The 139,606-nt window shown below is 50.0% G+C and overlaps 3 protein-coding genes and 3 long non-coding RNA genes across 10 annotated transcripts; 3 read left to right on the plus strand and 3 right to left on the minus strand.

Moving 5' to 3' along the window:
- Positions 1 to 1,295: 1,295 nt before the first annotated feature.
- On the minus strand, positions 1,296 to 15,273 carry LOC131487579 (uncharacterized). 2 transcript variants are annotated; one of them, XR_009249828.1, is made up of 3 exons: positions 14,492 to 15,273; positions 4,395 to 4,618; positions 1,296 to 1,338 (listed from the first exon to the last, which is right to left on the minus strand). It is a non-coding gene; the product is annotated as an uncharacterized LOC131487579 (long non-coding RNA). The 2 variants fall into 2 exon arrangements; XR_009249827.1 differs by lacking the exons at positions 1,296 to 1,338; positions 4,395 to 4,618 and adding an exon at positions 7,643 to 9,407.
- Positions 15,274 to 17,011: 1,738 nt separating this feature from the next.
- TMEM86A (transmembrane protein 86A) lies at positions 17,012 to 21,432 on the plus strand. Of its 2 annotated transcripts, none has more exons than XM_058688429.1 (3): positions 17,012 to 17,140; positions 19,267 to 19,531; positions 19,896 to 21,432. In XM_058688429.1, exons 1-3 carry the CDS (start codon positions 17,120 to 17,122, stop codon positions 20,330 to 20,332), a joined length of 723 nt encoding a protein of 240 aa, XP_058544412.1. In that variant the 5' UTR covers positions 17,012 to 17,119; the 3' UTR covers positions 20,333 to 21,432. The 2 variants fall into 2 exon arrangements, with proteins under 2 accessions (XP_058544412.1, XP_058544411.1); XM_058688428.1 differs by lacking the exon at positions 17,012 to 17,140 and adding an exon at positions 17,564 to 19,155.
- A 1,372-nt stretch (positions 21,433 to 22,804) lies between these two features.
- IGSF22 (immunoglobulin superfamily member 22) lies at positions 22,805 to 40,538 on the minus strand. The gene is made up of 22 exons (XM_058688430.1): positions 40,430 to 40,538; positions 38,223 to 38,354; positions 37,859 to 37,995; positions 36,601 to 36,700; positions 36,480 to 36,519; positions 36,102 to 36,276; positions 35,332 to 35,445; positions 34,678 to 34,840; positions 33,764 to 34,036; positions 32,531 to 32,815; positions 31,660 to 31,784; positions 31,422 to 31,563; positions 30,950 to 31,246; positions 29,588 to 29,890; positions 28,669 to 28,842; positions 28,330 to 28,458; positions 27,186 to 27,482; positions 26,646 to 26,734; positions 26,273 to 26,465; positions 25,232 to 25,531; positions 24,120 to 24,449; positions 22,805 to 22,875 (listed from the first exon to the last, which is right to left on the minus strand). Exons 1-22 carry the CDS (start codon positions 40,536 to 40,538, stop codon positions 22,805 to 22,807), a joined length of 3,978 nt encoding a protein of 1,325 aa, XP_058544413.1.
- Positions 31,124 to 37,866, plus strand: LOC131487582 (uncharacterized). The gene is made up of 4 exons (XR_009249830.1): positions 31,124 to 31,236; positions 31,646 to 31,811; positions 37,035 to 37,140; positions 37,340 to 37,866. It is a non-coding gene; the product is annotated as an uncharacterized LOC131487582 (long non-coding RNA).
- Positions 40,539 to 44,258: 3,720 nt separating the features above from the next.
- Positions 44,259 to 100,634, minus strand: PTPN5 (protein tyrosine phosphatase non-receptor type 5). 3 transcript variants are annotated; one of them, XM_058688431.1, is made up of 15 exons: positions 100,617 to 100,634; positions 83,083 to 83,173; positions 77,081 to 77,157; positions 58,309 to 58,502; positions 57,643 to 57,750; positions 57,318 to 57,395; positions 56,593 to 56,834; positions 55,217 to 55,406; positions 52,736 to 52,820; positions 48,939 to 49,018; positions 48,617 to 48,754; positions 48,015 to 48,125; positions 46,033 to 46,193; positions 45,828 to 45,941; positions 44,259 to 45,418 (listed from the first exon to the last, which is right to left on the minus strand). In XM_058688431.1, the coding sequence occupies exons 2-15, from the start codon at positions 83,100 to 83,102 to the stop codon at positions 45,325 to 45,327; spliced, it is 1,692 nt and encodes a 563-aa protein (XP_058544414.1). In that variant the 5' UTR covers positions 83,103 to 83,173; positions 100,617 to 100,634; the 3' UTR covers positions 44,259 to 45,324. The 3 variants fall into 3 exon arrangements, with proteins under 3 accessions (XP_058544414.1, XP_058544415.1, XP_058544416.1); XM_058688432.1 differs by lacking the exon at positions 100,617 to 100,634 and adding an exon at positions 99,439 to 99,767; XM_058688433.1 differs by lacking the exons at positions 83,083 to 83,173; positions 100,617 to 100,634 and adding an exon at positions 99,439 to 99,766.
- LOC131487584 (uncharacterized) lies at positions 100,196 to 107,975 on the plus strand. Its single transcript, XR_009249832.1, has 4 exons — positions 100,196 to 100,744; positions 104,527 to 104,723; positions 106,731 to 106,807; positions 107,056 to 107,975. It is a non-coding gene; the product is annotated as an uncharacterized LOC131487584 (long non-coding RNA).
- Positions 107,976 to 139,606: the final 31,631 nt, after the last annotated feature.

Here is a 139,606-nt window from a genome sequence, read left to right on the forward strand (position 1 = left end):
GAGAAGATGTTACTTTCACGAGATTTCACACCTTGCACGTGGCCGGAGTCAGGATTCAAATCCAGAGCCAAGGTCTTAACCACAGTGATTTATGTATCACCTGCAACCATAGTTTTGAAAACTGCCGGGTTGGAATGTGGCATAGAACTTGCTAAGAATAAAGGAGGTAAGGCGTGGTGACGATGGGGACCCAGATTTAGCGGGAGGCCTTAGAATAGGGTTGCCTGATAAATTACCTGACACCTAGTTAAATTTGGATCTCAGATAAACCATGCATAGTTTTTAGTAATAAGTAGGTACCAACCAAAAAGTTATTGGTCGTTTACATGAAATTCATATTTAACTAGAGGTCCTGATTTTTTATTTGGGAACTAAGGGCATGATTCCAACTGGGAGTTAAACCCCCAGCACGGAGACTGCAACTGGAGCATCTGCGAGGAACTGTGGTAAATCCAACCCCTGTCACTAGGCGGCAGTAGAGAACCGAGCAGGACAGGGGGAGGGACTACAAGTGTGTGCAGAGCAGGTCTAGGGAAGGACCTTGTGACTGCCAAGGATCTCAAATCAAACCACAAAAGAAGAAACAGGCAGGTCACAGAAAGAACAGCTTATGCATGACTAATAAACGTGAGAAGAGGCTGAATCCCATTCATAATTAAATGAGTAAACCTCATGAGATGTTTCCCACCTCTCAAATTGGCAAAAATAAAAATAGCAAAAGGATTAGTAACACTCAGTGTTGTGAAAGTGTGAGGAAATACTATGTGAGTGGAGACTGATGCATCATCTTTGGATTAATATCAAAATCAAAAATGCATGCTGCCTTTAGCCAGTGATTTAGCTCTTTCTTAGGGATTTATCAAACAGATTTGCTCATACGCAGACATTCATTGTTGTACTAGCCAAAACCTAGTACAGCCTAAATATCTACCCAATGGGGACTGATTAACATGTGGTAACATATCCAGGTAATGGGATACCATGCAGCCATTTAATGAATGGTGTAGGTCTGTGGTGTATACATCTGTTGGTGAGCAGCACACATACACTGATGAGGAAAGAATTCCAGGATATTCTGCCAAGTGAATAAAGCAAGATGAACATCATCATACATAGTTTTTCCAGTTTTTGTGTAACGGAGAGGGGAGGGAGGAGACCGATTTATAAATTCATTGAACATTTTGTAAGGATATCCAAGAAACCATCCACAATGGTTCTCCCCGGGGAGGGAGGCAGGGGGTGAAGGATGGGAAGGAAACTTACTGTGTACCGTGTAGGTTTTACTTCTTCTTCTCCTTCTCCTCCTCCTTCTTCTTCTTTACCACAGACAGGTATTACCTTAGAAATTTAAAATAAAAAAGAAGTTTGAAAAAACAGAGAATGTCAGTGTTAGACTAACAGAAAGAAGGAAAAGTATCCAAAAAAATAAGATGGAGAAAGAAATGGACTCAGCCTTGGGGTGCCTGTGTGGCTCAGTCGGTTGGGCGTCAGACTTCGGCTCAGGTCATGATCTCACGGTTCGTGAGTTCGAGCCCCATGTCAGGCTCTGTGCTGACAGCTCGGAGCCTGGAGACTGCTTTGGGTTCTGGGTCTCCTCCTCTCTCTCTGTCCCTCCCATGCTCATGCTCTCTGTCTCTCAATAATAAATAAACGTTAAAAAAATTAAAAAAAAAAAGAAATGGACTCAGCCTCTGGGGTTGGAGTGAGTCATCAGGCAGTAGCAAGCTGGGCAGGTCTGTCCAGAACACCTAGAAAAAAACCTTTGGTTTCCAGGACGCCTGGCCTGGCCTCCCTTGGCGTAAGCTGGGAAGATGCTCACAGTTTCAGGACTCAAGAAGCTGCTGGGGGGTGGACTTGCCCACTGGCCCCTTCTTGGGCAGCTCAAGGATAAGATGACATTCATAAAAACTGTAGGTGAGTGAGGCCAGCACAGGGCAGGCCCTGAAACCTCTTTTCACCTGAGTACCTTTCTTCAACTAACACAATCTTGGACATCACTTACATTTTAAATTTCACGAAGAGTTCTTGGTCAGCTTAGCCACTCAGGCTAGAAGATGAACAGTAGCAAGAAAAGAAATGCAGGGGGGCCTGAGGTATGGGCAGTGCTAAGGGAGGGAAACAGGAAGAAGTTTAGTCCAGGAGACAGAGTTTAGAATGAGAACAGTGGGTCTCAAAGTGCACACTCCAGACAGGCCCTAGACATTGAAAAACATAGACTCTACCTCCTACCACTTAAGTAATTGAGAAATAAAAAGGTATATGGGGCACCTGGGTGGCTCAGTTGGTTAAGAATCTAACTTCAGCTCATGTCATCATCTCATGGTTCATGGGTTCGAGCCCCGTGTTGGGCTCTGTGCTGACAGCTCAGAGCCTGGAGCCTGCTTTGGATTCTGTGTCTCCCTCTCTCTGCCCCTCCTCTGGTCACACTTTGCCTCCCTCTCTCTCTCTCTCTCTCTCTCTCTCTCTCAGAAATGAATAAATGTTAAAAAAATTTTTTTTTAAACAGGTATGGAAGTCCAGCAAAGTTCCGAATTTTCCCATTGCGATGACTCTGATCTTTTAAATACCAAACATAAAATTCTTCTAACGTTTCTGCTTCCCTTATTTGCTGAACTTGTGCTTTAGTCTCTCCACTGGATAACTCCTCACTGTCTGCAGACTACTGGTATTAAAATCATCTGGCTTTTTGATGGCTACATCAGTGCTACTAAATGGGAAGCTCTAGAGGTGGGTCCAGGAAAGTGAATTTTCACCAGATGAAGAAATAAGAGCAATAATAAATATGGTCATAGCTGGTCTCCAAGGTGCCTCCATGACTTTCGCCTCCTGATAATTCACACCCTTGTCTAGTTTCCTCCCACATTGTACCGGGGCCAGCATATGGCAAAAGGGAAGCCATGTCACTTCTGAGATTAGGTTATGAATGATTTAGGCTTCCATCTGGAGTGTCCACTTTCCTTCTCTTTCTTGGATCTGTCACTCTGGAGAACCCAATTTCTGTGTTGTGAGCAGCCCTGCGGAGAGGCCCAAATAGCAAGGATAAGAAGCCTCTGTCCTGTGATGAATGGATAAGGAAGATGTGAGATACACACACACACACACACACACACACACACACACACACACACACTGGAGTATTACTCGGCACTCAAAAAGAACGAAATCTTGCCATTTGCAACTATGTGGATGGAACTAGAGGGTGTTATGCTGAGTGAAATTAGAGAAAGGCAAGTATCATATGACTTCACTCGTGGAATTTAAGATACAAAACAGATGAACATAAGGGAAAGGAAGCAAAAATAATATGAAAATAGGGAGGGGAACAAAACATAAGAGATTCTTAAATACAGAGAACAAACTGAGGGTTGCTGGAGGAGTTGTGGGTGGGGGGATGGGCTAAATGGGTGAGGGGCATTAAGGAGGGCACTTGTTGGGGTGAGCACTGGGTATGATACGTAGGGGATGAATCCCTGGGATCTACTCCTGAAATCATTATTGCACTATATCTAACTTGGATGTAAATTTAAAAAACTAGAAAAAAAGGAGCCTCTGTCCCACCAAGAACTGAAACTTGCCAGCAACCAGGTGACAGGTTGGGAGTGTGTGATGAGTATGGCGATGACTATTGTCCCAGGCCACCAGCTGACATCTTGGCAAAAACCTCATGAGAGACTCTGAGCCAGATTTCTTTATCTCTGCTAAGCCACTTCTGGATTCCTGATCCTTAGAAACAGTGAGATAATCCAGGTCTATCTTTTTCAGCTGCTAAGTTTAGGGATAATTTGTTAAGCAGAAATAGATAACTAATACAAGTATCATTTGTTGAAAGCTTACTATGTATCATGTTCCTTCCAAGTGTTCAACAAACTTTATTCCACATGAATTTCTCAACACATTTGTGAGGTAGGAATTATCAGACCCATTTTACAGGGGAAGAAACTAAAGTTCAACACCAGGGCTGACATACCACAATTGTGTATATAAAGCTCAAAAGAGAATATCCAAAACGTTAAGGGCAAATATCACAAACTAGTACTCTAACTTATAAAATATATATATATATATACCAGAACCGTGCTTGGGTGCAATAATTATCAGAAAAAAATTTATATTTCTTGCAAAAAATGCACTCCCAAATGTCCTCAGAGGAGCTGAATTAGTTGACCATAAAGCATAATGTTTTCCATTTAAATTTTGGAGCATTCCTGCCAAATGCCGCGTTTTAAAATTTAGGCACAACTAACACTAAGGCAGCCTTTCTGACAATTAATTGCCATTAAAGCAGTTTCCCTCTTTTGTGAGTTTGTTTACTTATTTGCGTCAATAAAATCACGCCATCAGCACGAATGACCGAAAGGAAAAAAAAAAAGGCCAAGAGAATTTAAATGACTTACATGGATTCTCACAGTGGTTAGTTGACTTGCTAAGCCCGGAATGGAGCCTGGGCCTTTAGACACCTGCACTGGGGCCAATGACTAGCTTGAGGTTTTCTCTCTTTACTCGGTGAGCTCCTATCCGGTTCCATGCATTCCAGTCATATACACAAGGTGGGGCTGGGCTGCAGGTCCTGAAGGCACCTTGGATGTCAGTGTAGACTTGACCAGCTGCATGACGTGACCTTTGGGAGGAGAGAGGGAAGCTGTGGCTTAAGGGGCTGAATGTTATTGGACCCCTCCCACCAGCTCCTCCGTCTGTGCTCATTTCTGCTGCGCTGGGAAGCAGCGGTAGAACGAGCAGGGAATGTGAGAACCATCTACACCTGACATCAAATCCTGGCTTTCCCAGTTTCTTGCCGTGTGATCTTAGACTAGCAACGTGGCCTTTCTCTACCCGAGCTCCTTATTTTCACTAATTAATTAATGCATTCATGCAATGACACGTTTAGTTAAAAATATTTATTGAGAACTTACTAGGCATAGAATTACGTAGTGGACAAAACAAAGTCCCTTATCTTCAAGAGCTTTCATTCCAGCAGATGTGGAGGGTCGTTGGGGAGGCAGACAACAGGAAAACTCATAAATTATGTCACGTGGGGATGGTTGTAGGTGTCATTAAAGACAATAAAAAGAGGGTAACGTGATAGAGTGACTGGGGTGCTGCTTATCTGTAAAAGGAGATGGTAATTCCTACTTTACAGGGTTGATATAACGATTACATAAGATGTAACATATGAAGCGCTTGGTGTTGTGCCTGAGACAGAGTACTATAATGGTAACAATTATTGAGTCCTTGTTATGTAATAGACACTGTTCCAAGTAGTACAGCTATATTAACTCATGTAATCACCTGGTTTTAGGGATGAGCTAAGGCACAGCTATGTTGCATTACTTTCCTAAGGTCAGGTAGTAAACAGATGATAGAGTTGGAACATGAACCCTAACATTCCGACCTCAGAGCCTATGTTTTCAATGGATTTGCTAACCGTCAGTGGTTCTCTCTGCCTTCTATAACTTGACTGATGGAAGATGGAGGGACCCAGAGTGGGGCATATTCAATGTTGTTGGAGGTGGGGGGCTGGAGGCCAGGTGGGACCTAGGGCAGCTTGTGGAGCAAATGCAAGGGCATCTGGAGAGTGAGTAGCCATGTGACCCGGTGATGCAACTAGATGACAAAGAAGTTGACAGCTGAGGATAATGAAGTCATGAGATACTGGGACGAAGAGGGTGCTTAATTAGCTCAGGCTGCTGTCACACAATACCATAGACTAGGTCACGTAAACAATAGATGTTTCGTTTCTCGCAGTTCTGGAGGCTGGAAGTCTGAGGTTAGGGCGCCGGCACAGTTGGGTTCTGCTGAGTACTCTCTTCCTGGCTTGCAGACTGTTGTCTTGTAGCTGTGTCTTCAACATGGCAGAGAGAGAGGACAACCTCTCTGGCGTCTCTTACGAGGGCACTAATCCCACCATGATAGCCTTACCCTCATGACCTCACCCAACCCTAATTACCTCCCAAAGGCCCCATCTCCAAATACCATCATATTGGGGGTTAGGGCTTCATTAGAAAAACTTGGAGAGGCATACAATTCCGCCCATGGCAGAGGGGATGGACGGGACCTATGGAACTTATTGCCAGAATCTAGATCCACAAAGCTTTCACAGGCAGGAATCTAACAGAGATTAAACATAATAGGAAAAAGGCCAAGCCCTGGATTTGAGGCAAAAAGTTGCAAAGTCAAAGACTGGAAGAAAATATTTTGGATTTAATTAACAAGTTCAGCCCAAGCAGGTAGGGCAATGTGGCCACCAAAAGAGCTGACTTTTCTCCTCTGGCCAGATGCAGACATTCTTGGGACAACATTATATTTGGGCACTCCTACAACACAGTCCTAAGATGTTTTAGGAAGAGCTGTAGTATGGGGTCTCCCTACCCCTAGCACCTCAAAACAAATCCTTCTATCTGCAAACCTCTTCCCCAGGTATTTTCAAGCAGACTATCAGCTTATTATTTGTCGACTTTCCGAAGTGTGGACGTATTAATTTTTAACTATGTGTTACATAATGTGCCACTATATACTAGGTCTTTGTATGATAATAGACAGCAGGACTTAAAACTTAAGAAAAATACCTGAAATTTTAATTTGAGAAAATTACAGTTAAGAACAAGCCCAGGATTATTTTATTTTAGTGGTACAAAACCACTTTCAGGCCAGCTCACAGAACATTTAGGAATCCCTGGAGTCCTGCAGGGACACTGTTTGAGAACCACTACTTTATAATCATCTCTATTCTTTTTTTTTTTTTAATGTTTATTTATTTTTGAGAGAGAGACAGAGACAGAGACAGAGCAGGAGTTGGGGAAGGGCACAGAGAGAGGGAGACACGGAATCTGAAGCAGGCTCCAGACTCTGAGCTGTTGGCACAGAGCTCGCACTCACGAACTGTGAGATCATGACCTGAGCAGAAGTTGGACGTTTGACTGACTGAGCCACCCGGGTGCCCCTAATCATCTCCATTCTTGTCAACAACATCACCGCCTCATTAACTGTGGACTTTTTCCCCTCTGGCCACAATATCCAGTCCTTCCCCTTCTCTCTCTTCATCATTTCCCCCTGACCTTCATCATTTCTAATTCTCCTCCCTCCATGGGACCCCGACGGGCTATATGGCATGTATACTCAGACATTCATTCATTCATTTATTCAGCAAGTATTTTTGAGAACCTACTATGTGCCAGGCTCTATGTTAAAAACTGATGGTACAACGATGGCCAGAACCAGGCATGGTCTCAAGTCTTATGGGACTTCTAGTCTAGTCAGGGAGAAGATCAGCAGGTCCAATTAATTTCGCTCATGATTTTAAATTGAGATGACATCTACGAAAGGACAAATTGAGGGGCGCCTGGGTGGCTCAGTGGGTTGAGCGTCTGACTTCAGCTCAGGTCATGATCTCAGCGCGGAGCCCCTGTTTCAGATCAGCCCCTGTTCCTCTCTCTCTCTCTCTGCCCTTCTCCTGCTCACACACACTCTCTTTCTCTCAAACATAAATTAATTTTAAAAACGACAACAACAACAACAAATCATCTCTCCATAAGTGAGTGGATAAACAAATGGTAGTGCGGCCGTAAATGGAATATTATTACAAACAAACAAACAAACAAACAAACAACAAATTGATACAGGTGTGAAAAGGGCAAATACCAAAGGCTGCTAATAAACAAGTTCGGTCACCTTTATTCATAAAGTTACAGAATCCTAAGGTAGAGAAGTCATAGGGAGATAATTATCACAAGTTGGGGGGTGAATTCAAAGTCTTAGGATAAACACAGTATATAACTTTGAGTAAATAACCCAGTTTCACAGCACAAACATTGTAACAAAAGTAGTTTCCTATAAATATATTTATGGTCTCAAGGTTGTTAGTCAGCAATCCTTGAAACCATTAAAACCAACCTGTCCTATTATAAGGAAGTCATTTGATAGTAGACAAAAAACTCAAGTTTATAATGACAGGATATAAATAAATATAGGTTTAACAGAAACTTTACGGTAACTGATACATCAGTATTCCCCATGCTTTTCATTATCCAAGATGTAAGGCCAGCTAAGCACTTTATCTCCAAGCGTCTATGTCCACAGTCTTATAAGATTCCTCAATGGGGCACCTGGGTGGCTCAGTTGGTTAAGCATCTGACTTCAGCTCAGGTCATGGTCTCATGGTTCATGAGTCTGAGCCTGTCATCAGGCTCTCTGCTCTCAGCACAGAGCCTGATTTGGATCCTCTGACTCTCCCTCTCTCTGCCCCTCACTCGCTCATGTGCACGTGGGCTCTCCCTCATTCTCTCTCTCCCTCCTCCCTCTCTCAAATATAAACAAACATTTAAAACGATCGTCTCTCAACCCTCTACTGCCACTACTCCGACTTACATCTTTCCCAACTTTCTCCTGAGCTACTAGGACAGCTTCCTGATTGTTCTCTTTGCCCCCAGTATTGACGGTGCCATCCCACTCTCCATACTGGTTGCTTTCAAAAAATGAGCTTTCTACAGTGAAAATCTGTTTGTTCACCCCCATCTGCAAATCTTCACGGCTCTCCCTGGACTTGATCATGATTTGAAACTTCTTGGCAGTGCAGGCCCGCCACAATCCAGTGCCCAGACACACACCTCTTCCTGCGTCATTTCCCACCACCAGCCCTGGCACCCTATGCCCCAGACGTACCTAGTCACACTCTGTCCCACCTTTATGTCTTTGCACATATCCACTATTCTGCCTGGTAGACCTGGCTTAGTCTTCAAGCCCTGGGAAACCTTCTCAGACATCTGCGGCTGCGGCTGAGGGTAGTGTAAGTTACCCTTCAGTTAACCCTTTCTTTGGTGCCTCTTTCATCACGAGTCCCCGCGGCTATTTATTGATTCCTATGCTTGTATCCAGCACAGAGGTGCTCAAACTTCAGTGTGCATTTGAATCCTTTGGGGAGCTCATTAAAACACGGATGCCGGAGCCCCACCCCAAAGCTACTGAGGCAGAACTCCTGCGTGAAGTTCCGTCATCTGTATGTTTAATAAGCTTCCCAAGTGACTCTGATGCACTGCAAAGCTTGGGAATGTTGAGAAGTCCCACTTCTCTTCGGAAAAGACTGTTGCCTAAGTCACTGCGGGCAGATAAATGCCCCCACCCCGCCCCCGAGAGGAGGGTAAGCACTATATACTGAGCACTTATTCAGATCAGGTACCTTATTTACTTTTCTCATTAAACTCCCACAAAAACTCTCTAAGGGAGCTACTCATTTCTCCAAAGGAAATGGAGACTCAGAAAGATTAAACCATGTGCCCAAGAGAAACCCGGTGGTGCTGCTGCCCTCCAGAGCTGCTCCTATGACATCCACACTGCCGTGGCCAGTGCCTCTCTCTCTCTCTCTCTCTCTCTCTCTGTGCCTCATTTTTCATGGTGCCCAAATGCCTGCTGCTGGCCTAGAAGAAATGGGAAAAATATAAGTAATATGGCCCTTTTCACTAAGCTGACGTCTATTTAAAGGATTGGCCTCAATTCTGAGATTTTCTTTTTCTTATTTTAGGGTTAAAATGTTTTTTTTTTTCCTTTACAAAGTGATGGTGATAGCATTTGTTTTCCCTTTTTTATTCTTTATGCGGCAAAAGAAAAAATTGGCAACCCTGGTTCAGTGTCCTTTTTTCTTAGACTTGTTCTGGAAATCCTTAAATGTGGCACCGCTGATTTTAATGCAGTCTTCCTTCTACAGTGTGAGCCTGTTTCCCTGGCTCATCCTGCAGCAAGTGGAGATCACTCATAATGCTTCTCTGCACAATGGAGTTTTGGATATTGTTGCCCAGTGGGATATGTATGTGTCCGTGTGTGTCTGTGTTAGTAACAGAGAAGAATGGGCAGATTTTTCAGGGATGGGAGAACTGCTCAGCATCCCCACTTGACTGCTGCCTTCCCTCCCTTTCTGAGCCTGGCTAAGTGGGGCGGGGGGTGGGGGTGGGGAGCATTACGGTCCGGGGTGGGAAGAGGGGCATGGTCACAATTCCAGCTCTTTTGTTTTGCAGTCTAAATCCTGTTGTAATATATGAGCACAACATGCTCCCAAAGCCCTCTCTTGTCCTGATGGGGGGCAGGAAGCCGAGCTGGAATAGGAAAGGGTTTGGAGAGGGCTGAGGTAACACAAATAATTCTCCTGGCCCCTGCACGGGGTGCCTCAACCTTGCTGCCTTTGCCCTGGTCCCATTAGGAGGAATCCCCTGGAGAAAGTCCAACCAGTCACTGTTGTCCCTGCCCAATTTTCTGGCCTAGGGAGATCTGAGGAGAGGAGGCAGCATGGAAGTGGGAAGCTGAGGCCATGGTCATTACGTTGGCCATTCCCCCTAGACTGTGAACTCCATGAGGACAGGGAAGGTCTGTTTTGTTCATGTCTGTGTCCCAGATACGGCCTGGCCCATTGTAAGTGGTTAATAAATACCAGTTACATGAATGAATGGTTGTATCTGAGTGGGGTAACAGAAGAAGGGCCTGGGCAGGGGACATCATCTGTTTGGGAAGATGGGGTCTTTGAGAGGAAGAGACAGGAGGGTCTGCTCTGGCCTGTTACCCTAAGACTGTTCCTCAGGCACTGGTGTTAAGGGGATAATTACTCATTCAGGGTTCTGGGGCTTAATGAGTGGGATCATCTAGGGTTTTTGTGTTTTTTTTTTCAAAGACTATCCTCTTGCTCAAACCCCAGATAGTTCTCCTTTCTTGTTTCTACTTCCTCATATTAACATCCCAACAAGGAAGAAGGAACGACACAAAAAAACAACCCTGAGAGCATAGGGTCTGGATGGAGAGGGAAGGTGATGGACTGAGGTTGGTGAGACAGCTGAACTTGGGTGACCCCAACGTAGGACTGACTAAAACATTTGAACTTCACAGAGCTAGGGACTCTAGAAGCTTGGGTGTTAGAGGTCATCCAATCCCATACACCCAATTGAAATCAGGGATCCCTCCTGGGGCATCTCTGGTATTGAACCACATTAGGAGACCCTTGGTTTGGTAGCTTTATAGTCAGAAATCCACTTAGGTGTCAAGGCCTCATGATGCCCTTGTCAACAAAGAAAAGGAAAGAGGAGTAAAAACCCAGGTGTGTCTGTCCCCAAGACCAGAAGTCAACCAAAGAGCTCAGAATGTCCTTAGGGACACTGACCCACATACTATCTCAAGACAGCATTAAAATTTAGCCCTGAGTGGGGCACCTGGGTGGCTCAGTCAGTTGGGCTTCAGACTTCAGCTCAGGTCATGATCTCACAGTCTGTGAGTTCGGGCCCCACATCAGGCTCTGTGCTGACAGCTCGGAGCCTGGACCCTGCTTCTGATTCTGTGTCTCCCTCTCTCTCTGCCCCTCCCCTGCTCACACTGTCTCTCTCTCTCAAAAATAAATAAATGTAAAAAAAAATTTAGCCTTGAGTGACTGGAAAGATGAGTCCTGCTAAAATCTTTGTCTTTTTTCTAAAGGCTCCAGGAGCAGACCCTGCATCATGGCAGGGCTCACCTGCCAGGCCCAAGTGGGCTCCAGCATGACAGAGGCATTCTGGAAAGGATGTCTTCACAGGAAGGGTGACGCCAGGATTTTGTTTTGTTTTGTTTTGTTTTTTAAATTTTTTTAACGTTTATTTATTTTTGAGACAGAGAGAGACAGAGCATGAACGGGGGAGGGGCAGAGAGAGAGGGAGACACAGAATCGGAAGCAGGCTCCAGGCTCTTGAGCCATCAGCCCAGAGCCCGACGCGGGGCTCGAACTCACAGACCGCGAGATTTTGACCTGAGCTGAAGTCGGATGCCCAACCGACTGAGCCACCCAGGCGCCCCAACACTGGGATTTTGTATTCCTAGGCTGGCTCCTGTAAGCAGAGAAGGACCTGTACGAACGCCCTGGGCTGGGATTGGGGGAGTTGAACCTCATACAGACCATGAGTTGATGAACCACACAGTCAGGAATGGAGATGAGTCATTGTCCTCTGTCTTCAAAGTTTTTGACCTACCACAAAGGGGAAGCAGAACTACCATCTGCCATGTGTCCTAGAAGGAGGCGTCCAAACACAAATCTGCATATCATCTGTGTCTGGGTGTGTCTGTCTCTTTCCTTGTGAGTGTACTTGGCCATGGGTGTATCTGGGTGCAGCCAGATACATCCTTAGCATATCTTTTCACCTGCGTGTTTGTTTCTTTTCTGGTTCTCCTTCTTTTCCCCTCTTAAATATCAGGTCCCTCGGGGCTTGGTCTGGTCCATCTTCTCTACTCTCTCAAGACCCCTCCCTGGTTAATCACATCCACGTATCTTCAGTATGGCTATGAATTCCAAATCTATATCCCTATCTTCACCTTGGTCCTGAGCCCCAGATTTGTATTCAGGTCCTCCCAAATATGCACTTGGCTGACACACATTCAACTTGCTTCTAACAACTCACCAATGACCCCACAGTGTTATCAGAACTTCTAAACTTGTCACACCCTCCTGAACACCTCTTCACTGGTATCTAATTTTCTTCCCTAGATTTACAGGTGGGACAGGAGTGGGATGGGATTTGGTAGGGTGGCTCTGAGAGTTGGCTAAAAGGTAGACAATTTAGAGCTGGATGACGATGCCACCTGGAGTCAGCCAGGTGAGAACAAAGTATCCTGTTGCAAAACCACAGGAATCAGAGCTACTGGGTTAGCTAAGCCCCACAGGAGAAAGCGAGGCTAGCCCAGAATGATGGTTGGTCACCATTTCTATGCGTTATCCATGTTTCTGGTGTGTAAGAGCTGGGAACAATCAGAGAAGCTAAGGGACAGAAGACACCTAGCTTACTGTCATCTATAGATCGAGACCAAACTCTTCTGCAGAATATCCCTATCCTTTGTGACCTGGATCATGCTTACTTCTACAGGCTCACTCTTTCCACTTTTCCAGCTTATGCCAGTACTACAGGCATTTCCTAGAGTTCAGTGTGTCTTTTGGGCTCCTATGTTCATGTGCCATTGCCTTTGCCTAGAACGTTATTTCCATTGATGTTTACTCAGTAAAGACCAATTCAACCTTTTGGAGTTAGCCCCAGTTCCTCAATGCCTCCAGGCACAACGAGTGATTCTGACATCCTTCTAATGTCACCTAAAACATACCTTTATACCTAAATTATTTCAATTGCCACACTACATAATAATCATTTACTTGCCTGCCTGAACTGAACTGTGTGCTCTACAAGAACAGAGCCTATATCTTACTGCAGTTTTTAGCCCCCAGCATCTAAATAGTGGCTCGTACATACTTGCAGCCCAGTAAACATTTGTTGGATGGATGAGTGAATGGGTGAATGGACTTACACTCTTACAGGGGAGATAGACAAGTAAAGAAAAAAATTACAAAATTGTGAGGAAAAGACCATGCTAACAGGTCATTTTGGGTACAGAAAGGAAGGGATGCCTGATTTCAGGCCCCTATCCCACTTTCTGTTCCCTGTAATATGCAATTCAACACAAAAACACTAAACGGTAAAATAAAATTTTATTTAATTTATTTTCTTTAAAAATTTTTTTAATGTTTATTTTTGACAGAGAGAGACAGAGCATGAATGGGGGAGGGGCAGAGAGAGAGGGAGACACAGAATCCGAAGCAGGCTCCAGGCTCTGAGCTGTCAGCACAGAGCCTGGCGTGGGGCCCGAACTCACAGACTGAGAGATCATGACCCGAGCCGAAGTTGGACGCTCAAATGACTGAGCCACCCAGGCGCCCCAATTAATTTGTTTCCTTAAGTAGGCTTCATGCCCAGTGCAGAGCCCAACTCGTGGCCTGAAGATCAAGACCTGAGCTGAGATCAAGAGTCAGATTCTTGGGGCGCTTGGGTGGCTCAGTCGGTTAAGCGTCCTACTTCGGCTCAGGTCATGATCTCACGGTCCGTGGGTTCGAGCCCACATCGGGCTCTGTGCTGACAGCTCAGAGCCTGGAGCCCACTTCAGATTCTGTGTCTCCCTCTCTCTTTGCCCCTCCCCTGCTCATGCTCTGTCTCTCTCTGTCCCAAAAATAAATAAAAACGTTTAAAATTTTTTTAAAAAGTCAGATGCTTAACCGACTGAGCCACCCAGGTGCCCCTAAACTTTTATTTTTGAAACAAACAAGAAGTCTTATCCATAGACATGAAATTGCATAAGCTCCTTCTTTTCAGGAAGGGGGCATCACCTTTGCTTTGTTGGCAACTGTATCAGTCCAGGTGCTTGTACACTCAAGAATACAACAGAAGAGGGGTGCCTGGGTGGCTCAGTCAGTTAAGTGTCCAACTTCAGCTCAGGTCATGATCTCGCAGTTCATGAGTTAAAGCCCTGCCTTGGATTCTACACTGATAGCTCAGAGCCTGGAACCTGCTTTGAATTCTGTGTCTCCCTCTCTCTCTGCCCTTCCCCCACTCATGGTCTGTCTCTCTCTTTCTCAAAAATAAACATTAAAAAAAATACAACAGAAGAGAATGTAATGACTCTTAGCAGAGATGTGGGCAGGGTTAAGGAAAACAGTTAAGGCTGGAGAGGCACCTACCTAAAGACCAGCAACAGCAGGGAGAGGTTGCCATCCCTAAGTCTGAGGTCCAGCGCAGGAGCCTGGAGGTGTAGCCATGGAGAAGCACAGCCATTGCCAGAACTTCAGCTCAGCCCAGCAAGCTGGTGAGGGGGAACCCCACCCACACTTTCCTTCCACCTTCAGATCTGCCTCTGACTCTCATGAGCCAGGCTCAGTCAGAAGCCAGAGGGCAAGTGAGACCTGGAAATACAGTTCATAGAGGTCAGTTTCCAGGGGTAGGGTAGAGAAGAGCCGAGAATGGAACTGGGTAGTGAGAGGACAGAGAACAACCAGCATTGGGGGACATGCCCCTGCTTTGCATGTGACCCATATATATGATTATTGCCTATTGAGTAATCAAGCATTGGCTCAGGCCCTGCAGATGACATTTCTAGGTCTTATGTAATTGGGTATTTGGGTATCCAAGCTTATTAAGATCTGTGCCACTTAATTAGTAGGTCTGGGGTAGGACAAGGGTATGTACGTTTTTAAAAAGTTTCCCAAGTAATTTTGACACGTCTCGCTCGTTAAGAACCACTTTTATAGTCCCATTCTCTCATTTTTATCACAGGGAAACTAACATGAAGAAAAATGAAAAGTGCCCTGACTCAGCCATGCTCTGAGAACTATCCCTTAGGTGACAATAAAGGGTTTGGCTGGAAAACTGAAATGTCTGCACATATCTTCTAGCCCTATTTCTCCATTTTCTGATGAGGAAACACAGGCTCCAAAGATGGAGTGATGTGCCCAGTTACACAGCTAGGGAGTCACAGAGATTTACATAGCTAGTAAATCACTAGCACTAAGTACAGTATTGGTAACTCTCAATCCAATCTTTTTCCTAGGCAGGACACTGCAGGAAGGAGTGTGTGTGTGTGTGTGTGTGTGGGCACCAAGTCCCCAGGGCAGCAATTCTAGCATCCCATCTGGTAAGGTAGGTCTCCCCACAGACCCTGACTGGGGATAAAGCAGGGCAGGCAGAGTTCACTGGCCACTGAGGCTCTGTGCAGAAGGGGCCTGGAGGGGATGGGGGAAGGCTGTGGGTGACCCCCAATCTCAAGTCTTGATTCTCACCCTATTGCCCCTGGCTCTGAATCTCTGGTTGTCAATTCCATCACTGAAAGAGGGCTCCTCCCCACTCCAAGTGGGTGTCAGGTCAGCACGGGCTTTGGGGAAAGCTGGGCAGGGGTTCCAAAAGAAAAAGAGGCCCATTGTGGGAGGCTCACAGAAGGTAGCCTATAGTCTTCTCCTGGCCCAGCATGAGGTTGGGGTCCAGCACTAGGGCCTTAGTGTCATCCCAGGATGTTTAAAACTCCTTGTTGGCTACTAATTAGGGCTAATTAGGGCCGCTTATTCCCTCCCATCCAACCCGAGTCCCCAAAGCCTGGCACACAGCTACTCCCCTCCTACTGCAGATCAAAGACCACCGGTCATACTTTAAGAAGTATCTGAAATCTCTGTCTTCAGGAAGCCTCTTGGACTTGTATTTCCTGACACCAACAGCCCGCTCGTCCCCATCCTACACAACACGTTGGGCTTGGGAGGAAACTTACAGATTATGCATTCATCTTATATATAAGGAAATCAAAGCCAGAGAGGGGAAGTGATTTACCAATCACACAGCATGCAAGTGGCAAAACTGGGACTAGATTTCAGTCCATTTGCATACCTGTCCACCCATGTAATTCCCATGATTCTGATGAGACTTGGTTCCAAATGTGCCTGTGTACCTTTAGTCTGTGCAATACAGACATTAAATTTGCTTAAGCTGGATTTTTGAGAAAGTTAGTATACTCCTTCGGGTCTGTAAGTATGCTCAGGTCTGCCTGTCAGTCATTCTGGTATGTTCTCGTGTTACTGTCTTCTCTGAGCTATGAGAGGCGTGTGCCCAAGAGCAATTAAGTATCGGTGCTCCGGAGGCTGCTGCGTGCCTGTATATGTGTCCCTGTTTTTACCATGAGGGATGGGAGTCCAAATGCGGTTTCTGGGTTTGTGTCTGAGTACTTGTATGATGCCTAAAGGTAATTGTGATTCTGTACATGTTTGTACATATGTTAGGACCACGAGTCTATGGGCTGCTGTGTACCTATTTGAGTGCCTCTTTTCAGCTTGAAGATTGTGTGTACCCTGCCCATTGTGTGTCCTTTAGACGTGTGTGGGTACACAGTGAAGGTTGTGGGTCTAATCGTAACTATGTCCGTGTGTGCTGCATGTTTAAAGACGGGAGGGAATCACCTTGTATCCCCAGGGTTAGGAGATGTGTGTGGCCTCGTGTACACTACAGGAATGTGTTTGTCTCTCAGTCAAGCTCGGTCCTCGTCCAGGGCCTGGGGGGGTCATGGTCACGTTCTGGGATGCCCTGGCACAAGTTCCCAGAGGGGCGGGGTCTCTAGCGCCCCGCCCCCCGACTCCAGGCCGCTCATTGGCCGTGGGTGCTATGACGTCGTGGGGATCGCAGACAGAAACCCCAGCGCCCGGCGGCGAGCGGGAGGTATTGTCCGTCACCCCGGGCTTTGTTACGTCTTCGCCTACTCACCTGGCCGCGGGCGCGTCCTGGCCGCTGCAGCCCGGAACGGAGTGCCAGCCGCTGCCGCCGCCGCCGCCGCCATGGTGTCCCCAGTCACTGTGGTGAGTGCGCGAGCGAGCGAGCCAGTGTCCGGCGCCCACCGGCCTGGGGACTGGGCTGCGGCAGGCCAGGCCGCCGGGGGCCGTGGAAGGGGCAGGGATCTCGCGGCGGTCGGCGTCCCCGGGAGGGAGGTGGGCGCTGTCAAGGCCCTCCTCCCCCCCCCCCCCCACCGCTCCCCGGACCCGCGGCGCCCCTCCTCCACGCAGCCCCTGCCCGCCCGCCGCCGGAGGGAGGAAAACAGTGGGCATGTGACTCGGAAGCGTGACTTTGTTGATGTCTGTGTGTCTGACGCGGGTCGGCGGGCTGGTTGCCGGGGAGAGGTAGAGGACAGCAGCTGGCCGGCGGTCCTGCGTGGGCAGACCACAGGGAGGCGTGGGAGAGGGCGTGGGAGAGGGCGGGGAGGGCAGGAGGGTGACTGGGCCCTCCTGGGAATCCTGGCCCAAATCTGTTCCCTCGGTGCCTTATCTCATAAACAAGTCTGGGGCGGGGGAGGGGATGTCCCTGAGTCCAAACAGCATTGGTAATGTGCTGGAGGAAGAGGGGTCATTCTCTCTTGACATTGCTTCCCATTCAGACTTTCTCAACTCGAACGTTTGTCTCTTTTCCCCACCCTTCCACTTCTAGTGTTGGATTCTCTATGATTGTCAAAGTCTCGCCAGCTACTACTGCCTGTTTCTCCTCATAGGACACATGGGGCTGGGGGACGGGTATGGAGCAGACCTTGATGCTTCCAAGGGCAGGCTGGTGGTTGATGGGGAGAACTGGGGACTGTGTGGCTGTCCATCTCCTCCAGTCTCCTCCTCCGCCCCTGCCCCTGCCCTGACGAGCCTGGACGGAGGGAGATCTCCATAGGAAGGGACTTAGTCATCTTTTCTCCCTGCTCTCACTCCCGTCGGAGCAAGGGCAGGCTTGGACCTTGGACCTACCCATCTGCCTCTTCCCAACCTCCTTCATCACAGTCCGATCAGCCGTCAGGTAACTGGCAGTCTGGAAGTCAGTGTGCTCCCAGAGCCTTGTGCTGGACAGCTCACCCAGCCAGAGGCACAATCATTTTGGGCAGAATGTGGGTATACAGGGAACCTCAACCGTTCTGAACCATCCACAGAGACCCTGTACTGGAAGCCCAAGCAAAGGAGCTTCAGGGTGTCACAGATTGAGGATATCTGCCCCCCTCCCTAGCTTGGAGAGTACCTGCAGTGGCCTTAGACACACCTTTCTTTAGTGGCCCTCCCCCCTGATCCGTCTGAGGCCAAGTCAGCTGCTGTTACTTCCCCCCTCTCAGTTCCACATCTCCTCCCAGCCAGTCTGCTGGCTCCAGCGCAAAAGCTGGAAAGAGAACTCCTCCCCCGCTTCCTGCCTCTTTCTGATGAGCTCTTGAGTTGCTCTTGTTCTCAGAGAAATGAGACTGACCGACAGACAACCCCCTGCAACTCCCCAATCCCTGAAATCCTTCTCTAGCCAGCATCCGTATCTCCTCTCCTTGCCCTTCTTGGCACCTTTAGGCTGGTACCTTTAGGGGCAGCTGGAGTGGAGGCTGAGGAGCAGACTGGCCAAGGAAAGAGCCTGTGGGGGCTGAGGTGCCCACCCTCACACATTCCTGGCACTCACCCGGTGTTGCCAGGGCCCTAAGCCTGTGCACTGGCCCCACTGAAGATCACAAGGTGGCTAGTTGTGGCGTCTCTGTGGTTTCCTGCTGACTTCACTCCATTCCAGACAGCTGGTGGCTGATGGTGGCAGAGACGGGTTAAAGGGGTTTGGGAGGGACAGGGAGGGGCCAGGAAAGGAGAAGCATTGGCCTGCGGGAGGGGACTTTGTCCCAAGACCTGTTTTCTGCTCAGTGAGTGACCATTCTGGTCCTGCCCTAGGGCCAAGAGTGGATGTGGGCAGCAGGAAAGCGGAGCCCCTCCCCTTCCTAATCAATTAAGCCTCAGGGTGATGATGGGCATGTTCACACTCTGCTGGCTAGTTGGGACAGGCCAGACTGAATTTCTGCATGTCAACCCTCCCTACTTGGAAGGTGGGCCTGGCTCTGGGGTATACGTCTGGGCTGAGGGTGCTGGCTCTGAACACCTCTGTGATCTTCTGAGCTCGTAAGTGTTGAGTGCTGCCCTTGTCCTATGTCCTCCAGGTGAAGAGTGAGGGACCCAAGCTGGTGCCCTTCTTCAAGGCCACCTGCGTGTATTTTGTGCTCTGGCTGCCCTCGTCCAGCCCATCGTGGGTCAGCGCCCTCATCAAGTGCCTGCCCATCTTCTGCCTCTGGCTCTTCCTTCTGGCCCATGGCCTAGGATTCCTGCTGACCCACCCCAGTGCCACCCGCATCTTTGTGGGGCTCGTCTTCTCCGCTCTTGGTGATGCCTTCCTCATCTGGCAAGACCAGGGCTACTTTGTGCACGGTCAGTTGCCACAGTAGCTGTTTGGGAGGAATCCTGGGGCTGGGCGCTAGAGGGTCTTAGGTGGCCAAGGATTTGGGAGAGGGAGCTTTTGAACAAGAATATGGGGCATCTGAGGGGTTGTGAGGCCAAAGACCGTGGGACCCTTATTGGAGGATTGCCTTACAGAGGATCTGGTGATCGGCTCTGGAGTTCCTCAGGGGAGGGGGTGGTATCTTTACCTTTGTGGATTTCTTCCCACCCCTGATACTCCCCAAACAAAGTTCCTGGGTTATCCCAAGCACTCCCCTCCCCCCCCCCAACCCCATGTCTCTCATTATTCATCCAAGCCTGCCCTCAGCATCCCCTCATCCCCTCTCACTCCCAGGTCTGCTGATGTTTGCCGTGACCCACATGCTCTACGCCTCGGCCTTTGGCATGCGGCCACTGGCTCTTCGGACAGGTCTGGTGATGGCAGTGCTGTCGGGCCTGTGCTATGCTCTTCTCTACCCAGGCCTCTCAGGTGCCTTCACCTACCTGGTGGGGGTCTATGTGGCCCTTATCAGTTTCATGGGCTGGCGGGCTATGGCAGGACTACGGCTGGTTGGGGCAGCCTGGCGCTGGACTGAGCTGGCAGCAGGCAGTGGTGCACTGCTCTTTATCATCTCAGACCTGACCATCGCCCTCAACAAGTTCTGCTTCCCTGTGCCCTACTCGCGGGCACTCATCATGTCCACCTACTATGCTGCCCAGATGCTCATCGCCTTGTCAGCTGTTGAGAGCCGGGAGCCAGTGGAAGACTACAGACTGAGCAAGGCCATTTGAGAAGCCAGGGTGTGGTTACCCCTCTCTCCTCCTGGGGGAGGGGTCCAGAACCTGCAGGAACTGAGTCAGGATGGCTGCAGGACTGACCTGGGGCAGTAGATACCACTTGGGAAATGTACACATTTGAAGGGGGGTAAGCAGGAAAAGGATCTCTCTAGCAAAGTTGGTGTTCCAGAACAATGCTTACAGTTAAAAAGAGCCAGCCTAATTCTCCTTGCTGGAGCCAGAATTAGACATCTCCCCACCTCTAAACCCCATAGGGGCCGTCAAAGCCCCTCCAGAGGGCAATGGTGCTCAGCGTCTTGACCTCCCCCCGCTTCTAGATGGAAGAGTCTGACTCACCCCACTCCCATTCTTTCTGATCTGCACAAGAGTCGAGTGAAGGGGGGAGAAATCTGACCTGAGATGACCCAAACCCAGGGCTTGAAACCCGTTTCACAGGCCCCTAGGTGAGAAGACTGGATGAGAATGGAATCTTCCTTTCCCTCATCTATCCTTGTTACTTGAACTATCTCCGTTTCTAAGTGGTGGGTGGGAAGGTGAAGGGGTGTCTGCCCAGGTAGGGAAGACTGGGGACTTCACTGGCCTAGGAGCTTGGGCTACCAATGATTCAAGTTGGTCCCATCTCTCTCAGAGGCCAGTCCAGAGCTCAGGCCCACCACCACCACCGCCACCTTTAGACCCTATCCCCAGGGTTAGGGTGAACTATACCAAAGGAAGGGGCCAGCCTGTATGTGTGTCTGTGCGTGTAAATTTCTATGTGTGTGTGTGTGTGTGTGTGTGTGTGTGTGGTCTGTCTCCCAGACTGTCTGGGTCTTTCTGTGCCATCTGTCTCTGTCCTGCTGTCTAAGTCTTATAGGGAGAGGGCCTCAGGGAGTTGCTGAGGTGGTGCTGAGCCTGGCTTAGAGAGCTGGGACCCCATCCCACCACCATCAGTGCTTTCTTCTCTGCCCCTTCTGCACTGGGAGCAAGAGGAGAGGGCTCCAATGACATTCTAGGGTCATAAGACCTAAGGCACATTCAATGCAAAAGGAGCAAGGATGGGACAACGCCATCCTTTGCTGTTCATGTGAAAAAAATAAAAACCAAGGGCCACTGGCTGCTCTGCTTGTCTGCTTGTGTGGCGTGTGCCTGTCCTGGAGAGAAAGGGGTGGGGGCATGGTGCCAGGGGCCCTGGATGTCCTTACAGCCTGGGTCACAGTGCTGGCCAGTGCATCTTGGCGCCAGGCTGGCTCCCTGGCTCTGGTGACATGGTGCCTGTTGGAGTGGGTCTCCCTTCCCTGGTCACGTGTATGGGTGTGGATATAATTCAGGAGGGTGGGGGATGGGCAGTATTTGCCACCATCCAATTTTGTCTTTGATGCATTCCCCTGTGCACGGACACCTAGCACCTTTGCTGACTCTTAGTGACCCGGTGCCCTCTACTGCTGCCCGCCTCCTCCCAGACCTACTGCCTGTTCCAAAATGATCCAGATTCCCTTCAAGTGTTTCCTCTCTCCTTGAACTCTGGGCTCCATTAAACAGTGGGGAGGAGTAAGATTAGATTAGCTGATTTGTACTTTAGATGGGAAGCTCTGGCAAAATAATGTGTCACCCTGTTCCAGGGGCATTTGCATCTTAATGGGCAATGCTCTGACCCAGAAGCAGAGAGGAAAGCCCTGGGTGGTGGTGAATATGCCATTAGTAAAAGGGTTGTAGAGTCGTGGGGACAGGATAGAGAAGGTTCAGCCCTGTCTGGGTGGTGGGTGAATTAGTGACTTTCAGACTAGGGTTTTTACAAAGATACCTGGTGGGAGACAGGAAAAGGATAAGTAGAAGAGAGTGGCCCAGGGACAACCCCCCACCCCCCCATCCTTGTTTGGAGTCCAGTAGTTTCTTACAATTTTTTTTTAATGGGGAAGATTCTGCAGTAAAACCTAAGTATGAGACCTAGTGAGCTGGATGACCAATCGTTTCTAGCTTTGAGAAGCATTAATTCCCAAATACCAGGAACTCTAGACACTAAAGAAGCAAGGCCCTGATCCCTTCAAACCCCAGAACTCTTGAGGGCAGATCTACCTGGTGAAGAAGTGCTGGGGGGGGGGGGGTGGTGAAGGGGGGAGGACAGGGAGAAGAATGAAGCCTATAAGATGCGTCCTCCCCTGCCCTGAGGGGAGGGGAGGGTGCAGTGTCGCTGCAGAGGAGGGGAAGGCAAGCCAAGGCCCAGTCAAAAAGCGGCTGGTCACCCCCAATGCGGGTGGGTTTGGACTAAGCTCTGGGGGTGCGTGTCCTCTGTATCCCCATCCACTCCCAAGCCCATATCCTTGGTCCCTGCTCCATGCCAACCTCAGGAACAGGCAGGGGTGAGCTTAGTCAGTTTATTGTCCCATGACTTCACTGACAAGCACCAGGGAGCGAACTGGGCCGCCGTCACTGGGGACACACACAGGATAGTATAACAACATCCTCCTGATGCCTGGGCTGGGCCGGAGATCACATAAGGTGCTTGGACTTCTTCTGCAGACTCTCGGTGACTGATGCTAGAATTGACTTGTCATCCTTGTCTGAAAGAGCAAAGCAAGTATTTGTCAGTGTTGCTAGGGGGAAAGGAAACTTCAAATTGCTGGACTTGCAGTTAAGGCCCCCGTCTCCCAAGGTCAGCTGAGCGTGTGGGGCCAAGAGCTGCCAGTTATTCAGAACTCAATATTTGCCAGGCATTGTGCCAGTCACTTCTGTGCACTATCTCATTTAAGCCTCAAGACAGCCCCCAAGAAGTAGATGAGAAAACAGGCTCAGAGTGGTTTGCCAAGGTCACATGGCTGGACGGTGGTGGAGCCAGGGCCGTGGGCCCACGTGCTTACAACCAGAATTAAGCTGTCAGGGATTTCTCTAGCTGTGGAATGAAAGCTGGATGTCTCCCACAGTGCCTTCCCTGGCCCAGTTCTGTCACACAGTTCAGCAGCCGCCCTGGAGGCATCATCTCAGGGCCAGATACCTAGCTGAGTACTTGAGAGACAGAGCGACAGGACGTGGTCTTTCCCCGAGGAACGGGACTTACAGCAGGACACCAGAGGACCGCCGCGGAGAGTTCAGGGAGCGGCAGAGGATGAGGCTGGAAAAGTAGATGTGGGGGACAGGGGAGACAGTGTGGGGAGCCTTGCTGCTTGGGGTTTCCTCCAGAAGATCATGGGAGAGTTAGGGAGTTTAAGTAAAAGGGAGCAGGGCAGGTCAGCTCTGCATTGGGAGAAGTCCTGCTACTAGCTGTGTGGTTGTGAAAAGAGTGTGTAGGAAGAGAAAACACTTCCCCTGCACGTACACACGTTGGGTAGAGGTGTGGCACACCTGTGCAGAGGAAGGGTCTCCACTAGGTTCCGTTCCGTCCTCCCATTGGTGCTTCCCACCTGTCCTTATCCTACACCAGGAGCTTTCAATCTTGGTCGCACATCAGAATCACTTGTAAAATCTCGTAAACATAAAAATTCCTTCCAGAACCCCGCCACGGAGATTGTGCCTGGCCAGTCTGGGTTAGGCCCGATCACCAGTATCTTTTTCAAAGGCAAGTCTAGGCCCACTAAGGGTTGCAAACTACAGTCTACCGAGGGATTGCAAACTCCCAAGCCTGGAGGCTCCAGACATGTAACAAATGACATCGAGAGGATGGGGGAGAGGCACCAAGTACCGCCCGTTGGTGAAATGTTTACACCACCTGTTGGCAGAGTAAATGAAAAAATGCACCTCTGCGCCTCTGGCCCAGATGGGATGCAGGGCCGCCTCCCCGCCCCCAGGCGGGCTCTGCGGGTGCCCTCACCGTAGACCGTGAGCGCGCAGCTGCTGCGGTCCTTGCCCAGCTCGTTCTCCACCAGCACGCTGTACTCCCCGCTGTCCTTGAGCGTGCAGGTGGGGATGACGATCGTGCACACCCCGCTGGTGGAGTTGTACCAGAACTTGGAGTTGGCCGTGATGTTGACGTCGCCCTTGTAGAGGGTCACCGTGGGCCGCGGGTTCCCAAGGAAGGCGCACGTCATGGTGCAGTCCTGGCCGCGCAGCACCGTGTGCGGCTTGAGCGGGATCAGGAAGCGCGGTGCGTGGCGCCAGTCCTTCTGCTCGTACGGCTTCAGCTTGGCGCTCAGGTCCTCGACTGCGCGGGCGGGACGCGGTGGGCTGTGAGCGCGCCTGGGACCCCGGCCGATGCCCGCCCGCTGAGAGCTCGAAGGCTCCCCAGAGCCCCCCCCCCCCCCCCCCCCCCCCCGGCCCGGGCTACATTCCCACGCGCTCTCAGCTTTGGGGCCCCCACCTTACGCCGGCACCCCAGGTTCCATTCGGCCACCCTCCCACTCCCTTGTCATTCCAGGGCTCCACTATCAAAACCCAGTGCGTGGGATTTCACGCTTTTCCAGACCCAGGGGTCCTAACTTCTTTCCAGCTGCCAGCTTCCTGGCCGAGCTGTTAACTCCCATCCGAGCTTTTCCAGCATCAGGTCAGCCTCCGTGGTCTCTGCTAGTCTCCATTTAGCTCTTCATTTCCAGTTTCCTGACGCTATCTCCACCCCTAGCCCCTTCCCTCCAGGGTTCCTGGACATCATCCCCAGCCCTCATCCCCGTGACCCATTGGCTCAGGGGACCACGTCTCAGCTCTAAACAGCCGGCCCGTCCCTGTCATCCCCGTCCCCAAGGGCACCCCCACCTCCACTGTCATCCCCACCCCCAAGGGCGCCCCCCACCTCCACCCCCTCAGAGTACGTACAAGGTAGTTCCTCCTCTAGGCTTCTGGATCACTACTTCTCTTCCCAGCATCCCTGACGTTAGCCTTTTCCGCCTCAGTGGTTCTCAGATTTTACCTCAAACCCCGGTACCCCTGGCAATCCCCATGTCATCCCTGCCATCAGGGATATAACCCAAACCCCGGAGTTTCCTGACTCACTCTTGTCCTTGACGATGAGCCAGGTATCCTTGGAGTCGAGTGGGTCACTGTCACCAATTTCGTTCCGGGCCACTACTCGGAAGTAGTACTTCCTGCCAGGGAGTAACCCAGTCACCGTGTACTTGTTGCTGAAGACGCGCTCCGCTGCTGTGAACCAGGTGGGGCTGCTGGCATCCCGCTTCATGATGACATAGTGGGCCTCACTATCCTCCTGCACGTCAGGGCTGTGGTTCCAGGTCAGAGTCACTGTGTTGGGGACCTCCTCAAACAGCTGTAGGTTTGTGGGCGGCCGCGGAAAATCTGGAACAACCACAAGGTCCAACAGCCACCCTTGGGGGCCTGAAGAATTATGCCCCACCACAGCCACCTGCCAAGCCCCATGGAAGATGAGACGGGGAATGTCCCTTCTTTGAGTCTCAGGCCGCTGGTATTTTTTGGAGTCAGAAAGAACTATTTCTGCGGCATAGCTCTGCCATTTACCAGCCCTGTGAACTTGGGCAAGTTACTGATCTTTTTTTGAGACCTGTTTCCTCGTTTGCAGAATAGGGCTCACAATAACTATCACAGAAGTGCTGAGTGAAGTGCTTGGCACATAGTAACTATTCAATAAAAGTTTATCCCTTCATCCCTTGGGAGTTTAAGGCTTTATTATAAAGCTTCTAGCCCTCACTACTGTGAGGCCACTGCAATTATTAATGGACTCATTTCCATCTATCCCTCCTGATTCCCACTCATTTTCTGCTCTCTCTCTGCCATCCATCTTCTGCAAATGCCTCAAAGCTCATCAGATATGCGTGCGGAAACTGAAACAAGGATTTGGTCCTAGTTCAATGCCTCTAGGGCTTCAGGGCATTGAGAAAAAGCGGAAAGAAACCTCCCCATTAAGGCAAAGGCCAATAAAGTCTTGTTTTGTGGTGCCAGACAAGACTTCACTACCTTAAGGCCTGGCTTGGCAGTGATAGGAACTCGAGCAGCAGTGGGGAGTTATATTTTGGAGTGTGTGCAAGGATACCTCCCCAAGGCCTCTGCCTACTGTCATACCTGCCACACGCACGTGGATGTCATAGGATGCCTCTCCAAACTCATTCTGGAGCAAGATGCGGTACACCCCTGAATCAGAGCGCTTGGTGCTGTTGATGAGGAACTGAGAATGGTTTTTGCCCTTGGTGATGGTTTCCCTGCCCTTGGTGGGGATGCCGTCTTTCTGCCAGATCACGTTAGGTGGTGGTGAGCCCTGTGTGGTGACAGGAGATGGCACTGGGGTCACCCAGGTGATATTTGGGGCTCCCACTGTTGAGAAGTCTCCTGCCAGGCTCTAGTGCCAGGGTTCTGGCGAGGGGCCGAGACAGAGACTCTGATAGCTACAGCAGCCATCTTGGTGGGCATCTGGGGGCCAGGATCTGGAACAACTCACAGAGAAGGCAGCATGGATGCAGAGGGCTGTCCCAGCACGAACCACCATGTGACTCTTCAGTCGGGCACTGAGGTCAAACTTGGGGGCAGCTGAGAGGGAAGAGACCAAGGTGGGGCCGTGGACCTCTCTCTCTCTGGAAGACTCAGCTTTAGACCTCCCCATCCAGAGCCTTTCCCAACCTCTCCTCCATGCTCTTGTTAGAGCCCATACAGACCATTAGCAGCCCCAACACTGTGAAGCATTTATTTGTCCCTCGTCTGTCTTCCCCTATTAGTATGTAGGACTCTAGGGCAGGTCCTGTGTCTTAGTTGTTTCTGTATTTCCAACACCCCTCTTGGCACACAGCAGATACTATTCAGCATACGATGAGTGGGGTTTTTTTGGTGGGGGCGGGTCACGCCTGGCTCTGTCCAGGCACAAGTATGGACGACTTCTTGCCCATAGCATCACCCAGTTTTCCCCTGTGGGATGAGGTCCTAGGGAGGAAGGTATGGAGCTGGGATGTTGAGGCCTAAACCCCAGCTCTCTCTGCGTCCTCACCTGGTGGTGGCATGGCACGAACCCCCTCATCCAGTTCCACAGGCTCCCCAACCCCAGCCTCATTCACAGCCCGGATTCGGAAGAAGTATTTCTGCCTCTCGGTGAGGCCTCCCACTGTGTAGCAGGTGCCTGAGATGGGGATCTTTGTGCACTTGGACCACTCCTTAGTGTCTTCAGCCCGCATCTCAAGGATGTAGCCAGAAGGTGGGTCTCCCTCTGCAGGCTCCCGCCAGGCCAGGGAGATACTGGAGTTGGAGGAATCAGACACGTGCAGACCCTGCACCAGGCCTGGGGGCTCTGGGTGGCAGAGACATCCAGTCAGCCTCCCAACTCATCCGTACTCATCCCCGTGCCCCTTCCCACACCCGGTACCCCTAAAACCTAGCTGTCAGCACTTCTTCCTCTGACACCCAGTTCACACCTTCAAGGCCAACCTTGCGCACTCAACAACCTCCAAGTTCAATTCTCTCGCCGGCTCAACACTTTCACCCTTGAAGTCACTACCCTCCAAATTCAACATACCCTACAGCCTCAATTTCCTTCTATTCTATTTTTTTTAAGGTTATTTATTTCGAGAGAGACAGAGACAGCGAGAGCAGGGGGAAGGCAGAGAGAGAGAATCCCAAACAGGCCCCGCGCTGTCAGCCGTGGGACCCCACGCGGGGCTCGAACTTATGAACCGCGAGATCATGACCCGAGCCCAAACCGAGAGTCAGTCACTCAACTGACGGAGCCACCCAGGCGCCCCATCAGTTTCCTTGTGTTCTAAACTCCGCCCTAATTTAGCCCAACCATCTCCACCGCCTCCATTCGTGTGCGGTACCCCCATCTCATCTCCCAAACTCAGCCCCCTCCCGACCATCCACACTATACTATCCCCCTACCCAATCCTCAGACCTGCCTCTATCACCTCGCCTAACCAGAAATGCTCAAAGTTTGATAACTTTTTTCCCACCCTGCCCAATCTTTATTTGTTGGTTTTCTCTCATGTGTGAATCCTGTCCCTCTATTAGGCTGGCAGCTCCCACAGAGTGGAGACTGTGTGGAGGGGTCATCCTGTTAGGCTTTCCCAGAGAAGAAGTCGGCTGTCTACCTTGCATCAGATAATTCTACTACGTGCTGGGGTTTGGCACCCCATACTCACTGACGGGGTCCTTGGCTACCACTGAGTTGGATGCCATACTGGGCTGTCCAGGGCCTGCCTTATTCACAGCTATAACTCGGAATTCATATTCTGTGTCTTCCAGGAGACCATCCACAGTGCACTTGGTATCTGAAATGGGAGTTTGAGGGGTCCTGAGGCCAGGGGGTCCATGAGATGGGAGACCATAGGGTGAGAGGGCATGGATTAGGGGGTGGCGGGATGCTATGAAAATCCTCAAAGGAGTTGGGGAACAGAGTATGTTCAGGGCAGCAGAAGTACACAGGTCCACCCAGCAAAGCCTCTCTTGGTTCTCCTGGGCCTCTCTCCCTAGGACCTCACCTTGGATGGGGTCCTTGTTGACCGGCACCCAGAGGCTACTGCCTTTCTTCCTCCGCTCCACAATGTAGCCGAGCACTGGGGCTCCCCCATCCTGGGTAGGGGCATTCCATGTGATGGTCATGCTGTCTTTGGTCACATCAGTCACTTGAGGCTGGGAGGCAAGACCAGGGGGCTCTGTGGGAGACAGAGGGCAGAGGTTAGGAGGGGGAGCATGTAGACATTTCCCACCCCATGTTGATCTCTGGCTCCCTCCTTAAAAAAACAAAACAAAACAAAACACCTTAAACCAATGATTCTTAACTAATGTCTGGGTTTTACCTCCAGAGAGTTTAATGTAATTGGCCTGGGGGGTGGAAGCCAGGCATGAGCATGTGTTTAAAGACATCAGGTGATTCTGTGGAGCCCAGATTGAGAATCGCCAACTTGGTTCTTTCGACCCTTGTCATCCCCAAAGCCACAGTTCCTAATGTACCGTCTTGACACATGGACACATGGAGACTAGTTGGGAGGGGTGTCGCCAGAGGTTAATTAGCTTTCATAATTCAAATACCCATGTTGTCAAGGGGCTTCTTTGGGGGAAAAGTTAGAACAGGTTCAAGGTTATCTCTAAAGTAACACTACTCTCACTTGAATTTGGGGTGATTTCTGGAATGGAGGAACAAGTGGAGTCATTTCCCTGCAATTGAATGCAGTTCTGGACATACACACGGGGGGTGTCTTGTGCATGTGATCTGACTGGGAAAAGTAGAGAATTCCTACCCAAGATAATGTTCTGCTCATACTCCGGATTCCATCTGTCTCATCGGATAGCCACAGAGGTGACCCCACAGAATTCCCCACAGACTAGCCTCCCTCACTGGCCGAAGGCCTCCATCCCGACCCTTGAATTCCCCACTGAGCATAGGGCTATCTCACTGACCAATGGGATTTCCTGCAAACACTTCATCTGTTTCCAGAGGGTCGCTCACTCCTTCTGAATTAACCGCCAGGATACGAAACTGGTAGGCTTTTCCCTCTTCTACCTTGTTGGTGGCAAATTTCGTGAGTTTGCTGTCCACTTCGCCTATCTTAATCCAGGACTTCTTGCCAACCATCCTCCGTTCCACTATGAACTGGGTCACAGGCCGCCCACCGTTGTCTTTGGGGGCCTTCCACTTCATGTGCACACAATTACCCGAGAGTTCCAGAAATTCCACCCGGCCCTGGGGAGGTTTCGGACGGTCTGAGGACAGAAGAGAGCATCACAACAGGGACCAGGAAGGCTTTATCCCACTTGCCAGAGGTCCACCAAACTGGGGCATAGATTTCCCTCGCCCTTCTCTGTGTTCGCTGTGCCTCCTTGTAAGACTTGCCCAAAGGGTTTGATCTTTGGCCACCTGAGACTCTCACTTGCCTAGGAATAGGTGGACTGGGGACCTGGGGAGCCCCTGTCTCAGCTGATTCACCCCTTGTCCCCTTCCACACAAGATCTCCCCCTCCTCGCAGCTTCCAGAACTCCAGTGCTTTGTGATATTATAGTTTATCTTATGTTATTACACGTTGGCCAGTTTTCATCCCTTTTGGGTTGAGAAACAGCTGGAATACTTCCATCCCTGTATCCTCAGAGCCGAGAACACAGAAGAGAACCCAAACCTCCTCACTCCACAGCTTGATGGCATGGGCGTGTGTGTGTGTGTGTGTGTGTGTGTGTGTGTGTGTTGCATGTTGACCATGAGCTCACTAAGGTCAGCTCCTCATCTCTTGTATTCCAACCCATCCCCAACCCCATTCCTACCCCCTTCCATCTTTCCAGCTTCATTTTGTCCTCAACCCCATTCACCCACCCTCACTTCATGTCACTTCCAACCCCAAAACTCCCGCACCAACCCCGCTTCTATCCCTAAATGCCCCTCTTTCACTTCATTTCTACCTTATTTCCAACCATGTCCTCATCTCCAAGTCAGTAACACTGGAAGGTCTGCTATGTGCTGTGCATCCTGCTATGTGCTTTAAATTCACTTGAAATAGATACTAAAAACAAAACTCCTGACACAACAACAACAAAAACCAAAACCAGCCCCAAATCACCCCATGGCAAATGAGAAACGGAGGCTTCAATAGGTTCATCCGCTTGCCCAAGGCCACCTAGTGAGGAACTTAGAAAGCGGGCTTCTGGTGCAAAGCCAGCACTCAGATGCCATTCTCAACCCCCAACTCCAGCTCCCATCCCCAGCCTGCCTCCCGCCCTGAGCGCAGAGCAGCAGATGCCCTCAGCTCAGCCCAGCGGGGGGCCAGCCCTCACCCAGCACGCTGAGGTGCAGAGTGGCTGTGGCTGTGCCGTAGTCATTCTTGAGCTTGAGCAGAACGAGGCCACTGTCCTCACGCACGCACTTGGAGATGGTGAGCAGCGCCTGGTCTTCCCCGCGCTCCATGGACACACGTTCCTCTTCTGTCACTTCCATGCCGTCCTTGTACCACGTCACTTTGGGCAGCGGCTTCGCCCGGAAGGGCACCTTGATGTTTGCCGTGTGGCCCACCTTCACAGTCACGGGGTGCGCGGCCAGCGCCTCCAGCACCGACGGGTCGATGGTAGGTGGATCTGCGGGGTCGGGGGGGGGGGGGGGGGCGGCGGTAGGGCAGGCTCGCCCGGTAGGAGGAGTGGGGGGTGGGGCGATGAGGGGTGGAGGAGATCCCATGGGGGTGGGGGAGGAGCCCTGAGCACGTGGGCTGGCCCGGAGGGGTTGAGTCTTGCCTACTGAGGGCAGCGACCTTACCTGCAATGAATACGGAGGCCTCGCTCTCTGCGCCCTTGGCCCGGAAGGTGTACTTGCCCTCGTGCTCCGGGCCCATATTGGGGAAGATGAGCTTGTGCACTGCACCCTGCTTCACGATCTGCACGCCGGGCAAGTCCGTGATCTGGGGGGGCGAGGGGCAAGGGGCGGCCATGAGTTCGAATGTATGGCCAGTCCACCCCTTCCTCCTTGGCCCCCTTCTCTAGCCCTTGCCTCGGACCTCCTTGCCATCCTTCAGCCACACGCCCTCCACCTTCTCGTCGTTCAGCACCACGCACAGTTCAGCTGGGCTCCCGGTGGCCGCATGCACGTCGGACATCCCGCTCTTCACTGTGGCCAGACGCTCTGGGGGAGAAAGGGAGCAGGTGCCGGGTGAAAGGAACTCACGTGAAAATGGCTGGTGGTGATGGCCATGGGAAGGGGCTGGGGTGCCATGTCTGTCAAAATAATTTATGATGAGCAGGAGATTTGGAAATGGTCAATGGGCGATAGGAGAATGGTCAGGGAGGGAACTGGAGCAAGTAGGTGGGAGGTTGGGGAAAAGTCCAATTAGCATTGGGAAATGGTTAATGGGGGCCTGCTCATCGGAAGATGGTCACTGGGGACTTGGGATGCTCAGTTGAAGAAGGAGAATAGATGGTGGGAGTGTAGATGGGTAGAGGAGTTGGGATGGTTAGTTGGGGTTATGCTAGACTGTGGGATGCCCAGGGTTTTTAGGAGTTGAGGGTGGTCAGGGTCAGTGGGGACCGATCAGGATTAGTGAGCAGGGGCTGGTCAAGGTCAAGGAGGATCGGATGATCAGGGCTGCTGGGGATGGTCAGAGTCTGGAAGTGAAGGATGGATAAAGTCAAGGGATTTTGGATAGGGTTCCAGACATGGGGTATGACCAGGGTCTAGGAGGTAAAGATGTTCAGGGCCTGGGAGGTCAGAGAGGGTCAGAATTTGGTAGATGGGGGTGATTAGACTGGGAAGTAGAAACTGACCATGATTTGAGGAGGCTGGAGTCAGTAGGGGGCTGATCAGTGTCCATGGCAGGGAACCGCCAGGACTGGGGGGATTGGTCAGTGGGAGCTGACAGGGTGAGCACGTACCCTCCACGGTGACCAAGGCAGTACTGTAGTATTCAGTGGGGTCTCCGTCCTGCATGGCCACCACGGTGTACTCGCCACTGTCACTGAGCTGTGCGTCCTCAATGACCAGCTCTGCTCGCTTGCCCTCATGGCTCATGCTGTACTTGGTGCTGCGCTCCAGCAGCTGCCCATCCTTCTTCCAGTACAACGTCACGTCCTTGGAGGTCAGCTCACACTCAAGGCATGCACGGCTCCTCTCTTTCACACGTACGTTCTTTAGGGTTCTCACAAACTTGATGGGGATGCCTGTGGACAGATAGACTGGGATCTGCATCCAACCCCCTACATCCCTTTCTGCAGCTACATGCTGCCCTACTCCTCTTTTTGGTCCCAGAAACACAGGGACTTGTGGCATTGAATGTGTTTGTGTGCAACACGTGACCCACAGAGGTAACTGGCAGAGAGAGTCCCAGCTCTGCCCCTTACTTGCTAGCTGACTGTATGCAATGCATTCACTCTCTGAGTCTCAGTTTCTTCATATGTAAAATGGGATAACAGTTTACCCCCTCACAGCACTGCAGTCAGTATCTCTAGTGGCCCTTTGGAACTCCAGCCATAATTGCATTGTCTTTCTGGTGTCTGGGCCTTTATACACCTGCTGTTCCCTCTGCTGAGAATTTCCTGTCTTCATCCCCATTTGCTGAAATATGAACTCCTTTTGGTTCTTGGTAAAACTTGGCCATCACCTCATCACATCCTTTCTGACATCACTAAGTGGTGCTCCTTCTTTGGGTGCCCACAGCCTCTGTGTCTCCCACCACCACAGCCATGATGATTCCACGTTACAGGAGTCAAGTGCGGTTCCCACGTGTGACATGCCTCACGTGTAACTCTCCAAACGAATTCTGATGTAGGAATGCAAGTGGTTAACAGTGATGTGCTATAACATAAGGTTAGAGCCGGAAAGGCTAATAATTTCCTGACCCATGATCCCCCCAGCTGGTAATAAGACCCCAGTCTTGACTCTCTGCTTAAGAACTTATGTTCCAAGTCCATTTGGTGCCTCCCCCACTACACTAGGAGTTAGTGGAGGAGAGAACCCTCTGTCTTTCTAGAACCCATCACAGGGCTTTGCAAGGAGAGATGGATGGATGGATGGATGGATGGGTGGATGGGTGGATAGATGGATGGCTGCCCGCATGGAGGTGGCTGTGGCATGAGGCCCACCCCTCAAGCTCTGGCCCAACCACTCACGGTCAATAGTGAGCTGGGCTTTCTGTACCAGGTCCCCCGCCTCAGCAGAGAACTCGCCGGCATCGCTGAGTCTGGCATCCTTAATTTTAAGTGTGTGGGTCAGACCATCCTCAGACACTGTGATTTCATACTTTTCATCCCTCTTCAGCTCCTTCCCATTGAACTTCCACACAAAGTTGGGCACTTTCTTGGAGAGGCGGATCTCAAAAACAGCTGTCTGGCGCTCTGTCACCTTCATTGGTGTCATCTCTCCCAAGAACTTCAGCGGCTCATCTGTGGAAGAGTAGGAGGGGCAGTCGTTGGGCTGCAGCCCTGGTCCCTCCTGAGGGGTGGGGTGACGGAGGGGACATGAAGACTCAGGGGTCACTGGCCTCCTGTAGCCCACAACTGGGGAAAGCATCCTTCCTTTCGGTCTGCTTGTGAATCCTGGAGTCCCCTCCCATGATGGTCATATGGTCTCCTCCCCAGTAACGTTAACACAGCAATTTTAAAAGGCACCTATGTAGTTTCAGATATGTGCCAGGCACTCTTCCAGCCAGTGTGCACATAGGATGCATCTAATTACCATATAGATAGATTTTACTATGATTTCTCATTTTACATATGGGGAAACTGAGGCAAACAGAAGTGAAATAACTTGTCCCAAATCACAAGCTTCTAAGCGACAGAAGCTGGGATCTGAACCCCAGCAGTCTAACTCTGGAGACTGTGTACTTAACCATGATGCTACCCTGCCCCATGGCACTTACTGTCTCATTCTCTCCCTTGTGCCCCATGTTTCCCTCCTCCGTTAATGTCCATCCCCATGCAGTCCTCTCCTGCATGGCCCCACCGTCCTCTCTCCCACATCCCTGGCAATTCCTCCCCTGATCTGACTGCATCCTCCTTGTTCCCCCTCATGCCCACATTCATACCCAGCACTGTGAGCTCTGCTCTCATCTTCTTGTCACCCACGGACAGGCTGTAGGTTCCTGCGTCGTTCATGTTCACATTGGTAATAACCAGCATGTACTTGGTGCCTATCTGCTTCACATCATACTTGCCTAGGGAGTACTGGATCCTCAGTGGCTCATTATCCTGTCTCATGAAATGGGTAGAAAAGCTGAGGGAGGAGTTTAGGAGGAGGCTTCCAGAGGTCCCCATTCCCCAAGGCCAGCCTGAGCTGGAGGGTACGACGTCTGCCTCTCTAAGATCCTCAGACACACCAGAGGCCCCCGAGATCTCTTTAGCCACATCATCTAGCTAAGCGGGACCCTGGGTCCCTGCCTCCCTTGAGACCTGAACTCTTAATGTTATCTTCAGGACTACCTAACTCATCCTTTTCAGATGGGTAAACTGAGGCATGGAGAAAGGAAAGTAAGTATCTCAAATCAAACAGCAAAGTGATGAAACAGCTAAGAATAGAGCCCAGCTCCCAGTCAGTTTCAATCATCCCAGGAGGCATCATCCTCTTGCTGGAATAGAAGAGGGACCTGGTTGACGGATAATGAGAGTGTCTGTGAAGGGAGGAGGTGCAGAGAGGAAATGATATTGCCAGGGCAAGCCCTGCCTAGGTGTCCCCTCCCCACCTTCATCCATATCATCTTGACATTGGGGTCCTTCAGCTCCACGATGCAGTCAAAGATCACAGTGGTGTCAATCTTGGTCTCTATGTCTTCCAGGGGCTTCAGAATCCGGACGGTCTGTGAGATTGTGATAATAAAATGGTGGGTGTCAGGGACATCTGGGGCCTGCCCAGTCTGTTAACCCAATTCTGGAGGAGCTCCTTAAAGTTTTGGGGAGAAATGACTAGGCTGATTGGACAGCTGTGCCTCCCCCAACCTCCTGCCACTACCCGCCTGCAAGATTTAGGGGCAGACAGATATGATGGACCATGAGAAACGAACTCCATTCATGGAACAGTCACCATGGACCATGAGAAAGGAACTCCATTCATGGAACAGTCACCATGTACCTGGACCCATTACCTAAGTCCTCTAATTCCAGTGTAGATGCTCAATAATTGTGAGTCGGTTGAGTGAATGCATGATGACAACACAAAAACATATGAAAGAGGAAAGTAGAAATTTCATTTTGCAAATGAGCAACTGAGGGGCAGTTCACACGGTTAACAAGGCAGTAGAAGTGGGACTTGAACCCAGGTCTATCCTACTCCAAAGTCTATGCAAACACATTTGGGGGTAGTGGGGAGAGAAGTAGAGATCCTTTCTTGCTCTTGCCTTTGAGCATGTGTGGACAGGGTGGAGAGACCTTGCCACTGGGAGACACACAGGCACCAGCACTTTCGGAGAGACCCAGACCCCTGCCTGCAGACCCCTGCCCCTCTATGGTCACTGACCTCCACCTCCACTTTCTTCATCTCTTTGAGCTTCTTGAGCAGCCCCCGGAAATCAGTGAAACCATACTCCATGCAGACCTTCTCAAAGTCCTTCTTGGGTACCTTGGACAAAATCTCCAGCATCTCTTTCTCACCTATCCCCTTCTTCTGCTTCTTCTTGGGAGCAGGGAGTCCCCTGGGAGGGGGTGGGTACCAAGCATGGGCTCAGCACCTCCCTCTGAAGGCAGAGGGAGGCTCTCCTAACCTTGAGATTCCCTTCCCCAATTCATGGGTTCTTGGAGCCTGGGCCATTAACCCAGGGCCCCAAAGGCCTTTGAGAAGTTCTGGCCTGGAGGGTGGAGGGACAGTACCCTGGGGAGAGGAGACTCCCAGCCTCACCTCTTCTTCAACATCTTTTTGAAATCCATTTTTTCATGACCTGAAGACAGGAAAGGGGACAGGGTCAGGCAGAGGAGTCTGATCCCTACAAAGAAAGACCAGGAAGAGGGAGCTGGCTCACCTTCTGTCACCAGCAAGGACACAGTGTAGATGGCATCTGCATGGTCATTGCTTGCAATGCACTTGTAGTTGTCAGAGTCATCGGAGGTCAGTGGCTCCAGCTGGATCAGAGTCAAGCCATTAGTGGGGGAGTGAGGAGGACCCCAGGGAGACTTTCTGTGAGGAGGGAAAGGAGGGCATTTTTGGGGGGGAGGGGGAGTGGGACTGAGTGTGGGTATATGTGTGGAGGACTGAGCAGCCTCTATGATGTGGAGGTTCCAGGTAGCCATCAGTGTGAGTGTGTGTGTTTGTAGCCTGATTCTTCACAGGATTCTCCCTCTTGGCTGTGAGCTAGACGACAGGGATTTCCTCTGAGTTGTAACTGTGTGCAGTTTCTGCCACTAGGCTGAGTGTTCCTTCCTTTAACACATATTTACTCCTTGGTACAGGTGCCAGACTGAGCCTGAGGAAACCGGTGAATTAGGCTGAGGAAACCGGTGAATGGTGGTATCTGCAACATGGCACTCACAGCCCAGTGGGGTCTCAGAATGAATGAATTTGTGTAAGGGGTGGCCAGTAGGGGGACCTTGGGGCAGCCTGTGTGTACTATGTGGGGCTAAGGGTCCAGTAATGGGGCCACTGGGAGAAGGAACGTTCTGTATGGTGGGGAGAGGGGAGGCTTTTTGCCCTTCACAATGGTATGTCCTCGCAGGACCAATTGGGACACGTTTCCCTATGACCCATCTCTCCTTTTCCTCAAGGGTCTGGAACCAGAGGTTGCAGAAGCTGGTTAGATCTAAGGATGATCAGCCCTTGGCCAGAGTCTTCTAGAAGTGTCCCCTGAAGAGCCCAGGAACCCTGACCTTCACCCCTTCGCTAGGATCAGTTCCTCCCTTGGTGCCTGGCCACCCCGATTTAACCTGGTTCCACCCACTACGGCCACGTCCCCTTCTAGCCACGCCCATAGCCTTGGCCTCCCTTCCCTTTTGGCTCTCTCACCTTCTGGAAGAGATGGGTCTCCTGCCCCTCCTTGGCTTTGCCCTAGCTCTGCTTCGCCTCATCCCTAATTTTGGTCTCCTGCCCACCCTAGCAACACCCCAGCTCCTGATTCGGCCTCTCTTATCCTGCCCCTCCTCTAGGGCAACGACAGCTTCTTTCCCCATGGCCCTTCTTGGTTCGTTCAGTTGTGGCTCTCTTGTCCGTGATGGGGCCGGCGGCATGCCCTGGGGTCCCTGCCTCTGGCCTCGGCCTAACTGGCTCTCTGGCTCGGGTCCCCGCACCTTCAGCACGTGCTCCTTGTTGATGCTGTCGTAGAACATCTTGGCCGACTCCTTGATGGGGATGCCGCTCTCTCTCTTCCAGGAGATGTTGGGTTTGGGGTTCCCCTGCACCCGGGCTCGGAACACAGCTTTATCCCCTGCAGTGGGCACGGGACACAAGTTCACCTCTTAGCCTCCAGGTCGGACCTTCGGACCCTGCCTCCTCCCAGGGGTCTCATGTCCACCCTGGCAGGGGAGCGCCCCTGGGCCTGGAGCCGCCAGTGTTTGCATTACTGGGGGACAGTGGGGTCGTGGTGCTGATTGGGGCACCGGGAGAAGAACAGAAAGCAGCCAGGGGCTTGGGGACACACGGGGAGCGACACACCCTCGGGCGCGGTGACCGGGTGAGGCTTCTCCACGAACTCGGGGACGCTCTCGCCTGCAGGGATGTCAGTACTCCGAGTCACCAAGCTGAAGAACTCTACAGTGCTCGAGGACTTCCTTGTCACGACTTCCTCTGTGGCGACAGGCGAGAGGTCAGAATGGGCCCGAGACTGGAGGATTGACCTTTTCTTGAGGGGACGGTGGAGCATTTTAGGGCCGCGCGGGGACTTTGGCCAGAAAAAGAGGACCTTTCGTCAGTCGGTCGTTGTGTTATGGCACGTTTCAGCCACCAGGGGGAGCGACCTCCCCTTCCAGGCCTCTGGTCAATCACGTTTATCGGGCCACGTTACCGGGTCCCAATTGTTTTCTTTTTCTTTTTCTTTTTTCCCAACCTTTTTCTTTTTTAAAGAGGAGATTTATTTTGATGGGGGTTTCTTGGCCTCTTGGGCTTCTCTCCTGGAAATCCTAGTCCCCCAGCAGCCTTAAGAGGGGCCCGGTGGCTTAGTTGAATTCTGCTGCCTGCCTTCCCCCAGCCCTCCTGCGGTTTAGCATTCATTGCTATGGGAGCAGCAGTGATTCTTGAGCGAGGGACAGGAGACATTCCCAGCCCAGAGGGGCTATGGGTGGGAATCTCCTTATCTGAGAGAGCATATTCAATGCAGTAATGCCATTTTATGTTTGGAAAATGAAAAGTTTTTTCAGTGTAAACTACAGACCGTCTTGGTGGCTAGTGAGCTGACAGTTAAAAACAATTTCTCTGATTCACAGAGCGTGTTCCTTTCGTCAGGAACCGTGCTAAACACAGTTCGGAGGTTATGTTATTTAATCCTCACAATACTCCAGCGAAGTAGGTGCTTTTATTATCCCCACTGGCCTGAAGGACTGAGATGAGAAAAACGTGTTCCGACGCACTTTTAAGTAGCCATCAGAAGGGTCAAACAAGCAGCGTGCAGGCTGCCCGTAATCTGCAGATGTTTAATGTCTACAATGGTCAAACAAAAAGTAGCCCTACATCTAAAAAATGAGAGATTTCACATAAAAATTCACATTTCTGGATTCTCAACATGGAGCTCATACCCCCCATATGGCAATGATCGGGGGCAGTGAATAGCGGCTGCCCCTTGAGGTGGGGGATGTCCTCGGCAGTTCACTTCGGTCTTTTTTTCTGCATTTATATTCCGTGCCTGGACCCTGCTGGCCAGTGGTTTTAAACTCTGGCTACATGCTAGAATCTCTGGAGAGCTTGAAAAACAAATACACACACACACACATACACACATACCCATACACCTGATTTAGCAGCTGGGTGAGACTTACGTATCGCTATTTTTTTTTCATTCCCCTTCCTTGCTCCCTGCTACACTAAGCCAATCGAATATGCAGCCGGGCTTGAGAATCACTGCTATCATCACGTAAGTTTGCAACTTCTGGTCTTGAGCCCCAGCTGTTCCACTTGCCTGGCCTCACTGACCAGGAGGGGTTGGGATAGAGTGTTCATCTGGCCCTGACCTCTGTGCACGAGGACTTTGAGGGACTCTGTCCCTCCAGGACTTTGAGGGAGGGGGCAGTGACTGGGAGGGGATATTGGATACTTTGGCCTCTGGCCATCTTGTAATCTCTTTTCACTAGAGACATGACTGAAACAATCTGTTCTGCTCTGAGACCATTCCTCAGCTTTCGCTTGGATCTGTTTTCCCCCAAGTCCGGTCCTCAAGGGTTGAGAGCCTGGAAGCTTAGGTCACTTGTTTATGTCTTCATCCTCTCCACTGGCAGCTCCAAATCTCCTATTTCTGAAGTGGAGCAGGGTCAGCATTACTCACATCTAGATAAGGTCGCTACTTCCCTAGCTTCCTCCATGTCTGAAATTCTGCCATCAGAGATACATCCATTTGCTTCGGGCTCTGATCTCCTCAAGCAATTAAGTTCATCAATCACTCACACACATGCATGTGACTGACTTTCCTAAGCTGTTTTCCTGGAGATCGGATCTATGGGTAAGCATCCCACTGGCTGAAGCTTTATCAAAGTACAGATTAGAAGCACAGGTTAGGAGAGGGTTGTCCTTTGCATATTAGGCTCCTGAGGGGCCCAGAACTCATAACGGCTGAGCGCCCACCCCCGCCCCTCGCCCCGTTGCCGCCCAGAGGCTGGATGTGGAGAAAGAAAGGCTGCCCTTTCCCGATTGCCCCTCCCATCCACTCTACTTGCCTCCCACAATCCTGGTTGTCTGGGAGAAGGTCTGCACGTGGGTGGTGGAGCTGGAGAACTCCATGGACACGTGCTCCTGCAGCATCTGCTCGTGGTGAATGGTCGTCATGGTGACAGCAGGCGTGGGCACTCACCTGGGAGGACCAGGGAGAGGATGAGGCCATGAAGGAAGGGCCTAGGAGGGAGATCCAGAGTTGCTCTTCTGTGTGTGTGTGTGTGTGTGTGTGTGTGTGGCAGGGGGAAGACACGGGGCAGGTGAACACAAGGGGAGACGACTGTGCACAGGAGAGAATGAGGAGAAGTAAGGCAGCAAGCTTCTCTCCGGCCTCTCTTTTCTTCCCATTGTATCTCACCTTCCCAGGCTGGTTACAAGGACCAGTGGGCCTGTCACCCACCAAGTAATCGCAAACCATTCCAAGTTCTCAGGGGGAGAGAATGTAGGGCTGAGATTTACCCAGGGGAACTGGGGATTCGTATTCATAGCTACATGGGACTAAGGAGGCAGTGTTAGCTGTCTCCTCAGGAGGCAATGAAGTCAGACCTAAGAAGGAACTTCCTGACTAAGCCATACTACAGTGGGCCTTGGAAGGAAGCTGGGGATTTTCCTCCTGTGCCCTGGGGACCCCTGGCATCATTGGAATGCTAAGACGGATAGATGAGAGTGTGTGTCTGCAGCCCTGCTTTCACTTGTGACTCGATAAAGACAGAGGCTGAGGTTTTCTTTCATTTTTTTTTCTTTAAAAAAAAATCAGTAATTCGATCTCATCGTTAATAAGTGAAACAACATCCACATCCATATGAAGAGGCTCCCTCCCGAGCCCCCATCTCCCGGCCCTCCCCCAACACGAACCACCCGTGGTCGCTCAGCTCCTTCTGGAGCTCCTTCATGCAGAGACACGTATGTTTTTGTCCTCGTCCCCTCTTTACACTTCAGGTACACACTATTCACTATTCCGCCCTTTCTCTTTCACTGAATCCATCTTGGAGATCTCTCCGTATCGGTTCATGAGGGTTTTCCTCGTTCTAACAACTACACAGTATTTCCAAGAATGGATGTTCCTACCATTTTTGTTTAACCAGCACGGCAGTTTTCCACCTACACTTTGTGTGTGAGGAAACTGATGTCTGCAAGAAATAACCTGTCCAAGGTCACTCAGCCTGGAATCCCGGCCTCCTGATTCCCAGTCCACTGCCCTTCTGAAAAGGGCCTTGTTCTGGGCAGGAAGTTTGAGGCTAAACTTTATCTCCCCCACCCCTGTATCTCTGCCTGGCCTATTTCCACCTCTGAGTTCTGAGACGGTCACCAGCTAGACCCCAAGAGCTGACCTTTACTGCTCACCTGCTTGGTTCCACTGACCTTTGTCCCACATTCTTCCTTAAACTCTTCTTTATTTTTAATACGAAATTTATTGTCAAATTGGTTTCTATACAACACCCAGTGTTCATCCCAACAGGTGCCCTCCTCAATGCCCATCACCCACCCACCCTCCCCTCCCTCCCACCCTCCATCAACCCTCAGTTTATTCTGTTTTTAAGAGTCTCTTATGGTTTGCCTCCCTCCCTCTCTCTTTTTTTTTTTCTCCCCTTCCCCCATCGTCTTCTGTTAAGTTTCTCAGGATCCACATAAGGGTGAAAACATATGGTATCTTTCTCTGTATGACTTATTTCCAGCTTATCTCTTAACTCAGGCAAAAGACCTGCGGGGCAAAATATCCTGTGATGGAAACTGAAACAACCCCAAGCAGTAACAACTGCCTGGACAGGAGCTCTGGTGGCCCAGACCACCCAGACCAGTTTAAGCTTAACACCTACCCTGACTCACACCTGTGCAGATGGACCCTGGCGTGGCCTACAGTTACCTTTACCTCCTCATGATACTAAAATCTCCACCCAACGAGCCTCAGCCTCATTTATGTAACATACAATGTACGTATGGGCATGTTTCCTTAAGGAACAGGCGTTGACCTTCTGCTCGCCTGTGCATGCAACATGGCTCCCCATCTAAATGTTCATCCTAAATAAAAGAAACCTACTCACCCTCGTTCAGGGAGTCATGACTTTGGAAGATTTTCCCCACGATCTCATTTGCTGCAAATAAAGTTCCCTTCGTGCGATTACCCACCTGTAGTTTCTACCTGGGACACCCCCCCCCCCCCCCCCCCCCCCACCCAAGGAGCAAACTCACAGGAGTTAGCTTACTCTGGCTGTCCTGCTCTGGGCTCGGAAGGTAGCAGGTTCTTCACCCTTCTTGAAGAAAGAAGGGAGCCTTACCTTGAGGAAAGAGGGGAGCCTTACCTCTGCGTGACCTGTCCCTCCTAACCCTTGAATGCTGTGTCCAGGGCTTTGGGGGTGCAGCTACGCCTGGGCTGTAGGCGGGCAAGTCTCCTTCTTTTGTCCCAACAGTGGAGTCACCGGTCCCTTAAATGTCTGGCCCCTTGGGGGCGATCCCTTACTGAGCCTCCACAGCTGCCCCAGCTAGATTGGCATGCTGCTCTGCTGGGGGAGGGGAGGGGGGAAGTAAGTCTGGAGCCAAGGCTGGAGGAAATGCTGGGGACCAGGCGTGTGGGCAGGAGACTGAGGGAGGTGATCCAGGCTTACTTTTCCTGTTCTCTTTCGCCAGAGGTTTTGGTTCTCACTGCTGGTGGGCGGGACCTCGCTGAGCTGAGGGGCTCAGGGTGGCGTGTGTGTGCGCACACGCACATACATACACATATGTACATGTGTGAACAGTCCAGTGGGGCCGGAGTCAGGGAAGTCTGCCACTTTGCATACATCCAGGGGGCACCGTTCATGTTGGACTCTATGTGTGGTGCCTGCACGGCTTTAAGTGGCCTCACAGGGCCACCCTGGAGGAGGAGATAGACATGTTAGCTCCCCTCCCCCTTCCCACTCCTATAGCTCAATCCTTCTCTAATCCAGGTAGAGGGTAAGAGGGCCTACCCTCCTGTTGGAGGATGGCTGGAGAGCATGGCCATCCCCCACTCTGGGACCTGCATCCCAGCTGTTCAAAACCCCTCCCCGTTCTTTCCTTATTGTCTGCATGCTTGGGACAGTCTACCAACACACATGAGGTTCTGGTGCTTTGTAAGGACTCACTGGTCGGTCAGTAGCCCTGCCCTGGATCCTCCCATGCCCTGGAGTGACCCCCGCCTGCCAGCAGCAGCATCACGGCTACTTTTGCTGCATCCCTGAGGGCAGGGGTAAGAATAGAGCAGGAGTGTCCGGGTGGCTCAGAATCTGAGCCCTGGGGCAGAGTCCCTGGGCGCTTTGGTGGGGAGGCTACTGTCAGCCCAGGCCTTATAAGGGAAACGTCCAGGTTGCAGCTGCTATTGGGACCTGTAGGGCTCATGGGATAAGTGGGCTGGCCAACAGGGAGGAGCCTGGGTGTGATCTGAAAGTCTCCCTGCCCGAGCCTTGGCCTCTCTGGCCCATCTGTCGGAGCTGGTGGTCTTCCAGACACTTTGCCTTCTCTGGAAGCCTCCCATACCTGTCCTTGAGGCTCCTCATGGTCCAGGCCTCCTGGATGGGTTGGAGGTGAGGGTGCAGGAGACCCTGCCAAAATCAAATGGATTTGGCCCATACTTCCAATCTCCACGGGGGGCACTAGGGAGCTGGAGGGTGTGCCTCTGCGTGTGTGTGTGTGTGTGTGTGTGTGTGTGTGTGTGTTGTGTGTGTTGTGTGAGCGTGTGTGTAGAGGGTGCACAGAGACCAGGCGCTAGGGACCTTGAGTGTGTGTGTGTGTGTGTGTGTGTGTGTGTGTAGAGGATGCACAAAGACCGGATTACAGGGAGGCAGGGAGGGGAGAGGCAATTATATGGACGCAGGAGGCTAGTTTTGCTCAAAATGCTCCGTTTATTGCTCTATTCAATGACCACGAGCAAATTATAAAAAGACACCAAATGTCTCTGTCTGCCGTGGAATAAATATTTAAAGTCAGCAATAAAAACACGTGGCTCCAAGATAACACGTTGCCAAGAGTCATGCACGCCCGACTGACGGGCTCTCAACACACGCATGGACACAGGAACACACGCAGAGCTACACGCAGCGAGACTTCTGGGAAGGCTTTCCCACGGTGACACAGAAAAGTGTTCCACACGGATCTGGGGCCCAGACCCCACCCCACCCTCAGAGCTCCCCCTTCTCCCACCCCCCACCAGGGCTCAGGTCCTCTGGGTTCACAGCCCCCCCTCCGTCCCCTGCTTCCTCAATGCCTCACAGGCTGGTCACTGCCTCCTGAAGGCATCTGACACCAAGAGGTCATCCTGGCTGTGATACTCCTCCCACCCCAACCCAGAGACCTCTCGCCCAGCTGAGATCTCTCGGCCCATTCCTTAGGCGCTCCCCATCCCGAGCTCAGTAACTGGGGCAAAATGCAATCTGCCGGGTGGGAAGTGAGGGTGGGGGCCCAGGGCAGGCGCCTCTGCCTGGGCTACTGTGGGGCTGGAGCTCATCACCCCTTTTCCCGGGCCGAGGAGACACAGTGTCCGGTACAGACAGCAGAGATGGACGGACGGACAGACACACTACAGCGGGACGCTTGCGGCACAGAAACGTTTTGGATCAAGTAGCAATGGAACTATCATTAAAAACTGAGGCCCCAGGTCTGCATGGCATGGGTCAGGCCCCGGGGCCCCAGGCCTGGCCTGGCACATCCCTCTCCCACCCTGCCCCAGTCCCCAGTATGTACAGTAGGAAGAGCTACGTTCGGGAGCAGGGGCCAGGCCAAGGCTGCCGGAGGAGGGAGGAGGAAGGAACAGACTAGAGAGAAGGAAGCAGGAGGGGCAGGGACAGGGGGCAGGCGGGGACCCGAGGCAGGGCCCCACATGTAACCGGGGCGGAGGGCCCAGACTCAGGTTGGGCGGTGCCCAGAGGACCTCGGGGCAGGAGCGCAGTCACTCTGGGGACTGGCGTGACAGCTGCTTCTCGTAGAGGCTCATGACATGGTGTACAAACTGGTATTGCTCACATGTCTGGATCATGCCGCCCCTGCGGGCAGAGATGCACAGTGGAGACGGGATGGTTGAGAGACGACGGGCTGCGGGAGGGTGCCCCCAAACCCACTACTGCCCATCATTCGCGAGGGGCCTGGTCTTTGTGTAGCGCGGAGGGGTCAACCCTTGCCAGCCACGTCCCTCTGCTCCTTCCTGTCCCGCCCAGCTCTGGCGCACACAGCAGGGACAGAGAGGACGTGCCCCACCACCCCTCCCCCCTCCCCAGCTGGGTTCCTTTCCCCTCCTCATCCGGCCAGCAGCTGTCTGGATCCAGCTCCTCTCCCCATCTGGGTCCTCCACTCCCCATCCACCAGCACGTCCATGTGCCGTGGGTCCTCCTGCCCCGCACCCCACGCGTGCCTCAGTCTCTCCCCATGCGCCCCCACCCCTGTGCATGGGCTGACCTGTCCTGACGGAGCTGGCACGTGGTCTTAAGGATGTCCACCACTCCCTCCTGCCGCAGCTGCTGGCAGCAGATGCTGGTGGCGATGAAGCAGCCCGTCCTCCCAATCCCTGCACTGAGGGCAGAGGGGCCGCTGGCGTAAGGAACGGACCGGCGTGGGGAGCAGGGAGGCTGTGCTGCCCTGGTGGGTGGCTGGGAGGACCCACCTGCAGTGGACGATGATGGGGGCGCAGCGGGGCCCCTCCTGCCGGGCGGCCTCCTCCACCTCCCGCACCAGGTGCAGGAGTGGGGGGGCCCGGTCTGGGGTCTTCTGGTCGGGCCAGGACGTGAACCAGTAATGCTTCAGGCCTCGCTCTTCGGTCCCGCTCTGTCCAGGAGACAGAGACCCACCCCAGATACATGTGAACTCTTAGAGTCCCCAACGCAGCCCAGAGTTGGGAAGGGAGCAGCGAGAACACAGTGGGGAGACCCCGGCGTGGGACCCACGGCCTCTGCCACCTACACCGTGCTGCTCGTACTGCTCAGTGGCATCAGAGACCCACAGCCAGCTTGGTAGTGGAAGCTGCTCAGTGACAACTGGTCTTCCCTGGTCCGTTCTGCCCCAACAACTCCAGGGTCCTCCAAGAGAGGCAGAGAGTCCCTCTCCAATCCGCTCCTGTCCTCTGCTCCCTTATCTTAAACAGCCGGGTCACCCCTCAGCCTCATGACCAGGAGCCTGGGGGCTCTCCTGCTCACGTCACTATGCTTCGCCTGCCACCACCCCCAAGTCTTGTCAGTGTTCTTGCCTCTCCACCAGCTCCACCTCCACTCTGCCCTTTATCGTGTCTCCACCGTCTCTCCCTCCCCGCTGACTGCTCTATCCCCACAGTGGCCAAACGTGGTCCGTGTGCAGCACAGATCTGGACACGCTGCTCTCCTGCTCAGAACTCTCCAATGGCCCTTGTTGCTCTCCGAATAAAACCCACTCTCCTTAGTCTTCAGTCTGGCAAATGAGACACACCGTATAGGATCTAGCCCTCCAAGCCCGTCTCCTATCCCTGAACACGAGTAGTACTCAATCTGGAGTGTTCCTGCACTCCAGATGGTTTGTACATAAAACCTCTGCTGTGCGCGTGCGCGCACACACACACACACACACACACACACACAGCTATTCCATCTTCCGTGCCTTTCTTTTTAACTTTTTTCTCTGCCTGGAATGTTTTCTCCCTTGTTTGCCCCTAGTCAACTCCTACTCATCCTGCAAACTCCATTCAGCACCACCACTTCCAGGAAGCCCTCCCTGAACACCTGGCTAATGGAGTGGCCTTCTTCTATGTTCTTGCCAATCTCTAGCCTGGTACTTACCATTAGGGGTGCTCCTTTAGGAGAGAGTCCAGGCTTTGGACAGTCTGTGTTCCCAGTACCCACCCAGAGCCAGGCGTAGGGAGGCTTCTTGTAGAGACTCATGGACTCACGGACAAAAGTAAATACTTCCCATGGCAGTGTGACAATGAGGTGGCCCTCATCTCACCTCAGCCTCTCTTTCTGGGGAAGCAGAAAGCTTCCTGGTACTTGGCTCACCTCTCCCAGCCTTTGGGGTTATTACATTGGGCTCTACCCAATCCAGAGGATTCCAGAGGAACAATCTCCTCTCTTATGCTGAGCCTAGAAGAAGCACCACTTCAGGGTGGGAGGATACCTCTCCCCACTCTTTTGGGCTGTTTTGTATTGCTCATATTTAGTATGTCTTCCTTTTTTTTTTTTTCCCCTTTTTGTGTAACCATGACTTTCCTGTGCAACCCAAATGCAGCAAGAAGTGTCTGCCCTCTGGTGGACAGATTGAATACTACAGGATCTCAAAGTTCTAACGGACCTTCAATTCTAAGGACTGGAGGTTGTTTGGAGATCTCTTACCCAGGCAGTTCTGGACTTGAGTGTATCTGAAGCAGAGTTGGAAGGCATCATGAATGACAGTGTAGACAGAGAGAGAGCCCAAGAGCATAAAATACAACTGATATCTGGTCCTGCCTCTGGCCCCCAAGTCCATTCACCCCTCCCTCATCCCTGTTTATCAGTACATCCTGAGAGTGACAGAGGCCTGGATTTCAGCTACAGACCCCATTATCTGTGGAGGCCCCCGGTCATGGTCCTGTCCCCCATCCTCCCAGTCCGGCCCAGTCCGGCCCAGCCCAGTCCCTGGCCTCACCCTGAGGGAGATGAGTCGCAGCCGGTAATCCTCGGTATGAATGACTTTCTGCACAGTGATCTCCACTCCGTCGTACATCACCTGCTCCTCCGGCCAATACTCAGTGCACTTCTGCAGGGGCCCAGACCAGGCTGCAATACACTCCCAGTTCCCCACCCGGTTTCCCCAGTGCCCCACCAGGGCCAGCAGGGCAAGATATAAAAGGACAACAGGTTCGCAGTTAGACAGCAGTTCAAACCTCAGCTTCATAACCTGTACGTTACTTCCCTTTTTTGAGCCTCAGTTTCCTGATCTGGAAACCGGAAGTGATGCCTACTCTGAAGCACTCTAGTGGGGATTCGATTAAATGGGCTACTATGGGTAAAGAAGTAGCCGGAGTGGGCCCCAGCGGGCAGGGAGGCAGGACCCGACCAGAGCATAAGCGGGGCAGGTGGAGAGGGCAGGGCCTGGACTTAACCTCGCTCAGCCTCCCATTTCCTCCCCTTGGCAGTGGCGTGAACACTACCACCCTCACGAGACTGTTGTAAGGATTCATACGGAAACAAGATGCTTAGCCGAGGGCACAAAGCAGCAGACGCCTGGCAGCGGCATGGGGTGCTTACCTCATTCATCTCCTCGATGTTGGTGATCATGACGATGATGGGTGTCTGCTCCTGCCACACCATGCGCCAGAAGTCGCTGACCGTGCTGACGATGGGTCCCTGCGTGGCAATGTACACCTTCTCCTCCCCACCGTAGCCCTGTGGCCAGCCAAGTCCAGGCTATCAGGGTCGGACGCAGCGCTCCCTGGGCCCAGTCCCCACACTCAGGCCCTTCCCAGGGGGCTGGCAGGAGCCACGCTGGCTTAAGGGCAAGCCTGGAGGTCAGATCCTGTTGGCTTGGGCCTCCCTTTCAGGGAGAGGTCGCTGGGATGGGGCTACATACCCGGATGTAGTTGGCGTTGATGTAGGAACTCAGAGGGTCATCGGGGTCTGGCGAGGTCAGACATACTCTGCTGTGGGGGTCTGGGGTGCGGGGTTGGGAGGAGACAGGTGAGGCTGGTATTTGACAGAAGCAGCACCCCTCTAGTGCAGGGCTCACCTTATCTGGCCCGCTTCCGGGCACCCACATTTTTCCTGGGACTCCTGAAGTTCCTCCTTCGCCTACCCACTAGCAAAACACAGGCCCGTCTCCATGACCCTGGGTCTCCACCTCCATAGCATCATTGCCTGCCCCCTGCCTGTGTCCCTTAAGCTGCCCCGGGCTCACTGTGCGTCATGTTCTGGAGAGGAGTGGGCTAAGTCCAGAAAAGGAATTACCTACAGTGCACATCCTGGTCGGCAGGGGTGGCAGAGTTTGGGTACGCACTGTCACTGACGTGCTGTGCACACTTGAAAAGCACATGTCCTTCCTAAGCCTCGACTTTCCTATCTGTAATACGGGGGGTAGACACGCCCACTTCCCAGCTAAACGAAGCTAAACGAGAAAACAGCTGTGAAAGTGCGAGGTAAACCGTCAAGTGCTTTATAAAGAGCTATTAAGATCTGGGGGTAGAGAGCCAAGGGAGAGCCCAGGGATGGATGAAATGGTAGGGTCTTAGCAGCAGGTGCACGTGTGCACAGAGGGCTTTTTCCTTTTTCTCCCAGTCTATTCCCGTGTCAAATCCCACAGCTGCAGATTCTCACAACCTCCTGCTCCTCTTCTTGGAGTAGAATCTGTTTTGTTCCAGCTACAGCCTCCCTGAACTGACTATTCTGTCAGCCAGCAGAGGCTGGGACTGGGACGGGGAGGCCATGTGAGGCGGGCAGGGAGTTGGCTGGGGGCCCGGGGCCCTGGTGGCCTCTGGTCTGGCTCTGTCACCAGCTCACAGTCTTAGCCCTTCTCCGGGCTTCGGTTTCTCTCCCGAGAAACTACAGGCTGAACTACAGGCACATCCGGCATACAGTCTGGGGCTCTCCAAGGCAGCACAGGGGAGCCAGAGGGCGGGGTTCAAGTCCTGGCTCTGTGACTTGCTACGAGTGCCAACGGGCACGATTTCCTTAGTTCCCCTGTGCCGCGTCTGTGAACCGGAGACATCCCTTCCGTCATGGCCCCGCTGGTCTTGTAAAAATAAAAGGAGTGAATGGTATCCAGGTGTCCTCAGGCCAGTAACTTAGCCCAGCACGCACTGTATCGCACAGCACGTAGCTGTGATCACTGCCATTATTACAAGTTTCCCTGTAGGTTAGCAGGTCGAGAGGATCCCAGACCTGGTAGGAGAAACAGGAGGTGACCCTCACAAGCCTCCGTTCTCCGGACCTTTTATGGGGAGGCGAGTTCTCCTCCCTCCCACGCCCGGAAGTCCTGGCAGGTGATCTGGGGGTGGGGCCCCCTTGTGGAGAGGGGCACAGAGAGGTTAGGGGTGGAGGAGGGAGAGTCCATGAAGGAGACTCTGGGTGGCCAGCAGAAGAGAGGAGCGCGGAGTGCTGAGGGGCCACCTCCCTGCCTGCCCAAATTAGGTGCTAGAAGTGGGCACGCCCCTTTTTGACCAGCCACCAGGGCCTCTGGCGTTGAAGAAGAACCACTGTGGGAACCGGAATGGTTCTACTGACCCCACTGAATACTGCCTCCGTGCCTGGCACTGTGCTGGAGGGGAGGGACTCCACGGCAAACAGGACACGGTCCCTGCCCCCAAGTGCCAGGCAGGCAGACAAGCAGCGTGTGGTCTGAAAGCACCCAGGCTGGGTCTGAAGGCCCTGTAGGAGCAGGGGTAGGGAACACCATTCTGTCTGATGCCAGTGCACGGGGCCAGGCGGGGGGTGGTGACATGAGGTGGTGAGGAACCAAATGACAAAGGGTCTTATAAACCATGCTTATAAGGCTGGACCTAAACCGGAGGATTATAAAGGTGGCAATGACAGGGTAAAGGAGAAGAATGACATGACTGGCTGTCTGCTTTGCACCATTTCGGGGACAATGGTAGATGAGGGACAGGAGGGGAGACCAGCCAGGAGATTATTGCCCAGCCCAACTCCAGGGGCATTATGTCAGTGCAGTCCACGTAAATGGCACCCCTGGAATTGGGCAACATACAAGCCCTGAACCCCAAAAAGTCATTTGGCAGTGAGGATGGCGAGGGAGAGCTGATACAGATTTCCTTCCTTCCTCCCTCCCTCTCTTCCTCCCTTCCTCCCTCCCTTCCTTCTATCCTTCCCACCCCTCCCTCCCTCCCTCCCTCCCTCCCTCATTCAAACAGGAGCAGAATGTCTGCTATGTGTCAGGCACTATTTTGGTACTTGGGACACAGTGGCAAATGGACAGAAAGCGCTCCCCTGTATCTTGTCCTCAGTGCTGCCAGCTGGGTTACCGGTCACTTTGTCCTAGTAACTGTCCACGGATCTGTTTCTTCCATTAGACTGTGAACTCCCTGTGTCTCATTCATGCCTGAATTCTCATCCCCTGGGCTAGGGGCTCAGCAAATGTGGGCCAAGCGAATGAGAGAACAAGCCTCGGGGTGTCCTGGATCTGGTGGGCCTCTGCCAAGCCTGACGTGTCCTCTGTCACACACACCCCCGCGCGGATCCCGGGCTCTGAGGCACAGGGTCAATTCTTGCTGGCCACAGAGGATTCTCTGTTGAGCTCCAGGGCCTGCAGGCTCAGAGCATGGTGGAAGTGGCCCAGGGCCTCTCAGCAATCCAGTGGGGACCGCTGGAGCGATGGCCTGGCTCCCAGCCTCCCCCAGGGGTCATTCCGAGTGGCCAGCAAAGCCCCCGGTTCTGGGGTACCCGAGCCCCTCCCTTCACGCGGGGCTGCCTGGTTGGAGGGTGGCAAGATGAGGGACGAGGTGAGCAGCCCTGAATAATGCATCCTGGCCTTAAATGGTGCTTTGTTTAACCGGAACTACCTAGAGACTGCGTAACCATAGCAACCACAAGTCGATATTTTAAAAGTTAAAAATAAGTCATGACATCTTACATGTTGTTGGAGATGCTGATGGGAAAACTGCTTTTTTAAAGCCTCGTTACTCCACCAACCGAGAGGAGTAGGTTGGTGGGGACTCACTTCCAACACGTCACCCCCTAAGCCAGCCTTAGGGCCTGGGGCCTGAACTTGGCAGGGGTGACAGGCAGACAGGGGCTTGATGAAAGTTATCTGAAAATGACACCCCAGGCTGAAAGAGGAACGTTCGGTCACCTGGTCTAACTGTCCCTCTCAGACCCGCCAGGGGACTGACCATGCAGCTTCACTTGCACACTGTGAGTGACGTGGAGCTCGCTCTCTGACAGGCAGCTCATTCCCTTGTGGGGCGGCTCTTCCTGTGAGAGGACTCACAACCAGAACAAAGTCAACTCAAGGTAGACCAAAGAGCCCAGTTCCGGGGGTCAAGGAGGCCCAGTTTGAAACTTCCTGGCTGCGTGACTGTGGATGAGCCAATTAACCTCTCGGAGCCCTCATTTCCTCCCTTCAAAATCTGCCCACTCTGAAGAGATAAAAGAGAGTGAAAATACTCTCCAGTCACCACGCACCGTCTAGGAGCTCTTACGACCTTCCCTCTTTCTCTCTGGGTTTCCAGAGCCAGGCACAGCCAGGGCAAGGGTGAAGGAAAGAACTAACCTCTGCCCTGAGCAGGGAGACTTTCCCGGCACTCGGTACCCCCTAACCCTCCTTCCCTCCTTCTCGTGACCCTGAAGGCCTAGCTCAGGGCAAGGGGCACCCAGGTGAGGGTGAGCCTGCCCTCACCTTCTGGGGCAGCAAGTACTCACTGGGAAGGATGGTTTTGTACCGGTTCTTCCGCACCAGCCCAGGGATGTCATACTCCTTCGGATCCACAAAGTTCATGGGGATTTCCTGCAAGATGAGGACACGGGGGAGTTAGCAGCTGTGGGCTGGCTCTCACAGACGTTTGAATCCAGGCACCGGTGTGCCCCTAACTTCTAGTCCAGACGTTTGCTTGAGCGCATGCCTTCTTTCAGTAAACATTTAGTATTAAATGAGTCACTGCACATAAAAAGCATTTAGAATAGCACCTGGCACGTAGTGAGTAAATAATAAATGTTACTATTATTATAGTCGATCAAGGGCCAACCTGGCACATAGTAGACACTCAGTTAATGGCTGCTGAACAAAGAACAAGGAGAGAACCAGGGACCTGGCCAATCACATTCCCTGCGCTGCAGCCAACCTGAATGGCTTCACGGATCCGGGTTCCCACCCAGGGCATCCCCACCGCAGGAGCTCAGGCAGTGCCACACTCTTTGTGGTTAACATCCACCCCATCCTCTGTCCTGTCCACCTTAAATGCCATCTCCTCCAAGAAGCCTTCCCCGATTCTCCCCGGGAAAAGAGCCTCCTTCTGAGCTCCCAAGGATATGTTTGCACCTCCCAATCATGCTCTGTGTTGAGAGCCCCAAGTTCACACTTCTCCACCTGGCATGCGAGGTCGCCTTGGATCTGGTCTTTGTTTACCGTGGGTTGTTCTCAGTGACCCGCTCTCTAGTTACAGGCAGGTCTCTTCTGTGCTGCAAATACGCCCCTCACCATCCCGCTCCAGGTCTGAGCTCCCAGCGTGCCTTCTGACTCTGCTAGTCGGGAGCCCTGATCCCACCCCTCTCCACCTGTCCAAACAGTTCCTAGGCTGTAAGTTCACCTCTTGGCCCCTCCCCACTGTTCTCCGGGATGACTCCCCAGTGCCTTGGGCTTCTTCACCCACCCCCCCCACCCCCCACCCCCCCCCCGCCTTCCATCTGACCCCGCTGCTCAGCGCCTGACTACACGTAGTTTCACAGTGTCCACAGTTTTTGGACATAGTAAGTATGGGCTTTAAGTACTGAGAAAGATTCACTTTCTTGGGTTACTGTGAGAATTGAAAAAAACAAAAAAACAACCAAAACCAAAACCAACGTGTCCAAAAGTGCCCACAGAGTGAGCGTGCAGGCCATGTTCTTTTCTCTCTGGGCAAAATCAACAACAATCTACTGAACAGGAAACACCAGAGAGGATTCAAACCCCTTCTTCAAGGGGAGGTGATGATGGGGGACACAGAGCAGAACTGAGGCTCGGGTGGTTAAGGAAGGCTTTCTGGAAGCATCCAGTGGGACAATGATGTGAGTACAGGCATGGGAGGAGAGGCCCGGGGGTAGGGGGAGGTGGTGGTCCAGTTTGAAGTGGACAGTCGCTGTAGGGGTGGGGGGCATAGGGCTGAACAAAGAGGCTGGGCTAGCCCAACTCGGGTAAGACAGGCGATGCCCAGCCCTGGAGAATGTGGAGCAGTGGGTTGGAGAGTGACTGCGGTTTTCACAGAGGAAACGGCCATCCAGTCCAGGTAGGAGACAAGGTGGCCTGGGCAAGGGGAGCTGAGGGAGGTTCATGGCTTCCCCATCCCTCTGGCCTCTCCCCGAATACTCAAGGCCTCTTTCCCATTCCTGCCCATACTGGTGAGTTACCGGATGGGTAGGTTTGAGTGAGGAATCAGCTTTTGGACCCAAGCCCCTCCCTTCCTCCTCCTTTGGGGACCCTCCTGCAGAGAAACAAACATAGGGATGGCCCCCATGGGGTGTGGGGTGCACCACCTGGGGTGGGTAGAAAATCTGCAAATTCTGGGGCTCAGTATTAGAAAGCTCACTATTACGACGCACCTAAGCCTCATTTCACACTTTGCCTTCATCAACGAAAACAAAGGAGACACTAAGGAGACACTATCATTACGTCTTAGCTGATGACTGGTTGAGGGCTCAGGCAGGTAAAGCAGGTAAATGTCATTTATCGGGCCCCTCAAAATCCCACAGGAGGCAGCTGGACCAGGCTGCTGCAAAGGGTCTAGAGGGGGACGGGGTGACTGGAGGGATGTCAGAGGATGAACGACGCTCGGTGATGTCAGCTGGGCGAAGGGAGGGAAAACAGGAAGTCAGAAGGAAGGCATTCTTTGACTTCCAAAGCACCGCAGTGGGCAGTGAGGACTTGGGGACGCCACCGAGCACCCGTCACCCAGCGGAGCCCTCTGCACACATTAGCCATGTCTTTCATCCTTGCAACATTCCTATGATTTGTACCCCCATTTTCCAGGTGAGGAAACGGAGGCTCAGAGGGGAAGCAGCTCGCCCAAGATGGTGGGAGAGTGGATAAGGAAATAACAAATCCATCAGATGCTGGGTTCTGGGCACCCCCACCACTGCCTTGCTAGGTGCGTGATCGGTGTGAGCAGAAAGGTCTACCCAGAGCGGCGTGACTGGCACGGGAGGACTCACAAAGAATTCTGCCTGCAGCAGGAAGGGGTCCAGGGCCTTCTCGTGAAGCTCCTTGGCCTGCAGGACACGGGAGGCGCTGAGCAGGTACTCGCGGGCTGACTCCTCACGTGGGGACATGAGATAGCCGAAGCCCTCCTCATTGCAGCCTGGTGTGCACATGTCCAGGGTCAGGGAGACATTGGAGCCCCTCCTGGAAGGACCGGGAAAGGGGGGGTGAGTCTCAGGGGCGGGGAGGTGGGGAGGGAGAGATCAAGGGTGGCAGCGGGAGGAGTGGGAGGGTGACAGCACCCCTGACGGGAGCAGCATGAGTCTCAGCTCCGGGGCTTAGGCCTGATTCCCCGTCTCCTGCCTCCTGCGATGGAGATGCTAACTGAGGTGGGGGGCTTGGGGCCCCGGTTCCAGAGGTTCCATCCAAGGCGGCCTCAACACAGCCCTCCCTGGACTCTCTTCTGTCACTGCCCAGAGGCAGTGCCCAGTCCTGTGGCCCCAGGAAGCTCATGAGAGAGGGCACCTGACTAGAGCAGGAAAGCGACGCTCTACCCTCCGCATCATGGCCTTGGTCCCGCCAGTCCTGGCTGACGCTGGCCATGAGTCATGGAAATCTCATCCAGGAGAGGCCAGGCCCCTTGGCTGTCAGGGGAAGACGGAGTCCCGGGGCTGCATAGCAGCAGCAAAGATGTCTGCACTGGACAGGCTCTACCCCATTCGGTGTCTAAAGCGTCAACAGAACAGTTGAAGGGCGCTGACCACATAGAAAGGGAAAGCGAGTCCCAGAGAGGGGACAAGAACTGCCCAAGCTCACACAGTAAGGGAATCGCAGAGCTGAAACTACAAGCTAGGTTTTCTGACTCCTCGTCCAGGGCTTCTTCCAAGATATCATGTGGAGAACTCAAACCTGGTGTGATCCAGCTTACCCAACGAGGCTCTGAAAAGGTGCTGACACCTCCCAAAGTATGTTCTGGGGAATACTCCGGGACATTCTATAAAAGCAGAGTGGTCAGCAGACTTTGAGAAATGCCACACGCTACCTGCTTGCTGATTTACAATGAACGCAAGCGTGTTACAGGCCCTGACGAGTCCTGTAATAAGGGAACCTACCCGAACTTCCTTGAGCACAGCAGCGTACGTGTGAGTATGCACACACATACACCTGTATATGCCTATGCGCTCGTGTGCACTAATGGCACTTCTCAGCATTTACCTTGGGGCACTCTGATCTATAGGAATCAGACCTGATGAGCATATGTCTACACTGGCTAAACTAAGAGGCCAGCTCTATCCTGGGCCCTGGGAGTCAGAGTCAGGCGTCTGCCCTTCTGATGGGGAGCTGAGAGCTCAAAAGCCCATAGAGCCCACCCCTTCTCCACCCCTCCCACCTTTCCTGTAGACCCATGGACTTGACGGTGAGTGAGGCAGGGTCGGCCTCCGGCTTGATGTCCATCACGAAGTCAAACACAGGAGTCTCAGGGACAGGGTCCAGGTCTAGGAAGTCATCCTCGACCTTCTCTTCCATCCACTCGGAGTAGGTGAAGGAAGGCTGGCGGCTCACGGACTGGCGTCTATCCTCAGGGCGCGGTGGGGCGGGTGGCTCTGGGGGAGCCCTCAGGAGGTGCCACACCTAGTTGGGAAGACACAGCATCGTGGACCTGGGGCCGTGTCAGCTGGCCCCTGAGTGACGGGGTGTCCATGAGATGGAGTTCCCTGCCCTCAATGAGTCTAGAGCAGCCCTGCTCTCCTGGGAGCCGTCTGCATAGCACCGCCCTTCACCTAGATGGGAGTTTCCAGTCCCCACCCGACTCCCTGCCCCCACCCTCCCCCAACCCTCAGTCTCTTGTGGACTGAGGTCTTCTCGGTGGGGTGTGGGGCTCCTACACCAGTCTTCTCTGGCTTTAGTCCTTCCCTCAGCTTAGAACATCGCAAACCCATCTTCAAGAAGAAGGTGTCCCTCAACCCAGGCTGGGCTCACCAGTGGAAGGGCACAGATACCCTGTCCTTGCCCCGACCTGAAACATCTAGCTCAGAAATCAAGTGGGAGCTGGGGGGGACTGGGCCTCAGGGTCAGAGGAGGGGTGCACGGAGGTCAGGCCAGGAGGTACCTTACCAGGGTGGTAATGAGGATCACAGACAGAGTAACCAGCAGCAGATTGGGGACTTCCCAGGTCCCAATGCCCAGCCAGGCCTGGGGAACATGAGACAGACAGTCACCACAGGGTGGTGGTGGCGGGGGGCCAAGTTCTCATTCATTCCGGCAGCGACAGAACTGAGGCTCTGAAAGCTGCCGACCAGGTCTGGGTGGGGAGCAGGGAGATGGGTTTCAGGGGCACGGAAGTATCTTCTGAACTCGGAGAAGCCCCATCCAGGGGTTGGGGGGGCTGGAGGTCCCCAGTCACTCCCTCCTACCTTGGAGCTCCCTGGAGCTTACTCACCATGGGTCCCAGCTGTTCCGGGAGTGTGAGCAAGGAGGAGATGAGGTCTGTGGCATTCTGTGACCAGATGGGGCCATAGCCGCTGAGCCAGAGCACCCCGCAGGCAAGCTGGGGCAGCCAGGGGGAGCGGACTGAGTTTGGACCCTGGGCTCCCGGCCCCCATAGTCCCCCTGCAGAGCTCACCTGCAGCCTCAACCCGGCCCCCCCAAGGTCCAGACTGCAGAGCTCAGGGAAGAGCCCAGGTACTGTGTGCGCAGAGCAGGCCTCAGGACTCTCCCTGGAGAAAAGCTGACTGGAGGGAGCCAAGATAAAACCCTTCCCAGAAGGGACCCCCACCAGGTACCCATGTAAAAAGTTTCCCAGAGATGTATCTCCATAGACGGGAAATTCTCAGAGAGACCCCTGCAGGCCTGGCTGCTGGGGAGGCCTCAAGTCCTGCTTCTCGGGTTAGGGAAGGCAGGCTGTGAGGGTCTTAGCTGCTGAGGCTGTAGCTGAGAACTCCAGCCTCCTGTACACACACCAGCCCGAGGGCTTGGAGTCACTGTGGGACACTGAGAAGGCCCCTCACCTCCCACGATCCCCAGGTGGCCATCCTGGGGAGGACGCGGGGGGCCGTCCCTCCACCTGCCCTCAGTCAGGCCCTTGTAAGGCCTGTGATATCCTTACCAGGAACTGGGAGGCGGCCAACAGGCACAGGCTGTTCCTGACAGGGAGGGAGTGGCTCCCGACACCTCGAGGTGGTGGCTTCTGAGCTGGCTCTGAGGGCTGTGAAGGCGGTGGGGGCGGTGGCATTTCTCTCGGAGAGTCCGCGAGCCCTTCGGCCTGGTCCAGCGCCTCCATCACTACCGGCTGGGGGAGACCTGTGGAAGGCGGGACACGCGCCCGGTGACTCGGGTCCTGCCGACCCACAGCGGGCCGCTCCTTCTGGGGTTGCTGTGGCTTCCGCTCAATCTGGGATCAGTCAGCGTGGCTCCACTTCCAGCCGTCACCCTCGATTAGCAAAGCAATATTCACCTACCTTCGTCAGAAAGAGCTAAGTGTGGGTGGACAAATTATTTCTCTTTTATTTCTCCAGTAACAGAGTTAAAATGGCAGGAGGTTTTTCAGGGAGTTAGCATCGCCGTGTTTACGCAGCTCCATTCTTTTCTATTTCTTAAGGAAACAAAAAACAACCACCTCACACTCAATTAAAAGAGAGAGAGAGAGGAAAAAAAAGACACGGCGTAACCAGGCCGTGACCCTGAACAGCCCTCCGAAGCCCGCCCTCCGGATTCGTGTCTCTTGTGGCCCGTGCCCCCTGGCTGAGGCTGGAGGCTGGACCCCGGGCAAGATCACAGCCACGCGGCCCTTCGCCACCTCAAGGGCACACCGTGGGGTGTGGAGGAAAATCTTGGTGTAGCAGAATTGGTATCAAAGGCCTAGTCCTGGGTCTGTCCCTGGCTGTGTGACCCTTGGAGAGTCACCCCCTCTCTGGGCTTTGTTTCCATACCCGGGAGATGGAGGTTCAGCTCAACCCTTGGATTTCCTCCTGCTTTAGGAAGCCCTGGTGTTTCCTCTCAGATAATTTCAACACGGGGTTCCGCTACTATGAACGTGTGGTCACCACTGGCTTACATCTGAGGCGCCGGCTGAAGTTTGGGATTCTGTCAGCACCCACGTTAGGGAGTCCCAGATGCTGGACGCCCTCCTTTGAACCCACCTGCTTTAATCTACTGCCAAGAAGAGAGGGACTAGCAAAGTGGGTGTGTGACAGCTTGGCGGTGGGGATGGGGCTGTCCATACAGCCCTGCGTCAATAGGACAATGGACCCCTTTTCTAGTTGGGTGATTAATAGAACACCCACAGCCAAGATCACGTGAGGCCAATGGTTTTTCTGGCCGTGTGCTTGCTCGCTCACTGGACATGTCCTGAGCGTCTTCCATGGCCCGGATCAACGGTATGGTGCCAAGGGCCCAGGTCCTGGTGGCGGCTGTATTTGTGTCTATCACAGGCCCCTCCTTCTAGATGCTGACCTGGTACGGTCCCCCCACGTATGTGTTCCAGCCACACTCCTTGCAGTGCCTCAGGTGAGCTCACCTACCTGCCCCGCTCCCCACGCCTCCCCCTGTGCTTTGCCAACGCTATTCCCTCTGCCCGGAACATCCCTCCAGCATCCTGCTTCCCTCCCCTGCCCACTCCCCACACGCTGCCAAGTTAACTCCTATTCACCTTATAGAACTCAATCAGATGTCACCCACAGTAGGTCCTCCTCTGTCACATTTACCTAGCACCACGTGCCTCTCCATAAGCACCACCAGCAAGGACACATCTGGAATGTGCAAGGCCCTGCTGTGGGTGCTTTAGACATGTGGATTCGTTCACTCTGCACAGCACTCGTATGAAGTCAGTATGCCAGCTGTCCTCATTTTATAGACGAGGAAGAGGAGGTCCAGAGAGGGTCCAAGACTCTCCCCAGGTCACTTAGCTAATAAGTGGCTGAGGTGGGTTCAAACTGAGGCATATAGATGGGCTCTGGGCTACACGGCACTGGCCTTGGTTTGTAAAATTATTTGTTGAATATCCTCTCTCCCACTTGTCTGTAAGTTCCGTGAGGGTGGGAGTGGTGTCAGTTTTGTTCATCACGACTGCCCACAGCATCTAGCAAAGCCCTGGCATGTAAGTCTGTAATAAATATTTACCAAATGAGCGAATGATGGTAGGCAAGTGCTAAGTTTCCACTCAGTTTTCTTACCAGATAAATGGGGATAACCACGTATTTCTTTGAAAAGCTATGATGAAGAGAGTCAATACTATAAATGAAACACTCCGCATGGCACCTGGCGTCCAGCCAGTGTTCAATAAATGTCAGATGATGGCAACAATGTTAGCACATAACCCCTGCCGTTGCCAGGCTCCCAGTCTCACGGGTGAAACAGACAAGGGATACATGCCTCTCATCCAGTGCATTTCGTGGAAAATCAAAGTGCTGGTGGAGTCACTTTTGGAGGTTATCCACTTTTGCCCATGGAGGCCACCTACATGAGCAGACAGCTCAGATCCTGACCAGCAAGGTGAAAAAGGAAAAGCCGCTGCTAAGAGATGGGATCATGCAGGAAGCCGAGAGTTTCCTCTGTTGAGAAGCAGAGGCTGGATGACTCAAGTGGCAAGGTCTCCCTTCACACCCTCAGAAAATGCAGTCGAAGTGTGATGCCACATACGGAAGGGTGGGAGGGGTACAGGGTCACCTGGCTAGGCTCTGCAATCATACTCCGTGGACCTCGGGCAGTCCCTTCTTCTCCCTGTGTCTCGGTTTGCTTCTCTGCAAAAAAGAGGGGCTCGACCTAGAACTTGGTGCTTCTCAGGTGTTTCTGCCATCCTCAGAGAGGGGCCATGGGTCTTTGTGGAGTAAGAGGAACACGCAATGTTGGGCTTTTGCTGTTTTAAAATTCATGGGTGCTCTGTGTTCTATACTACGGTATATCGTACTTGTTTTGATATTAAAATAATGGGCTTTTTCCCCTCCCAAAGCTTCGAATCAAATTTCTCCTTCAGGAAAATGTGCTACAATTTATCCTGTGGCTCTGCCCTCAGGGGTACACGCACCCCAGTCTGGGAAGCACGGAACCCGCCTGCAATAAAACATGCTGCTGTTACAAAAGATTCTGTAAATGAATATTTAATATCACGGAAAGAAATTTCGATGGCATGGAGAAAGGCAAGGTGACAAAACAGTATGATCTCCTTGGCCTTAAAAATTAAGCAAGTATAAACATGCGTGTAAGAAAGTGGCAAATACCCACCGTAAGATGAGACGTTAACATGTGACAGTGCTCGGGGAGCATGCGGCCCAGCAAACCCCTGGCACACAGTAAGTGCTCAATAAATGTTGTACGCGGTAAGTGGGACCAACCGAAGCCAGGTGTTAACAACAGTCCTTTGGAGGAGGGGGGAGGTGACAAGGTGATTTTTTTCATTGTTTACGTATTACAAATTTCTTCCAATAGATACATGCAATGACATGTAGCTACATATATGTACATACATACACAAACATACATGTACACAGATACATGTATTTATTTATAGAGAAAGAGACATTTTAAAAAAGAGATCACTGCTCTGAGTTCAGATACCATGAGGCCTAGTTAATACTCCTAGGTTCTGGGCCCTGACTGTCACACCTAAATGCACAAGGTGGGATACAAGAGAGTGAGAGAGTATATACACAGCTCTGTGACCCACCCAGCATGTAAGAGGCACTCAGAAGACAAACCCCCTGATGACGCGTGATCATCACTTTTCCATACGAAAGATGGCAGGTTAACTGCCTTGCACCTTGCGGGGGCGGGGGGGAGCATTAAAAAAAAATTGCAGGCTGGTTGGGCCCTCTATGCACATCTCAAAGAGAAAAAGTGAGGCTGGTTTTTATTTTGTTTTGTTTTGTTTTGAGATCCAGAGAGCACCTGGCAGTCCTGGGGGCCAGATGAATCCAACTGATGGGTATTCACTCAGCACCTGGGAGACGTTCACCTTTCAGAGCAGAGTTTACTGAGAAGTTTTTCTGGGCAGAAAGCGGATGTTTAATTCAGGAAGATACAGTTTTTAAAGTTTATTTTGAGACAGAGAGAGAGAGAGAGAACAAGAGTGGGGGAGGCACATAGAGAGAGAATTGCAAGCAGGCTTAGACTCGAGTGGGGCTCGATCCCATGAAGTGACCTGAGCTGAAATCAAGAGTCGGATGCTTAACTGAGCCACCCAGGTGCCCCAGGAAGGTACATTTCCAAACACACAGAATACTCTGCATATAATTTTGGAGAGGATCCACAGACTTCACGTAAAGAACCTCTGATCTTGGGGTTGGAGTTTAGGTCTGTGATAGAAAGTAGTGGAAATAGGGGAGGTGGAGAACAGGTCTGGGAACTCATCTCTCTTTTAGTCTCTGTTCATTCAGCCATGAGTCCAACACACACACTTATTGAGCACCAACTGTATACTTTGCCAAGCCCCGGGCCAGGCTCCGGGGGACACAACAGTGAACAAAAAGCAGTCGCCGGCCAACAAGGACCACCGTGGTCCTGGCCCCATTTGTCTTTTCGGCTCCTGGTCCCTCTCCTAGAGATGAGGTCACTCTTGTTCTTGCCCTGCCCACCTTCCAGTCACTATCCCGCTCTGGGCACGACACCGTCACCTCACCAGGCAGGCTTGCTTCCCTCGGCAGCCCCGTGAGGTAGACATTCTCATCATCGGCCCCGTTTTGTCGGTGAGAGGCGGCCGCTTGTGTCAAGGGCTGGCTTTTCAACAGTTCACAGCGAGGTAGCTGCTCTGCCACGCATGAAACCCTGACTCAGAGGCAGCTTGCTGACAGTGATTTAACATCGGGCTCCTCACGGGCTTGCCTCTTGCGCAGGGTGAAGGGGATTTTCCAGGCATGGAAATCGAGGCTTACAGAGGTCAAATGGCTCGCCCAAGTCAGTGAAGACCTGAGATTCCAACCCAGGGCCTCCTGACACAGACCGAGCCTTCCATTTTGCCACACTGCTTATCAGGAAGGGTCACTGCAGCAAAGGAGAGAGAGGCGGTGAGAGCCTGGGAGGGAGTCCCTGCGTCTGGGGAAAATCCTGAACCCTAACCAGCTGCATGGGGGAGGGGGTGGGCTGCAGCATTTGTGCCCAAGCCCCCCTGACGGATCCTCAATGGCCACACGGTATGGAGGGAAGAAGCACGGGAAGGCGGTGCTCAGATCCCAGGCCAAAGCTCTGGGGCCCCTGGGTAAGGCTTGCAAGCAAACAGCCTTCGGATTTTACCCCGGGCTTATGGAAGCCCTCTGATCGCTCTCCTGTCACCTAGCACCTGAATCCCACCATTCAACTCTGCAGCTACCATGTGCCCTGGGGCTGGCGCCGCCTGAGCTCCAGAACCCGAGGCTGCTGCTGTCAGTGACTCATCCTTCGATGAGCGCTCCGGCTGCCAGCCCACCGGAACTGGAACAGGAGGCTGGCTCAGCCTGTTCCTGTTTACATGACGAAGGAGGTTCTGTCCCATTCAGCTTTTCTTCCTTCCCCAAACATGGCCACGAGTGACTTCTCAGCCATGCCCACATACTCACAGGGGGCCCTGACCAACAGAACATCACGCTCAGTCCCGACCACGCTCTTGGAATTGCTGACAGTCAGAGCCTGACAGCCCCCAAGGGGCATCTGATCTCGTCTGCTAGTTTCAGACAGGGAAGCTCAGGACGGAGAAGGGGAGTGGCTCACTCAGGGCCAGGAAGTGGCAGAATTGGGGTTTGAACCCAGGTCTGTGGACCTCCGCGACCCATGATCTTTCTGCTATTTCCCAGAAAGATCTGGAAACCATGAGAGGACGAGGCATGGCAGGCCACTCAGGCCTATTCTGAGGTTTTGTTTGGGGAAGCCCTGAATGTAGAACCAAGGGAGGTAGGTGCTGCCAGGGGAACAGAGAAGGGGTGGAAGAGTCTAGAAGGAAGAGGCCCAATCAGCTATTTCTGCCACCACAACTATCACACTCCTCAGCGACGTCCTGGGCTGGGAGAGGGACAGCCTGGCCTCAAAGGGCATGGGCACTGCCATGGACTCTGTCCCCCTTGGGAGAGGCTAGAGTGGTGGTCTCCGTTTTCTGCCTTTTGGGGGGGTGGGTGTGAAAGGCAAACTAGGAGTCAGAGGGCATGTGGTGGAGGGTGAGAAGATTCCCCAAAACAACATTTTCATTTGACATTCACCAAGCACCTGTCCTAGGCTCTTGAGGCTGTTTTATGTCTCAATCCTAACACTGACCAGCAGGACTCCTGGGCGTGAGAAGAGCCCTGGCAAAAAAGAAAAAAAAAATTCTAGCCTCTCTGGGCAAAGGCAGACTGATGGTGGGCGTGGGGTCCTGGAAGTCTGCACTGGCTCCCTACAACACGTCTACCGCACGAGTCCTGCTGATCAGCAAGCAAGAAGGCAGACATACCCTTAGAAGAAGGTAGTGAGATGACAAGAACTGGGGCTGGCAGTGAGTTAAGTACTCCAGATGGGAAGCTGGCCGAGGGTAAGGCCAAGTCTTGTTCACTGCTGCATTCCCCAGCAGTGCAAGCAGGATGGCTTGGGAAAAGGAAACCAATTTTGGCCTAAGAAGATTCTGGAATAGGACATGGGTGCTCACCATTTATCAGCTACGTGACTTAGGCAGGCCATTTAACCTCCGTGTAACTTGATTCCTGTAGTGGTTTTCAAATGTGTGAGTTCCTCAACATTCTTCCCATCGATGGGAGTGGAGTCTATGTCCCTTCCCCTGAACTAGATGAGTGCCTTGAAGATGGGAATGTGGCAGAAGGTGATGAGTGGCCGTTGAAGCTAGGTTAGAAAAGTTCTCGCAGCTTCTGCTGCTTCTCTCTGGACGCTTGCTCTGGAAACCTTCAGCAGTCATGCAAAAAAAAAAAAAGTAGCTACCCTGAGGCCTTGCGGGGGGAGAAAGAGAGAGAGAGAGAGAGATATAGAGGGAAACTTGAGAATGAGACGGTGAATGCATTAAGACACATTAGGTGCTCTGGAAAATTTGAATACTGAAAAGAAACCATCCACCTTGACCTTCAGCACACAGGCCAATGCAGCAAGAGGATACCTGCACCTTAGGCCCCCTAGAGTTTGATAATCAAACTACCCTATGTATGGGACTTTGGTTTTAAAGCTGACGTTCTGAGAACTCACCTCAAGCAAGGTGAGAAATCTGTACCACAAAGGAGGGGGGGGGACAGCTATACTATTCTCCTTCCTGTCTGATGCCAAATTCTCTAGAACTTTTCTCAGTGACTTGCTTCAAGCTAGGGACCCTGGTTCTCAGATCAATACAAAGTGCAAGCCTGTGGGTGTGAGGTTTGGGCTATACAAGCTCTGCTTCCTCCAAGCCACAGAATTCAATTTTGTCCTTCCTCTTTTTTTTTTTTTTTTTTAATGTTTATTTATTTTTGAGACAGAGAGAGACAGAGCATGAACGGGGGAGGGTCAGAGAGAGAGGGAGACACAGAATCTGAAGCAGGCTCCAGGCTCTGAACCATCAGCCCAGAGCCCCACGCGGGGTTCGAACTCACAGACCTCAAGATCATGACCTGAGCTGAAGTCGGACGCTTAACCGACTGAGCCACCCAGGCGCCCCAATTTTGTCCTTCCTCTTAACCAGCCTAGCAAAGCACAGCGTCTAGCACCCCCTGACTGCTTCACAAATACCAACCCGTTCAGGCCTTATGACCAACATATGAGATAGATGAGAGGACTATCCTCTTTCACAGACAGGACACCAGGAGTTCAGGAGGCCAAGTGACTTGCCCAAGGCCATCGCAGCTGGTGAACAGCAGAGCCAGGCCTCAGACCCAGGTGGCTGTGTTTCAACATCTGTCTTGCTGACCAGACCCCATGTTGCCCGCCCTCTGCCTGGGCCTCCACTGTTTCTTCCTCCTGCCTGTCAGGGGAAGTCAGCCTGGGAAAGAGCTCCAGCCCATTCTAGGACAGAAGGGGACCGGGACCACCCCAGGATGGAGGGGAGATTAGCACCATCACACCCCAGCATGGGGGCAGGGTCGGGAGTGGGAGGGGCTCTAAGGGGCGGGGTGGGCAGAGAAAAGCAGGATCGGGATGTAGATGAGGGGCAGAGGTCTGGGAACTCAGGTCTCCCTGACCTGACCTGCTCAGTTTGGAGCAGGGGAGGCAGGGGTGGGGTGGGCAGGGATGCTGAGGACTGTCTGCGGCCACCTGAGAGACTGTGCTAGGGGAGTGCGCGTGTTAAGAGGCGAGAATAGGAACCATGAGTGGATGCTCTCAGTAGGCAGATTTAAGTAACAAAAAATATCTCCAGGACCTGACCTTGTAGTTCCTCCCATCCCCCAAAAGTGGCTTTGTTTCTGGGGAGGCAGCTTTTCTAGAGGCTTGTGGCAAAAGCTTTGGAACCACACCAACTTAGGTTTGATGCTTGGCTTTGCCATTTGCTACCTCTGTGACCTCGGGTAAGTGACTTAATCTCTCCTCTGAACAACAGATATAGTAAGACTTGCCTGTTGGAGTTTGAGGATACCATAAGGTAAAACATGCCAAGTGCTTAGTCTGGTGCCCGGCACATGGTGAATGTTCAATAAATAGTAGCAGAATTTAGAGAGGAGGAGGAGGAAGAGGGGAAAGGGAAGGGAGAGGGAGGGAGGGGCGGCAGTAAGGACTTCCTTTTCATCTGCCTGCTGGGCCCCCCAGGAGGACAATAGATGCCTTGCTCCCTCCAGGGCAGGAGCTGTGAGGCTGTAGGTCTGCAACTGGGGTTGGTGGAGAGAGTGGGCATGGACTGAGGGTGGCAGAAGGGAGGGGGGCATCTTTGTCTCTGCCAGTGCATTAAATCCAGAATGCTAACAAGCTTTCAAAACAAAACACAACTCAAGTAATCTTTCGATGGGATATAATAAAATGGTTCTATCTGAAATTGCAAACAGCTTTGTTGCTACAAACAAAGCCTCAGTTCTTCGTGCCTCTCTGGAGCGGGGGCCCGGAAGGACAAGGGTGAAAAGGGTCAATGAAACTCTGTGGGTGCGGGCCACCCCCCGCTGCCCACGCTGAGAACTGAAAGAACTGACAGAGAGGCCCTGGGGTGACCGGGTGCCAGAGGTCCTAAGTGCCTGAGGCTTAAACACAAACGCATGGCAAGGAAGGGACAGACTTGAGAGTCAGTCTACCGCCCATTTCACAGCTGAGGAAACTGAGGTTCAGAGAGTCAGAGGCAGAACCAGGATTGGCACGTGTGTTTCTAACCCTCTAACTCTGTGCTCGCTGGCAAAGCCAGCATGGGAAGTTTCACAGGCACTGCCAGTGGGTTATCTGAAGGGCGGAGGCCTAAGGCCCTATGGCCGCAGAGGCCTGAGCCCTGGCTTGAGGTTCTTTGGCAAGTACAGGAAAGTCCAGGTGGCAGGAAGGGAGACTCTCAGGATAGCCGCGTCCACAAATCCCAAGCCTCTAGAGGCTGCCATCCTGGGGAGGCCCCCTGCAACCGGGGAGCCTCACAATGTTGGTAAAGTGTCGAGAGGCCGCGACGGCAGTCCTACCTCTGCCTCTAGTGAGCTACGTGGCCCAGGGCTTCTCACTGCCTCCAGGGCCTCTGAGGCCTTCTATAAATTCAAAGAGTGTGACCAGGGGCCTTTAAGGGCCCTTCCGGTGCTAAAGGCACACACCCATTTTTATTTATTTATTTTTTTTTTTATTTTTTTTTTTTTTTTAACGTTTTATTTATTTTTGAGACAGAGAGAGACAGAGCATGAACGGGGGAGGAGCAGAGAGAGAGGGAGACACAGAATCAGAAGCAGGCTCCAGGCTCTGAGCCATCAGCCCAGAGCCCGACGCGGGGCTCGAACTCACGCACCGTGAGATCGTGACCTGAGCTGAAGTCGGACGCTTAACCGACTGAGCCACCCAGGCGCCCCCACCCATTTTTAAAAAACAAATCTGAGTCCCTGCTTTAATTTAATTCAATGGTTTCCCCTTGTTCTTAGGATAAAGACCAAACTCTATCATGGTCAACAATAAAGGCCCAGCACGCGCTGGCCCCTGCTTACCTCCCCAGCCTCCACTCATACCACCTTATTCCTAGCTCTCCCTCTCTAGCTTCTTCCAGATCCGCTGCTGGAACTGGCCTGGGAAGCCAGCTCTGGAAACCAGTGGTTCTGCTCCAAGAAATTCTCACCCAGTCCCTAAGGGGGCATGTACGCTCATACTCTCTGTAGTAGGGGTGGGAGAGGTGGGGGAATCTCCATGTCCTTCGCTTGGAGGAGCTGGCAGGCCGTGTCTGGGGACACACTGGGGAGTACTTTGCAGTCCTTAGAGGCAAAGAGTCAGAGTACATGCAGCACCACACGATGGATCTCGGGAACAGCGCGGTCAGAGTGGACAGAACGAGATCTAACACAACCCAGTGAATACAGATTAAAAACACACGCACGCAAAATATCACCGCCCATTCTGCAAGAGCACACAGAGAGACACGCGGAAAACATACGCTGAATCCCTTAGAACACATTAACTACGGGGAGGAGTATGGCAGTGGGAGAAAAAAGAGAATGAATAAGTGGAGAAAACCAGACAGGAGCCTCCTGTAGACCACTGAGGATAACGGGGCTGCACACCCACGAGTATGACTGACAACACGCTAATACCTAAAGCGATCATTGCCTGCCCCCCCCCCCCAAGGAAACATGAAACAAAACCACCACCGAGTTGTAAGTTGGATCAAGGCCCAACGGGGAAAGAACAGTAGCCGAAGGAAGGAAGGCCTGTCATCTTGTCTGGGTCCTGGACCTGGGAGGGCTGAAGAGAGGGACACTGCTCTTCTGGCCCCATGGCAGGTTCTGGCTGCCGGGGAATCGATGCCCTCTTTAGGGGGCAGGGCTCACGGACTTGGCTGAAGCAAAGCCAACTGCCAAGGAGACCCCTGAGCCTCTTTCTCTCTGAGCTCATTCACCAACATATTATCTGAATCATTTTGTTGGATTTCTCCAGGGAGGGGGGATTTTGGGGCCTAGTGGCTGTCTCCACAGATGCCCCAGAGGATTAACTGGCCCCCATTAAGACCCTTGCGGTTGGGTCAGCCTGAGATTCTGGTCCCGCCAGGCTGAGCGACCCAACCTAGAGGGAGGTGACTCACCCCAGACAACCTCCGCTACCCCCAACTACCACTCTTGCCTGGCAAGGATTAATTAATATTCTTGAGTGGCTAATCATTTTTTAAATGATTTTGGAATATATGGGGGGGGAACCCTAATAAGAACATAAAGGAAACTCAAGTCACTCATAATCCTACCACGCCGAGACAGGCACTGGTTTCCTTTTGACATATTTTCTGGTATTTTTTCTTTCTTTGTGGGTGGATTTTTTTCCCTCATAAGTCATTCTGTATAGAGGCGTATCCTTAGAATATGCCTCTTTGGATTTCAAGGGTTCAACTTTTAAGCAGTATAGCAGACAGCCTCCAAGGTGCCCTAACGATCCCTACCTCCTGGTATTCACGCTGAGATGCCAGACATGTAAGAAAAGCTTTCTTGGCCTTTCTATCCCAGCCCAGCACCAGGTGAATACAGCTGAGGGAGTGACCTCAGTTGAAGACACATGAGCAGAAGAATCACCCAGCTGGGACCTCCAAGACCCCTTGAATCATGAGCAAATAAGAGGTTGTGGTTTTAAGCCACAAAGCTTTGAGACCATTTGTTATAGATTAAGCAAATAGCAATAGATTATAGCAAATAGCTATAGATTAATCTATAGCAACAGATTAAGCAAAACAAAAGGCTGGGACTTGAAAAGAAGAAATGGGCTCAAATGAAAAGACAAGATTTTTTTTTTTAAGGCATAAAGAACTTCCTAGGAGCTGGAGTGATGAGTCCCTGGGCCAGGCCCAGGAGAAAGAGGCCAGCATCTGTCACTGCATATCTTAGGGATGCCACGCATGTCCATTTGTTTGAAAGGTCTTTAGCAATAATCCGTGTGGAAGCAGATAGCCTTTCTTCCCATTGTGAAGACTCCAGTCACATCACACATCCAGGTAACTCTCTAGAATATCAGAACCATTTCTATACGTAGACAACGCTCCCCCATGTGTCTGTGCTGGTTCAGGCCTGCGGCGGGGAGTCAAGAAAGACCCACAAAGCTATACTGTCCATTCCAGGGCTGAAGGACTGGCGGGAGACTTGATGCCCGGGCCCTTGGGAATATGCAGAGGGTTTTCTGTTCACACTCCATATCCCGGAACAATCCTCACCACCATTATAAGCTAGCATCTACAGGGCACTCAGCATGCATCAGCTTATTTAACCCTCACAAGATCTCTGTAAAGATCTCATCACAGTACTATCTCCTTTTAGAGTAAAGGGTATGGAACCCGAAGCAGTCAGATAACTTACCTGAGGTGATGCTGCTGGTCAGTGGCAGAACTGGGATTCGAACCCAGATTGGTCTGCCTCCCCACAGGATCCCAAGACGCAGCTACATGGGTTCGTCCCTCCATATCTGCCCTGGTATCTGAGACGAGTTACCCTATACCATCACTAATCAGTAGTACCTGGGTTGGTACTTCTTTTCCCAATACAATGGTATCATTACACAATGCTCTCCAATTAGGGTTCTTAGCACATCCAAATGCTGTTTTGTTTTTTTTTTCTTCTTTAGTTTCCATTCTGAACACTCAAGACAAAGACGATTCACTGTACCACTAGCTGGTAAACAATCCCAAATGCATTAAAAACTTTGGATGAAAACAGAACCCCAATTATACAAAGAAATAAAAGTCAACAGAACCTAGGCTGCTGTTGACAGGCACAAGACCCCTCAGCAGTACAACTATATCCCCCCAGGCCTGTCTTCTCTATGTTTGTCTATCTGGGCTCCTGCACTTCCTACTAGACCAGTGTGAACCAATAATAGGTACCGGTTGGAGGGGTTTTGCTGAGAAAAAGGGTGAGTAGATGGGAGACATTATGAGGTTAATCTGTTCCTTAAAATGCTTTGATAGCTGGTCCCAAAAGACACGAACCAGGACCAGGCCCCTACTCATCCTTCAGGTGACAATTTAAAGGCCATTTCTTCTGGGAAGACTTCCGTGACCCCCCAAGATAAGGTTACATTATTGGTACACCCTTCCATGGTGCCCTCCTCCTTGAAAGCAGGAACCAGGGTCTGTCTCACTCTTCACTGGGTCACCAAGGCCTGGCACAGCCTTGGGTATGGAGTGGATGCTCAATAAAAGTTTGTCAAATTGATAAAAGGGCTTTTCTTTTAAAAAAATTTTTTTTTAAATGTGTATTTATTTTTGAGAGAGAGACAGAGCGAGTGGGGGAGGGCAGAGAGAGAGAGAGGGAGGCACACAGAATCTGCAGCAGGCTCCAGGATCTGAGCCGTCAGCACAGAGCCTGACGCGGGGCTCGAACCCACCAACCATGAGATCATGACCTGAGCTGAAGTTGGATGCTTAATTGACTGAGCCACCAAGGTGCCCCGATAAAAGGGTTTTTCAATTGGCCCTTCTTCCTGGTTTCTGGCCCAAGGCCTTGTCTGTGTCATGATGGGACAGCTGTGAAAACTATAATGTGACCCTCTGTGATGGCCAGGGGCAGTCACTGCAGGTTAGGGTAATGAAGATTTCCTCAATAATGATATCCCCTTTACTGTATAAAAGGCCACCCAGGATGAGCAGTGGGCCTCTAGCTGACACCTAGACATTGTCCCCTTCCAAAGAGGGTCAGCTTGATACCCGTGATGATTTAGAACCTAGGGCTGGGCAGAAGGTAGCCTTTAAGGCACTGGCACTCAGGTGGGAGTCAGTACAAGTCACCAAGAGGCCAGCTGGGCAATGGCCTACTCAGGCCTTCAGGGTCTACTCACAACCTTGCACAGAATCGGTTAATCATGGCACACTTAAATCCCAGGGTGGCAGTGACTGTCATGGCTCCAGCCAGCTGTCGGCTGTGGGATGCTGTGGGAGCACCTTATTTCTAAAAGCAGAGCTGTCCTCAGACCCAGGCTGAACCCCTTCCCCTCTGGCCATGCCAGTCCCCATGGGGCAAGGAGTCCACAGGGCCCAGTGGGTGTGCCCACGCTTTCCCTTCCAGGCCATGTTCTGGCTACTAGAACTCTCTAACCAAACATCCTGAAGCCTGCACAGGTGCGGTAGACCCTCCTGTGGGTGGACGTGGCCTCCTGCCTGGGTACCTTTAGGTTTGAGGGGTGGCTGAAGGGCTGCATCGGGGTGGCATGTGGACCATGTATGGACCCACAGACTGATGTGCCCACGTGCCACACAGGGGCTCTTGCAGAGCAGGACTCAGCAGAGGGTGGTGTGCCACCAGGGGCCTCTTCTGCAGTGTGGCCTTGGTCCCTACAAATGTCAGGAGCAGGCCAGCCCTGGGGCTGCCCCCTGGAGACAGTGCGAGCAACACCTGGTGATGTCATGCCATCACTAGCACCTACGGTGGCCTTATCCACCTCCTTCCTCCAGCCCGTACCCCAAAGGAAGCTGCTGGTGACAGGCTGGGACTGCAGTGGTGCCGGCTGGGGAAGGAGTGGAGGCCTCAGCATCAGCGGGGCTGGCTGGTTTCTTGCAAATATGAACACCTACACATGGTTGGGGGGGTGGGGATAGTGTGAGTTTGAATGTATAAATGTGTTTGGGTGAATGTGAGCAAGTAAATGAGCAAGGAAGGGGGAGTGAGAGAGAAGAAAAGGAGAGTGACCATGTGTGCAAGACTGTGTGCATGAGGGAGAAGAAAAAAGCGCGTGCGCGTGTGTGTGTGCACGCATGCACAGAGGAGCAGAGAGGGGACACCAGCGCCTGGAACTGTGCACAGCTGAGGGCCTGGGCAAAGGGTAGAGAATGGTAGGGAAGGAGTGTGCCCGCTCGTCTATAAGTGTACATGAGAAGGGGCATGGCTGCGGAAGAAAAAGAGACCTAAAGCGGGAATGACGGAGCAGGCAGATCAGTCTGGATGATGGCCCCATGGAGCCAAGAGATCCCAAGTGCGCAAGAGGAAGGAGGCTCGCAGGTGCGGGAGCTTCAAGTGGGTGTGCGCCCGTGGGGCTGCATGAGGCAGAGAGAGGTGGGGCGTGTGCCCGGGGAGCTGCGTGTGGGTATGTGCACGTGCACACACGAGCACGGGGCTGGGACAAGTGAGCACTAGGACAAGCGTGTGAGCACAGGCGGGCAGTGCCCCGGGGGGTGTGGGTGAGCGAGCCTGTCCCGAGGCAGCTGCGGGCTGCCTGGGGGTGCTGGCGATGCCTGAGGATGTTTCCACCCAGAAATCTCAATCTGGGAGGACTCCGTGACCTACTCGGTGCTGATTCAGGTCCGGGTGACCGTGGCCGGGCGTGTTGGCCATGCCGCCCCTTGCTGGCGGTGCGTGTGGGAACACGTGAGTCACGCAGGCACGGCTAGCCCTCACTCCACCTCGTCTCGCCCCGCAGGAAGCCAGCTGGGAGGGGAACAGATTACTGGAGGGCTGTATTTTTACCCCATCATTATGCAATTGCTTGCAATGCCCGTGAGCTCATTCTCTGAAGGCCTTGCACCCCGATTCTCTCAGCCTTTATAACCGCCCCCCTCCTTTTATGTCCAGGTTGCTGCTCAGGTCAGTGGTTCTGACTGATGAGCATTTATGGAAGTCTGCTTCTTTCCAGGTTCTGGGACCATCCTACTTACAATGCCAAACCACCCCCCAGGTCCTTTCTCATGCCTCCTTCTTGGCTTTAATTTTCTCCACAGCACTTACCACTATCTGCCATGCTAAATATTTTATTTATGTTACTCAGTGTCTATCTTTCTCTAAATAGCGATGCCTATAGCTCACTTGCTATGTGCCAGGTACCGTTCTGAGCTTTTCATTAACTCATGTGATCTTACAACTCTGCATGGTAGTAAATAGTATTCTTTTTTTTAATTTTATTTTTCTTAATGTTTATTTTTGAGAGAATAAGAGTGCGAGCGGGGGAGGGGCCGAGAGAGAGGGAGACACAGAATCTGAAGCAGGCTCTGAGCTGTCAGCACAGAGCCCGATGCGGGGCTTGAACCTGTGAATTGTGAGATCATGACCTGAGCCCCAAAGTCAGTCGCTCAACCGACTGAGCCACCCAGGTACCCCAGTATTCTTGATTATATTTTGTAAAATCAAGGCACAAAAAGGTTAAATAGCTTGCCCATGATCATCCCAGGGGCAAGTGGTGGAATCAAGCCTCGGTCCAGAGTCCCTGCTCTTACTCAGCACACAACACTGCCCTGTGAGTGTGGAGATTTTCTGTTTGAATCTTTACTGCTTACAGGAGTGCCCTGTGCAGGCAGGTGCTCAACGAACAGTCATTCAATGAATGAAGAAATGAGTGAATGAAGGCTGGTCATGGAGGATGAAACAGATAGGCATTTGCTTTCAAAGAACTCATGGTCCCATGGAGGAAGCAGGGTAGAACATCATTGCAAAACATCATTGCAAAACATCATTGCAAAATCCTATCACAATGGCATCATGAGAGTCTAGAGGGGCCTATGACTTGCCTAGCCCTTGGAAGGCAGTGCTTTCCAGAAGAAGAATGCAGATGAAGCAGGCACAGCGACACTGCCCATCTCTTGCAGGCTCCTCCCTGGGGACAGACACACCTTAGCTCTTCCTGCTTCAGTTCACAGGGTGCCAGAAAATGGTGGGTGTCCACAGTGACAATGGAGGCAGAATGGGGAAGTGGCCAGGGGCATGGGCTCTGGAAAGAGACTGCACGAAGTGAACCCTCACTCTACCAAACACTAGCTATGTGACGTCGGACAGACTCTCACCTCCCTGGGCCTTGGTCCTCTCATCTCTAAGTTGGGACAGGAAATGATATGAACAACTTAGGGCAGTGGACAGGATCACGTGCGATGTGTATGTGAGAGTATTTAGAATAGTGCCTGTCATAAGGAAGGCAATGTGCCGGCTCCAAAGGAGATGACCAATACTCCTCTTCCATTCTGAGTCGGCTACTGGCTTTTGGGGAGAATTGGAATTTACCCTATTATTCTTATTACTGTAGTCTCTCTCCTGTGGTTCCACCCCATTTTCCAGAAGCGGCTCACAGCCAGGCAAGGACAAGTCTGTTTTATTCACCACTGTATTCCTAGCACCTAGGATAATACCTGACACATAGTAGGTGCTCAAAAAGCATTTGTGGAATGAATGTTTGTGTGATTATATTTATTTAATCCCTGTAAGGATAAATATACTGCTGTGAGGATAAACACTTGTATTGCTGTTGTTTCCATTTGCAAATGAGGACTAGAGGCCCAGCAAAGGGTAAGGGACTTGTCCATAAACAGCCTAAAGCCAGACTCAAATGCCAAAGCCGCTGCCCTTCCCTTCACACTGTGCTCCTTTCTGGACTCCTATACATCATGTCCTATTTTCCGTGGATTTTTTCTAGCCAGCGGGCCATCCCCGGTCGTACAATCATCTCTGAATTCTATGACTCATATCTGAATCACAGAACGCTTAATAGTTGAAAGGGACTTTTGATGTCATCTCGACCTCCCACCCATTGTGGAAATTTCCTCTCCACTGTCTATCCAGACAATACTTGAATGCCTCCAGTGATGGAACACTCATTTTCCTCCTCTTGAATTATCCAGCTCTACGACCGGACCACTTTCAGAGTCAGGAATAAAGTTCTGCATCCCGTGGGCCAGCAGGCCTCTCTTTAATTTCTCCGTATCTGGTTTATGCCAGCCGCTTAAGACACGCAGTACGAATCTGCTGCCCCCTCCACAAAGACAACCTTTCATATAATCACAGACAGCTCTCATATCCCTCTGGAGAATTCTGTTCTTCAAGCTAGCTGTTTCGGGTCCCCACAAGGGCACCTGTAAGATGACACCCATCCTAGACCATCTCAACAGGCCTTCCAAAGTGTTTTGAGCAATGGCACCCCCTCCTGGACACGGCATGAACTGCACCAAAGGGCTCAATCCTTACCTGGAGGCCTGAGAAAGCTTCCCTAGTAGCTGGGCCACTGGCTCAAGGTGTGAGTAAAATAACTACCTATTGTAAAGAATCATCGCTTCAGAGTCATACCTCCTTGTTCTCAATGTCCATCCTAAAGAGTATCACTGAAGACTCCACTCTAAGTTTCCTCACCGATCATGAGGTTTCTGACAAGCTACAGGTTTGGTTTGGAAAAAAGATGAAAACGTACTGTGTTATGGGATGATGATAACTTTTTTCACTTGTCAGATTTTCTATTATTCCTACCACGGATATTTGTTGTAAGTAAGAAAAAAAAAAGACTTCCGTAAAAAGAAAAAACAATATGTTGAAAACTCCTCCTATTCTCCTTTCCTTTATTCCTTCCATGGCCTGGATACTTGGTCCTCATGCTGCCACCCCACAGGCAAGAGTGCCTCGGTCGTGTCTCCGCAGTGACTGCAAGGGCCTGTGGTTCAGCCGCCCAGGTTCCCCACAAGCACGATCAACCAGACTCAGGCGGCACAAAGCTGACACTCGCAGGCAGCTCTGTCAACAGGGCCGCTGGGTGGTTTCTCCACATTACCTGCCCCACTGTCAGCTCATGCCACACCCAGCCTGTCTGTGTTTCCTAACCTTACCTCCGGAAGTCTGCCCCGCACACCGCCGGCCGGCGGTCACATCCCCAGCAGCCCTGGCCTCCCCAGCTCTTCACCCTTCCCTCCACCCCTCCCGGCACACCCTCGGTGCCTGCTCTTCCCTCCACGGGAGCCCAGAGCAGCTTCATATGACAACAGGTCAGAAAGACATCAGGGATTAGAAAAACAAATCCTCATTTAAACGGAGACCTTGTGACCAGCTGAGTCACTCCTCTCGAGCAAGTTCACAGCTAAGCGGGCTCTTCTCCAGCCCGTGTCATCCGGGGCTCTCTCCCTGCATTTGGAACTCTGGGGGCACCTGGGTGCCAGGAAGACTCACCCGGCAGCTTCTCGCTGCAGCACATGTCCAGGGCCCCTCCCTCGGAGTCATCAGCAGGGTGCTTCTCTCTCTCACTCCTGCAGCAGATGGAGAACGGGAGATGAGCAGGGATCAAGGCAAAACCCTGAACAAAGACAAAAAAGGCTTCTTGCTTGCCCTGCGTCCCTCTGAGTAACTCTACCCCAGCGGGGGACCCGAACAGAAGGACCGACCTACAGAAGGGACAAGCTGCAGAGGCAGGAGCAGAATTCTGCAGGCATTTTCCCTGTGGAATAATCAGCAGTAGCATTCCCTACAACCGTCACCACCACCATCACCTCTGCCATGGAGGGAGGGCTTGCTATGTGCCAGGCACTTACAAAATTTATCACACTAAATCTCCAGCATGGATGAGGGATCAACCGACAGGCTCAGAGAAGTGCAGTAACTTGCCTAAGGTCACAACAGCTCACTAGGGCGGAGTGGGGCATGAGATTACAGTCTACGACTCTAGGCTAGGCTCTCACTGTTGTGCTGCTGTGCCTCCTAGCTCCTGTGGGTTTGAACCATGCGTGAGCAAGGAGGGGGGTGTGGGTAACACACGGTCTACGTCCAGCTCCTCGAGGCCTGCAAAGACCTTCTGCCTCAGTGGCCCGCAGAACTCTTCTCCAGAAATCGTTAGAAAATGTAGCTATACGTATTTTTTTTGCATATTCTAAATGTTCTATTTCTTTCTGACATCAGAGAGCCCTCTTTCTAGCCTACCGGGGCACTTTCCAAGACTATCATGGGGCCTAGCTTTTCTCCTTTAACCCGTGACCTGGGAAAAGGTTGCTGGAGATCAGCTAGACCTCATCAAGTGTCTGCAGAGCAGACATACCCCGAGGGCAACTGTGCAGCTCGCAGGGGTTCCCCTACTCTGGGAATGGCCTGAAATCAACTATGGGCTCCAGCGGCTGCCTGCCCTTCATGTTCTGATCCCTGGCAGCAGCTGATTTATCAAGGCTAGACACACCAACTAGGTTGGGTGGATCAGATCTTCTCCCCTGTGTTTTTCAAATGCATTCCGGGGGGTGGGGGGCCTGGAGTCTGGGGGTGGGGGGCCTGGAGTCTGCAGGTGCTGGCTCTAAATCATGGCAGCTACAGTGCCCTGGAGAGAAAGTCCTAAAAACCGCTAATGCTGCGGGCCTTGGGGCCGCTCCATTTCTGCCCATCCTGAGTCTTGAGTGGGCAACACGTCTGTCAAAACCATGAGAAGCCCCAGGATCCTTCCAATAAATTCCAACATTTTAGCTTAAGCCAGTGTGAACTGATTTCTGAAATTGGCAGCCAAAAGAAACTTTAACACAGCACTGCCGGTATAATACTTCCATGAAGTCCAAGAGGTCAGCTGCCTCTCTGCCCACTGTTTCTGCAATTCTGACTCTCGGACTGGTCCTGAGGCCAGTTTCAGGCCCAGCTGCAGATGTGAAACAATTAAGGACAGACAGACAGGGTTAAGGGTGACCCCTTTCATTCTGACTTCTTCTGCTCTCAACTGGCATTGCATTGTTTTATCTTCTCATTCTGACCGGCAGGGTCTCTGAGAATCTCAAATCTCGGAGCCTGGCCCTCCTGCAGAGAGAAGGCGGCTATCTTCAAGGCCCTTTACATGTCTCCTGAATCTCTCACTTTTCTTCCTCTCCACCACCTACATCTGGTCCAAGCCAGCCTCTCTTGCCTAGATTACTTTGGCAGTCTTTTATAACTGGTCTCTGGCATTCATTCAAGCTGGCCCCTAAAACATTCTCCACATGGTTCCAATACATATGGCTTCATAGTTTGTGCAGTTTACAATCTGCACAACTGGATGGGGCAGGCGTGAGCTAGAATCAACTGTTTTAAAACTCAACCTTTTATCATCTAAGCTTCTTTTTAAAAAATACATTAATGGCATCCTATTGTACTTAGAAAAAATACAGAAATCCTTTAACATGCTTTACTAGGTCTTGCATGATTTGACCCCTATTTATCCCTCCAGCCTTATTTTATACCCCCTTTTTCCCTTTGTCCTCTGCACTTAAGCTGCACTGGACAGGCTCTTTTCTCCACAGGGCCTCTGAACATGCTTTTCTCTCTGCCTAGAGAGCTGCCCCGGCTCTACTTCCTGGTACTTTTTACTCCTAGAACTTGACACTGTTTGAAATTTCATTTTAATTTATGCCATTATGAGATTAACACTAGTTAGACTGTAAGCTATATGAGGACAGGGGCCACCATTTCTGTTTTAATCACCACTGTGTCTTCAAAGTCTTGCACAGTGCCTGGCTCATCATAGGCATTCAATAAATAAGTAAATAATCACTTGCTGAATAAGTGAATGTTGCCCTGACCTTCTTGGAAAAAGCATCAGGAACCTCAAACACGGCCATTATCTGAGCTGCCTTGTGGGCAGGTCTTTGTGAAGCCACCTGGAACCCCCCTCCACAGCTGTTGTCCAGAGCAGGCACAGAATCACACATCCAGAAAGCCCCTCATTCAGAAGAGAAGGAAAATGGAGCACAGAATCCGGGTCTGACTCGGTCCGGGTAATATATCAAGCTGGTGGCCAGGGGGATTGGGATCCTGAGGCTTTTCTCTCTTTAGAGTAAAGAGCACCAGGAGCATGAGGGTTGGCTCCCAGCTGGGTGCAGAAAGGTAACCAAGGTATCCAGAAACCTCTGGAAGGGGACCCATGTGTGACTCACAGCTGTTTTCACACCTTAAGCCTCCCAGGCCCCAAGCCGTGTTCAGAATAGCTCAGGGCTGCATGTATGCAGCGGACTCTATAAATAAGCTTCCTAGAAAATGACTAATTTCATAATCAGAAAAGCAGAAAGAGTAGCACCTCTCATCTGTGGAGGAAAATGGAGCAAAAGCCCGCTGCTCGGCCTTGTTGTTGAAGGACTCCAGGCGACCTCGGCCAGAGCCTGCGTGGCTAGGCTGTTCGGGGAAGGGTTTTAATGAGATTTCTGAAGAGAAGAGATGGTCCATTCAGGGAGGATGGAGAAACCCAGTCTCTGGACACTGCCCTCTCTCCCCCCCTGCCAAGAGCAGAAATAGCTGCTTGCAGTAAGATTACTGCAGGCTCCTTCTCTCTCCTTTTCCATTTCTAGGAGCTGGGCAAAAGGAGCAGAAAACTGGCCTCCTGCGACAACAGGCAGCAACTTGCTGGGCTGGCCCCACACCGCTGCTCTTACAGCCAGACAGCCCCAGAGAGAAAAGGACTTGGAGATTACCCAGCCTGTCCTTCCTTCATTGATGGAGAGTATCTGGGTGGGGACAGAACCTTCCCAAAGCCACTGCCTCATTCAACAAGCGTGGCCTGTGAGCAAGGCACCAGAGCTGTCCTAGGAATACAGTGACGAACAAGCCAGGCCCCTCCCAACAGAGCTCCCAGTCATCTCTGGAAAACACACACACAAACACGACCGACCGCACCCACACCTGCTTTAATCGAGGATGACCTATTCACTAGATACCTTGGGGAGCTCGGCCTGCGGTGAGGGGGCAGGCTGTGTGTGGGGCAGTCTTCTGCAAGGGGAAGATAGGAGCAGGTTCTTAAAGGATGCTTCTAGAGGCACCTGGGTGGCTCAGTCGATTGAGTATCTGACTTCGGCTCAGGTCACGAGCTCACCGTTCACGAGTTCCAGCCCTGCATCGGGCTCTCTGCTGTCAGCACAGAGCCTGTTTCAGATTCTCTGCCTCCCTCTCTCTGTCCCTCCCCTCCTCATGTTCTCTCTCCCTCAAATAAATAAGACTTTTTTTTTTTTAAAGGATGTTTCTACATGGATGAGGGGTCACGAGGGAAAGAACTTCTTTCATGGCACAGACGGCAAGAGCAAGACACAGAGGTCTGAGACGTAAGAAGCATCGGGCACTAGCTGGGAGCAGGATGGTCAGCGGGATGGGTAGGTGATGGGGGCTAGGCCCCAGGCAGAGGCACGTGAGTAAGGAGCAGGCCTCACCACCAGGAATCCTGCCTTCCCGGTGAGGCAGCCTTCCACTTGACCATGGGGCTTCCCTTGACCCGAGAGGTGCCATGGGCTCCCCACCCCTCGCCTGGGCAGGGGAGGTCTATAATAGGACAGGGGACCAGTAGCATGTGTTTGAGGAAGGGACATCAGACCTGGCCGGTAGTATCTGATCCAGTCCCAATCTACTCCTTTTTAAAATTATGGTAAAACACACATAAGATAAAATTCACTCTTTTAGCCAATTTGGAAGTGTACAATTCAGTGGCACTTAATATATTCACAATGTTGCACAACCACCACAGCTATCTAGTTCCAGAGCAATTTCATCACCCCAAAAGGAAACCTCATACCCATTAGGGAGCCCCCCCACCCATCCTCCCCACCCCAGCCTCTGGCACCCATTAATCTGCTTCCTGTCCCTATAGAGTAGCCTGTTCTGGGTATTTTATATAAACGGAATCATATAATACGTGGTCTTTTGTGTCTGGCTTCTCTTCTCAGCATGATGTTTTCTAGGTTCATCCAGGTTGCAGCACATATCAATACTTCATTCCTTTTTATGGCTGAATAACATGCGACTGTGTGGATACACTACCTTTGATTTATCCGTCCATCAAGCAATTGACATCAGGGTTGTTTCCACCTTCTGGCTATTACAAACAGTCTGCTGTGAACCCAACGTCTCCTTTAAACTCTGCCTCCAACACACTTATGACTTTGGGGAATCTTCTCTCACCCTGGGCCCCTGAAGCCTCATCTATAACGTCAGGTGGTCAGACCCCTCGCAGCCCGCGTGGCAACACCGCCCTCTGTTTACGTGCGTGTGTGTGTGTGCGTGTGTGTGAAGGTAACGTGTGCCCCACAGCTATTCCACCATTGCTGGGTGCTGGAGATGGGACCTGGACCAGCCCACCTCATCTTCCTGGAACTCATGGCTGGTGGGGGAGACACGGGACAGGTACCTGCTGCGGGATGGGTGAGTCAGCATTCTAACAGAGGCCTGTCTGGGATGGGCCAGGCGCACCTCACCTCTGCCTGGGGGGTGGGGGTGGGATGGGGGATGGGTGGGTGCCGATGGGAGGTATCATGGAATAAATGCCAGCATTGCCCAGGGCTAGTGTAGAGAAATAGCTGACAGGTTTGGGGAGGGAGGCAGAGCTGCATCCTCTTCCTGGGTGGGTGAGGGGCCAGGCGGCGCTAGGATGGTAAAGCCTGATTCCTGGGCCCCCAGCAACCTCCGGACCCAACGCAGGCAGATGTGCCTCTACCCTGGGCTTCATGCTCCTGGGGCTCCGGGGCCCCCGGGACACCCGTCACTGTTAACATGGAGTTCCTATGACCCTCCCAGAGTTCTGATACCACCAGACCTCGCTATTCCCCGTATACTCCGACTTCTAGGCCTTTGTTCCCACTCTTCCCTCAGCCTGAAGTTTCCTTCTCCCCTCCTGCCAGGCCTTACTCATCCTCAACATGACCTCTTTCATGGAGCAGTCCCTGATCTCCTGGGGAGAATCAAGCTCTCCCATCTCGGGGTCCCCCCCCCCCCACACTCCTGGCCCACTACTTCTCTCTGCCTCTTACTTTGTTCTGTTGTTATAGTTAGCTGTTTATGCACCTGCTCCCCCCACCAGCTTTCCAGTCACTTAAGAGCATCCCCACCCCCTCAGCCACCTCTGCATCCCAGGTGTTCAGGGCCTGAGCCTATTGCTGGACACATTAGAGGTCAAGTGGAAGGCAGTGTCTTAGGGTTAGTGGCTTTGGGGGCTCTGGGAAGACAGACTCTAGCTAGGATCTTCCTAGCCTGAAGAAGACAGCCAGACCACGATCAGAAAGTGGCCCATAATGCCATCGAGATGTTCATCAGCGTGTTCAGCACGCATGGGCCAAGGACATGCTGCTTTCATGGAAGACAAATGATCGGGCTGACTGCTTCATGCAAATGAGTCACACGTCCCAGCGCATGCACATGGAGAGGGCTTGTCCTCCTCAACAGGTTGAGCTGCAGGGAAGCCCACACACATCACTCACCTGGCTTCCTCATAATTCATTCCCAAGGTGTCTGGATGGGGAAAGGCGCCATCGGGGGCCAGGGCAGGAAGTTCCTCCGCAGAAAAGCACACTGGAGATGTGAACGGAGAGAAGCCAGCTTTAGAATACCCAGATGGGGGACTGAGGTGAGAGAGGGTAAGTGCCTGGCGGCACATCACACAGCGTGGACAGCTGTTTTCAGAGAGTTAGAAAGTCCAAATGTCCTCTCGGGAGTCGCCACTCTCTTCTCCTGGTGCCCTGCTTATCCGTTGCCACAGGAGGGCCCAAGACCAGAGGTCTGTTACCTGTTATTCTGTGTTAGACCTTTCTGCCTAAATGTCTGAGTCAGTTTCTGTTGCTGGTTACCAAAGAACTCAGACTGATATGTGCAGAGAACTTGGGGAACCGATAGGCTCTGAGCCCTGGGCTCCCAATGCTTAGTTCACTGCTATTTCCATCCTGCCAAGCTGCCTACCCTCCCTGCCCAGCTGTCCACTGTCCAGCCATCTGTCCCCACGTCTGAGCAGACTGCAAACTTGGAGTGTTCTGGATCCCAAACACAGGGTCTGAGTGTTCTCTGCTTGGGATGTGCCCAGATAAATGATGACTTCTCCATCCTGCTCTGTTGGTGGGAGACTGGGGTGTGGGTGTGGCAGAAGGGAAGGGAAGGTGGATGCTGGAGAGGTCCAGCCTGTGGAGGGGCTCGGGCAACACGAAGTTTTCCATCTTTCGTGTGAGTCAGATTCAGGGACTAGAACATTCGCTTGCTCAACAAGTGTTTATTAAACAGCTTCTCTGTGCAGGCCATGGGGTGAACCGTAGCTCAAGGCACAATGGGGGACTGCAGGTCAGCAAAGGCAATGGTGACAAAGGTGGCCAGTCCGATGGAGAAGTGCAGGGTGCTGTGGGGGCACCAGTGAGGCCCTTAATGAGGCGGGGATATCAGGAGAGGTTCCCGGGAAGGGATTTAGGATGTGAAGGAGGAGCTGGGGTCAACGGCTACGGAATGTGAGAGGGGCACATGGGCTGTTCTAGGCAGAAGGAGGGCATGGGAACAGGCCTGGAGTTAAGAGAAATCAGGGCACATACAAGAGATGGAGAGAAAATCTGTCTGACGAGGGGAGAGTGAAAATGGAGTGTGACATGGGACGGGGACACTGACTGAGATGCTCATTTGTGAAACACTTCCTTCTTGTTCTCCATCTCCCTCCTCTTCTTTCTAGGGAGGTGAGACAGACCTTAATTCTTCAAACAGCCCTAGGAGGAACATACTTTCATTACCCATGTTTTCTAGATGAAAAAAATGGAGATTCAGAGAAGTGAAGTGACCAGCCCCAGGCCACACAGCTAGTAATGACAGATCTGCCCCTCGCCACCCATATTCCTAAGCTCTCTTCTCTTCTGGCTTTCAGCCTTTGTTGAAAACAATGCTCTGAAAATAGGAAGAGAGTGGACACGAACGCATCAGCAGACTTTCTTTAAAAAAAAAAAAATCCTCACTATAGGTCTATGTGGCTGCAACCCATTTCACAGATGAAGAAACTAAGGCTTGGGGGCCAAGTGACTTCCAGGCTCACACAGTGGGCAAATTAGTGAAGGAGCCAGAGGGGTGGATGCTAGCGTGCCTGTCTTCCTGCCCAGGGCCCTGAAGGAGCTCACTCTGAGGGGCCATTAGCTTTGTGTGCCTTCCCCATGACGGGAGTGACTGGAAGTCCTGCCCTGGCCTGTGGCCTCAGGTTTCCCCATGTGAAGAAGCAGCCCAGAGAGACTGGTTTGGGTGAAGAGTGTAGGTGATGGTGGCAGCCGTGTTCCATTACGGAAGCGACAAATGCACTCACTGGCCAAGGACCCAGCAGCCCTGGGCTCTTGCCCGAGACCACCTTGTGACTTTGGGCCAGTCATTTCCTCTGAGTCTCAGGAGTGCCAACTGAAAATCAAGAGAATCAAATTTAATGGCTTTGAAGGGCCTCTCCTTAAGGTCGAGTTCAATTTCAGCGCTGTCAAGGTGGATTTAATGAGGCGGATGGAGGGGAGTGACAAGGGACCAGCAGAGGGCGCTCCCAGCAGCAGGGAAACAAGGCCTTGGTCCATGGAGCCTGGCAAAGGCCGCCCAATCTCCAGGTGTGTGGGGGGGTTCCCACCCTAGCCAGTTACTGACAGAGGCCACGTCCAGTTCTGGTGATTAGTATCTGCTGTGGGTGGCCCTATCTGTGTGGTGAGCCACCCCCCCCCCCCGCCCCCACCAAAATCAGTCGAAGATTTCAGAGTTCAAAGGTCATCTGGTTTAACCATGTTTTCCAGCACTCTGAAAAACACTCATTCTGTGCCCTCTCTCAACACCTCCCAAGCCCCAGCTACAGAGTTTAGCTGTAAACTAAAGGGGAAAACTGGCAATCAGCAGCGCGCAGGCACGATCGTACCTCTTGTGACGGTGTTCCGGCATCTCCATTCAGTTATATGCTCACGCCTACCTGTAACACCTTGGAATATACTTTTCCCTTCACTAGAAAAGCTCCCTTTCCCTTCCCTGCTTGGAAAGCTCTGTAAGCCCCTTCTAAGATCCTGTTCAAACGTCATCTCTTCAGCAGAACTGTCCCTGAGTCCCCTAGGAAGAACTGGGCACTCCGTCTTCGGTTCTCACGTCTCTGTTCAGAATTGATCTGTTGGTGCCCGCATCCCCAACCCACTTGGGGTATCTGTGCACAAACCTGTGCTTTACAACGGGTGCAGATTCCTCAGTATAACCCAACCAACTAGACACAGTTCTCGTCCTCCTCCTACACACGGAGAGACTGGGACTTGGAGAGACTGAGTCATTGCTCAAGGTCACACAGTTGGTAAGTGGCAGAACCAGGCTTCAAACTCACTTTGCCTCAACCCGAGGCCCAGGGTTTATTTAAACCACTAAGTGTAGGGCCTCGGACACGGACCTCCCTGTCTCCCGTGCCTGTACTCTATCTGACACCAGGCAGATATTCAAGATCTGTTTCTTGAAAAACTAAATTAAAAGCAGGTTAGACCCCGAGCATGAATAAATGGCTCACTAAAAAACACAAAGTACAGGGGCTCCTGGATGGCTCAGTCAGTTAACCGCCTGACTCTTGGTTTCAGCTCAGGTCATGATCTCACAGTTCATGAGTTGGAGCCCCGCATCAACAGCGTGGAGCCTGCTTGGGGTTCTCTCTCTCCCTTCCTGCCCCTCCCCTGCTAGTGCTCCGTCTCTCTCAAAATAAACACATAAACTTACAACACACACACACACACACAAATACAGGCGTTGGGATTGGACTGCCCAAGTATGAACTCCAGATCCCTCAGTAGCTGCCCAGTCTTGGGCAAGATCCTTGAATTTCCTATGCCCTCAGTCTTCTCACCTGTAAAATGGGAATAACCAGTGTACTTCAAAGGATTCTTAAGGAGATTAAGTGAATTTTGATCCTCCCAGAAGTTTTGATACAAGATACATGGAAAATGCTTAGAATGGGGCCCAGTAAACTCCCAAAACCGTTAGCTGCCACCATCTTGTACGTCAGGTGTTGCCTGTTTCTCGGTTAATATAGCCCTCTTTCCCCACATAGCTGAGGTCCACGGAGACTCTAGAATAAGTCTTGTGTTATGCTAATAAATTGGTTCTCAGGAAAGTAAATAAATAAATGAATTTTCAGAGCCCTGATGAGTGGCATTCGTCAATTTCCCTGGTGTAAATGATCCCACGGTGGCTGATTTCAAGCTATGAATGTGAGGGGTCACGCTGCCAGTCTTGGAGGAGGTCAGGAGTTTTACTCCAACTCTCTGTGCCTCAGTTTTCTCACCTTTGAAATAGCATTGCTAAAGCTCCTGGAAGAATGCCTGGCACACTGTATCCTCTGGAAGAGTTAGCAGATATAATGGTTGTTGGGAGCTGTTAACCACACTCACTGCTGCTTGTCTGGTTCTGACCCTGGCCCGGTCCCAGCACCTGGCCTCTCGCCTGATGCCCTGGCAGGCAGTCTCTGCCTTGGTCGCTTGCCTTCTAGGACTGGGGCCTTGTCCACTCTTACGACTCTCTCCCCAACCCACCTGGAACCAGCATTCTCACTTAGCCTGTGTCGGGTCACCACATCCACCCTGATCACAAATGGTTTGGGCTGCTGGTATCTAACCTACCTCTGGTTTCAACCCTAGGTGTCCCTGATGCCCGCCCACCCACCCCTGGCCTGGACTAGCTGTGCCTCTGCCTTGCTCTGGATCGTCCACGATGGTCCCGTGTGTTATCTGCTTTGTTCTTCATCACTTACAAAACCACTTCTCGGAGGGCCTGTATGCACTTCCAGAGAGGAGAGCCGGAGTTCAGAGTGAGGGAGGGTTGTCCCTCCCTTCCCCCGTCGCCCACCCACCCGCTGCAGCTAGTGAGGACTCCAGTTCCTGCCACACCCCACAGTGAGGGCCAGAGTCCCCCCACCTCTGCCTCTGATTTAACCCTACTGTGCTCAGGCCTGGCCCCAGCAGTGACAGCACAGGCTGGGAAGACCCTGGTACTTTAGGATTTGGTGAAAGATTCAGGAAAACAGAGTCAGATGCAGGGCCTGAGAGAGGTGAGGCAGAGGCGGCATCTGGAAACAGGTAGGTCTGAGGCTCGTTTGCCGGGAGAGACTACAGAGGGTATAATGGAATGGGAAAGAAAGAGACCAGATGGAACCAGGAGTCAAGGTTTAAATGCAAGCGGGTCTGACCTCCTGAATTCAGATGTAATAAACATCAGCCGCATACCTACTATGCGCCAAGTGCTTTCCAATGCTTTCTTTCATTGGACCCTCGCAGCCACCTGGTGAAAGAGGTATCGTTACCTCACTTCGTATAGGAGCTAATCGGCACCTGGAAGGGTTAGGGACCGGCACGGGCGCAGGTAAGTGTCACTCTAGTCCTGCTCAGATGGCCAACGGAGAAGACGGGACAGAGCCTGGTCCTGGGCCAAGGATAGTTAGTCCTCTCAGTGCCTCGTGCTACTGCACAGCTGGAGACCTGGGGCCCAGGACAGGTTGTCAACAAAGGTCCTCAGTTATGGGTAGAATCCCTTGAAACATGACAGCTGGCCATTCTGAGGTCACACACCTTAGAGCAATCATGGCACTCGGAAGAAGGATGGATTGAGAGGCAGAGAGACCCGGCTGAAAACGCTGTGCCCTTTGCCACCCTCTCCCCATGGGATCCCTGGCCAATGTCTGAACCTCTCTGAACCTCAGTTTCTTCCTCTGGGCCGCAGGAACAACAGAGCTGCCTGCTGCAGGGTGGTGGTAAAGTGCAAGTGACTGAAGTACAGAAAGTACCAGGCCACCCGAGGCAGACAGCCTCCTCGTTATCACAGCTGACCTGGCTCAAAGCTTCATTTCCTGGCTCCCTCTAAGTCAACTCCGCACAGGAGACGCTCCAGCTCTTTGTACCAGGCAGTGCCATCAGCTACAAAGGTCGGTTTCCTTTCTCCTCGGGCTCTGTCAGGTGTTTCTGGAGCTAATGAGAACAACGCAGGGCCTCCCCAGCAGAACAGACTCCTTTTCCCTCTGGAGAGCCCCGGGCTGTTTCCAGGTCCCCCTCGTCAGCCCCGGAAACCCTTGGGGCTGGAAGGCTGACTTCACAGGATTCCCCAAATCCTCCTTCACCAGGAAAACTGCCCCACCTCCCACGCTCACTCTTGATTCTCAGCCTTTGTCTCTCCTGTTCCTCCTTCCTGCATAGGCCTCCCTGCTCCTCCTGTCTGAGCTGTGGCCTCGGGCCCTTCCAAGGCCTGCTTCAGCACCATGCCTCCTTCAGGAAGCCTCTCCAGTGAGTCCAGGGCCCGCCGACCTCTCCTCTGGCTAAATTCTTCTCCCAGGATTTGATTTGTGACTCGGAATCTGGCAACAGCCTGCACCCCACCCTGGGCTGCTCCCTGGCTCTCCTGCCCTTAACTTGGGCTTCCGTGAGTTGCCCAGGCTAAGAAGGGGCAAAGGACAGGCTTCCTCCTATCTGGCCCACGACAGGGAGCCCAGAGCAGAGGAAGAGGGATGGGAGGCAGGGCAATGTGCATCCAGCATTTCCTTGTACACTCAGATTTGAAAGGAAGACAGGGACGGGGGACTAAGCGGGAGAAAAAAAGAAGGAAGTGAGTGAAAAGTGAAAGGAAAGGGAAGGGCAGCCATGTGAGACTCAGGACCAGGGTCACAAGAGGATGGATCTAGGCGGCTTTGGATCATGCTTTAAGGCTCTCGGTGAATTATCCCCTGATTATGTAACTCTTTGAAAACTGCTGGAACTTGACCTCCTCCAGGCAGCCTTCCCTGATTGACTCTGGTCTCTTCCCTGGCTCCCTGAGCTACACTGCTTTGAACCCACTGATGCCATTTCCCATGATGCTAGATCCTCTGCGGAAGGGCTGGAGGTTTCTGCCTCACTGGCGGTGAGTTTCACTCTACATTTCTAATCTATAATCAGAGATGTCTCACTGTGTCTCTTTTATCAGCTTCAGAGGGTGGCTGAGATTTGTTTTGCACAGTTGTTGTGAATCCAGTTTGCCTCCAACACAATCTTGAGACAAGGCCTGCTATGATCTTATACCCATTTCTTTACTCTCAGGTTCTGTTGGGTCTAAGACTCAGTCCCTGCCCTCAGCCAGCTGCCAGCCTAGAGCATCGAATCAGAAGTGTGCTAATGTCAGGAGCACCTGGGTGGCTCAGTCACTTAAGCGTCCAACTACGGCTCAGGTCATGATCTCACAGTTTGTGAGTTCAGGCCCCACGTCGGGCCCTGTGCCGACAGCTCGGAGCCTGGAGCCTGCTTTGGATTCTGTGTCTCCCTTGCTCTCTATCCCTTGCCTGCTCACACTCTGTCTCTTTCTCTCTCTCTCTCTCTCTCAAAAACAAACATTAAAAAAAAAATTCTTTTCAATGTGCTAAATGTCAACTGAGGCTGTCTTACAGGAGTGCCTAGGAGGGCACAATGGGAGGATCTGGGAAGCTGCACAGAAAGACGACGAGCAGCTTCAGGACAAGTGGGAGTTTGGCAAACAGCGGGGAAGGCATTCCAGGCAGAGAACACTGCTGGGGCAAAGACCAGGAGAGATGAAAAGAGCAGGGCGGCAGGAGAAAGAGGGCACCTTGGTGCAGCTGGAGAGTGGGCAGCAGAGGGGACTCACACGCCACGGCAGACGGCTGTGTGCGGCAGGCTAGGGCGTACGGACTTAAACCCGGAGGTCGCTTATTCTCAGTAGGATGAAGGCAGGTATCGCCACTGGAGCTGGCATTTAGAAATCCGTGTCAGTGATGCTGGGGGTGCAACACCATGGGTGGATCCCCCAAACTGCTGTATTCCACCAAAGACCACATCTATGTTACGATTCATATGAAGATCGAGAACAGACACAACCGTTCTGGTTGGCTCAATAGGCTGAGTGTCCAATTTCAGCTCAGGACATGATTTCACGGTTCGTGAGTTCAAGCCCCGCATCGGGCTCGCAGCTGTCAGTGCAGAGCCCGCTTCAGATCCTCTGTCTCCCTCTCTGCCCCTCCCCAGCTCTCTCTCTCTCTCAAAAATAAACAAACATTAAAAATGAAAACAAACAAAAAAAAAAGAACAGATAAAACATCCAGAATGACAAAACCAGGAACAACAGTTAACCTCCGAGGGCAGGTACTGACTGGAAGGGAGAAAGAGGGAACTTTCAGGGCTGCTGGAAATGTGCCACATCTTTTTTTTTTTTTTTTTTTTTTAATTTTTTTTTTTTTCAACGTTTATTTATTTTTGGGACAGAGAGAGACAGAGCATGAACGGGGGAGGGACAGAGAGAGAGGGAGACACAGAATCTGAAACAGGCTCCAGGCTCTGAGCCATCAGCCCAGAGCCTGACGCGGGGCTCGAACTCACGGACCGCGAGATCGTGACCTGGCTGAAGTCGGACGCTTAACCGACTGCGCCACCCAGGCGCCCCAAAATGTGCCACATCTTAATCCTGGTGATGGTTCCATAACTTCATTCAGTTGTCAAGACTCACTGAAGGCAACACTTAGGGTCTGTACGTCTCCCTGTTCATAAAATATATCTTTTAAAAAAAAAAAAAATTTTTTTTAACGTTTATTTATTTTTGAGACAGACAGAGAGACAGAACATGAACGGGGGAGGGGCAGAGAGAGAGGGAGACACAGAATTGGAAGCAGGCTCCAGGCTCTGAGCCATCAGCCCAGAGCCCGACGCGGGGCTCAAACTCACGGACCGCGAGATCATGACCTGAGCCGAAGTCGGACACTTAACCGACTGAGCCACCCAGGTGCCCCTCTTTTTTTTTTTTTTTTAAGTTATTCATTTATTCTGAGAAAGACAGTACACAGGAGGGAGAGAGAGAGAGGGAAAGAAAGGGAATCCCAGGCAGGCTCCGCACCGTCAGCGCAGAGCCCGATGTGGGGCTTGAACCCAAGAACCGTGAAATCATGACCTGAGCGGAAACCAAGAGTTGGTCGCTTAACCGACCAAGCCACCCAAGGTCCCCCCATAAAATATATCTCACAAATGCGTGTGAGCGCTCTTGGTTGTCACAACGACTGAGGGTGCCGCTGGCAACATTTAGAGGACGGGGCCAGGGATGCTTTCACAATGAAGAGCTCTCCCACTCAAAGGCCAAGAGGGGCCCTACTGGGAAGCATTGGTGCAGGCCACAGGCAGCACCAGGGGTTTACAGAGCAGAGAGAACTGCCCATTTCTGGGTTTGGGGAAGATGGGGCTTTGGCCATGATGGGAGCCCATGAGATCCAGGCATCTCAGGGCAGTGAAATGGCGGAGAATGACCTATGACCGGCACTGCCACTCTGGGGCTTTGTGTTTGGTCAACTTCAGCCTGCTGTCCTGAAGCTGCTCAGGCCCAGGAGGGGCCCTGCACGTCCCTCTGAGGCCCCCCAGAAGCGGCTGAAAGGAGGCTAGCCTGAGTGGTCAGAGACAGTTGATGTCAGAGGGAAAAGGAAATGCCCCCCGTCTGGCCTCCAGGCCTCATGATAAGCACCACGGATGATGAATGATCATCTTCCCCTGAAATGGAGTCTCAGGGAGGAGGGGTGCCCTGGGAGATCAGGTCACCGGCAGTGGGGCGGGACGCTGCTGCCACAAAAAACCATTTCCTGACATCATGGGCAAAAGAAGGACACAGCTGACTTACACTCAAATGCTTGCCTCACCCCTTCCCTCAGGAAGCCTTCTCTGATCTCCATGCTGGGCAGGTGTCTCTCCTGTGATCCCACAGCCACTGGCCCTACACGAGAGGACAGCGACTGCCTTGGTCTGAATTCTGGCTCTGCCACTGACTTGCTGTGTGTTCCTGGCAAGTTCCTTAAGCCTTTGGAGTCTGTAAGCCGAGGGAAATAAAGACCTTCTGTACTGAACTGTTATGAGGATTAGGTGAGATAATATAATGAGCACTCAGAAAAAGCCAGTGTTTATCATTATCATCATAGCACACAGCAGTATGGAGCACGATCACCGGGTTACTTCTCTGGCACACCTAAGAGCTGTAAGCTCCTTGTGGGCAGGGTCCTTGTGGCCGTGTGGATTCCCTGGCACAGTAAATACTTGCATGCATGAATGAACTGCATCCACTAAGACCTCTCCTGAGAGCTTTCTTTTCCACCCACGATGTCTCCACATCACAGTAATTCTTCAGAAATGGAGGCTGGATTCATTTGTACTCCATTCTTGCCTTCTTTCCTCTCTGCTATCTCTAAGGCCACGCAGAATCCATAAAAATCTACTTTTTAATTTATTTATTAAGAAACTTTTTTTAATGTTTACTTATTTTTAGAGAGACAGAGTGCAAGTAGGGGACGGGCGGAGAGAGACGGAGACACAGAATCCAAAGCAAGCTCCAGGCTCCCAGCTGTCAGCACAGAGCCCGACGCTGGGCTCAAACTCACGAACTGTGAGATCATGACCTGAGCCAAAATCAGATGCCTAACTGACTGAGCCACCCAGGCGCCCCAAGTGTTTATTTATTTATTTTTGAGAGAGAGAGAGAGAGGGAGAGAGAGAAAGAGATTGGGAGCAAGGGAGAGGCAGAGAGAAAGAGAGAGAGAATCCCAAGCAGGCTCCACGCTGTCAGCACAGAGCCAGATGCAGGGCTCTATCCCACAAACCATGAGATCCTGACCTGAGCCAAAATCAAGAGTCAGACACCCAACAACTGAGCCACCCAGGTGCCCCCAAAAATCTATTTTTTAAACGTTCATGGCTTCTTCCCAGACTCCAAACTCCTAAGACTTCAGTCAGTGACCTTTTTTATGGTGGGCCCACAAGAATCCTTTTTAATAAAAGCCCCCATGGCTTCTCAAGAAGTTAAACCTCCACTTCTAGGTCCATAGCCAAAAAACTGAAAGCAGGGGCTCAGGTGCGTGTTCATCAACAGTCATAGGAGCACTGTCCATGGTAACCGAAAGCTGGAGGCCACCTCAGTGCCCATCAACGGATGATGAATGGATACGCAAAATGTGGTATATATGTACAATGGAATATTACTCAGTCTTAACAGAGAAGGAAATTCTGACACATGCTACAACATGGAGGAATCTTGACAACATCACGCCAAGTGAAATAAGCCAGACACAAAAGGGCAAAATACTGTGTGATTCCACTTGTATGAGAGACCGAGAACAGGTGAATCCACAGAGAAAGAAAGTAGAGTACAGGTTACCAGAGGCTGGGAAGGAATGAGGAATTATTATTTCATGAACAGAGTTTCAGTTTTACAAGATGAAAAGAGTTCTATAGATGGATGGTGGTGATGGCTGTATAACACTGTGAATGCATGTAACCCCACTGAACCGTATGCTCACAAATGGTTAAAAGAGCCAACTTTATGGACTTCATAATTTTAAAAAAGCACCCCGAACTGAATCAACAAAATGCTGGAGGGATTCCGTCTCGAACCGGAGGGTGCTGGGTACCACTCTGCCATGCCCTCAATGCTCTACTGACTTTGGCCTCCTGACTCATGACCTCCCTATCCATCCTTTCCTTGGCTCTTGCTCTGGTGTCCCCTGTTCTCTTTCTGCCCCAGGACCCAGGGCCACATCATTGGTGTCCATGAAATCAACTCACATTTTCCCACAGTCACCCCTTCCCCTATCCTTGGGCCCCTCTTTAGACCCCGCCTTGGTCCCATCATCTACCCTCTTGAGGATGCTTAAAATGGATGCCTTGAGAATCAGAGACAGAGAAGTTGTGGTTGAGGATGTTCACTTCTATATCGACCGATGAGGAAATGGTTAAGCAAAATACAGTAAAGCCACTGAGGCTAAAAAGAAGATCATGATGGAACACAGAAGTTATGATACAATGTTAAGTGAAAACTGCAATGTACTACAATTAGATGTGGGCTGATTTCATCTATTAAAAAATACAGACCTTTAGAGAGAGGCAAACCAAGAAACAGACTCTTAACGATAGAGAACAAACTTGAGAGTTAATGGAGGGGCGGGGCGTGGGGTGTGGGTGAAACAGGTGAGGGGGGTTAAGGATTGCACTTGTCACGAGGAGCACCTGGCATTGTATGGACGTGCTGCATCACTATATGGTACACCTGAAACTCAAACTATGTTAACTAGCCGGAATTTAAGTTAAAAAAATATGTAAAACAAACTGCAGGAAGAAAAAAAAATACTGATCTTTAGAAGAAACAGAATGGGACATCTAAACCCATGGCTAACCTTACATTTGCTTTATAGTATGGTCATGTTATTTTTACAATACAATTCATTTTTTAAGGCCAGGCAACACCCTTAGGCAGATGATGAAACATACAATCTTTGGAACTGACACCCACATGAAATCCACAAATCCCCCTGAGTGGCTTCCAGAGAGTTCCAGGAGAGGGGAACGAACACTTCCACTCTTAAGACAGACATGTGGAAGCCTCTCTAATGAGTTCAACAACCACCTCGCCATGCAAAGGAAGGACAAATTTAGGGTCTTTATTTTTGCCATCACAGTGACAAGGAGATTTGGCCATGAACAGTTTATCCCCTACATTAGCCCAAAGTTAGAAATTCTCACCAAGATGCTTGCTCTTGAACAAATCTGCAAACTGAGGGCTTCTCACACTTGAATGACAGCACATTCAAATCATCTGAGTGTTATCATTTTGATCATACTGCAGCTTACTATCCCATAATATCTTTATTTAGGGGTTCGTATGGTTCCGAGGTATGAAGCTTCACACACAAATGGTCATTTGTAATATTCATTCATTCAACAACTATTTAGTAAGCCACTGCTGCGTGTCAGGCTCGGCCTGCTAGTCATCAAGAATACAAGAATAACAGGACTCTGGTTCTCTTGGGACTCATTAACACTGTGATTTCTTATTCCTCAGGCCTGTAAACATCTACAGGATCTGGCCCTGCCCCTCTCTCCTACCTCTTCCCTTACCAAACTTCCTCTCCACCTATCTCTTATAGCCCCTCAAAACACCAAGGTATTCTTACCCCAGGGCCTTTGCACTTGCAGTCTTCTCTTCTTAGAATGCTAGTCCCCCTGGTCTCCCCGCATCCTTTAGGTCTCTGGTCAACTATCACCTTCTCCAAGGCAATTCTATCTAAAGGCAAAAGTCTTCCTTCACTCTTCCTCCTCCCCACCCTGTTTTATTTTTCTCCAGAGCACTGCTCACCCCCTGAAATGTCATATCTTTACTTATGTTTCATTTTCTGTCTCCCTTGGTAGAGCTTGGGCAGGAAGTTCATCTTTTCCAGCAATGTATCCCCAGAGCCCAGAACAACCTGGCACATAACAGATGTTTATATGTATCTGGAGACTGAATGAATGAATGAACAAACTGGCTCTTGACAGTCTGGGGTGCTCAGTGAGCCAGCTTTGCAGGAGTCATTATGGTTCCCCGTCAGATCCATGGCCCCCACTCAGGCTTCCCCATTCCTCCTCCTGCTGGGCTCGTTCTGTGAATGACATTCCTACCCACTCAGGCTCAAAACCTTGCCACCACTTCTCATTCCTCCGTCCCTCCAGCACCCATAACTGCCAATTTTGGTGACCCTCTGGCCTCCTGCATCAACTCCTTTCTCTCTTCATTCTTACAACGCCCCCCCCCCCCCCCGCCCTTATCTCTCACCTAGACCACGGTCATTATTTCCTACTTGGGCTGCTTCCCAGCAAATCCTCTCCTCCAGTCTGTTCTCCACAGGGCAGCCAGGATGAGTTTCCTCATGGCCAGGCTTGATCACATCTCTCCCCTACCCAGAAACTACAGACCGGATGCCTGGGTGGCAAATGCAGCTCAGGTCATGATCTCACGGTTCGTGGGTTCGAGCCCAACATCGGGCTTTGCGCTGACAGCACAGAGCCTACTTCGGGTTCTCTGTCTCCCTCTCTCTCTCTGCCCCTGCCCTGCTTGCACTCTCTCAAAAATAAAAAAACATTTTAAAAAATTAAGAAAAAAAGAAACTAAAGACCAATCCCTTAGGTCAGCATTCAATCCTCCCAGAAACTGCCTCCACCTTCCTACCTAGCTTTCCGTCTCACAACCCCTCGGTTCTCCTTTTTGCTCCCGTTGGAACGAACTGCTTTTGGTTTCTACATGTGCCTTAGAAGCCCCACTGCCTGTTTCCTGCTCATGCTGCTTCCAATACTTGAAATACTTTCCCTTCTTTCTTCTAGTGTACTCATCATTTAGACCCAACTCAAACGCTACACAGCTTCTCCAAGAAGCGGTTCCCGATTTTCCGGAAGAATATAAAGTCCATCCTTCTCAACTCTTTCCCAAAGGTCATCTGTTTCTCTTTTGGGGCAGGTGTCAGAAAGCACCGGCAACATGAGATGTAGAAGAGAGTTCAGAACCCAGATTCAGATGATCTGAGCTGGACCCACAGCTCTCTGGGTCTGAGACTTACGAAGTATGCACCCTTAGATAAATTAAACTCTTGAGTCTTAACTTCCCCATTCGTGCAATGGGAACAATCACACTATGACTATCATGGGTGTGTTAGGAGAATTAAATGTAAGTGACAGCGTAAAAAAAGCTTTGGCACTAATAAATGACTAAATTCGGTCATGATCAGCAGCTAAACAACGGGTAAACAAAAGTGTGACTTGTCCCGGGGAGGTTTCATGGAGGTCTCTTGCTGGATGAGCCCTAAATCCAGGAATAGGTCAGTGGGGAAGGGATTTTCTGAGGCAGAGGGACTCTGAGGCCCTAAAATCCCATATCCTCAGGCAATCCGAAGAGGGAAGAAGCAGAGGGTATATCCACAAAGCTGGGGCCCTAATGGTATTAATAGCTACCGATTCTGGAGCTTTTCCTGTGCCCCAGGCACTGCGCTAAGTACCCTACATAAATTATCTCATCTCATTTTATTCCCTCACAGAGTAATAGAAGAGGAAAGTCAGGCCCACAGCAGTTATATAAATAAGTGCTCCCCTCCCCCACCCCACCCTTTCAACAGTTCAGACCTAAAAGATAGCCTGAAAATTTCCAAGCCAATGATCTTATTTTTCAGATGGGGAAACTGAGACCCTCAGAGAGGTGATGAGCATTTACCGAAACTGTCCAGCCAGTGAGGAAGAACCTGGGCCTGGAACCGAGATCTCCTCACTCCCAGGGTGGGAGTCACTGCTCGGCAAAAATCCAGGGGTACCACTCATTTTAGAGTATATGTCAATGGCGGCTCTGGAGGACAAAGCCATTTATGTGGACCACAATGTGGGTGGTGGTCCTTGGAGTTATGCCACCTAGTCATCCTGGTTCTGCTCCGTGCCAGGCTGCTCATCCCACTCAGGAAGGCAGCTCTTGAGACGAGAGCCTCAGGCCCCCAGAAGCCGAACACTGCCCTCCTTGCCAACCATCTCATTCAACGAAATCTCCTCAAAAGTGACTGACTTCATCCATTCACCATCCAGCTTGCACTCCTTCAACGTACCTCTCGGGGCACCCTGTCTGCGCCAGGCACCGGGCTCAGCTCTGGGGACACCCAGCTGCCCTTGAGGGGAGACTTGCCGTGAGTTACCACCTGAGCCTGGTGAGGCTGTAGCTCAAGCTTCCACCAAAGCTTTGTCAGCAACACCAAGGGCCATACTGAACAGACATGAAGGAGGAAGGAATGGCCCAACATCAAGGACTTGGGGACCTCTGCAAAGAGATGATGAAAAGGGCCCGGCTGGAGTAGAAGACCCAGGCCCTTAAGGAGGAGGAGAGAGTGACTGGGATGGCATAGAGTCAGGTCAAGGTGGGGGAAGGGGTGGACTCCTGAATGCCACGTCAACCGGTCCAACTGAGGACACAAGCTCAGTGACCCCTGGGAGAACCCAACACTATGGAATCTGATCTCTGGCCTGGAGCTGCTTCATTCTCCCAAATTAAATCCCAAACCTGGAGTGTTTGCTTGCATGAGAGAGCTCTCCTTGGGGGCTGAGGCAAACTAAAGGCCAACCCTCCCCCCCCCCACCCCCCCATCCCCGTCCCACCAGTAAGGATGGTAGCAAATGAATGGCACCTACCGCTCCAAGTAGAGACAGGGCTGCAATTACAAAGAAGCTCAGATGAATTTTGGGGTTCAGGGGCTTCAATGGGTATAGGATTGAATTATGTAGGAAGAAAATGAGTATGAAAGCCAGAGACCCTAGATTCGAATGCGGGCTTTGTCACTAACTCTCTGGTGACCTTGGTCAAGCCACCTCACTGGACCTCAGTTTCCCCATTTGTAAAGTGAGGGGATTAAATGAGTTCCAAAGGTTCATCTGATCCCGACCCTCTAAGCCAGTGATCCTTACTAAGGTAAGCCCCTCAGGGCTCTGATTCGGACAGTCTCGGGTTTTGCAGGAGCCTGGGCCTCATCTAGGAAAAAGGGGCATGCTGGGGGAGGGGAATGCGCTGGGCGCTTATTTTGGGGGTGGGTGGGGAGCGGGTTGTTTAAGCTACACGGTTGGTCCGGGGGAGGCGAAACGAAGGGAAGGCTGGGAGCCGCGTTTTACAGGCCAGCAGGCTAGCTGCGATCTCCAGCCTCCCTCCGGGGCTTCAGACCCTGGAGAGGCAATGCAGCCAAGAGCCGCGCACCAGCCTCGGTTGCCGAGGCTCGGACCCGGGACCACCGTCTCGATCCTTCCCGGGAGCCGTGCACGAGCTTCGTGGGGAGTGGCTGCTGCTCTCTCCCCGGTACCCAGCGGCGGGACCCCTCCCCGGCGCGGGGCCCCCTCCCCCAGTCCGGGGGCGCAGGGAGCCCCATGGGGGCGTGGCGGTGGCGGGCGCCGGCTTCTCAGCCCCGGGGGCTGGAGGAGGTCTCGGTCGTGGGGCCGCCCGGGAGGGACCCCACGCCCTCCACCTACCGGCTCCCCACACAAAGGCGCCCACGGAGGCGCCGCACTTACCGGCCAGAGCGGGCTCCGGGCGCCGGCGAGCGGGCGGGCGGGCAGGCTGGCGGGAGGATGTGCGCGCGCGAGTGTGCGTGTGTCTGCGTGTGTTCCTGTGTGTGTCTGCGCGAGTGTGTGTGTGTGTGTGTCTGTGTGTGTGTGTGTGACGGGGGCCGCGCCGAGCTCTGTGCGTCTGCGTGTGCGGGGGCGTCCGTCCGTCGGTCCGTCCGCCCGGCGCTCCGTCCCGCGCTCCGTGCGCGCTCCCTAGCCCGGCCGCCCCACCAAATGCGCTTGGGCTGCGGAGTCGCCGGCGCAGCCGCCGGGTCGGCTCGGCACCCCCCAGCCCCGGCTCCGCCCCGCCCCCGGGCGGCCTGGCGCCTCTCCCCGGGAATTGCGCAGGGCCCGCGGGGCTGGCGGGCGGGGCGCGGGTGCTCCGGCAGCGCCCAGGGCCCAAGCGGGGCGGGATCTCGGACCCCTAGTCCCCGACCCTGATCTCTGGAGCCCCCTCCCCCCCTACTCCGCTCGGAGTCCCCGCGCGCGCCGCCCCCGCGCGGAGGTTGCCTGGACAGGGAGGGCGGGGGAGCTGGAGAACCGCATGCATTTCATTCATGATTTTCTCTTCACGGGAGCCCCGGGCCCGGGCTTCGCCTATTCGGCGACCGCCAGAGGGACCCCAGCGGGGCCGTGCGCACCGAACCCAATGCGGGACGTACAGACAGATGGGGGTAGAGGAAAGCGAGACAAAGGGGTCAGTGCCGTGGGGGGTGGGGGGGGCGCTCCCCGATGTTGCCCGCACGATGCCAACACCTGCACAGAGTGGTTGCATACCCGGGCGCACACGGCGCCGGGTGCCCAGGACCTGCTTCAGGGCTCGGAGGAGGCACCTGCCTTCCCACTCTTCCCTCTTCAGTCTCTAGGGAGCAAGACCGTCCTCCACCAGGTCTCTCCCGCCTGACGCTCGCCGCTGGGCGCGCACCTGTCTTGGCTTTCTCAGGGGCACCATGGGCCGGGATGCGCAAGGAGCTGCCCACGCACCCCACAATCCTACATTCCTCAGGCTGGCACCCTGCTGGCCGGAGGTTCCAGATGTTCCACCCAGATGGGGGCTTTTTGAGGCGTCAGGCTGCACGCAGAGCGGGATCCTAAGCTCCATTTCTACATGGGGAAACCGAGGCGCACCACCACCCAGGTCTTACCCTGGTTCCAGCCACCATCCTCTTTCATCTGGATTTCTGCAATAGCCTCCTGACTGGTCTCCCTGCTTCCACCCTTGGCCCCCTGCAGTTGATTCTCTACACAGCAGTCAGAGCCATCCTTTTAAAACGTAAGTCTACTCCTTCACTGGAAATCCTACAGTGGCTCTTCATTTCATCCAGGCGAAAACTAAAGCCCCTATAACAGCCTGCAAGGCTTCTCAAGATCTGGCTCCCTTTGAGCTCTAACTTCACTTCCCACCATTCCAGTCACACCGGCTTTTCTAAATGCATCACCAACATGGCACCCACTCTGTGGCCTCTGGACATTTGAACGGCTATTTTCTCTGCCTGGAAACTTCCTCTAAGGTAGTCACATGGCTTGATCCTTTACCTCTTCAATGTGTCGCCTCAAAGAGGCCTTCTGTGACCATCCTATTTTAAATTGTAGGCCTACTCCCCCTATTTTCTCCATGGTAGTCATGACCTTTGTTGTGTGTTTCCTGTGGCTCCCTGGCCCTTCATTTCCAGCTCTCACCTCAGTCCTTTGGCGTTTCAGTCATCCAGGCTCACCCAAATTCTGTTCTCTAAACAAACTATATTTTTCCCATTTCTAACCTTTGTTCATGCTGTGCTTTCAGCCTGGAAAGCCATGCCCCTGTATTTTACCTAGTTTATAAGGTCCAGTTCAAATACCTCCTTCTCTATGGGGCCTTCACTCATATCCCCAGGGATACTCAGTACTCATTCCTGTCTGCTGTGACAGCAGTTCCTTGTCTTCCCCCCCCCCCCACCCCCCAAGCACACTAGAAACTCCTGGGAAAGGGCTGGGTCTCTTATCTCTCCCATCAGTACATATTTGTGTACAAAGGCATTGATTGGAAGGCCTGGATCTTGATTAGTCGTTTTCCCTAGGAGGGGCACAGAGGCAGGCTAGGTCTCCTTCTTATCCTTAAGTAGTTGCCTGTGGCGTGAGGGGAAGGGTCAAATGTCTGATAACCAGGCTGTGATGGTTGGTCTGTAAGGAAGCGCGGGTAGACATGTCAGTTGCTGCTCAAGGACTTGCTCTCCCTCCGAGAGCATCTTCTCTGTCCTTCAGCATAAGGCTGATTCTCCCTGATGGCGTCCATGGAACAATAGCAGTGACCGTAAACGAACACTTAGTATGCTCTAGGCACCATTTTGTGTATTTTCAGTGCGCTGCTCTATTTAATCTTCATGGTAACTTTGGGAGGCAGGCATTTTGATATCCCCATTTTCAGAAGAGGAACCAGAATGAATAAATGACTTAAGGTCCCACAGTTGATATGTGAGGGCGTGTGTATTTCAAATTCAGATCTAGCTAATTCCAAAGCCCTAGTTCATAGAGCAGGGGTGCCTTAACAGTGAAGGCCCTGGGGGCTGATGGAGGGGGTGGGGGAAGAAAAGGGCTCAGAGAGCCTCTGCAAGATCAGCCTGGCCCAGATTCTTTTTGAACCCAGCTCAGAAGTCACAGAAGCTTGGCACTCCAGCAGGGCCAGGACCTCACAGGTTTCTGTCAATGGTGCTTGGGATGTCCTGTGGTGGAGGCTAGTCGTTGCCCTTCAGAAAGACAACTCCAGAAGGCCAGTGCTGCTTCCCAGACATTTGCAGCTGGCTGCTCTAGGTTCCGAGACCAGCCCTAGCTTCAGATGTGATTAATAATGTTCATCTCGGGGCACCTGGGTGGCTCAGTCGGTTGAGCGTCCGACTTCGGCTCAGGTCATTATCTCACGGTTCGTGAGTTTGAGCCCTGCGTCGGGCTCTGTGCTGATGGCTCGGGGCCTGGAGCCTGTTTCAGATTCTGTGTCCGCCCCCCCCCCCCCCCCCCCCCGCTCCTCCCCTGCTCACACTCTGTCTCTCTCTCAAAAATAAATGAAGATTAAAAAAAAAAGAAAACAATGTTCATCTCAAAGGGTTGCTGTGAGGAACTGTGATGATATATATGATAATATACTTGCATGATATATACCTATATGAATATACCTACGAATTAGTAGAGGCTCAAAAAATGATCTGTTTCTTTTGTCCTTGTAGGGCATTTCTATCACATAGGGATAGAGCTAAACTAGTCTTCTTACCTTGTTTCTGTCTTGTGCATTCTCTTCCTGTTGTAGAGTTTCAGACTCCCACTGTCCAGCGAGGGGTACCCTAGGGTGCAGTTAAGGAAGGAAAGTCTAACTTTTATTAAAGGCTTTAAAAACAAGATATTCCATGTTATGTCCCTGTGTTCACCCTTTTCATCAGCATGAGTACATTAGGAGGGAGGCACTGTTATTACCAACAGGGAAACAGACCCAGAGAGGTCCAGGGGCTTCCCCATGGCCTCAGTACTCCCTAATTAATGGCCGGAGTGAGATTCTGGCCGATATCTGACTCTGTGCCCTGAGCAGCACCTGTCTGTGTCTTAATCCTATCGGCGTGGAGAGTGAGACCACCTATTTCCTTTCTCTTCTCTGATGGAGAAGAAGGAGAATTCTGTGAGTCCCACGGCAATGAAGTCGATGGGGCATTGGGAGGATTTAGGCTTATTGGGTCATTTTGTGTGACTCATTTACCCTCTCTGGAGGAAGGGAGGAAGAAAGGTTTGCGAAAGAGGAGGGGAAGGAGGAAAGAAAGATGGTCTGAGTAACCAGAGAGTGTCTTCCTGGTGGTTTTTGATGGGCTCTTAGAGATTAGAGTCAATATTTCTTGCTTTTGGTCTCACTTGGAATTCACTCTACTGATAATGAAATGTTTTGCTTCAGTGAAAATGTTCCCCTATCCAGATTTTATTTATTTACTTACTTATTTATAACCCACCCCAATCCACAAAGGATTTGAGGTAGCTTACCACAGGAGCAGAAACCATAAAACAATGTTACAATATCAATAAGGACGGAGAATCAGGACCAAGGAAAATGTAAATAAACTTTGAGAGAGAAGACCAAGCCTTGGTAATTACAGCTGATTCTTATCGAGCTCTTCCTGAGTGCAAAGGAATTTGTGTACATTATTTTATTTAATCCTTAAAAGAGCCCTGTCAGCTCAGTGTTACTATTATCTTCATTTTGAGGCATAGGAGACTGAGGGCGAGGGAGATCAGCTATGAAGCTCCAAGCTACATAGCTAGTGAGCAATAGAACCAATATTTGAATCTAGCTGGATTTTGGAACTCATGCCCTTCACCCCTGTCCTGCCCTGCCTCTCCAAGGGGCAAAAGACCACCAATGTGCAGACCATAGGGGCTTCTAGAGTACTGGGATGGAGCCTCAAAGCCTGTTCTGATCTTCTTGGATGTCAAAAAGAGAGGGAAATAGTTAGCACATGGAACTAATGCCCTCCCAGCCTTCAAGTCTTAGCTCAGGCGTACCTCCTTGATGAGGTTCACCCTGACCACTCTCCTTAATAGCGGAGCCTGATTCTTCCTCCCGCTTCAGCTGCCCCCATACCCCTTTACCTTTTCCTTCAAGGATGGCACATTTTACCTTCTAACATACTGGGTAATCTGTAAACTGAAGCGTATGTTTGATATGCCATAAGGTATTCTTTAATATACTCTTTATTGATACTGTATTTAAGAATTTTATTTATTTTAATTTTAAATTAGACAGATTAACTGTTTATATACTCACTGTTTCATCGTCCGTCTTCTTCCACTAGAATACAAGGTCCACATGGGCAGACACTGTTGACTGTTTGGAACACTTGATAGATTCCCAAGGATCACAGACAATGCCTGCTATATAGATAGATTTTTGTTGAATGCTTGAATGATTATTTCAGAGAGGAAAAAAGAGACCAAGATGTCTAAAGTGGCAAAGTAGGTCACTTTTTTTTTTTCTAGCTCATATTTTCTTTCCTTCCTTCCTCCTTTCTTTTCTTCTTTATTTTTCTCCTGTTCGTTTCCATACAGAATTCAAGGTAACTCTAGCACTAAGCTCTCAGAACAAGTCTTCAGGAAGCTTTTCCTGATGGTAGACTCTTACGGACCCCATGGCCAATGACCTTAGTGTCATTGTTAAGCAAATGCACACATGAGATTCATGGAGCTGATTTTGATGAGGTCTCTTGACAAAAGCTGGGCATCATCCCACATCTAAATTGGTAAAGGTAATTCATTTAGGGGTCTGGGAATAGTTTCCAAGTAGCATTCCCAAGGACTTGGGGTTTGGAGCAGATGCTGTGGGGATGGAGATGATGGGCAAATTAAAAGTGGAGCATTTGTGTGAAATAATTGACTTAAAAGGAGAGGACATCTTTGTGTTCCTAAGAGCTCACCTCCGGAGTCATATTTCCTGGCTGCAAGCCTGAAGAGTGAAAAGCCAAGGACGTTAACAAGGTTTGTCAGAGGAGAAGCTGAGCCGAGACCAATTGCTGGGGTGGATGCGGGTTGGGGTGTGATGTGATCTTGCTGTAGGAGCTGGCCTCAGATCCGGGCCGAGCCTCTGGGAGCCGCAGACACCAGCCTGTCAGCTCAAGGTGAAGGCCAAGGACACCCGGCTGCCAATCCCAGGAAGAAACATCAGAAACACTTGTGTCAGGAGGAGTGGGAGTCAGAACTTTGTCTCTCTCTGGGATCCTACGAAGCAGATTCATTCGCCAAATGTTTTACAGAGGGCCTCCTCTGAGCTGGCCACTATTCTAGAGGCTGCGTCCCTGTTAGAAAACAAGACAGTTAGCTTCCCTGCTCCCATGGAATGTACGTTCTAGTGGCAGCACACTGCCTATGGACCGGGTTGAAATAACAAATAAAAGGATGATTTCGGATAGTGGTAAGAGCAATGAAGGAAAAGAAAAAGAGACGAGGTGATGGAGAGTGAAGGCAGGGGGAGGGCCACTTCTGACTGGGTGTTCAGGGAAGGCTGCTCAGAAGAGATCACATTTGGGCAGAGACCTGAGTCACAAGAAGGAGCTGACCATGCAGAGTAGGGGAAGAGCTTTCCAGGCAGAACTTTCTCTTGTAGGCACAGCAGGGAGGCCAGCGAGAGATGATGTGATAGAGGAGGCTGGGGGAATTTGGGTTTCATTCTAATGTGCTGGGAGCTACAGGAGGCTTCTGCTTGGGGAGAGTGATGGGACTTGACTTGAACGTGGCATCCTAGAGAGCAGCAGCAGCAGCAGCAGCAGCAGAGAAGCACTGAGAATTCCGGCCCTCTGCTCTCATCCCCAGAGGATGTCAAGTCCAGTGGTTCCCAGGCTGGCTGCATCTCAGAATCATTTGGGAGATCTATTTAAAAAATATAGATTCTTGGGTGCCCCACCCCCCACCCCTAAAGTCTGACTCAGTAGGAAAGGGTGACATTTGATCTTAAGAAAGTTCCCCAGATGGTTCTGCTGACTGGCTGGTAATAGTCAGCCAGTTAAGACCCCCCCCCCCCCCCCCCCCGCCACCTTAGGAAGAGTATACTGAGTGTAAGGAGAAATTCCTTGTCTGAGGTCACACAGGGTGTTAATGGCTGATCTGTCTCCTGACCCCAGAGCAGTGATGGCTAGGGTTTTCTGGCAACAAGCCACAGAAGTGACTATTGGCTAACACAGGCACAGGGGAGTTTATTGGAAGACCGTGGTGGAGCTTGTGGATGGAAGAGAAGGCTGAAGGACCATGCTTGGAAAGGTGGGAGTCAGGTTTGTAGGTTTGTAGGGTTGGAACATCTCCACCGTCACATCCAGATGTCACCATGGAGATGCACTTGACTTGGTGTTCTTTCCTTCCTGCCACTCAAGACTCAAAGTCCTGGGAAAGCGAGAATCTGATTGGCTGGGTTCTGGTTGTAGACTTACCCCACCGGCTAGAGGAGGGCGCACCTTGACTGACAGTCCTCTCCAGACTTCACCCAAGAGGAAACTAGGCATCTGTTACCAAAAGAGCAGCCAAAAAAGGTCCATTACATCTGGCACCTCAGAGGATAGTATAGATTATTCCTCAGTATCATCATTTCATAGTAACACTTAGTCATTTATAGTGTGCCAGGTACTATTCAAAGCATGTTACATACATTAGCGAATTTCACTCATACTTTAAGGCTATCAGGCGGGAACTGAGGTAGGTAGTGAGCTAGGAAAGTGAAACACAGAAGAAGGCATGTAGCAAGAAACGTCTACATTCTGCTTTTGTAGGTTCCAAAGGTCATTTACACCTGTTGTCTAATTTGCTCCTGATAATCACCTGTAAGTAAGATCAGGCATTTTTACAGGTAAGGAAAGTGAGGGGGCATATGCTCTGGAGTTACACAGTAGGTGGAGGAGTCCTTGGATTCATATATTCACTCGCTCATTCACCATCTATTCCTTCATTCATCCCTCCGTTTACTCATTCATCCATCCATTGGCTCCTTTCATCAAGCAGCAAGCGGCTCTCAGGGGTCAGGACTGTGCTAGGTTCTGGGAACTCCTTGGTTGACAAGCCTCAGTTTTGTTTTGTTTTGTTTTGTTTTCTCTCCAGGAGTTCACCAATTCCAGGGCAGAGCATTTGGGGCAGTGGCCAGAGGAGTCTAGAGCATGAGCAAGCCCAGAAAAAACAAAACAAAACAAACAAAAAAGAAAAACGAAGCGCCTCGTGTTAAGGAGTTTGGATTTTTGTCTTGAGGGCAACGACAGAAGGATTTTAAGCTGGGAACTTGTGTCGTATGAGGACAACTCTGACTGCCAGTATGAAGAATGGACTGGAGAGATAAGAATGGCAGAAGGGAGAAAATTTTAGGGTGATTCAGGTGAAAAAGCATGGCTGCCTGGATTAGGAGGTTGGCACTGGAGATGGAAGGAAGTGAACAGAGTTGACAGATAAAAAAGTGGAATTGACAGGGCTTGCTGGTTGGCTGACGGTGGAGGGTGAGGGAAGGTTTTAGGATGAGGGCAGGGTTTCTGACTTGGGCAACAAGGTGAGGTGCGGCACTCTACATTGTAGGTAAAGGCTAGCTGAGGAGCCATTTGGGGGTGGGACATGAGAGCTCAGTTTTAGACGTGTGGTGTTTGAAGTTCCAGTATGACAGGGACAGGGAGGGATAGCGACGTGTGTGGACCTTTTGCCTCCAGGCCCTGTGATCTACCCAGAATGCCTTGCTAAGTGAGAGCCTCCGTCTGTAAAGACCACTCAGAAACCCAGAGACTGCCAGATAAACTTGGAAATCCCCTACTTCATCCCCTTCACATTTCAGATGAGAAAACAGAGGCCAGAGAAAAACTATTCCTGGAAGTGGTTGGCTGAGCTAAACCCAGAGCACGGGGCTTCCCAGAAGCCCCCTTCCCTGCCATCCCATAGTACTCCAGTCCAGAGGGCACACACCAAACACTTGTGGCTCAATCCAGACTCCAGAAGGGCTCTGTTTGGACTGCAACTAAATCAAACTACTTGTCATCATTAAAAAAAAAATAATAAAAAAAATAAAAAGATTAAGACATTTCCAGTACAAATCTATATTTTAAAAAAATACCAGAAGATCTGGCAACTTCAGGCTTCTGTGCCTACATGACCGTGACCAGTGGCTCTGGAGAGCAGCCGCTCCCCTGAAGGGGGGCGTGTCCAGTCTGCTGCAGTCCCCAGTCTTCTCCCCATTACTCAGAGCGTGTGCTATTTGCCACTTGTCCACAGACTTCATCTGTAATTTTCTTAAGGAGGAAAGTGATGTGTTTTTTGTGACATGACCAAAATGTCTCTTGTCTGTCCCCAGCTGGCTTCATTTCCCTGGCCTCTGAAAGCGTTTGAGTTACGACCCTACCCCTTCCCCTCTGTGAATCACACATCCCTCTTTTGTAAAGTGAGGCCCTTGAATATGACGATTCCAAGGCCCTCCACGTCGGCACTTTGGAAATGCGTTCTGCTATTGACAATGCATAATTGTTCTGCAGGTGGTTTTTGAGGGATTGCTCACCCTTGACTCTTTGGTCCTTGAATTATGATTTATCTAAGCCCTCGGAAGAAAAATGCCTTTTGTTTTGGGAGTTTATCCTTCATTTTTTGATTTTGAATAAAAAAAAAAAATGAGTACTTCAAACAATGCAGCATAGCTTTTGTTGCTAGGAAGACAGCAGCACCAGAGGCTGCCTGGAGACAGGGCCAGCAGAAAACTCTGGTCTCCCTTCCCTGCCCTGCCCTCCTCTCCCCTCCCCTATTCTCCCCTTCCCTTTTCTCCCCTCCCCTTCTCTCTCCCATTCCCTCTCCTTCCTTCCCTTCCTATCTCTCCCCTCCCCTTCCCTTCCCCTCTCCTCCTCTCCCTGCTCCTCCCGTCCCCCTCCCTTACCCTCCCCTTCTCTCCCCTCCCCACCCCTTCTTTCCCTTCCTTTCCTTTCCCTTCCCATCATTCCTCCCTCCCTGTCTTCTCTCTCTGTCTCTCTCTCTCTCTCTGTCTCTCTCTCTCTCTCTCTCTGGAGCAAAGATGTCAAAATCAATAATCTCTTCTGAAAAGATCAGTCTTATCACCAATAGAGTTTAGGTTTTCCTGAATCATAAAGGTTATTGCTAAAGAACCACCCCTCCCCAGCCAAACTATTAAATACTCAGTGAAATGAACTCTTGAGTTTTAATTCTGGCTCTGCCATTAGACAGTCGTTTCACCTTGGGTAAGAAATTTATTTTTCTCTGGGCTTCAGTTCCCCCACCTATAAAATGGAAGGTTGGAGGAAATGCTTGAACGCTCTTGCTTTTCCTTATAGCGCTAACATTATAGGAGACCGCCAGAGATTTAGAGAATAAGGCAGCACCAGCAGGTCTCTGTGACTCTCCTTCAAGGTCAGCAAGACCCTGATACCTCTTCACTTTGAAGCCATAATACTCAGCAGTAGGTCTTTGACTTGTTCCTCTCTGACTCTCTGGGCATTTAATCGGTGGTAAAGGAAGGATTTCTATCCACCCTCCTCGTAGATGTAATGTGCCCCTGAGATCTGTCTTGCTAGGTAATCTTACTTGTAGCATCGTTCCTTTGTTGTAGGACCTAAATATCTGTGATTATTTAATTCCTCAAGTCCGGTGTCACCCTAAGACTCTGCAGGTCCCCAGCCAGAGTTGACGGAGATGATTTAAGCAACAAGTGCGCCCCCTGGTGACCTATGTAAAAATTGCAGAAAGGCTCATGCGTTCAACAAATACTGAATTTAGAATCTTGCCTCTGCCTAACCCTCAAGGTAAGATTTTTAAAAAGGGCGTAAGTGGGGGCGCCTGGGTGGCGCAGTCGGTTAAGCGTCCGACTTCAGCCAGGTCACGATCTCGCGGTCCGTGAGTTCCAGCCCCGCGTCAGGCTCTGGGCTGATGGCTCGCAGCCTGGAGCCTGTTTCCGATTCTGTGTCTCCCTCTTTCTCTCTGCCCCTCCCCCGTTCATGCTCTGTCTCTCTCTGTCCCAAAAATAAATAAAAAACGTTGAAAAAAATAAAAAATAAAAAAAAAATAAAAAGGGCGTAAGTGTCCTGTAAAGTAATATCCGGCCTAAAAATAGAATAGTGACTGTTTCTGAAGGTTGTATGTCCACTCCCAGAGACAACTTTTGCCCATTTGACGTATCCACCAGTTGGGGTGGCCGATGTGTTGAGATCCACTCTGCTATCCTCCAGTTACGCCTGTTTCTCAGTGTAACGGTGGGATTGGTTATTCTAGGACATAATCTCTCTCCGTTGTTGCAGGTGTAGAAACACATGTGGCAGGAGTCCTTCTGCTTTTTTTTTTTTTAATTTTTTTTGTGTTTATTTATTTTTGAGAGAGAGAGAGAGAGAGAGAGAGAGAGAAAGCGACAGAACATGAGCAGGGGAGGGGCAGAGAAAGAGAGACAAAGAATCCAAAGCAGGATCCAGGCTCCAAGCTGTCAGCACAGAGCATGACACGGGACTCGAACCCATGAATAGTGAGCTCATGACCTGAGTGGAAGTCGGACGCTTAACCGACTGAGCCACCCAGTTGCCCCGCAAGAGTCCTTCTTAGGACTGCTAGAAAAAGGTAGGGATAAGATTCACTTATTCAAATGATCAAATACTTATTGTGTACCTACTATGTTCCAGAAACTTCCTAAGTGACAGGTGTACAAGTTGCAAACAAAACAAAGTCCTTCTTTTATGAGCTTACATTTTATTGGGTAAGGGGTGGGGAGAAAACAAGCCCCAATACTCTTATCTAATCAGAGATTCTCTGAGATTCACCAATTCCAAGTCATGGTAATCCGGTTTGGCAAAAATTTCTAACAGTGATTTGGCCAGGAACTCAGGGCCCTAAGGAGATTTAGTATATCCGGTTGAGAGCAATTGAGGCCTCAGGGCATCGTTCTGACAGACAGAAGCCCTACCCTTGGAAGTTATTCTGGGTCCTGAAAATAGAACCTGAGGGAGGCTGGTTCAAGGTCTTCATTTTCCTAGTTATATGAGAAGAGGAGAGAGAGAGAGAAAGGTATACAGACATCAGGAGCTGCATATATTCACAAATCACCAGATCTGGAAGACCAACTTAGAGATGATCTCTTATAAAATCCCCACTTTAGAGACAGAGATCCAGAGAGAAGTACCTTGCCTGAAATCACAATTGATGATCATTAGCACAGTGGAATTAAAAATTGAATTTATGTGTATTGATAAGGAGAACAATCGTATTACAAATAAGTGTAAATAGTCTGATTCCAATTTTGATTAAAAATTGTATGTGGATGGGACATCTGGGTGGCTCAGTCAGTTAAGCTTCTGACTCGATCTCAGCTCAGGTCTTTTTTTAAAAAATATTTTATTTATTTATTTATTTATTTATTTATTTATTTATTTATGAGAGAGCACAAGAGCGAGTGAGAGAGGGGCAGAGAGAGATACAGAGAGAGAATCCCAAGCAGGCTCCACCCTGTCAGTGCTGAACCTGACATAGGGCTCAAATCTATGAACTGTGAGATCCTGACCTGAGCTGAAATCAAGAGTCAGATGCTCAACCAACTGAGCCACTCAGGCATCCCTTGATTTCAGGTCTTGATCTCAGGGTTGTGAGTTCAACCCAGGCTACACTGGGTGTGAAGCCTGCTTAAAAAAAAAAAAAAAAGAAAGAAAAAAAATCGTATGCTATATTTTGGAGGTGAGATTGCAAGGGTTTAAATTTTTTTGGCACATATTTATGTACTTTAAAAATATTCTACAGTGAGAGTACATAATTATAAAACAAAAAATAAACATTATTCAAAACAACTTGTGTTTTCTTTTTCTTTTTTTTTTTAAGTTTATTTATGTATTGGGGGAGGGGGGCAGAGGGAGAGGGAGTGAGAGGATCCCAAGCAGGTTCTGCTCTGTCAGCGCAGAGCGTGATTCAGGACTTGAACCCACAAACCGTGGGATCATGACCTGAGCCGACATCAAGAGTGGAACGCTCAACAGACTAAGCCACCCAGGTGCCCCAGAACTTGTATTTCCAGTGATTCAAGGGAAACAAACCTAAACCCAATAGCAGTGGTGGAATATATATATCCATATATTTTTTTCTTTTTCTTTCCATGTTCATGATTCTTCTGCATTTTATTTAATAACTGTTGTAGACATTGCTAGCCTTCCCAATATGCAGTTCCTCCCTCATTCTGGGCATCCAGCAATATTCCCCTGCCTTGGGGATTTCCCTGCCTTGGCTCTCGCACTTATCGCATTACTAATGCTGCCCAATAGGTTATGATCTGTGTGATCAATGGAGACGGCCAGAGGTTGCCTTAAGGCCACAGCATTTAATCTCCAGTGCAAGTCTCTGTAGCATCAGTGAACCCTAAGCCTCATGTTGAAAGGGAAGTATTTTAAGATGTAAGTTTCCTGCACTGCTGAGTGGCGGACCTGGAGGACAGTGGCTCTGAAAGTGCCCAGACATGTTGTGGACTTTGTATGAAAAGGAAATAAACTGGGGCACCCGGGTGGCTCAGTCAGGTAAGCGTCTGACTTGGGCTCAGGTCATGATCTCGCAGTTCGTGAGTTCAAGCCCCGCATCCGGCTCTGTGCTGACAGCTCAGAGCCCAGAACCTGCTTTGGTTTCTGTGTCTCTCTCTTTCTCTGCCCTTCCCCTGCTCATGCTGTCTCTCACTGTCTCTCAAAGATAAATAAGCGTTAAAAAAAAATTTTTTTTTTTAAAGAAAAGGAAATAAACTTCTTCTGTGTTACGTCACTGAGATTCTGGTGGTGTTTATTACCACAGCATTACCTAGTCTGTAACGACCAAATACAGTAACACATACCAATGTATATAGTAAAAAGAACCATTAGCATTTTGTAAAATGTAATCAATGAAATGTACAATATTTAGAAATTTTTATGTCACATTTCACACTAAATTATATGTGTAGTGAATAATCATCTGCGTTTGATTTAAAATCAAGATCAGTTTTTGTTTCCATTAAGGAATATTGATGTGTAATGACCAGTTAACTGAATTACAGACTTGTACTATTGGGAGAGGCCTCAAAGTTTCATCTTGCACATCCTACAAGTTCATACAGAGGTATATCAAAACCATCCGCTACAGATCAGTACAAATGAACTGTTTGAACTAATGGATTCCAAAACCCTAATAACCAGTCATACCAGGAGAACTTTATGAAAACTGAGACTTTGCAGTTACACTTCTGGAGTTTTGGTTAAGGGGGCCTCGTACAGGACCCAGGCGATGGCGTTTGAAGAAATCTGCCGTGTGATTTCAATCCCAGGTCTGGGAATCGCTGGTCAAGAGGATGACTTCAAATCGCACTTGTGATTACTTCAGTTTAGATTTCGTTCCGGTTTTGTGCCCACATTGAAACTGAACTCACCTTTGCAATCTCAGGTCAGGGTCTCCAGAAGCGGGGATTCCTGTGCACATGATTCGTGAAGTTGTGCATTCTGGAGGAACCTGTAAGGAAACGAGGAAAGTCAGGGAAGAAGAAGCTGGCCCAGAGTATGATGTCAGCAAAGGTTGTCATCATCATCTTGCAGGGAGCTCTGGAGTATAAATGGCACCACACAGTGGTCCCACCTCGAGCCAAGGGATCTGGGCTTCTGTACGCCCCCAACGATGGGTGATCATTAGTCATAGGCAGCCTGCACCGGGGTAATGTAAACTGTGACGTGCATTCAGTCGGCCAAGGATAACTGGCTGGTGGAGTAGCAAGTGTGAGCTGTTAGCGGGAATTCAGTTGGCAGCTGGGGGGTAAGTATAGCAAACTGGGAAATGGGATCCCAGGGGCGCCAACGGCGTCTGCTTTTGCCCAGCCAGCCTCAGCACCACTTAGATGCACTTGCTTCTCTCCACCTTGTCTCAGCTTCTCCAGGATTCTGGATGGCCACAAGCTGTCGTGAAAGTTGCAGGATATAAGATGACTTTCGAGCCCCCAGCTCTGGGGCTGGCCCCAAGGCTACACAAATACTTATCATCGCCTTTCTGTACCACCCGTGGCAGATTCTCTTTACCTCTGTTGGCATTTCTTTTTTTCAAGTTTACTTATTTATTTTGAGTGGGGAAGGGACACAGAGAGAAGGGGAGAGAGAATCCCAAGCAGGATTCTCCCCGCAGCTCCGCGTTCAGCGTGGAGCCCAACATGGGGCTGGATCCCGCTACTGTGAGATCACGACCTGAGTCACAATCGAGAGTCGGCCGCTTAACTGACCGAGCCACCCAGGTGCCCCTCTTCTAGCATTTCTGTCGGTCCAGGTGGCTTGACTGGTGGAGTAACCTAGACACTCCGGGTCTGAGCCTCTTTTTATCATGTTCTTATTAGGCCATGGTTACTACCTTTTGCCCACTTACAGTTAAACTTGGCACAGGAGTAAGAAGGGACACTCCAGTGGCAAACATATTCCTTTCTACCCCCAATATGTGGTAGCAACCCTACCTCCTCATAATAAAGACCAGTTACTCCTGGGAATATGATGGTGTCTTTCTTTGGCTGGTGGTGTGCTGGCACAAAGAACTCAAAATGTCTAGGAGGCAGCCGTAATTTTAAGTTCAACGAGACTCTTACTCGGTTCCCTGGTATAAGCATGCTCCCTCTGGGGACCTCTAGATTCCCAGAGTCCAGAACTGTAGATATGGGAGGCACCAATTCCTTAAATGGGTCACTGGGAGTAAAGGTAAGGGGGACCACTCTCACTTCGATTTGCTCATTCCTGGACCCAAGTATTCTACCCACGGAGGACATTCCACCCATAGCGGCCATTGGTTTGAAAATATGTGACTCTTCGGCTGCAACTTTACGAGGCCAATTCACCAGTATCAGGTTGGCCACTCTGGGATAATGCGATGTGTGATAAGGGCAGTGGATTCCACGCGCCCACTGCTTTTTTCTTTGGCCGTTGATAGGGTTCCTTGGTCCAAAGCAATGTTATCTGTATTTTCATGCTGGTAAATGAGATGCTCTACAGGGATGGGACTGGAGCGAGGCAAGAGGGGTGCCCAGGATGCGAACTTTAGGATATCACTCCCTCCTTTGTACTCCAGATGCTTCACTTGCCTCACCTTGGTCCTGGCCCTGACTCTGTGAGTCCTTGGATATCGGCGCAGGTGGAGGCAGGAAAGGCAAACTGAAATGCGTAGAATACGCGTCAATCCTAGTCACGATGAATTGCTGCCATTTCCAGGATGGAAGCTTCCAGTTACAGCCCACACGTCAACAGGTTGCTTGTTGGCCTCCTTGGGGGGCAGGAGTTTTGGAGTTTCGGTCTTTGTTGCTGACGGATTGGACACCAGAAGCAGCGGTAGCCAGATCAGCCTTGGTGAGAGGGATATGGTGCTGCCACGGCCCAGGCGTAACCTGCATCTCTGTCACCATGGCTGTTCCACTCATGATCCCATTTCAGCAACACTCAGGTGGCCAAGGACAGAGGCTGGCAGGCATCTGTCTAATGGATCCCATCCACTTGGTCATTTCATGCATCTTCTGCAGTGGGTGCCCTCTGGTGGGCATTAACATGTGATACAAAGTATACAGTTCAGTGGCTTTTAGTATATTCACAGTTGGGTGGTGATATCTATCACCACAGTCCAATTTTCATATTTTTCTTTTAGTGTTTTTATTTTTGACAGGGAGAGAGAGACAGAACATGAGTGGGAGAAGGGCAGAGAGAGAGAGAGAGACAGAATCCGAAACAGACTCCAGGCTCTGAACTGTCAGCACGGAGTCACAGAGAGCACAAAGCAGGGCTCCAACCCACGGACCACGAGACCATGTCCTGAGCCAAAGTCGGATGCTTAACTGACTGAGCCACCCGGGCGCCCCAGCCACAATCCAGTTTTAGAACATTTCATGGCCCCAGAAAGAAACTCTGTACTTTTAGCAGCTAGTCCCCATTTCTGCCCCTGTCCCTTTCCCTTCACCCCAGCCCCAGGCAACCATTTATCTACTTTCTGTGTCTGTGGATTTGTCTCTTCTGGGTATTTCACATAAACGGAATCACATAATATGTGGTCTCTTATGACTGGTTTCTTTCACTGAATGTAATATTTTCAAGATTCATCCACGCCGTAGCATGTTTTAGTACCTCCTTGTTTTTATTGCCAAATCACAGGCCATTGTATGGGTATACATTTTGTTTACCCACTCATCAACTGGCGCGGGTCTAGGTTGTTTCCACCTTTTCACTATTAGGAGTAACGCTGAGGTGAATGTTTGTGCACGTGTTTGAGTAGACATGTATTTTCCTTTCTTTTGGGTATATTCCTAAGAGTGGAATTGCTGGGTCAGACGGTACCGTTATGTTTAGCATTTGGAGGAACTGCCAAACTTTTCCACGGTGGCCGCACTCTCTTACATTCCCTCCAGCCATGCACGAGTGTTCCTCTTTTCCTGCCACAGATACATCTAGTACCGTGGGATCTGTGGGCCCTATGGCCCAAGTGACAGGGTTACACATACTGCAGATTGAAATCGCTACAGGGCCCTTTCTGGCTTTAGGTTACCCTCAAAACTGGCATCCTTCCACATCACCGTGGGGCAGCGCAGTATCCCCCAGCGCGAAATGTGCTGCTTCCAAAACCCAAAGAGGCTTAGCAAGCCTTGCGCTTCTTTCTTGGGGGCAGGAGGTGTAAGGTATAATATCGTGTCTTTGACGTTGAAGGGGGTGTTCCAGCATGCCTAAAACCACCAAACCCTGAAAACTTCACAGATAAGGCAGGCAGGGCCCTGAATTTTTAAATATTTATCTCCTAGATATCCAGAGTACTTGTCACTTCTTGACCAGCAGGTCAAATCAATATGATGGCATCAATATAATGGACGAATACGGTATTTTCTGGAATGCCCAGGTGGCTCGTGTCTCTTCTGAATATTTTACGACAGAGAGCATAAGTGTCGTATATACTCTTGTGCATCCTCCCTGAAACAAATTTCTTCTGGTCCTCCTTCCTGATGGGTGTTAAAAATAGCACCTTTGCCAGGTCAAAAGCAATGCCATATGCCAGAGACCGCGTGACTATGTTCTGGTAGAGACAGCAAACGTAGCAGGGCATCTGCCCTTGGCACCTCTAATTGGTGGATGTCAGTGTCCAATGTCGTCCGCCATATTCATCTCCTTTGTACAGGGGCCAGACTAGTGGACTAAATGCATCATTTAACTATTTAAAAAGGTTTTTTAATGGTTATGTATTTTTGAGAGAGAGAGAGAGAGAGAGAGAGCAGGGGAGGGGCAGAGAGAGAGGGAGACACAGAATCCGAAGCAGGCTCCAGGCTCTGAGCTGCCAGCACAGAGCCCGACGTGGGGCTCGAACTCAAGAACCATGAGATCATGACCTGAGCCGAAGTCAGAGGTCCAGCCGACTGAGCCACCCAGGCTCCCCTGCTTCATTTAAGTATTTGAAGGGAATACCAATCTCTGCCATTTCCCCCGGATTGCAGCTTTTAAAAATTTTATTCTTTTGGCTAGTAAAGGTATAGTTTCAGGGACTTCTGAAACTATATGATCTTTCATCCACAATAGCTTTTACTCCATAGGTTAAGGAACCAGCATGGGGCTTTTGCTAACTGCTAAGGAAGACCATTCCAGTTATATATATATATATATATATATATATATATATATATATATATATATTTAAGAGCTGGAGAGATGACCACCAGCTGGTCTGTGAACTCTGTGAGTTCACGGTGAGACAGAGCTGGCTTAGCATTCCATTTATTACTTGACTCCCATGTGCTACTTCTCTAACAGGGGACAAGCGTGGCACTTTGGTTCCCTGGGTTTCTGGGTCAACTCAGACTCTGTATATAATAGCCCTCAAAAGATCCAGGCATTCTCCTTTACCCAGACATTGTACTATCCCCAGTACTGACAGTTAGTCAAATACTTCGGAAGGACTGGAGGAATCACTACTCTACATACTTAACTGTGGTATTTCACTTCCCCAAGGGGACTCAGCCTTTCTTTCTTTAAGAAAGTGCACAAGCAGGGGAGAGTAGAGGGAGAGAGAGAGAGAATCTTAAGCAGGCTCCATGCTTAGCGAGGAGTCAGATGCAGGGGCTCGATTCCATGACCCTGGGATCATGACCTGAGCCGAAATCAAGAGTGGGGCACTTAACCCACTGAACCCCTCAGGTACCCCATGCATCTGGGTTGATTTTGGCTCAGGTCATGATCTCACAGTCATGGGATCAAGTCCTGCATTGGGCTCAGCACTGAGCATGGAGCCTGCTTAAGATTCTCTCTCTTCCTCTCCCTTTCTCTCTCTCAAAAATTTTTTTAAATTTTTTATGTTTATTTATTTTTGAGAGAGGGAGAGAGACAGAGCGTGAGTGGGGGAAGGACAGAGAGAGAGGGAGACTCTGAATCGGAAGCAGGCTCCAGGCTCCGAGCTGTCAGTGCAGAGCCCAATGCAGGGCTCAAACTCACAGACCATGAGATCATGACCTGAGCTGAAGTTGGTCAGCTTAACCGACTGAGCCGCCCAGGTGCCCCCGCAAAATTTTTTTTTTAAAAAAATAAAGAATGTCCTTTTTAACCTCCAATCCAGGATCACATGTCACGTCTCTGTGGTCTCCTTCAATCTGCAGCTTTTATGACTTCTACATGTTTTTGGAGATCACAGGTGAGTCATTTTGTAGAATACTCCTCAACATGGTTGTGTCCACTATTTCCTCATGATTAGCCCCAGGTTATGCATTTTGGTCAGAATGCCACGGAAGCAATGCTGTATCCTTCTCGTTGCAATCCTGCATGGTGTGGATTTGTCCTATGAATGGTGGTATTAATTTGATCACTTGATCGAGATGGTGTCTGCCATGTTTCTCTATTTACAGTTAGTTTTTTTCCCCTTTGTAAATAGTATGGATTTTGTAAGGAAATACTTTAAGGTTATACTAAATCCCATTCCTCATTCCATTTGAATTGTCTAATTTTAGCATCCATTGAGATTTCTTGCTTTAACTAATTATTACTCCAATGGTTGCCAAATGTTGATTTCCTAATCCCATCTATCTTTTTTTCAGTTGGCATTCTACTATAAGGAAACACTTTTTCTGTTTCCCATTTTTTTTTTCACTTCTATGTTTTTGTCATTGTGGACTCACTGATTCCTACTGTTTATTGAGTTATAATCTGGTACTATCAGCACTTATTTTGAAGCTCATATTGTTCCAGATTTTTCCTGCGTGAGTCCCCATAACCTGATTTCTGTGTCTGTTTTATATGTCTCCGTCATTCTTTGAGTGCTTCCTTACTTCCAAGAATAATACGACTTTTCCAAGGTCATCTTTGTTTTCTTCCTGCCTCAGTCCTGGGATCAGCCATTTTTTTAAGTAGACTTACTTCCTTTAAATGGAGAATGGCATTTAGAAACTAAAATCTATTGGAGTATTGCTGTTTCCAGCCCCCACATCCTGCCACCACTTGGCAGACCTAGGGTGTATGTATGTGTGTATGTGTGCATATACATAGAGATAACTATAGATATTTCTGTATCTACATATATGTATATATATGTATAGTGATACTATTATCAATATATTAGCTTACGATAGCTTACACCTACACCTCCAATTCCAATGCAACACCAACCCAACAGGGTTCACAGGTTTCCCTGTATTTGCCTTTTCTAACTATGAGAAATCTGACTCCCTTTATGCCCAATATATTCATTTGCTGAATCCCCCCTCATATAACTGATAATCTGACCACGCTGGGCCAGCATTCTGCTTGGACCACCTCCTCATGCAGGCCCTGATTTTGCTCTGCTGGTCTGCCTCACCCCCCTGCTCTGATGTCCTCCTGGCATGGGCTTGTCAAGCTCCTTTTCAATTGGTGGGCTCTGGGTCTGAGACCTGGCTTAGGTCTGAAAACTGGATAAAGCATCATGACAATCTGTTGAGGTGGCTGACCTCGACCTTCTGCTCATTCACTCTTGATTTCTTTTTATTATGTATATTAAGTGATATCGTTGATGCCCGCAAATATTTATTGCCCCAAGGAATACCGTGCTCCACTTTCCATCTCCATAGATGCCTTCAGGTCAGGCACCCCCCCCCCCCCCCGGCTGCTACTCTGATGTTGCTGCCCATTATGGTTGATTAAGGTCATCTTGTCATTGATGATTAATGCTGCCATCTGGCCTCTACTACTCCAGAATCCTATCATCCCTTTTGAAACCAGAGAGCCCAGCTTTGTAACAGCATCTCCTACTGCCAGTTCCAGCTTGCAGAGGACAGCCACCATGGAGCTTCTCAACCGTGCTGACACTCCCCTCATCATTCATTGCTTTTCACCTTGGTAGAGGTAGCATCCTCTGGGCTGTTCTGAGGAGCAGAGCCTGAACTGGGGATCCTTGCACAAGTGATTAGAGAATGGAGTGTCCTCACAAAAAAACCATGAAAGAATGGGGGAAGCAGAATAAAGAAAAGGGCAGAGCTGAGCATGGAAATGGTTGCATGTAAAGTCAAGTCTCTGACACAAAAACAGACACTCATATCAGTGGAACAGAATAGAGAACCCAGAAATGGACCCACAGACGTATGGCCAACTAAACTTTGACAAAGCAGGAAAGAATATCTAATGGAATAAAGACAGTCTCTTCAGCAAGTGGTCCTGGGAAAACTGGACAGCGACATGCAGAAGAATGAACCCGGACCACTTTCTTACACCAGACACAAAAATAAGCTCAAAATGGATGAAAGACCTCAATGTAAGACAGGAAGCCATCAAAACCCTCGAGGAGAAAGCAGGCAAAAACCTCTTTGATCTTGGCTGCAGCAACTTCTTCCTCAACCTGTCTCCGGAGGCAAGGGAAACAAAAGCAAAAATGAACTATGGGGACCTCATCAAGGTAAAAAGTTTCTGTACAGCGAAGGAAACAATCAGCAAAACTAAAAGGCAACTGAAGGAATGGGAGAAGATATTTGCAAATGATATATCAGACAAAGGGTTAGTATCCAAAATCTATAAAGAACTTATCAAACTCAACACCCAAAAAACAAATAACCCAGTGAACAAATGGGCAAAAGACATGAATAGACAATTCTCCAAAGAAGACATCCAGATGGCCAACTGACACATGAAAAAATGTTCAACATCACTCATCATCAGGGAAATACACATCAAAACCACAATGAGATACCACCTCACACCTGTCTGAATGGCTAACACGAACAACTCAGGCAACAACAGATGTTGGTGAGGATGCGGAGAAAGAGGATCTCTTTTGTACTGCTGGTGGGAATGCAAGCTGGTGCAGCCACTCTGGAAAACAGGATGGAGGTTCCTCAAAAAATTAAAAATAGAACTACCCTATGACGCAGCAATTGCACTACTAGGTATTTATCCAAGAGATACAGGTGTGCTGTTTTGAGGGACACATGCACCCCCATGTTTATAGCAGCACTATCAACAATAGCCAAAGTATGGAAAGAGCCCAGATGCCCATCGATGGATGAATGGTTAAAGAAGAAGTGATATATATGTATATATATATATATATATATATATATATATACACACACATACACGATGGAGTATTACTCGGCAAGCAAAAAGAATGAAATTTTACCATTTGCAACTATATGGATGGAGCTGGAGGGTATTACTCTAAAAAAAATTAGTCAGAGAAAGACAAATATCATGTGACTTCACTCATATGAGGTCTTTAAGATACAAAACAGATGAACATAAGGGAAGCAAAAAGAATATAAAAACAGGGAGGGGGACAAAGCATAAGAGACTTGAATATGGAGAACAAACAAAGGGTTACTGGAGGGGTTGTGGGAGAGGGGATGGGCTAAATGAGTAAGGGGCATTAAGGAATCTACTCCTGAAATCATTGTTGCACTACATGCTAACTAATTTGGATGTAAATTTAAAAAATAAAGTTAAAAAAATAATAAAGTCAAGTCTCATCTTGACTTTGAGTAACATGGGGACTGAATCACCTTGAGACCAGAAGGAGAGGCTCTTGTAACTTTGATCCCCCTTGATCAGGCACCTCGGGGTAAGGTGGCTCCATTCACCCAAGGACAAGCCTCAAAGTCGCTGGTCGAGCTATTAGCAGTGGCGCCTTCACCAGCTGGTGGATGGACAGATGGAAAAAACCCAACAAAAAGAGTTTCAGGGATCTAGACACCAGCAGTGTCTGCTATACCCAGACAGGGCTCAACCATAGGTAATTCTGAATCCGCTTATTTTGTGTCTGCTCCCTCACAGCTGAACATGACTAGAGAATAACATCACTGAATGGTATCACTTTAAAAATGACTGACAGCTTCAGGGCGCCTGGGTGGCTCAGGCAGTTAGGCATCTGACTCTTGATTTCAGCTCAGGTCATGATCCCACTGTCATGAGATTGATCCCCACTTCGGGTTCCACGCTGAGCATGGAGCCCGCTTAAGATATTCTCTCCCTCTCTCTCCCTCTGCCCCTCCCCACCCCTAAAATAAAAATAAATAAGAAGAAAAATGACTGACAGCTTCAAAGAGTCCTTAATGCTGCAGGCAACAATAGTACCTCTCCCCAGTCCATTCATCTCTGTTGTTCCTACATGACTGTTTGGTGACTTCTTCTTTCCTTAAGCCTCTGATACCTTCTCCATCATCTTCATTGTCAGCTGATGACCTTAAGAAGGACAATGGAAACAATCAGAAGAGAAATTCCCCAAAGTTCCAACTCTCTGTCACCTGCCAACATCTTTAACTATGTACCTTCTCGTCCCTTTTGTTACTATAAGTGAACCATCCCTTCCCTGCTGTTACTATAGGTGAACTATCACTATTCCTATTAAGGCCAACCCCCACGTGGTAGGAGTGGGGGGTTGGAGGGTGAAGCTCCTCCCAGATGGCACTGCTGGTCTACCAGGAGCTACTCTCACCCAAGTGTAAGAACTGTGCCTCCCAGAGCTGGGAGGGAGCAGGGTAAGACATATTTTGACCACTCTCTCCTACTTTCTGATCTCTTGCTGGTGCCTCCCATTGGCTGAACCAAGGAAGCCCGTGTGTTATACTCAGTAGTAGGTAGTCTCCTGGGGCACAGGGAAATGCTGAGAAGGGTGGAGAATTGGTTGAGTTTGGAGCAGGTAGACAATAGCCACCACAGAAACCATCTGTATACTGATGGTTTCCAAATTTGTATCTTCACCATAACCTCCTAATTCCAGACACATATATCTAGTTTCCTGTTGAACCGGCCTATCTATTGCTGTATAGCAAATTACCACTAATTTAGAGGCTTAAAGCGGCACATATTTATTGTCTCAGAGTTTCTGTGGGTCAGGCGTCAGGGCATGGCTCAGCCAGGTCCTCTGCTCAGGAAGAGCTCATGAAGTTGCCACAGAGGCACATGATACCTTTCATATGGGATCATATTTGGCTCCAAGGGTTTCACCTAAAGACTGTGGGTCTGTATGGTAGAGGTTTGCCTGCCAGCAGTAGGAAGAATGTGTCGTTCCACGGGGGATGAAACGGAGACCATGGAGAGGAAGAGCCTTGGGAATCAGTTGCCATTTGTTGACAGATAGTATTCTTCAGTCCGGGCTGAATCTGCACACATCAGGACTGTTTTGAGGACCGTAGTGGCCATGACTTTTGGGTAGTTTCAAGTTGTCTTCCTGGGGGAGCATGATTGAAACAATTGACCCTATCTCTATCATACAGTTGTGTTGGTGAAAATTTATAGGGAGGACCCAATGCTGGGCTCTTCTGCCCTTTGCTTATGGAGACCCCCAGAGAGATGCAAGGAGACGAAGACGCCTCCCTCTGGTGTGACTGCAGTCATCTGGTTGTGGGACAAGTACAGTCATTCTTCACACACTTGCCATGATGCTGAACTTCAGATTTTCCAGAAGGAGGAGCAGAGAGAAGAAGTCTATGGGCCGACACTTGTTAGAGATACGGGAGTCTCACACACTTGAATGGATAGGTCCCACAGTTTGGTGTAATCCAAAGCCAAATGAATAGGAATTCTTTTTTGGTACCTCTAGCAACTAGAGAAAACAATGTCTAATCAACTTTCTAGGCTCTCTGACAATTAACATGCTGACTTCGACTTACCCTTCCATCCTCATTTATTACTACTATCCCTCTCCTATTTTCTAGCAGCAGCCTCCCAAACCCTGTCCATAAAAGACATAATGGATCCCAGAACCTCGTCACACTAAGTCTGGTTAGAATTGGAGAATTCCTCTAAAGACAGCACTCAACAGACTCTACCAATTAATTGACATTAACCTGAGAGAGGAAACCTGCACATCGTTCAAAGCTCCCTGAGTAATTTTTGTGCCTTTCCTGAAATTACCTCGTGTCTGCCTGTCTGCTTTCCCTGTCATCATGTATTCCTATCAAAAATTTTGTCTAGGGGCGCCTGGGTGGCTCAGTCGGTTAAGCGTCCGACTTCGGCTCAGGTCACGATCTCGCGGTATGTGAGTTCGAGCCCCGCATCGGGCTCTGTGCTGACTGCTCAGAGCCTGGAGCCTGTTTCAGATTCTGTGTCTCCCTCTCTCTCTGACCCTCCCCCGTTCATGCTCTGTCTCTCTCTGTCTCAAAAATAAATAAATGTTAAAAAAAATTAAAAAAAAATTTTGTCTAGGGGAGGAGCCAAGATGGCATAACAGCATGGAAGTTTTTTGTGTGTCTCACGTCCATGAAACAAAGCCAGACCAACACTGAACCCTCCTGCACACCTAGAAAACTGACCTGAGGATTCACACAACAATCTGCACAACCTGAACCACAGAACTCAACAAGTGCACGGCACAGAGAGGTGAACTGGGGGAGAGAGAAGCCGCGGAGGGCAGGGAGCCGCTTTTGAGAGCAGAGAGAGGACAGAGATAAGGGGGTGGGAGGGAGAATACGGGAAAAGCACCTCCCCCCACAAAAGCAGCTGGAGAGAAAGTGGAAAAGTGGAAACAGCTGCAGGGACTGAACTAAAAAGGGAGAAAGGGAGAAAGGAGAAAGGAGAGGGTTTAAATTCCATTAAGACTATAAACAGGGGGAGTGCAGAGTCTGCAACTCTGTAGCTTGATACTGATGGTGCTCTGGTGGGAAAGGCGAATCCCCAGGAACAGAGTGGAGTCCGGCGTTTTTCAGGCCACACAGGGAGAGGCGGTTCCCCTGCTGGGAGGACACCTGGTAAAGGCTGTGTGGTGCCCCCAAAGGCAAGGCCCCAGTGGACCTGGGAGAACAACCACATTCACTGGTGCTGGAACAAGGTCATTAAGGGTGAAGCCTGGTGCCAGATATATGTTGTGATATTCCATAATCCCTGAAATGCTGCTGCTACACTATGTCGCGAACTTTTTCTGGGGCGGGCTGGCACCTGGCCGCAGTCTCTGGGCATCGGCAGCAGCACAGACCCGCAAACATTCCTGGGGGCTGCCAGCACCCAGCCAGTGCTCGGTCAGACCCTCCTCAGAGGGGCAGAACAGGTCAAAGACGCAGTCCCTCAGAAGTAAGGGGTCGGGAAAAACAGCTGCATCAGAGACAAAACTCAGGAGGGAGGTGCTGCCTGGGGCTTGGTCACGGACTGTATAAAAGGAGGGGGTGGATGGAAGCCGAAGACAAAGGACCGGTGCGCGATTGCTGATCCGGGAGAACAGAGTTCTGATGTTAGAGATTGGGTACCTGGGTTATGCCATTTTCACCGGTCCTGCGCATGCGCATATGCACCTACAACCTCCACAACAATCCACCCCAGTAGGCTAGCAGCACCATCTAGTGGAGAGTGGAGCCGTTACACTGAGCTCCGCCCACCTGGGCCAACCTCGCTCTTCAGGAACACAAGTCTCACCGCCTGCTTAGTTTATGGACTATAAAGCGCTTCATAGTTTGATTTCTAGGGGAAAACAAAGTAATTTCAGTCGTATTTCAGTCTGTTCACCAGTCCATCTCTTCACTTTTCTTTCTTTCTTTTTTTCTTTTTCTTTTTTCTCTTTTTCATTTCTTTTCTTTTTCTTGAATACAGAAAGAGAAAAAATTCGTTTTTATTTTCCATTTTTATTAAGAATATTTTTATTTAATTTTTTTCTACTATATTTTTTACTTTTGTGTAAATTTTTTCAAATTCTATTTTACTTCCATAATTTCATTTTAGTCCAATTCAGTGTATTCATTTTTTCAAATTTTCAAACAATTTCTTTTTTTTCTTTCCCCTTTTTTCTCCAATATATCAAGCCCCTTTCTACACCCAGGCCAAAACACACCTAGGATCTAGCATCATTTATTAGATTTTGTGTGTGTGTGTGTTTGTTTTTAATTTTTTAATTTTAATTTTAATTTTTTTATTTTAATTTTTTTACCTCATTAATTCCTTTTCTCCCTTCAAGATGACAAAGCGAAGGAATTCACCCCAAAAGAAAGAGCAGGATGACAGCCAGGGACTTAACCAACACAGATACAAGCAAGATGTCTAAACCAGAATTTAGAATCACGACAATAAGAATACTAGCTGGAGTCGAAAATACATTAGAATCCCTTTCTGCAGAGATAAAAGAAGTAAAAGCTAGTCAGGGTGAAATAAAAAATGTTGTAACTGAGCTGCAATCTCAAATGGATGCCACAGCAGCAAGGATGGATGAGACAGAACAGAAAATCAGCGATATAGAGGAAAACTTATGGAGAATAATGAAGCAGAAAAAAAAGAGGGAGATTAAGGCAAAAGAGCACAACTTAAGAATTAGAGAAATCAGTGACTCATTAAAAAGGAACATCAGAAACATAGTGGTCCCAGAAGAGGAAGAGAGAGAAATAGGGGTAGAAGGGTTATGTGAGCAAATCATAGTGGAAAGCTTTCCTAACCTGGGGAAAGACACAGACATCAAAATCCGGGAAACACAGAGGACTGCCATTAGATTCAACAAATACTGACCATCAACAAGGCATATCATAGTCAAATTCACAAAATACTCAGGCAAGGAGAGAATCATGAAAGCAGCAAGGGAAAAAAAGTCCTTAACCTGCAAGGGAAGACAGATCAGATTTGCAGCAGACCTATCCGCAGAAACTTGGCAGGCAGAAAGGAGTGGCAGGATATATTCAATGTGTTGAATCAGAAAAATATGCAACCAAGAACTCTTTATCCAGCAAGGCTGTCATTCAAAATAGAAGGAGAGAGGAAAAGATGCCCAAACAAAAATTAAAGGAGTTTGTGACCACTAAACCAGCCCTGCAAGAAATTTTAAGGGGGACTCTCTGAGGGGAGAAAAAATGAAAAAAAAAAAATACAAATAAACAAAGACCAAAAGCAACAGAGACTAGAAAGGACCAGAGAACACCCCAGAAACTCCAACTCTACAAGCAACATAATGGCAATAAATTCATATCTTTCAGTACTCACTCTAAATGTCAATGGACTAAATGCTCCAATAAAAAGACATTGGGTAACAGAATGGATAAGAAAATAAGATCCATCTATATGCTGTTTACAAGAGATCCACCTTAGACCTAAAGACACCTTCAGATTGAAAGAAAGGGGATGGAGAACAATCTATCATGCTAATGGTCGACAAAAGAAAGCCAAAGTAGCCATGCTGATATCAGACAATCTAGACTTTAAAATAAAGACTGTATCAAGAGATGAAGAAGGGCATTATATCATAAGTAAGGGGTCTATCCACCAAGAAGACCTAACAATTATAAATATTTATGAACCAAATGTGGAAGCACCCAAATATATAAATCAATTAATCACAAACATAAAGAAACTCATTGATAGTAATACCATAATAGTAGGGGACTTCAACACCCCACTCACAGCAATGGACAGATCATCTAATCAAAAAATCAACAAGGAAACAATGGCTTTGAATGACACACTGGACCAGATGGACCTAGCAGATATATTCAGAACATTTCATCCGAAAGCAGAGGAATATACATTCTTCTCCAGTGCACATGGAATGTTCTGAAGAATAGACCACATACTGGGACACAAATCAGCCCTCAACAAGCACAAAAAGATCAAGGTCATACCGTGCATATTTTCAGACCACAATGCTATGAAACTTGAAATCAACCACAAGAAAAAATTTGGAAACGTAACAAATACTTGGAGACTAAAGAACATCCTACTAAAGAATGAATGGTTTAAGCAAGGAGTTAAAGAGGAAATTAAAAAGTTCATGGAAGCCAATGAAAATGATAATACCACAACCCAAAACCTCTGGGACGTGGGAAAGGCAGTCATAAGAGGAAAGTATACAGCAATCCAGGCCTTCCTAAAGAAGGAAGAAAGATCTCAGATACACAACCTAACCTTATGCCTTAAAGAGCTGGAAAAAGAACAGCAAATAAAACCCCAAACCAGCAGAAGACAGGAAATAATAAGGATTAGAGCAGAAATTAATGCTATCAAAACCCCAAAAACAGGAGAACAGATCAATGAAACCAGAAGCTGGTTCTTTCAAAGAATTAACAAAATTGATAAACCACTAGCCAGTTTGATCAAAAAGAAAAAGGAAATAAATAAAATCAAGAATGGAAGAGGAGAGATCACAACCAACACAGCAGAAATAAAAACAATAATAAGAGAATATTATGAGCAATTATATGCCAATAAAATGGGCAATCTGAAAGAAATGGACAAATTCCTAGAAATATATACACTACCAAAACTGAAACAGGAAGAAATAGAAAATTTGAACAGACCCATAACCAGCAAAGAAATTGAATTAGTAATCAAAAATTTGTCTCCCCCAAAACAAGAGTCCAGGGCCAGATGGCTTTCCAGGGGAATTGTACCAAACACTTAAGGAAGAGTTCACACCTATTCTCTTGAAGCTGTTCCAAAAAATAGAAATGGAAGGAAAACTTCCCAACCCTTTCTATTAAGCCAGCATTACCTTGATTCCAAAACCAGAGACCCCACTAAAAAGGAGAACTATAGACCAATTTCCCTGATGAACATGGATGCAAAAATTCTCAACAAGGTATTAGCCAACCGGATCCAGCAATACATTAAAATAATTATCCCACGACCAAGTGGGATTTATACCTAGGATGCAGGACTCGTTCAATATCTACAAAACAATCAATGTGGGTCATCACATCAATAAAAAGAAAGAACAAGAACCATCTGATCCTCTCAATAGATGCAAAGAAAACATTTGACAAAATACAGCATCTTTCTTGATAAAAACCCTCAAGAAAGTAGGGGTAGAAGGAGCATACTTCAAGATCATAAAAGCCATATATGAAAGACCCAATGCTAATATCATCCTCAATGGGGAAAAACTGAGAGCTTTTCCCCTAAGGTCAGGAACAAGACAGGGGTGTCCACTCTCGCCTCTGTTATTCAACATAGTATTGGAAGTCTTAGCCTTTGCAATCAGACAACACCAAGAAATAAAAGGCATCCAAATCATCCAGGAGGAGGCCAAACTTTCACTCTTCGCAGACGACATGATACTCTATATGGAAACCCCTAAAGATTCCACCAAAAAACTGCTAGAATTGATTAATGAATTTAGCAAAGTTGCAGGATATAAAATCAATGCACAGAAATCGGTTGCATTCCTATACACCAACAATGAAGCGACAGAGAAATCAAGGAATCGATCCCATTTACAGTTGCACCCAAACCATAAAATACCTAGGAATAAATCTAACCAAAGAGGTGAAAAATCTATACACTGAAAACTATAGAAAGTGTATGAAAGAAATTGAAGAAGACACAAAAAAATGGAAAAAGATTCCATGCTCCTGGATAAGAACAAATATTGTTAAAATGTCAATACTACCCAAAGCAATCTACATATTCAATGCAATCCCTATCAAAATAACACCAGCCTTCTTCACAGAGCTAGAACAACCAATCCTAAAATTTGTATGGAACCAGAAAAAAACCTGAATAGCCAAAGTAATCTTGAAAAAGAAAACCAAAGCTGGAGGCATCACAATCTTGGACTTCAAGCTATACTACAAAGCTGTAATCATCAAGACACTATGGTACTGGCACAAGAACAGACACTCAGATCAATGGAACAGAATAGAGAACACAGAAATGGACCCACAAACATATGGCCAACTAATCTTTGACAAAGCAGGAAAGAATATCCAATAGAATAAAGACAGTCTCTTCAGCAAGTGGTGCTGGGAAAACTGGACAGCGACATGCAGAAGAATGAATCTGGACCACTTTCTTACACCATAGACAAAAATAAACTCAAAATGGATGAAAGGCCTAAATGTAAGACAGGAAGCCGTAAAAATCCTCTAGGAGAAAGCAGGCAAAAACCTCTTTGATCTTGGTTGCAGCAACTTCTTAATACATCTCCGGAGGCAAGGGAAACAAAAGCAAAAATGAACTATGGGGACCTCATCAAGGTAAAAAGTTTCTGTACAGCGAAGGAAACAATCAGCAAAACTAAAAGGCAACTGAAGGAATGGGAGAAGGTATTTGCAAACGATATAGCAGATAAAGGGTTAGTATCCAAAATCTATAAAGAACTTATCAAACTCATCACCCAAAAAACAAATAATCCAGTGAAGAAATGGGCAAAAGACATGCAGAGACAGTTCTCCAAAGAAGACATCCAGATGGCCAACAGACACATGAAAAAATGCTCAACATCACTCATCATCAGGGAAATACACATCAAAACCACAATGAGATACCACCTCACACCCATCAGAATGGCTAACATGAACAACTCAGGCAACAACAGATGTTGGCGAGGATGCGGAGAAAGAGGATCTCTTTTGTACTGCTGGTGGGAATGCAAGCTGGTGCAGCCACTCTGGAAAACAGGATGGAGGTTCCTCAAAAAATTAAAAATAGCACTACCCTATGACGCAGCAATTGCACTACTAGGTAATCCACAGGATACAGGTATGCTGTTTCGAAGGGACACATGCACCCCCATGTTTATAGCAGCACTATCAACAATAGCCAAAGTATGGAAAGAGCCCAGATGTCCATCGATGGATGAATGGATAAAGAAGAAGTGGTGTATATACACAATGGAGTATTACTCAGCAATCAAAAAGAATGAAATCTTGCCATTTGCAACTACGTGGAAAGAACTAGAGGGAATTATGCTAAGTGAAATTAGTCAGAGAAAGACAAATATCATATGACTTCCCTCATATGAGGACTTTAAGACACAGAACAGATGAACATAAGGGAAGGGAAACAAAAATAATATAAAAACAGGGAGGGGGACAAAACAGAAGAGACTCATAAATATGGAGAACAAACTGAGGGTTACTGGAGGGGTTGTGGGAGGGGGGGGATGGGCTAAATGGGTAAGGGGCACTAAGGAATCTACTCCTGAAATCATTGTTGTGCTATATGCTAACTAATTTGGATGTAAATTAAAAAAATAAAACTACAAAAAATTTTGTCTTAAACTATGCACCTCCTAGGACTGTGTGCGTATCAAAAGATCAAAAAGATAGCTGTATGAAGGCCCTTCCCTGCGGCTGCCCCATGTTTGCGACCTATCCTTCTGTGTTCAGTTAGCTCTGAGAGGGTAGTTACTGGTGGTCAACATCCCCTGCTCTACTGAGAACACACTGTAGTACAATACCTTGTCCATTTCTTCATCTCCCACAGGGTCCGAATGCTTTTCTGGTGTTGATGCCTAATATTTACTTATTAATCAACTGATGGCTGGACAGAAATGGCTGTCCCTCCAGCAGAATGTGTAATGTCGCATCAGTCCAGATTCCAAGCAGGCTCTGAATAGCGGAGGGCAGTGCAGCATAGGTCTGAATAAAAAAAAGCCTGCATTTGGCGCTGATTTGTGTGGCTGGGTGGCTCAGAAGTCCTTTAGCATCCATGTTTTGTTCTACAACCCTTCCCTTATGCTGGTGACAGATACCGATTTCCTGAAAAAGGATGATGGTTTGTGAGTAAACGGGAGGCCTTGAGAATGCACCATATCCTGTCTCTTGGTCCAGGTGGTCATGTGACAGGGCTGGACCAATGAACACCATCCACTGAAGTTTTGTTGTTGTTTGGGGCTTTTTTTTTTGGGGGGGGGGGCGTGTTGTTGTTGTTGTTTCCGGACTCGACGTGGCAAAGAAATTTCCTTTTCCTATGGAGCTTCTAGAAAAGATGAAGAGAGGATAGTTTATCCCCTGAGATCAAGGCGATGAGAGTTATTCCCATCTGTTACAAGGGTATGAGGGACTTTAAAAAAATCTTACGATAAATGGGATTGTGTTGGGATAAATGGGATAAATGTGTGCATGCTTAGGGGGAAAGTGTGAAACAGTCCCAGGGGGGCAAGGAATCTTGGTCTTAATTTTAAGACTGTACATGGCTTACTTTGGACCCCTCATTTGTCCTTCTCTCTTTCTGTCTCTTGTACTTTCAATTTCCAAGTCACAGTGGATTTTTTAAAGATGTTTATTTTTTTTATTTTTGAGAGAGAGAGAGAGAGAGTACATGCGTGCAAGCGGGGGAAGCTCAGAGAGAGGGAGACAGAGGATCCGAAGCAGGCTTTGCGCTGACAGCAGAGAACCCAACGTGAGTCTCGCACCCATGAACCATGAGATCATGACCTGAGCTGAAATCTGATGCTCAACCAACCGAGCCACCCAGGTGCCCCATGAGTCACAGTGCATGTTTGTTCTCACGGTCATTTCCGCCCCCTGAACCCCTGCTTTCGGCTCTTTTTTCTATGTTTTTCACACACAAACGCATATGTGTTAAAAAGCTCATACAAAATTTGGGTTAGTGTAATAAACTTTAAGTTTTGGTGTCCACGCAAACTTACCCTGTTGTTTCTCAGATAGTAAAAATTAGAATGTAATTTGATAATTAATAATAATAATCAATTACTAACACCTATGTATCACTAGCAGTTGTAATCACCTTATATATAAGCACACTGGATTCCCTAACAACCCTCTGAGTTAATATAAACATATGAGTTAAAAGTCTCTGCTGTTATTATCTTTTGTCATTCAACACAGTTGGATTTATAGGCCACTTTTTATCCTCTCCACATTTTTCTAATCAACTTTATCGAACTAAAATTTACACATCACAAAAAGTGCCCACTTTGTATTCATGATGCATGGAAAAATGAGTTTTGACAATTACATCCTTGGGGCGCCTGGGTGGCGCAGTCGGTTAAGCGTCCGACTTCAGCTCAGGTCAAAATCTCGCGGTCCGTGAGTTCGAGCCCCGCGTCGGGCTGTGGGCTGATGGCTCGGAGCCTGGAGCCTGTTTCCGATTCTGTGTCTCCCTCTCTCTCTGCCCCTCCCCCGTTCATGCTCTGTCTCTCTCTGTCCCAAAATTTAAAAAAAAAAACAAAAAAACGTTGAAAAGACAATTACATCCTTAAAACCTCAACCATCAGTCAAGATACAGAACTTTTCTATTACCTCCAAAAGTTCCTTCGTGCTTTGTTGCGATCGGTCTCCCAAATCCGCCTGAGACAACCACGTGTCTGTAGTCTGTTAGCAGGGAGTAATTTTTCCTGATGTAGAGTGGACTATTACATTATGTAATCTTTTGTGTCCCGTCTCTTTCGGCACGTACCCAGACTTTGTTCTTTTTATTGCCGATTGTACTCCATTGCGCGAATTTACCAAAATTCATTTATCTGTTCATTTGTTGTTAACTATTTGGATTGTTTCAGGTCTTTGGATATTGTGAAGAAAGCTGCTGTGAACATTCATGAATAAGTCTTGTGTGTATGTATATTGTTACATCTCCTGGATAAATACCTAGGAGTGAGATTTAGGACCATGTGGAAAAAGTGCATGTTTAACTTCATAAAGACACGCCAATCTACTTTTCCAAAGTAGTTGTACCTTTGTACATCCCCACCAACAACACAGAAGTGATCCATTTCCTCCAAATTCTTCATAACCTTTTGCGTTTCCATCCAGTTTGGAATATTCTCTAACTTCCCTAGTTATTTTTTTTTTTTCCTTTAATCATGGGTTATTTAGAACCACATTGCTTAATTTACAAGTATTTTGTAAATTTGGGCGTTTCTCAAATATCTTTTTGTTATTGATATTTTATTTAATTCTTTTCTGTTTGCGGAAAATACTCTGTATGCTTTGGATCCTTTTAAATGGATTGGGACTTTAAATGTCACGAGCCTGGGTAGGGTCTATCTTGTCAAACTTGAATGAAATTTTCTTGACGTTTGATGTATTTCATTATTCAGTAATTTTTTTAAAAAAAAGATGACAAGTAGCTCAATTTGGTTGCAACATGAAGCTCTTAAAAGGAAGACCCAGGACATAAAACTGAAAATGTTTTCTGGACATAAAACTGAAAGTCTATCGCTGACAAGAATCATGAGTTGGAAGGAGTACATGCTAAATCCCTTATCTTTTAAAGGAGTCAATAGGTTATGCCTGATACAGAAAGCTGTGAATTTAATCTGTAAACTTATCATTCAAAGTTATAAACAGAACTACTAAAAATTAGAAACGGAAGCTATAAATAGTGATTCCCCTGGGGGATGGACTGGGAGGGCTTTTGTCTTTTATTTTACACAATCCTGTGTCATTTGAAGAAACTATTTAAAATCTGTGTGTATATTGCTTCTATAATGAAAAGAAAATGGTCCCACAAAACAAAACAAAACAAAACAGAAGGATAGAGTGGGCCATGCCATGGAGGCCTTGAATGCCAACAACAGTGAGTGCACTTTTTTCTTTAATTATAAAGCCTCTTGGTGTGGGCTCATGTTACCTAGCAGTGATGCCCGAATTCGCTCTGGGCTCTGAAAGATGCTGGATGGGTGGGGATGGGCAGGGTTGAAGTTGATTAACATCTGTGAGGTTTTGTGTGTCCAACGAATCTGGGCCTCCAGCCGCCAGTGGGCCTCTGGGAAGGAAGTCACAGGAGCTGTCTGGCATCTTGATAAGCCTTCCTCAGGCACCAGTTTCCACTGGAGCTCCTACAGTCCATCCCCTGAGAAGGCAAATAGCTAAGAGGAAAACTTCGCTTTCTGCGTGGTCCACCCACCCTCGCCAGTGAAAAGAATGGAGGAAAGGTAAGGATTTCCTGAACGATTATCTTACTTTCAAAGCCAGTGATAGTTTTTCCAATTAGTTCACATCTTCATGACTCCATCCCCGGGTAGGTGTGTGTTGGGGCTCCCCCAGGAAGAGGCAGGAGGGCAGGAAACGTTTCCCTGACAGCTTTGGGTGCAGATAACCTTGGCTGTGGGAGATCCGATTAGGGTAACCAGAACTTTTCTCTTTTCTGGCCCACCTTTCTCTATTGCTTTGATTCCTCGAAATGTTCAAATCTGCAAAACGGGAACAATAGTGGACACTAGTTCATATAGCAGAAGGCCAGCTATCATTTGCGCTCACGGGGGCATCAGAATATGTCTGAGCATGTGCACAACCCTCTCAGATGGGATGACTAAATTCACACCGTGGAATGTGAGCGAGCAGGCTAATCCTCTAAGGAATGACTCTACCTCACGGAGAGATCTCATCTCAGTGTTTCTGCCAACTTTTGCCTCTCAGACTCTGTGATGTTCTTCCACAGCAGGCCTCCTTCCTGTGACTCAGTCCCTTGCCGGTTGCCTCACAGGCTGCTTTCCTCGGGGAGAAGAGTCCAGGACTCTGTTTCCTTTTCACAATGGCTTTCACCCACCTGTTTCTAGCTCCGGACTGTATTGACCGTTCTCTCATGATGTTTCTGAAATCTACCTTCTTTTGGTAAATTCAACATCCTCCCTCCCCCACATACTCACATACGCTCACACCCAGTCACAGAAACACTGACTCACGTGAGTGCATACACTCTCAAGGTAACTTTGGGTTGTCTATTTTGTTTCATTGTGCACTAGAAATTATACTTTTGGTGTGCTTTTTTCTTTATGTGTAGCTCAGCGGAAGAACCGCTGGGGAAGGGGAGAGCATTGCACTTACGGTTGGAGATTCTGCAGATGGGTGGTCTGGGAATAGATCTGGGCTCTGAACCTAAAGCTTAGTGACCTAGTGCCTCAGTTAATGCTGCGTGCCTCCGCTCCTTGTCTGCAAAGAGACAGTAATGTTAGCACTCACCCTTTAGGGTTATTGTGCACACTGAGTGAGGAAAATGCACCTAGTACCTGGCAAGCAAGTCGGTATCCCATCATCTCTAGCTGGGACTATTAGTCCAGATGCCAGCTGTGCCCTTGCCCTCTGGCTCCTGAATCTACCTGCATTCACAATTTTCACTCATACCAACCTGAATGCCTTTTCTGGTTGCCCTCACTCACTCCTCAGAGCGGCTGCAAGGATTAAACGAGGCAATGCATCTCATGGGTCATCTGAGGAAGTGGCAACTGGTATTGTTATTTCCCCCTCAACAAGTGTGTATTCCAACCCCCCCTCCCCGTCCGGACCTGCTTCATTAGACTAAGGTTCAGCCTGGGGCTGAAACTGACCTACAAACAGTTTTAGTAAATGAAGTCTTCCTGGAATACAGGCACACCCATTTGTTTAGGTATTGTCAATGGCTGCTTTCACACTATGATGGCAGAGTTGAGTCATTTCAGTAGAGACCCTCTGGCCCACAAAGCCTAACATATTTTTAATCTGGCCGTATGCAGAAAATGTTGCCTCCTATGCTAGAGTAAAAGATGAAGGCAGATTAAATTTCGTTTGAGGTAGAGATGAGAAAGGAGAATTAGGTATTCCAGGGCACAGCTGAGTGGGCTGAGGTATGACTAGGTGACTGGAAGTTGGGGAGACCCAACCACGGAGGCTTCCAGTGGCATTCTGAGTGTGAAGCTTACTTGTGATCCAGCTTGACCTGGTGGGTAAAGTCTAGAACCAGGAGGAACCACCCGGAGAGAAAATTACTTTTGGCAACCAGAAGAGTGAGTTTGTGTATGAGGAGGGCACTGCCTAGAATTGAGTGGGGAACAAACGGCAAGACATCTGATTCTTTGAGACCAGGCAAAAGCACAGAAGGTCGAAGCTGCCCAGACATTCTAAGATCCCGCTGTCTACTAGCACTGAAAGTCAAGAACTATCAAATCCCTGAGCGGGAGTTGTGTGGCGGCCATGTTACCCCAACCCCTCCTTCTATGGATGGGGATGCTGATGCCAGAAAGGGGAAGAGTGAACCCAAGTTTACACAAAGAGTTGGTGGATGAGGGGCCAAAAGTTGATCTTAGTGCACTTTGCACCGAGCTAGATTCTGAATCCTGTTTGCCCTTCTGTTTCCAGATGTTGTCCTGGGAGCTGAGAGAAGAACCCTCCCCAGAACTTTGAGAGAGAAAGCTTCCTTTGTTCCACCATAAACAGCCAGCTACAGTTCTCAGTTAAGAATGATTTTTTTTTTCCGGGGGCCCCTGGGTGGCTCAGGTGGTTAAGCGTGCAACTTTGGCTCAGGTCACGGTCTCACTATTCATGAATTCAAACCCCACATCGGGCTCACTGCTGTCGAAGTAGAGCCAGCCTCACTTTGGATTCCCTGTTCCCGCACCTCCCCCCCACCCCCACCCCTGCCTCTCTCCTGTGTGTATGTGCTTTCTCTCTCTCTCTCTCTCAAAAATAAATAAAATAAATATTTGAAAAAAAGGACTTTTTTCTGATTTGTGCTTTGGTCTGATGCTACCATTTCTTGTTTGAGGGCTGTTGTTAGAAACAACCAATGAGAGGTCGTGTAATAAAGAATCTGGCTGCCCGGGGCGCCTGGGTGGCGCAGTCGGTTAAGCGGCCGACTTCAGCCAGGTCACGATCTCGCGGTCCGTGAGTTCGAGCCCCGCGTCGGGCTCTGTGCTGACAGCTTGGAGCCTGGAGCCTGTTTCCGATTCTGTCTCCCTCTCTCTCTGCCCCTCCCCCGTTCATGCTCTGTCTCTCTCTGTCCCAAAAACAAATAAAAAACGTTGAAAAAAAAAAATTAAAAAAAAAAAAAAAAAAAAAAGAATCTCGCTGCCCTTTGTCCCTGGTTCCTGGGAAGTAGCATCTAAACCCTTGGAATCTCCTGAGTGATTAGGAGTGTATTTGTTATTCATGGTGGGCTTTTCAGACCATACGAGATAGTTTATGTTAATGCAGTGACTTGTGGTGGGCCTTAGACAATTTATGCTAACCAGATGACTCAGGATGGGGATTACTCATGCTAGAAAGACCAACCATGAGATTAGAGGGTTGGGGCTTTGAGTCCTGGGGAGGGGAATGTCCACCAAGACCACATGGCCAGTGAGTCCATTAATCATGCCTACGTAACCTAACTCTGATAAAAATTCTGGATACTGAAGTTCGAGTAAGCTTCCCAAGTTGGCAATGCTCTGAGTATAGCCAAATACTGGTGTGCCAGCAGGGTGACACATTTCTGAGGACTTCAAGTCCCAGACCTTGCCCTAAGTGCCTCTTCTTTTTTTTTTTTTTTTTTTGCCTAGTCCTTATTTGTATCTCTTTGCTACAATAAAACTGTAGTCATACGTACAGCGTTTTTCTGAGTTTTGTGAGTCATTCTAGAGAATTACTGAACCTAAGGGGGTAGTGAAAAACACTGAATTTGTAGCCAGCTGCTTAGAAGTAAGGTTGGCTAGAGGTCCCCCAAACTTGCAGCCGGTGTCTGAAGTGAGGCAGTCTTGTGAGGACTGTGCCCTTCCCCTGTGAAGTTTGGTCCTACTCCTGATGGACAGTGTCAGAAGTCATTACAGAGGCTCACGTCTGTGCGTTCTGTCAGGGTGTAGTTGAGAATGTTGAGTTATGAGAGCGTCCTGGGGGCAGAGTCCATTCTGATCTTGAGACAAAGTCCAAGGCGGTTCTCCTGGGAAGTTGGCCTAGTTATATATATCACGAATGTGTGACTGACAAGACTTTGGTCTTCAAGCCTGCTGGAAAATTCGGGGCCCTGAGGGGTTTGCATGATAGACACTTCAGTCTCATTCCTGACATCACTTTGTCCCCAGCCCTGAGTGTCTTTTTTTAAATTTTTTGCCCCAATGTTTAATTCATACTGTCATGGATAACCCAGATGTCCTTGGGGGCCTTGCATTCTTCTCTGTCTCCAGGATCTGTTTTATACCTGACCTCTTTTTTCTCTGTATATCTTTCCAGAAGAAAGCTCATCTAACTTGATTTACACACACCCATACACACCACTCCCCCACCCCTCACCAACCTACCTACATTATTTGTAAGTGTGACGTAGACCTCACTGAAGATTTGAAGGTCATGGGAAGAGCTCATGCGCCATGTAAACAAATAATCTATGCGTAAATATTACACAGTTCTGTTTTCCCTCACTAGAGGTTTCTCACCGGCCCTTTGTCCTACCTGGTACCCAGCCAACCACCTGCCATCTTGCTGGTCCCTCTCTTCCCCTTTCTTCTCTTATTCTTTCCTCCTTTCTCATGAGCAACAATAAATTCTTCACATTTTCTCAGTGGCCTAATGTGTAGGAATCAGTTATCTCCTTCCTGGATTTCTCTCAAAGGGAGGAATTGATCCTCTGTGGGAGGAGGGCAAGGCAGGAGCCTCCTACCCGGCCATCTTGCTCTTAGTTGTATTTTCATAGTCCAGTAATGAGCAATCGTAAAATGGGGTAAAAAAATATCATGTACAATAACATTAGAAAACATAAAATACTCATTTGACAAAAGGTGTGCAGGACTTGTGAAGTGGAAGCCACAAAAAGTTGTTGAGAAACATTAAGGAAGGCCTAAATAAACAGCAAACAATACCATGCGTAGAATTTAAAGACTC

This window comes from Neofelis nebulosa, chromosome 10 (genome assembly GCF_028018385.1).
Source record: "Neofelis nebulosa isolate mNeoNeb1 chromosome 10, mNeoNeb1.pri, whole genome shotgun sequence".
NCBI classification, from domain to species: domain Eukaryota; kingdom Metazoa; phylum Chordata; class Mammalia; order Carnivora; family Felidae; genus Neofelis; species Neofelis nebulosa.

What these genes read in the sequence shown, in the direction of transcription:
- TMEM86A (XM_058688428.1), top strand. Translation starts at nt 19,132, where the DNA reads ATGTCAACCCTCCCTACTTGGAAG. An exon ending in CAACCCTCCCTACTTGGAAG is followed by an intron (nt 19,156 to 19,266) that starts GTGGGCCTGGCT and finishes TATGTCCTCCAG; the next exon opens with GTGAAGAGTGAGGGACCCAA. An exon ending in CCAGGGCTACTTTGTGCACG is followed by an intron (nt 19,532 to 19,895) that starts GTCAGTTGCCAC and finishes TCTCACTCCCAG; the next exon opens with GTCTGCTGATGTTTGCCGTG.
- IGSF22 (XM_058688430.1), bottom strand. Translation starts at nt 40,538, where the DNA reads ATGACGACCATTCACCACGAGCAGATGCTGCAGGAGCACGTGTCCATG. An exon ending in ACAAGGAGCACGTGCTGAAG is followed by an intron (nt 36,701 to 37,858) that starts GTGCGGGGACCC and finishes ACTCTGATCCAG; the next exon opens with CTGGAGCCACTGACCTCCGA. An exon ending in GTTTGCAGGAAATCCCATTG is followed by an intron (nt 28,843 to 29,587) that starts GTCAGTGAGATA and finishes TGTCTCCCACAG; the next exon opens with AGCCCCCTGGTCTTGCCTCC.
- PTPN5 (XM_058688431.1), bottom strand. Translation starts at nt 83,102, where the DNA reads ATGAATTATGAGGAAGCCAG. An exon ending in ATGAATTATGAGGAAGCCAG is followed by an intron (nt 77,158 to 83,082) that starts GTGAGTGATGTG and finishes CATCTGCTGCAG; the next exon opens with GAGTGAGAGAGAGAAGCACC. An exon ending in CTGCAGCGAGAAGCTGCCGG is followed by an intron (nt 58,503 to 77,080) that starts GTGAGTCTTCCT and finishes CGCCTTCCACAG; the next exon opens with GTCTCCCCCAGCCGGTAGTG.